This window comes from Strix aluco, chromosome 2 (assembly GCF_031877795.1).
Source record: "Strix aluco isolate bStrAlu1 chromosome 2, bStrAlu1.hap1, whole genome shotgun sequence".
Classification (NCBI taxonomy): Eukaryota; Metazoa; Chordata; class Aves; order Strigiformes; family Strigidae; genus Strix; species Strix aluco.
This window is the reverse complement of record NC_133932.1, coordinates 136,905,400-137,045,638: the sequence shown is the minus strand read 5'-3', so window position 1 is coordinate 137,045,638 and position 140,239 is coordinate 136,905,400. Positions and strand designations below refer to the sequence as shown.

General features: G+C 49.4%; 5 protein-coding genes across 6 annotated transcripts in view; 2 read left to right on the top strand and 3 right to left on the bottom strand.

Moving 5' to 3' along the window:
* Positions 1–3,399, top strand: part of ARRB1 (arrestin beta 1) — a 17,858-nt gene extending 14,459 nt beyond the window's left edge. The window contains exons 14-16 of the mRNA XM_074816586.1: positions 570–640; positions 956–1,007; positions 1,756–3,399. Of these exons, the coding sequence (XP_074672687.1) occupies positions 570–640; positions 956–1,007; positions 1,756–1,867 (235 nt within the window). The 3' untranslated portion in view covers positions 1,868–3,399. The remainder of the gene's footprint in view (positions 1–569; positions 641–955; positions 1,008–1,755) is intronic.
* Positions 3,400–8,240: 4,841 nt separating this feature from the next.
* WDR73 (WD repeat domain 73) lies at positions 8,241–14,985 on the bottom strand. Of its 2 annotated transcripts, XM_074816584.1 has the most exons (8): positions 14,880–14,985; positions 14,735–14,802; positions 14,259–14,347; positions 13,091–13,179; positions 12,252–12,319; positions 11,307–11,471; positions 9,201–9,569; positions 8,241–8,641 (listed from the first exon to the last, which is right to left on the bottom strand). In XM_074816584.1, the coding sequence occupies exons 1-8, from the start codon at positions 14,969–14,971 to the stop codon at positions 8,406–8,408; spliced, it is 1,176 nt and encodes a 391-aa protein (XP_074672685.1). In that variant the 5' UTR covers positions 14,972–14,985; the 3' UTR covers positions 8,241–8,405. The 2 variants fall into 2 exon arrangements, with proteins under 2 accessions (XP_074672685.1, XP_074672686.1); XM_074816585.1 differs by lacking the exon at positions 11,307–11,471.
* A 10,093-nt stretch (positions 14,986–25,078) lies between these two features.
* LOC141920073 (disintegrin and metalloproteinase domain-containing protein 9-like) lies at positions 25,079–46,328 on the bottom strand. Its single transcript, XM_074816755.1, is given in 22 exon segments — positions 25,079–25,408; positions 25,483–25,596; positions 27,008–27,068; positions 27,070–27,120; positions 30,189–30,266; positions 31,503–31,579; positions 31,582–31,645; positions 31,647–31,686; positions 32,944–33,049; positions 34,949–35,231; positions 35,808–35,879; positions 36,262–36,269; positions 36,468–36,534; positions 39,945–40,140; positions 42,533–42,609; positions 43,127–43,205; positions 43,293–43,375; positions 43,566–43,660; positions 45,259–45,319; positions 45,321–45,372; positions 45,638–45,819; positions 46,245–46,328. Coding segments are annotated over 22 exon segments (2,028 nt in total). The 3' UTR covers positions 25,079–25,310.
* An 8,195-nt stretch (positions 46,329–54,523) lies between these two features.
* On the bottom strand, positions 54,524–56,074 carry OR2AT4 (olfactory receptor family 2 subfamily AT member 4). The gene is given in 4 exon segments (XM_074816754.1): positions 54,524–54,548; positions 55,140–55,493; positions 55,495–56,009; positions 56,012–56,074. Coding segments are annotated over 4 exon segments (957 nt in total).
* Positions 56,075–76,051: 19,977 nt separating this feature from the next.
* On the top strand, positions 76,052–139,625 carry SLCO2B1 (solute carrier organic anion transporter family member 2B1). Its single transcript, XM_074816582.1, has 15 exons — positions 76,052–76,104; positions 90,487–90,590; positions 101,206–101,343; positions 101,444–101,606; positions 102,979–103,206; positions 104,288–104,386; positions 106,839–106,969; positions 117,680–117,788; positions 124,601–124,765; positions 126,329–126,521; positions 127,320–127,479; positions 132,318–132,487; positions 134,291–134,355; positions 135,325–135,445; positions 136,468–139,625. The coding sequence occupies exons 2-15, from the start codon at positions 90,510–90,512 to the stop codon at positions 136,640–136,642; spliced, it is 1,998 nt and encodes a 665-aa protein (XP_074672683.1). The 5' UTR covers positions 76,052–76,104; positions 90,487–90,509; the 3' UTR covers positions 136,643–139,625.
* The last annotated feature ends 614 nt before the right edge of the window (positions 139,626–140,239 follow it).

Genomic DNA, 140,239 nt, shown 5'->3' with positions numbered 1-140,239 from the left:
CCCAGCCCCTCAGTCCCCTCCACTGCCACCCCCCGCTGTCCCTACGCTCTCCCTTGGGAGAGACTCCGGGGCTTTCCTGCTCTCCATCCTCATGTCCCTCCTGTCTCGTGGGGCCCCACAGGGACCCCCCCAGGCTCCCCCCCGTGCTTGGGGCTATCCCCGCCCCCCCCCCGCCCCCCCCTCACTGTGCCTGCTGAGCGCTGGGCAACTCGGTGCACCTCCTCCATCCCTCCCGCAGCCTAAACCCGGGGGATTTGGCTTCCCCAGCTGCTGTTAAACTGCTAAAAAGCAGATTTTTTGCCTCGTTGATCCCCTCCCTCATGCCTGGGGTGGGGGGGGGCGGGGGGCGTTTTTTTTTTACGCTGATCCCGAACCACGGGGTCAAGCTCAAGCAAGAAGCGTGGTAGCTCCAAAGAGGCTCCGCGGAGGATAATAGAGGTTTTTACCCGGCTTTGTGGTCTCCCCAGCAGCTGAAATGTGGGGTGCTGCTCTCCCCCCCACCCCGCAAAAAAAAATTTGCCCCGCTCTGCCTGCACTTTGCCCGTGTTTTACCCCGGTATTTCTCGCAGCGATGTGGCGGTGGAGCTGCCCTTCACGCTGATGCATCCCAAACCCAAGGAGGAACCAGCCCACCGGGACGGTGAGTGGGCTCCGGGTGTGGGGCAGCCCCCGCTTTGGGGTGATTTGGGGTGGGGAGGAGTGGGGGGGGAGCCGGGGCGGGGGGTTAACCCACTCCCCTGTCTGTGCCAGCGAGGCTGCGCGGTGCCCCACGGAGATTTTTAGCTCCTGTCGAGCCCTTGGCAAGAAAATCCCGGGGCTAAAACCATGGGGGTGCTGCCACCTGCCCCCTCCAGTGCAGGGAAACCCCGGGGGGGGTCACCCCCCCCTCCTCGGTGGGACGGTGGGGACAACCCTGGTGTCTGCGGTGACTAACCCTGTGCCATCCTCTGTTCAGTTCCAGAGAACGAAGCGCCCATAGACACAAATCTGATAGAGCTTGACACAAAGTAAGAAATGGAAAAAAAAAAACAACCCACAAACCGCCCCCCCCCACCCCCAGGGGTCTGTGTGGGATCGTGAAGCGTTTAGAGGTTGCACGGGCCCCCCCACAACCCCCCCCCCCCCCCACTAACCGTGTCGTGGCGCGATGACTAACCCCGTATCCATCTCGCCTCTCTCCCTCCTCGCCATCTCCCCGCGTGGCTTTCCCCCCACCAAAAAAAAAAAAATTAAAAAAAATTAAAATTTAAAAAAATGGGAGAAACCACAATAAGGAAACGCCCCCCGGGATCGTGCGTTTTGGGGGGGCGGGAGGGTGTCCCCAGCTTTTGCGTTGCGCCACCCCCCAGCTCCCGTGGTTTTTTTTCTGGAGTAAGTGGGGTTTTTGGGGAGGGTTTTTATATATTTTTTTGTCACCAACTGCGGGTTCCGAGGAGCCAACAAGAGGCGCCGCTCCACGCTCCTGCGCTGCTCAACCCCCTTTGGGGGGGTTTTGGGGCGGGGGGGGGGGGCACAGTGAACAAACAGCAGTAAAGCTTTAACAACTGAGGCTGCTTGCAGCAGGAGGGGGGGGTGTTTAAGAGCCCCCCCCCGAGCTAAAATACCACTGAACACATGGGAACACCATCACCCTGCGAGCCGGGACAGCGGGTACCCCCAAACCCCGCGCTCGCCACGCGCCCCGTCTTTCCGCCCCCCCCCCCCCCCCCCCCCCCGCCAAAGTAAAGCCCCCCCCCCACCTTCTGTCCCCGCTAGTGACGACGACATCGTGTTCGAAGACTTCGCCCGCCAGCGACTCAAAGGCATGAAGGATGACAAGGAGGATGAGGAGGAGCGGACAAACTCCCCGCAGCTCAACGACAGATAAGCGAGCCCCCCCCCGCCGCCCCCCCCCCCCGAGGCTCGTGCGCCAGTAACACCCCGACATTAGGCTTCTTCTCTTTTCTATAATTATTAATTTTGGGTTTTTTTTACCTGTACCGGGAGTCCGACGATGGCGAACAGCGATTATAACCTCGTCACTCTTCATCCAGCTGCTGTTTCCCGTGCAGGGCACGGCCGGGGGTGGGGGGGTGCTTAAAGTGGAGTGGGGGGGGGTCACAGCACCCCTCACCTTATCCCCCCCTCCCTTCCAACCCCTTTCCCCCCCTCCCTGAGCCCTTTCCTATGAGCTGCATCTTTTATGCGTTTTATATACGTCCAGTCTCTACAGGGAGGGGGGGTGCAGCAGAATTGGGGGGGGGTGTCTTTTCTAGGCAGTCTGCTCATGGGAAAGGGCCCCCCCCACACCTCAGCTGTCCCCTCCTGTCACCCACGGCCTGTCCCCTCCTGCATGTGTCCCCCCCACCCCGGGATGCACGAGCCTGGCTTTGCCTCTTGGCCTATGCCTGAGCCTGGCTTCTCCCCGGCAAAGGCTCGACTCAGCACTGGGGTTTGGACCTGGCAAGATGGGATGGGGGGGGCATCGTTCCCCCCCCCTGCTCTTAACCCCTAAATCCTCCTAAAGCAGCCAACCCCGGGGGGGTTGGTGGTTTGGTTTTTTTTTTGGTTCAGCTGCGGCGATTTTTACACCAATACAGCTCAGAGCCGGGTGCTGCCGGGGCCAGGGGAGGCCGGAGGGCTCGGAGCTGGCACGCAGGGACGGGGCAGCCCCTGTGGGGCCGTAGCCCCGTGGCTCTGTAGCCCCTGGGGGTCCGTAGCCCCCCCACCCCCGTGGGTCCGTGCTGGTGGCCGCACGATTCTTGGCCCTGGGGGAGGCTGCAAACGCCTCTTCGCAGCCCCAGCAGGACCATGGTGTAATGGCTTTGTTCCCAGCAGGGTTACACCAGGGATGCTTTGCCCCCCCCCAAGCCGCAGAGCTCCCCTGGTTGATGGTTCCCCCCCCAATCTCTCCCTGCATGGGGGTCAAGCACCTATTTTTGGGGGGGGGGTGAGGGAAGGGGAACATGACGTTTGCCACCCCGACCAGTGTTTCACCAGATGCTTGAGCCTCCCGGCTTGGCGGTGCCTGTCCTGGGTGCCCAGGACCCCTCCCACCCCACAGACACCCCCCCATGGACCCCCCCCACCGGGGTTTCGGGTCTCCCACCACCGACCGAGAGGCTGTTCCCACTATTTATTGTGCCGTTGCGGTCAGCGTTGGCATCTGAGAGCAACCTGTGGGGATAACTCCATCCCCGCCCAGTCCAGGGGGGTGCAGAGCTGAGCACCCCCCCCCTTATTTTGGGGTGAAGCTGATGGGCAGCGTGGTACTTCTTTTTGTAAAGTGGTTACTTTGTACTGTTCATTGATACCTGCTTCTTTGGTTTCTCCACCATATCTGTGATGTTTCTGTGTTCTGTCAAATAAATTATTCTAGTTTATTAAACTCAGAAAAAAAAAATAAAAAATACAGTCCCAGCGCCTGGACGCTTCTGTTGGCTCAGGACTGGGCCAGGTCTCCTCCACTGTGGCACCCCATCGTGGTGCTGGGGGGGGGGAACGGGGGCTCTCACCCCCCTCTCTGCTGCTCTGTCCCACCTCAGCGAGGCACTGCAAACTCCGGGGAACAGATTTCTGTGTCCCCAGTGTTTCCCGGTCCCGCTGCTCCTGTGCTCAGCTGCACGTTCTCTCACGAGTAGATGAATTTATCCACGCAGTAACGTGGACGTAAGCCTCCCGCAGCATCCCAGTGCCAGCCCCTGTGTTTCCAGCACCCCTGGGGCTGCTGCCTGCCCGTACGGGGGGTGCTGGGGCACCCCTGGGACTTGGTCTCTGCCTCAGCTGCCCCTCCAGACCCCCCTTATCTGGCTGCAGGAGATTTTGGCCACCGTGGTCCCCACCCAAGCTTCAGGCTGGAGCAGAAACCACACAAATCAATGCGAAAATCAAGGCACAGGACTCGTGCCAAACTGCCTCTTCCATGCGGGGGGGCACAGAAGAGCCACCTGCCCGGCTCCTGCCACCCCAATGCCCTTGTTGCTCTTTGCTAACATCTGAAATCTTGGTCATTTGGGTGAGAAATGATGAAATGGCTCCCTGCCAGCCAGGGCGAGGCATCAAACCACCACGACAGAGCACCAAGGGACATGGCCAGGGCGGGGGATCCTGCTCCTCCTGCCAGGGACTGGGGCGAGCAGCAGCACCCACTCGGCTCACGGCCACTCGGCCACCTCGTCCTTCTCTGTCCCCTCATTCCCTCTCCGTCCCCTCAGTCCTCCATCCCCTCAATCCCTCTCTGTCCCCTCAATCCCTCTCCATCTCCTCATTCCCCCTTGGTCCCCTCATCGCCACACTGATGACAGAGTGCAGAGACACTGTGGGAGCCAGGGAGGAGACGGAGGTTTCTGAACCCCACAATGAGGCCCGGGTGTCATTTTGGAAATGAAATGCAAGGCCATGAGGTACCCGGTGAGCAGGGTGTACTAACGAGCTACTCGTTAAAGGAATAACGGCAACCAGCAGAGTCCTCACCAAATCCTCCCGCAGCAGCCCAAGAGCTGGGGGAGCTGAGGTCTCTCCAGTGCTGTGCTGCCCTGTGTTCATCCGCCGGGGAGGAACGACTGGATACCGGGTCTGTGTCCTTGTGGGGTGGGGCAATTTTTGGGGAGGAGTGGCTGGAGAGCTGCCAGTCAGAGAGGGACCTGGGGGGGTGATTGATAATGAGCCAGCAGTGTGCCCAGGTAGCCAAGAAGGCCAATGGCATCCTGGCTTGTATCAGCACTAGCGTGGCCAGCAGGGACAGGGAAGGGATCTGACCCCTGTGCTCGGCACTGGTGAGGCCGCCCCTCGATTCCTGGGTTCAGTTTTGGGCCCCTCACTCCAAAAAGGCCATTGAATGACTCGAGCGTGTCCAGAGAAGGGCAACGGAGCTGGTGCAGGGTCTGGAGCACAGGTGTGATGGGGAGCGGCTGAGGGAACTGGGGGGGTTTAGTGTGGAGAAGAGGAGGCTGAGGGGAGACCTCCTGGCCCTCTCCAACTCCCTGAGAGGAGGGTGCAGAGAGGGGGGATGAGTCTCTTGAGCCAAGGAACCAGCGGCAGGCCAAGAGGGAATGGCCTCAAGCTGCGCCAGGGCAGGGTCAGACTGGCTCTTAGGAAGGATTTCTTTGCAGAAGGGGTTGTTGGGCGTTGGAATGGGCTGCCCAGGGCAGGGGGGGAGTCCCCATCCCTGGAGGGGTTGAAGAGTCGGGCTGACCCAGCGCTGAGGGATCTGGTGGAGTTGGGAACGGTCAGGGTGAGGTTCATGGTTGGACTGGAGGAGCTTCAAGGGCTTTTCCAACCTCGATGATTCTGGGATTCTGAGAATTTGGACGACCCTGGGTGCAAATGGAGGTGTCACGGCCTCCCGAGGAGCAGTGGATGCTCCAGCTGCCAGGGCACCCGCAGGCACAGCCCTGTTGAGCCCAGCCAAGGCCAGCCCGCGCCAGTCCTCCCCCCAGACACAGCCCAGCAGTCATAGAGAACAACGCAAGGCCTCACAGGAGAGGCCCCCACTCCTGAAAAACACCCAAGCACCCTCGCAAAGCTCCCTCCCTGGGAGCAGGAGGAGCCAGGATGGGGGGGAATAACCAAATAACCCCATTTCTAGGCCTGAATTGGGGGACAGCCCCTCAGGGAAGGGCTCTGGCTTGTCCCTGGGTAAAGAAGGAGAAACCTAGAGCACAGCTTGCTCTGGGCAGCATCCACAGCACCGTTCTGGATCAGCTCCAAGCTGGGAAACATCTCCCCAGCTCTGCATGTCCAGCCCACTCCTCTCCCAGGTGCCTTGCCCTGGGGTCACACCAGAGGGGAAAGCTCTGTGGCCAGCTTGCCTCCGTGAAAACGGGTCCTGAAGGACCTTTCCGTGGTCCCTGGGAGAGCAGAGGTTGGACACATCCATGTCCAACGCAGCTGAGAGCTGCCCCTTGCCACGCTGCTGCTGTGGGGAAGGAGAGCCCGTCCTGAAGTCGGTCCATCTCGGGGGTGTCAGGGTTTGTGCCAGGGGTGGGAGCCATCCCAACCTTCCCCACCAAGGGAAAATCTGGCTCCAGGAAAGCCAAGGTCCCCACAGTCACACAACCGGACTCTCGGATCAAACGTTCAGGCATTGCCTGAAGGTCCACACGGTGTTTGTCTGGGCGAAATGCCCTCACTGCCCCGTGCGAGCTCTCCAGAGGCACGTTTGAAAGGAGAGCCCTCCTCGGTGCAGAATCCCTTTTGACAGCAGCTGCAAGTATTTAATAGTTTGGACATCTCCTGTCAAATCTGGTTTAAGCTGGACAAGAAGGCTTAAGTTATTTTGGGGGGGAAAAAACAAAAAAAAAAAAGGAAGTTTAGATGAGTACAAACTGTGCTATTGCTTAAGCTCCGCTTCTCTAGGAAGCCAAGCAAGTTTGCTTCCCTGTTCTCTCCGCACTACCTGCATCACCGTGACGTGGATGGGGTCAGGCTTGGCTCTGCTTGCCAGCTCCTCCACCCCGTCCCAGTGAGGAAGATGAAGATGTCTGAGATCTTCCTCCTCCTCCTCCTCCAGGGCCAGACCTTCAGCCCCAGGGTTTTTTTCCCATCTAAAGGCTGCATGTGGTGGAGGAGCTGCGGCGGCTGAGCCTCACACCTGTTTGGCCAAATCTCCTGCTCCCAGGGGTGCTCCAACAAGATCCCTTGGAGGGGCAGGATCCCACCCAGGGAGCCCCCGCCATGCTTGAGTACCCATCAGCCACACGCTGCCTGTCTGGGCCTGAGCCTAGGCCCAGCCTTGGGCCAGAAAAGCGACCACAGAGCTCCTGAACCTGGGGGTGGTCTTGGTGCAGGGGAAGGACACACTGTGCTCACCCCCAGCAGGCAGCAACACGCTCAACAGCAGACACAGAGAGATCAGAAAGCCAGGACCCCTCCTCACTGCCCTTCACCGGGGCAGAAATCCTCCCAATCCCCTCACCACAATCCATTCCCACCAGTCTGAGATGGACACAGATGCACTGGTTTTGCTGGGGAACACCCGGGGGTAGAAAGCAGGACCAGGCACTCCTGCATGAGCGTGAATGTGAATCCCTGCTCCTCCTGGGCTCAGAAAGGTTTTTTTTTTTTCCTTCGCTGGTAGAGCAACTGCCGCTGCTGGTGGGGACACAGACCTGTGGCTTTGGTAGGTAACAAAGCCTCAACCTCTGCCCTGCCTCGGGCAGGACATGCTCCCCCCATGTCACACGCTGCCACAGCAGCGGGGACAGTTTTTGGGCTGGAAGAGCCTCATGTCACCGGGAGGAGACCTGTGAGTTGCTGCAGGCGAGCGGCTGTTGCCATGACAGAGCACAGCTCAGTACAGCACATTCCCAGCCCAGGACAACCTCACCCCAACACACCCAGCACAGCATCCCTCAACCTGGCCTCAACCTCTCCCCTCAGCCTACACCCCAAAAAGAGATAGGGGAGCCCTTTCTACCCCAACTCCGAGGGAAGCGGAGTGGCAGTTGCCAGAAATAACCATGAAAAGGCACTCGGGAGCACGTGGGGACAGCGAACACTGGGATGCAGAGCGGGGACAGCCACGGCAAGATCCAGGCTGGCTGCTCCAGCACAAGCAACCCTGGGGCCTGAGCAAGCCTGGGCACCCCCCCAGTTTGCAGGGGAGCACCCCCTGCCCCCCTCTGCCACAGTCTTTGACTCCCCAGCTCCTCGGTGAGACAAACAAGCTGGTTTTCATGCTCAGGATAAGGAACAGATTTCCCCCCTCCCCGCAAGTAACACCTTGGTAACAGCGTAGGCGTTGCCAGTCACTGCCTGGCTTCCTCAGGCCCAGGAAATCACATTAGCTTGATCAAATTTAAAAACTTTCAGTTGGTGGGAAAAGAGCCAGAAGATACTTTTCTCAGTTCGGGTGCTCTCCGGTTACACAGGGGGAGGGCAAAGCTCGGAGCAGGCTGAGGCTGAAAAGGTTATTCCTGTTCCTTTTGTAAACTGCGAGCAGGCTGCATTCGCATCGCCACTTCCTGAGCGGAGGCCGCCGCTCGTGACACACACACGTGATGAAATGCCAACACCCCACCGGGGTACAGCCTTCCCCCCCCCGCTGCTTCAGGCCTGGAAAGCAGCAGGTTAAATATGCCACAGAACAGCCCATTTCCTCAAAATGTGCTCGTGCTTTTTTGCCTGTTTTCTCCTGAAAAATACAGTGCAGACATGACACGGGTCTACAATAAAATGATGGCAGGATATTCTCCACGAGCAGGCACGACTGCAACAAGCCCCAGCTGTCATTTGAAGGCTGGCACGCAGGAGAACAAGAACACGATCAAATTTTTTTATACTCTGTTAAAACAGCACTCTTGACCGTTAGCTCGGTTCACTACAAACTGTCTCAAACCAGTATCTGGGTGCAAACAGACACTTCGCAGCCTACGCGAACTAGAACGCAGACAGGAAACACACCACATCTTCACCGAAAATTTCATCTACCCACACTTCCCACAAGACTGAACCCAGTCCCAAACGTGCAGGGAACCGTCGCTTGCCGCCGACAATAAAGTTCTCGGTTTCTGTGGGTGCCACGTGTGCGCTGTGACCAGGGGAGGGTTTCTGCTGCTGCCCGGTCCAAACGCGTGGCCTTTGTGGACAAAGATCGGCTCCGCTTCCCCGCCAGAGCTGTCCCAGCTCTGCGTGTCATACACGTGCACGGTGCCATCAAAACCTTGAATAAAAGGGAATCGGAGACACCGTAGAAATAAATGGCTTCGCTTGAGTCTCACGCTCCCCTCCCCACAGGGCTGCTGAGACAGAAATGAGGCCAAAGGCCCAGACTGACAATCTGTGACAGCAGAACCTCCAAAGCCTCCAAGGAGCTTGTCTCAAGCTAACAGCTGCTGGGGAGAACACGGGCCAGATCCAAAAAGCTTGCGGAATCACTAGTCTGAATTTGCAGTGCTCTGGCCAAAAGGCAGCTTTGTTGCCCAGCTGGTCTTATCCCTGAGGCCAGACTGTCACTGGCACCATCAGGGTGGTGTTTGCTGAGAGCTTGGGGTCTTTGTTCTCCCAGGAGTCCCCCCAGACCCATCCAGGCCCCTCCTGTGGTTGCTGGGGGGAGAGGCAGCTGCGGAGGCTGGTGAGCTCACACCTCCACCAGCTCCAGGAGGAGCTCTGAACAACCACCCCCTAACCAGGGCGTTTAACAGTGAGATGAACTGGGCCTCGATGGAAATACAGATCAAAAAAGCATCCAGAAAAAGGAGATCTCTAGCCAAAGCACATACCTGAAACAGCAAGGCAGCCTGCCAGAGCCGGAGCCCAGGAGACGCACAGGAACTCCGCGCCTGAGCTGGGAGAGGGGACTCTGCACTTTGCCGAGGCCAAGGACTCGGAGGTTTTTCTTATGTCTGTTAGGGTGAGGTGTCCTCCGCTCGAGAGGCAAGCTATGGGTTGGGAGTCAGAGCCTTGAGGTCCGCGCCCGACTCCCATGCACCACCGCTCGCCACAAGGCGCCGAGGGGACGGACGCAGCCTCCAAGGGACTCTGCGGCTGCCGAACGTCGGCCAGGCACAGCCGCCCCCGGGCACAGCAGAGGAGCAAGGTGTTGCCATCCAGGAACGCCAGGCCGCTGAGCTCCTCACTGCTTTGGGAGGCTAGGGGGGGGGGGAAAAAAAAAAAGCAGATCTCAGATGCCGTGAGGAGTGTTTGTGTGAGTTCACACAGAATCATCTGGGTTGGAAAAGCCCTTGAAGCTCCTCCAGTCCAACCATGAACCTCACCCTGACCGTTCCCAACTCCACCAGATCCCTCAGCGCTGGGTCAGCCCGACTCTTCAACCCCTCCAGGGATGGGGACTCCCCCCCTGCCCTGGGCAGCCCATTCCAACGCCCAACAACCCCTTCTGCAAAGAAATCCTTCCTAAGAGCCAGTCTGACCCTGCCCTGGCGCAGCTTGAGGCCATTCCCTCTTGGCCTGCCGCTGGGTCCTTGGCTCAAGAGACTCATCCCCATATCTCTCTCGTTCCCTGAGAAAGGAGATTTCCAGCTCTTATGCCTGGAAGTGGCTTTCAAGAACTGTTTGTTAGCTCTTCAAGAGCCAGCAGCCTGCTCGGGAAGTCTCTCTGCACAGGATCCAAGTGGAGCTGGCAGAGTCTGAACCCCTCGAAAGGTGATGTTAACACCCAGGCAGGCCCATGACTAAAACTAACTCTGTTTGAGCTCCTATGGGGGACCCGGCGTAGAGCTGGGTGCCGAGGCATGGCAGAGCACTGACAGAGACCTGCCTTTTGCTCAGCACACTGCGTGACAGCCACTGGATGCACACAGACATTTTCCTCAGCAGGGGACGAGGTGTGTGGGGACTGAGTTTTACTGTGTAGGTGAGGGCAGATGGTCTCCAGGACCTGGATGAGCCACCTTGACATAAGGCAGGGCTGGTTTAACAATGCTGACATGAGCCCTCCTCCCATCCAGGGCAACACAGAGCTCGCTCAGAAGTTAATGATTTCAATGACCCCAGTAATGTGACTTGATTGCACCTCGATGACTGGGTTCAGTTTTGGGCCCCTCACTCCAAAAAGGCCATTGAATGACTCGAGCGTGCCCAGAGAAGGGCAACAGAGCTGGTGCAGGGTCTGGAGCACAGGTGTGATGGGGAGCGGCTGAGGGAACTGGGGGGGTTTAGTGTGGAGAAGAGGAGGCTGAGGGGAGACCTCCTGGCCCTCTCCAACTCCCTGAAAGGAGGGTGCAGAGAGGGGGGATGAGTCTCTTGAGCCAAGGAACCAGCGGCAGGCCAAGAGGGAATGGCCTCAAGCTGCGCCAGGGCAGGGTCAGACTGGCTCTTAGGAAGGATTTCTTTGCAGAAGGGGCTGTTGGGCGTTGGAATGGGCTGCCCAGGGCAGGGGGGGAGTCCCCATCCCTGGAGGGGTTGAAGAGTCGGGCTGACCCAGCGCTGAGGGATCTGGTGGAGTTGGGAACGGTCAGGGTGAGGTTCATGGTTGGACTGGAGGAGCTTCAAGGGCTTTTCCAACCCAGATGATTCTGGGATTCTGTGACTCAGGGCCAGCACGTCCCTCACTGGGGACAACACACCCAGCAGCCCTCTGCTAACCCGATTCTTTGCACCAAAACCATCAACGGTGCTCTCATAGGGCACAGATCTGGGGCAGAAGCCCGAGAAAACACTGTCATGGGAGCAGTGAGAAGCCGGAGATGGACCAGAGCATGGTAACCTCTTTCCTCAAGACAACGTACTTTCTGCAAATATCTTCCTACCCTTTGGCACAAGTCTGGAAGTACCCACCCAGTGAAACGTTTGCCTGTTAAGCAGCTGCCCTTGCTTTACCCAAACACTGACTTCTCAAAATCAGACATTAGACTTGGTTTGAATACCTGCCATGTAGACATTTTTCCTCGATTCAACCTCTGTAATTTGGACGCTGTTGAGTCTCGAGCCGTGAAGGACCCACGGGGCTCTGGCCGAAATGGTGGCAATTTTAGCCCAAGGTTGCCCAGTGCCATTTTCTGTAGATATGGCGCTTACAGATTTAATAACATCTATTTGAAAGAGATGTAAGCAGTTGTAAAACACATCAGGAGTCAATCCACAAGATTAAGCTGTTTCACAAAGACGCCCTCGCAAAGCTATAAGTGACCTACTAAACCTAAAACTCAGTTTTCATAAGAAATTCAATTATGATTGATCCCCCTTTCTAGAATAAAACCACTCTTTCCAACACATCCAGCAAGGACAACCAGCCATTTAAAAATCTAGCAAAATGCATGGAAAGTTGTGAGTCAAGATGTTAATTTTCAACGAAGAAGAAAACTTCTAACAGCATTTTGCACTTCCTTTCTGGTGGTTTCAATGTATTTCACAAGAGCAGACCAAGCGACAGCAATCCTTTTCTAGAAGCAGGCAGACACAGGCTTGGATAACCAAAGTAGATCCCGAAAGGTGATGTATGGAGCTCTTTATTTCTAACCCGTGGAGTTATTAGGGGAATATTATGTCAACTATACAATTTGGGGTTTTGTTGGTATGACTAAGAGCTCACAAATAAGTGGAAAGCCACTGTGACAGGCCTAAACCTACTAATTCCCTTAGGAGGTTTGTGTTATCGAGTCCTTTTCTTGCCAAGCCATCAGAACTGGTGTCGACACTTGTCTCGTGCCCTTCTCCAGCCCCTGCCACACAAGGGCAGTCACTCGGGGCTTCACTGAATGGGACTGACACTCCTCTCCTCATTTTACACCCAGGAAGAAGGGGAAGTTAGAGATGCTTGACACAAGGACTACATTGAGAAACTACTCAAGCTCAGAAAGATGTTCCCTTACCAGAGTCCTCTGCTGACACCTGCCAGACCTGGAGGGAGCTGTCTGGTGGGCCACTTGTCACCAGCAAGCTGAAGAAACAAAAATAACCCCACAAAACTCTTTAGGAGCAGAAAACAGGCTTTTTTCCCCAGCCTGGGACAAACTGGTGTGCTGCTCTGCCTGTGCTCAGCAGCTCTTGCCTCTGCTTGGAGTGGAGAAGGGGCCATAAGGACCATGATCCCAGAACTCCTCACGCCAGGGTGCTCTACACAGCCCAGGCAAACACTGTCCCAGGCAACAGCATTTAATTAGCACATTTTCCAAAAGCACCAGACTAAGAACGGTGCAGAGAGCCCCAAAATAGCAACAGGGACTTGTGTAGGAGGAGAGAGCTGAACGAGTGAAATCAATCAGCCTGAGGGAAGCGTGTTTGCTTGGTCTACAAGCCACAGCAGGAAGAAAAACCTTCTGACCTTGCATACGTGGGGTGCAGCTGAGCGGTGGCAGCAGCTGCCAGTATCCTGCTCTGCCTGATGAGCACCTCCACGCAGCGCCAAATGCAGAAGGAAAGGAAAGGATGGAAAAGGCAGAGAAAGGGAGCTATACAGGCCCCCACTGCTCAGAAGTGGGGTAGAGAGGGATCCCTGGTGAGCCCAGCATCAACGTCAGCAGCCCCTGTGGCTCAATTCTGCAAGAAGCTGAGGAGGACCACGACGCTCCCCCCCCAGACTCACGCTGCTCTCCGAGCTGGCAGGATTGACCAGCGGGGTTGGGAAGCAGGCAAGGAAATGGAGCTTTCTCTGAGTGGACAAGACCCCTTTCCATCTCCAATATGTCCTGGAAGGACTTTGTGACCATACCTGGTGTCCGGCACGTGTTTCAGACTGTACACTGGGCGGTTTGAAAATCCACCGCATTCCACCTTGAAATCTCTCTCTGGACACAGGCCCTAGAAATCAGAGGCAAAGTCATTTCTTCACACTTAATCCCAGAATCATCTGGGTTGGAAAAGCCCTTGAAGCTCCTCCAGTCCAACCATGAACCTCACCCTGACCGTTCCCAACTCCACCAGATCCCTCAGCGCTGGGTCAGCCCGACTCTTCAACCCCTCCAGGGATGGGGACTCCCCCCCTGCCCTGGGCAGCCCATTCCAACGCCCAACAACCCCTTCTGCAAAGAAATCCTTCCTAAGAGCCAGTCTGACCCTGCCCTGGTGCAGCTTGAGGCCATTCCCTCTTGGCCTGCCACTGGTTCCTTGGCTCAAGAGACTCATCCCCCCTCTCTGCACCCTCCTTTCAGGGAGTTGGAGAGGGCCAGGAGGTCTCCCCTCAGCCTCCTCTTCTCCAGACCAAACAATGATGCAGAACGTGGTGTGGTCGGTTACCACAAAAAAAGACACAAGACACTCTCGCTTGATAAAGCTCTTGCCTGCCCAGCAATGCCTATTTCAACAGGAGCTATAGGATTGAAGGACCCCAAAATAGTTAGAGGGAAAAAAATCTGGAGAAAGCTCCTGCCAAGACCTCTGCCTGGGTTCGCTGCCATATACACATGTCTGGCTCAGCACCTTTCTGCTTACCCAGTGACCAACCACCACATTTCTGCTTTTAACGTAGAGGTCACCCACCCACGGGCCAGCCTCTCTGTTCAGCAGTGTGGTCCCCCAGGCTCGGACATCTCAGTAAATCCCTTCTTCATTTGTCTTGGTGTCCTCATCTGTTCTATTTCCCCATGAAACACTTTCGCTCACACATCTGGAGATGAAGTTTTCATGGCACAAGATGCCCACAGAGCAGCCGGATTATGTGACTGGCCTGCCAACCTGTGCCACCTCAACTGGACAGCAGCCGGGTGACTTATACACTTCACTTTTGGACCAAAACTACTCAAAAACCTGGCCAAGCCTTTGCCCATGCAACAGAGACTAGAAAACAGCTTGGGAAGCTCGGCCCAGCTGAGCCTGGTCTCTGAAGACACCAAGCCAAGGAAGACAGAGGGGTCTGGTGCCACCCTGGCTGCAACACCCACCTGGGTCTCCTTCCCTTGCAGCGCTGGCGGTGGGAGCAGCTGCAGGATCTCATTCCCATCAGACTGTCCGTACCCGGCTACGCAGACACCTTGAGGGTGGGGATGAAGAACCAGGGACACAGTGAGGGACGACCCCCACCCCCGTTACCATACAGCTCATCCTGACCCCAGACCCAGGCCGAACCCTGGGATAGACCCAGGCCGAACCCTGGGATAGTCCCAGCCGCTTGGCCTCACTTCTGGCATCCAGGGGCTGCACCTCGGCCTCCCCTCTGGAACCGCGGTCCGGCTCGACGCCGTGGCCTCCCTTCTCCCCGCTCTGTAGCCCCGCAGCCATTTTCCCCATCACCCCAGCCCCTCGCCCCGCTTCCTTCCCCCAGTGACCCAGGGCCTAACCCCGCCCGGAGGCCCAGCCCAGCCCTTCTCCTCCCCTCAGCACCACCCGTCCCGGTACCGCCGGGCCGTCCCACACTCACGGTTCCCCCGGGCCCACTCGATGACGCGGGTGGGCGCCTGGAGCTCGAAGGTGTGCAGGTCCTGATACCTGCGGGGAGAAGGAGGGAGGGAAGAGGTTGGTGGGGCCGGGGGACCGCGGCCGGGCCGGGGCCGGGGCTCCCTCACAGGCGCAGGGACTGCAGCAGCCACTCGTCCGCTGCTTCCTCTTCCTCCTCCCCGGCGCCCACCACCTCCATGGCGGCGCCCACCGCCTCCATGGCAATACCCGCCCGGCGCGTCTCTGACGTCACACGGCGTCGCGCAGCAATGACGCTATTGGGCGCGGCCGGCGGGCAGAGGCGGGAAAATATGGACCGGGGAAGGGGGTGGGGGGGGAAGCGGCCCGAAACCGGGCGCGGCCGGTTAAAGCCGGTCTGGGCCGGCGGTTCTGAGGGAAGTACGGACCGAGATCGCTGCCCTGAGGGGGGGGGGGGAAAGTATATTTTTTATATATATGTATATATATATATATATGCTGTAGGGCGGTGAGGGGAAACCGCGTTATTTCCGCGGGGAGTGGCCGCATCTCTGGACCGCGGAGGTTGCTGTGGAGGGGGAAGAGGGCAGGGAAGCACCGTCAGGTCATGCTGTGGTGTTTTGTGGGCAGGTTTTATTTTAATTAATCGGCTGCTCAAGTGTAGGTAACAGTGCAGGTTTGTGTGCAGGTTTGTAAATATAATACAGGGAATAAAGCAGCACGGGTCTGTGCATCGGCTTGGATATGCAGGAATAGCCACATGCAGGTGTGGTGATAAATCCAGGAGCTTCCCAAATCTCTGTCAAAGCCAGCCTAACCCCTGCCTACTGTGCCCGTGCCTTTCTATAATGTGGTTACATGATGGTTCCCAACTAACACTTCTGTAGGTTTTGCTATTTTTTTTTGCTGTATCCAGCTCTGGGGGCACCAACGTCAGAAGGACACGGACCTGCTCGAGCGAGGCCAGAGGAGGCCACGAAGATGCTCGGGGGGCTGGAGCACCCCCCTGTGAGGACAGGCTGAGAGAGTTGGGGGGTTCAGCTGGAGAAGAGAAGGCTCCGGGGAGACCTTAGAGCGGCCTCCCAGGGCTTAAAGGGGCTACAGGAAAGGGGGGAGGGACTCGTCATCAGGGGGGAGGGATAGGATGAGGGGAAACGGGTTTAAACTGACAGAGGGGAGATTTAGATGAGATCTAAGGAAGAAATTGTTCCCTGTGAGGGTGGTGAGGCCCTGGCACAGGTTGCCCAGAGAAGCTGTGGCTGCCCCCTTCCTGGAAGGGTTCAAGGCCAGGTTGGACGGGGCTTTGGGCAACCTGGGCTAGTGGAAGGTGGCCCTGCCCATGGCGGGGGGGGTGGGACTGGATGGCCTTTTTTAAGGTCCATTCCAACCCAAACCATTCTGTGATTCCATCATTTTAACAATTAAATGTGTGTAATTCTCAGGTACTTTACTATTTTCCTAGCAAATACTGTGTTTCATCACATCAACTCCGGGTCCCCCTGACAAGAAGATGCTGCTCAAACCGAGATTGCAGGGCCGGGCCTCGCCGTGAGCCCACGTTTGCAGGTGGTGGTCGCTCTTTCAGCGATACGTTCCTCTCCGTTTCTCGCCAGCGCAGGCTCAGACCAGGCGCTGAAGGATCGGTGCAGCCAACTTGCTTCCGGCTGTGGTTCACTGCCTGTAACAGCGACGCTTCGGGTGCAGTGGTGATAATTGGGAGTTTATTACAGATTATTGTGCTTTTTTCTGTCTTCTGGCTGGGTTTTGGCTGGCACGCACAGTGTTGTGAGGCAAGCTGTGTCTGTTTTCTGTAACACTGCAAGGTGGCAGCCTACAGCTTCTGAGGTGGCTGTGGTATAATCAGAAAAACGACTTGTTTTTACAGAAATACATCTGAATGTGGATCTTCTAGTCTGTGCAGTGTCTCCTATGTTATTTGACGTTCTGTACTGTTCATTTTCCCCTCACTTTTCAGCGTACTGCCAATGTCAGTCCTGCAGAAGTTGTCGGAGAGGAATGGAGATGCTTTGGACGGTTTTGTAGAGCAGTTTCCTGGGCACCTGAAGTACTTGGAGAGGTGGTAGGACATTCTGGGTGACGTGACGTCTTCAGACGTGGGCTGTGCTGTCTGAACTCTGTGCTCGGGGCTAATTCAGGGCTGTCAGTACAGAACTGAGCTAGAAAGAAGCAAGGGCAAAAGCAGGCACGTGTGGAAACACGGGTGGAAAGCCAGACCCCTTCTTTCGGCCAAGAGGCTGCTCTGGAAGCACCAACTGGAGCTGGTTGGTGTGAGAAGCACTTCTCACCGGTGGTTATTTTTCTGACATCCTCCATTTTGTCACTTCAAGATCTGTTGATATTAGAACTCTTCAGAGGAAGGATGGCAAGAATTCTCATGTACAGAGGAAGAGACATTCACGTTGTTTTTTGTAAAAGTAGCTCAACAGTGAGAAATTCGCTAAAAGCCTTGTCTTAGCAATTTCCACATATGATTCAAAAAGAAAGTGTTGAGTAAACAGCTTGTGAAGAATCTGACTGCTTTTTTTTTTTTTTTTTAGTGCAACCTGTATGCTTCTCTTAGTACTTTTGGTTGTTAGAAGCCTGTGAGGGGTGTTGGAGTGAGCAGGGGAGTAAAGCCATGATGGTACCAACCACATGTGAGAGTACAGCGGTGTGGCACTCCCCGAGCTCAGAGCTGTGTCAGCCTTTTGTCACCTTCTCCCGTTAACTCTTTTCTCATCTGTGTGCATTAATTGCAGGACATGAGCTTAGTCTGAGGTGGACAAGTGGCCAAGTCAGCTCGGGATGCTCCTCCAAGCAACAGAGGGAAGGAGAAATACCAAAGGCAGGGCTGGGAGCCAGGTGTTCAGCTGCAAGCTGTGGTGCAACCTTGTTCTCGGGCTGCCCTGCATCACTTACAGTCCCCAGAGGAACAGGTTGGGTCTCCCCTGAACTCCAAGGGCTGGTTTAGGGGGTGGTAATAAGTGTTTGGAAATTATCTCTTAGTGGCCACTGTCTGAGGAGAAGGAGCATGAGGCAGAACAGTGTGGGGAGTGACTGGATGCTGTGGATTCCAGCTGGGGAAAGCAGAGAGCCTGAAAATGGTTTTCTCTGCACATTCTTGCCTTTTATTTTATCATCCTTTTATCTTTCCAGTTTACCAAGGGAGCAAAGCAGGTAAGTGGGGGGAAAAGAGAAGCAGCCCTCCAGTACTACACATAACACAGGGTGTTTTTGAAGTACCAAGGCCTGGATGAAGATAACTGAAACAACCATTTAAGTTGAAACAAAATAAATATTTTAAAGCTTTTTTCAAGATCTCTACAGAAAATAAATATTTTAATGTTAAAGAGGAAAGAGTAAAAAATGGGAACAGTTGTTACAGAGTTAGAATAATAGGAAGAGGCTAAGCTGTTTTGTTACGCCTCAGCATGTGACTTTGCTGTATATATTAAGAAAATACAAAAAAACATTTGTTTGAGGTAGGGTGGGTTTTTTTCCCAGCAGGTTCTGTGCCTGTAGAGAGCCTGGCAATGTGAAGGGGACTGAGAGTACCTTCATGCTTCTCTCAGCCCTCTGGCTTTGCACTGTGTCTAGTTTTGGGCAGCCTTGGAGACATGTACGTTAGGAAAGGAGAGGTCCCGCTGTGCTCCAGCGTTGGCCCCCACTGTGCTCTGGCTTTGGTGGTGCTGAGTCAGTGACCCTGTGGGTGGGAAAGCTGGTGGTGCCACCTGAAGACTTCAAGTCTGCAGCACAAATCTGCGCATCGCCTCTCCCTCGGCAGCGGAATAGCAAGGGGCTGGATCACCAGCTCTCACAGCTGGGAGGGAACACCACCAGAGCAAACCGAGCAGCTCCTGAGGTCTCCCTCTTTGTGGGAAAACTCCTTCAGAGTTCAAGAGAGCCTGAGTCTGAAAAATCCTCGTTTAAGGAGAAGGGTTCCCTGAGGATCTCTGCTCTTGTGAAATCTGGCACTGCCCTTTTTTAGCTCTGTTCTCTGAAGTCAGGAGGGAAATACCCTCCTTTGTGATCCTTAATTGTCATGTAGGGAGGATCTGTAAGATCTGGCAGAGCCCTTTGGCTGCTGTCACAGTTTTTTCTTCGGTTAATCAGTTATTGAGGTATGGCCATATTGCAGTCTTCAGGGGTGAGTGACTGTTGCTGCTGAAAGCTTGCTGGAAGCTTAGAGCTGATGAAAGATTAGAGGAAAGACTCTGTATTCATCAAAGAAATTTTACTAGGTGGATTTTCAGAGGCTTTTTGTATGAAGGGTGAGCTTATCCATGAAAATGTACGGCTCAGCCCTGAAGGTCTAAGAATGAAATTAGTGAAAGTTGAGGTTATCATTCCTCGTTCATGGCTGAAGGCACTTAGCTGTTCATTTAGCCCCATGTGGAAACAATCCATTTGCTCTCTATAAAGATGACATTTGTATTTCTCCAAGACGCAGAAGTGAGTCTTTTATTCTATGATAATTTGTCACCACGGAATCCCTGCAAGCATGTGGAGAAGGAGAACGGGAAGTGGGAAGGTTTTGAGGCAGCCTGGTGTGCCTCACAGAGATGACCTCTGAGACCAAATGATCTGAGGAGCTTTTACTAAAGCTTCTGGGACGAGATGTGTGTGACTCCTCTGAACATAGATGAAGGTACCAGTATTTGCTTTTTTGAAGATGTTGTTGTTTTACTGGCTCCAAACTGATTTTTTGGGTGCTGATACAATTTATCAAACACTTAAAGAGTTTTTCCCTGCGCAGGTATCTTAAGAACCTCTGTTATTTGGGGAAAAAGTTCCTGAGTGTGTTATTGTCTTGGGCACAGTAGAGGTGATGGATCAGTACTGCTTCTCCGAGGGGATTGACGAGAGGTGCTGAAACGAGCTGTTCCTCGGGCTGCAGCTAGCCAGCATTCTTTCATGTTCCCGTGAGCTGCACACCAAGAATGATCGCCCTTTGTACATTTATAGTAAACTTCAGAGTGATGTAGATGAATTCTTGGAAAGCTTGGGAGACCTGCCTTTCTTGCAGGCTGGTTGCCCAGAAAAGCCTCCTTTTGGGCCAAATTAAAAAGCCAAGACAGTGCCAGTCACTGTGATGTGTTGATGAAAGTCAGGGAGAGGGTGGTGGTTGCAGGGCCTCCCTGCAAGCAAAATGCAATTTTGGGACTATTTTATTTCCCTTGTAGTCATTGCTTAGCTTCAGGTAGAGGTGGGAAGGCTGTTTCTTCAAGACTCTGTCTTGGAGTTAGCTGCCTTTGAGCCACAGTGCTCTTGGGGGGAAGATCAGCTGAAAGTTAGAACAGGAATGGCTACCAAGAATTGGTGTCAGGTTGTGGCAAACACATACAATCTCTTTTCCAGTTCTTCGTTCTCGTTCAGTTTTTGAATGCAGCAGAACTTGTGGACACTTCTACGGCCACAGAGCCCATCCAGCACCATCCTCTTCTGTGACTCTGAAATCCAGACCCCTACAAGGCAACTGCATGTCCTAGGATGTTCAGGCATGAGTATTTCAAACAGAAATGCCATTATGTTTTTTTTCTTTTATGTTTCAGATGTCAAAGAAATGCTGTGGCTGCTCTTTGGTCTGTCAAACAGAGTAGGAAACCGGGAGGTGGACTTTCCCCTCAGCCAGTCTGAAAAAGGAGATTGAGGAATCCTAAGGACTCTGAACCATCCTGCAATCCGTGTGTCCTTTCAGGCCCACATCGGCTTGTGGTGCTGAGCTCGCCCTGGCCACAGGCAAGGTCTGCGTTAGGGTTGTGCATTTGTAGTCGGTTGCTCTGGGCTCCCAAATCGCAACGCTCAGCGCCAAAAAATTCCAACTGTCGAGAGACAGCCTGCCTACGGAGTTTGTGAGGCCCATAAAGTGACAACTGAGGCTGCTGCCACAGCAGATATGAAATATGTAGGAAGCAGAGATGGAAACCCTCAGAGGATGTTGAATCCAGCTTCCTCCTAGAAAACAGGCTGTTTGCTGTAAACAGAAATAGGAAGAAAGCAGAACTAAACCCAAAGTGCTGGGATGGATTTGGGAAGCACGGCTTCCTGCAGTGCCCAGCGAGGCATGGGGCTGCTCTCAGAGCTGTGCCGAGGCTGTTTTCAACCCTCTGGGGTCTTGTGTCCTGCAAAGAGGCACTGCTCTGGCTTAATTCTTAAAAGGACTTTCCTCTTCCTCTGCTAGGTTCTCCTGAAAAAAAAAGTTAATGTTAGTACAGCATATTCTGCTTAAATAGTAGTTATTTTGTTGGTTTGCTGGTGGTACAGCATCTAGTGTTTACAATTTTAAGAAATATATACAGGAACAGCGGAACTGTTTGGACCTCCAGAGGGTGAAGATTTATTTCTTTTTGATGAAATTCTCAGCCGCAGGCCCCTGGGGAGGCAGGAGAAGTAGGTTCAGAGGGATTAGACGCATTTGTGGAGGGTGAATCCAACAGGACCTTTAGATCCCGTGGTCTGGATTCAAGCTGTGGCCATCAGCAGAACTTCAGGAGACTGGGGTCAGCTCACCGTGTCCCGGTGCTGGTACTTTCCCCAGGCTGTTGCTGGAGAGGAGCTGCTGCTTTGGACGGGTCTTAATCTGGGCCAGTTCATGTTCTGTTTATAACTCTTTTAGTTGTCGTGGAATATTACATTTCTAGGGATATTACCAGCAAATGTAACCGAGGCACCTCCTCTCTCTGCTCCTGTTCCTCTGCCCTGGTGTCTCAAGGCTTCCCCTGTATTTTTAATTAATGTATGTTTTCTGTTTTAGGTGGCTTTTCTCATTTATAATGTTTGCAAAATTGTGAAACTCTTAAACCACATTGCCTCAACGGAATTAATGTACGTGCATTTCATCAAATCTATCATTTCCAGACTCCTGCGGTGTTTAGAGGCCACACATGATGTATTAGCAACAAAGATACCTTTCCTCAGCTGCCTCTTCTGCTCCCCTCTTACTTATTTTGTTAAAATTTTGATTAATCTTGCTGTCTAACCCTGTGACTAATCTTTGCATTATGCTCAGTGCTTGATTTCATCAGCATCTTTTCACAATGACTGCTGTACTTTTAATTAACTATCGACAGAAAAAAGTAACTTTCCCCATCTGTCTCTTTAGGTTCCCTTGTTCGATGAGGTGTGGTGGGCTTCAGTGCTCTATAAAAAGAAACACAGTGGGTTTTCGCTTCTTCCTAGCCAAAATCTCGTGTTGCACTTTAGTCTCATCATTTTTTGTTCTGTTCACGATAAACCTAAAAAGCAAGGTCTGGATTGTGGTGGCCTTGAATGTATTTGGGGGTTATTATCCAATATAGAATCACAGACTGGTTTGGGTTGGAAGGGACCTTAAAGCCCATCCAGTGCCACCCCCTTGCCACGGGCAGGGCCACCTTCCACTAGCCCAGGTTGCCCAAAGCCCCGTCCAACCTGGCCTTGAACCCTTCCAGGGAGGGGGCAGCCACAGCTTCTCTGGGCAACCTGTGCCAGGGCCTCACCACCCTCACAGGGAAGGATTTCTTCCTTAGATCTCATCTAAATCTCCCCTTTTTCAGTTTAAACCTGTTCCCCCTCGTCCTGTCCCTCCCCCCTTTCCTGTAGCCCCTTTCAGTCCTGGGAGGCCGCTCTAAGGTCTCCCCGGAGCCTTCTCTTCTCCAGCTGAACCCCCCAACTCTCTCAGCCTGTCCTCACAGGGGGGTGCTCCAGCCCCCCGAGCATCTTTGTGGCCTCCTCTGGCCCCACTCAAGCAGGTCTGTGTCCTTCTGCTGTTGGTGCCCCCAGAGCTGGACCCAGCACTGCAGGGGGGTCTCCAGAGAGCGGAGCAGAGGGGAGAATCCCCCCCTCGCCCTGCTGCCCACACTGCTCTGGGTGCAGCCCAGCACACGGGTGGCTTTCTGGGCTGCCAGCACACGTTGCTGGCTCACAGGCAGTTTTCCACCCCCCAAGCCCCCCAAGTCCTTCTCCTTGGGGCTGCTCTCCAGCCACTCCTCGCCCAGCCTGGATTTGTGCCTGAGATTGCCCCGACCCATGGGCAGGACCTTGCCCTTGGCCTTGTTGACCTCCATGAGGTTCACAGGATCCCCCCTCTCCAGCCTGCCCAGGTCCCTCGGGATGGATCCCTTCCCTCCAGCGTGTCACCGCACCACACAGCTCGGTGTTGGCGGGGAACTGGCTGAGGGTGCGCTCAGCCCCACTGTCCATGTCCCCAGCAAAGATGTTAAACAGCGCCGGTCCAGCCCTGACCCCTGAGGACACCCCTCATCACTGCTCTCCACTTGGACATCGAGCTGTTGACCACAAGTCTGAGTGTGACCCCCCAGCCCGTTCCTTACCCACCGAGTGCTCCATCCATCAAATCCACGTCTCTCCAATTTAGAGACAAGGATGTGGAGACAAACGCTTTGCACAAGTCCAGGTAGATGATGTCAGTGGCTCTTCCCTTATCCACCAGCGTGTAACCCTGTTGTAGAAGGCCACCAAAGTCATCAGGCACGATTTGCCCTCAGTGAAGCCATGTTGGCTGTCACCTACCCCCTGCTTATTTTCCATGGGCCCAGTTTCCAGGAAGATCCACCCCATGATCTTTCCAAGCACAGATGTGAGACTGACTGGCCTGTAGTTCTCTGGTTCTTCCTTTTTTTCCCTTTTTAAAAACGGAGGTTTTGTTTCCCCTTTTCCGGTCAGTGGGAACTTCACCGGATCACCACAACTTCTCAAATATGGTGGATAATGGTTGAGCCACTTCATCCGCCAGTTCCCTCAGGATGCATCTCATGGAGTCCTGTGGACTTGTGCACCTTCAGGTTCCTGAGATGGTCTTGAACCTGATATCCCCTCAGTCACCTCTTCAAACTACAGAACCCACATCCTCCAGTTTTTCCCTGAAGACCATGAGTTTCTGTCCCCGGGGCTCTTCTCTGGGCCTCCTGGATGGGTGATCCCTGTTTTCTGGTTCATTATCTGTCTACTTCTGCTCTTCTAACTAGAAGAGGCAGGATTATTTTTTTTTGGGAGCTTTTCCTTGGAAAAGTTGATCTGATGAAACTCCATCAACTCTGACGTAGTTTGGATTAACCAGATTCCTGGAGGATAGAGCAGCTTTGCTGAACCGCGGCAGGCACCTCAGAAAAGCCCCACGGCCAGGACCAGAGTGGAGGCTTGAACTTCACCCTCCTGCCTGGCAGCTCCCTGCCAGGACATTGTGATGTTTGTCATCTCATATTGCTCATTTTGGGAGAGATCTCATACTTGTCCCAGTGTAGACAAAATTCTTATTTTTCCTGACAAGGACTGGTATTTTGTTTGTGCTTTCTTCAGCTGTGTCGTCGTGCTAATGCCAGCTCTTGAGGCAGTCTGAATGCACTTCTATTTATAGGAACTTGGTATTTTTACCCTAGACTTACAAGTTTATATTATATTGTATTTGTTTATATTATATTTATTTATGTTATGTTTATGACATAAACCAAAACAATTTTCTGCAGGTATGCTGTGCACACTTGTTGGGTGTCCTCACTGGCAGCTCTCAACTTGCACGGAAGGAACTGGGGGAGCAAGAATTACTGAAAAATGACAAAGATATCTGGAAAGTACTGAGAAGTTAAAGTTCTCCAAACCCCTTTGAGAATGTCATTTTTAAATTGAAGACGGGAGAACACACTTCTTTCAGAGAAGTGGTATTAGGATATTTTTCCTGTCTTCTAAGTTGCCACCTATAACATAAAGTACTCAGTGAATTTGAACTTTGGATAGTGGTTTAATGCAGAATAAGATGCTTTAGTTTATGGACAAGTAACTTATGAGAAATATTGTTGGGGTTTTTTTTGAAATTGTGTTCTCTGACATGGGTCTGTGAAATGACAAGAAAATAGAACTATGAAGTTGAATAGTGTCTCTTACCTAAGATTCAGAGATACCACAGATCACCGTGGTAAGGGGAAAGCGTTTATTATATCTGCTCTGGAAACTATAACATGGGGTAGAGATACCTAAATTGGGGGTACATGAGGTAGCTGGGTACTAGACGAGAGCAGAACAAACCTCCGTGTGGTTTTTCCTACTTCTTGGCAGAACAAATTAGCCCAGCAAATCCAAAGCATGTGGATGTGCAGAGATCAGTGAGGGGAATGTCATCGTTCATTTTCTGGTTTGGGATTTTGAACATTCTCCCTGTCTGCAGTCACATTCCCATATTCTTTCAGTTAAGCTTATAAACCCATCTGACCTGGGAAAAATGTGCAAAACAGTAAGAGGATAAAACAGGGTGTTTATCCTCTGCACACTATTTAAAAATCTTTGTTTTTTCAACTTTTGATTGCATTTTCCAGTGAATGAGAAATGTGAAAATGAAAGGAAAAGGTAAAAAAAAAAAATGGGATTAAACACTCCAAAAGAGAAAAAAGGAAGAGCCATTTAGAAAAAGCTGAACTTTATGAAAAATTATCCTGAAGCTAGACAACAATTTTCATTTCAAAATTTCTGTGGAAAACTTTTAAAAAATGCCGGAAAGGATTGAAAACTATTAAGCTGTGGCTGCCGTTTGTGGCTAAGAGGGAGCTGTGACAAAGCTGTCGTCGCAGATCAGAGCACGTTTCATTGCATTATCCTGCAGGTTGTCTTTGAAGCAAGAGGATCTTGGTTTGCAGAAGAGGTGGCCAGCATTGCCCCGTGAACTCGTAGCAAGGCCCTTCATGGGATGCTGAGAACTTTGGTTAAAAATTGTTAAATGTGCCTCAGTTTTGCCAGGTGATGTAAAGATCAGTGGAGCTTTACCTGCCTTCGGATCCACTGAGCAGTGGCAACCCTCTTGGGACAGCAAAAAGGCCAAAATCAAGAGGAGTAAAAGCATTCTAGCGGCTTTGCCCATATTCCTTATGACTCTCAGCACTTGAAAAAGAGAAAGAAAGAGCGTTACGCTCCGTGCACGCCGGGCACAACAAAACACTGGTTGAAACAGCGGTTTGTCACGTGTGTTCAGATATTCGTTAGTGCCCGTGCTCAACCCCAAACGAGCGGTTGCTCGCTTGCGTGCTCCCTCCCTTCTGCTCTTGGGTTGGGTCTCCAAGGCACCTCCACCACTGCTACTTGGGAGCTATCAGCGTTCTTATCTTTTTGAGAAACAGCAAAAAGCCTTGAGGTACGCAGTGCAGAGGCTGAAGTGCTGCTCTGTAGGCCTGGAAACCAGGAGTCTTTGGGACTGTGTGGTAAGGAGTTGGAGGACATAATGAATGAGCAGGAAGGCTTCTGGTGGGGTTCCTGGATGAGGACATGCCGACGGAGAAATATCCAAGCATAGCACTGAAGGATAAAATGCCTGCTTCAGCTAACGACCGAGGCTGCGATGTGCAGTTAGTGTATGGATAAACAAGTATGAGAGTTTTTTCATAGGGAAAGTGTAAATGGGTTGACTCCTCCCAGCTCACCTAAGCAACCACTAAGAAGACCCTAACAGAAGCCTAAAACTTGGCATGGGACTTTCTCCATGGATTGAGAAGAGCAGAATGTTACTGCTCAGGTACCTTCCCCTCCACGCAGGCAGGTGAAATACCACAATGGGTTGTTATTTAAAAAGCAGCTTATTTGATGTATAAACTGTTACCTGCTCAAAAGAGTTGTCTTTCTGCAGTGCCAGTGGGCCCGTCACAGCCTGAGCAACGTGCCGTTTTGCCCGGTCAAATAAACAGCAGAAAGATCTAACAGTTCTTCGTCAGCAGCAGAACTAATGAGCAAAGAGGGTCAGGGAAGAGCTTGAAGGCTGTCAGGTGCTGATGGGTTTGTGCTGGGTGACTGTGTGGTATTTCTTAAATCAGCAAGTTACAACACCTAAGGTGTATGAAATCAGAAGTATACGTCTCAGAGGTACACGCCAGGATCATATTTATTTATGTCCTGTTTTCTCAGGACTAGAGCTCTGCTGGATATCTGTGTTAAGAGGAGAGGAAGATTCTCCTGAGAGGGTTTTGATGAGCTCAGAAGACACCCCTCGTAAACCATCTTAATGAACCGTGTGCTGTGTTTGGCCCCTGTGCTTAATGGGATCGATCTGCAGTTTGTGTGAGTGCCCTGAGAATGGTCTGATAGAGTCAGGCAAAGCAAGCGCAGCTGGAATGATAAAAAAGAAAGCGAGATAAGAGAAAAAGAAATAACCTGACAGGGCTAAATAGCAAGGGACAAAGAGATGCCTTGACAAAGCCTAAGGTGGTCTGAAAGTATAAATGGAGAACTGCTGAACTTGTTGAAGGAAAAATAAAGCTAAGACAGGCAGTGTGGTGTGCAGAAGTTCTCCCTCCACGCTCACTGTGCCAGGAAGGAGGTGGTCTGCCATCAACACTGCCTTCAAATCCTTCCAGCGTGCAGTCCAGGGGGGCCCCATCCAAAATCGCAGTGACAGTTTCTTTTATTGTCGCACACCTAAAAGAAAACACCTATTTTATGGCATGAAAAATAATGATGAGTTGGCCCTGCGTTTCTCTGAACAATGCGCTGCTAGCACAGCTTGTTGGCAAGCACAGCAGAGACGAGCTGGATGAAATCCATGTCCTAAGATCAATTTGTTACTCTGCTTTAGCTGCCGCTGTGGAAATGTTCAACGTGTTTTGTGCAAAGGTGATAGCCTGGTGCCCCTGGTCACAGGCTGTCGTGGGCTGTGCGGCTTGTACCGGTCGTTAGGTGTGTGCGAAGTGAGGGCAGTGGGAGTTCCCGACCCATCGCTGGGGTGATGGTCCTGTGGGAAGAGGTGCTACAAACACAGCGGGGAAGAGGTGACAGCATATAGAAGGTGAAAGATGGTTTTATTTGCCTTTCTCCAACTTAGTAGAGTGCTTTCCGCATTTCTCAAGCCATTTTTAATCTCAGAGCTGGAAAGTGTTTTTGCAGTCTTTGTTAATTGCGGAGCTACCCTGCACTTGTGAATGCTTTGATTATTTCTGTCTTGACAGCATATTTCACAAATATGTCCAAAATGAATCTGCCACCTTCATGTGATTCAAAAATTACTTTTTTTTTCCTGCAAGGTAGGCCCGTGACTCCCTTGGTTGCACATTTATTTGTCCTGTCTGGGCTGGATTACTCACCTCCTGCGTTCCTCCGTTCTCCCTCATGGTCCGTAACAGCCGAACCTCTGACGGGGTGCAGCAAGGGCTGACCGACAGCCCGAGCATCCTCACTGTGGACCAGGAGCAGAGGGAAGAGCTCCCCTGGGCCTCCCACCCTGGTTTTGGGTCTGCGGTCAGGCCGTGTCAGTGGCACGCACTGAGGTGATGCAGAAGCAAGCTCCCTAACCCTCTTTAGTTGCTCAATGGCTGATTTCCTATTTTTTTCCTATTATTTTTCCTATTATTTCTTATTAGCCTAGGCTAGGGTTATTATCTGATAGTATGGACCCATCGCTCTGCTCCCCCACATCTCAAATTTACACGCCTGTGTAGGTAGTGACAGTTTCCCACCCAAACATAGCGTCTCTGCTTTGAGTAACATTTTTCTCTCTTCTGGGGAGGCAGGGTTGAGTCTAGCTTTCTTCACTCACTTGTGCAGCCTAAACCATATAGAGCAATAATTATTAATTATTGTGTGTGTTTGTTTAGTTTGGAGAACTGCTTCCCAAGAAAAAAAGCCTGCATTTTTGGGGTTATAACCCTTCTCTCTGGAGAAAAGCAAAAAGACATGATTATTCCAACTACTTTGAGAACACTGTTGCCAAGAACATAACTTCTGATGGACTCAGCCACCTACAGCTGGTGACAGAGCAGAAGAAAACCAGACCTCAGACCCTTCCAATTACAGGTTGACAGCCTGCCAGTACCTTTTCTTACTGGTCCTTGGCAATATTACAGATAAAGGACCAATAATGGCAAATTTTCCCAATATTCTCCCTTAGTATCCACACTAACAACCAGACAGATCTGCTCATCTACAGAATCACAGAATTGTCTCGGTTGGAAAAGACCTTGAAGATCATCCAGTCCAACCATCAACCCAACATTAACAGTTCCCAACTCCACCAGATCCCTCAGCGCTAAGTTGACCCGACTCTTCAACCCCTCCAGGGATGGGGACTCCACCACCTCCCTGGGCAGCCCATTCCAACGCCCAACAACCCATTCTGTAAAGAAATGCTTCCTAATATCTAGTCTAAACCTTTCCGGGCACAACTTCAGGCCATTCCCTCTTGTTCTATCGCTTATTACTTGGTTCAAGAGACTCATCCCCAGCTCTCTGCACCCTCCTCTCAGGGAGTTGGAGAGGGCCAGGAGGTCTCCCCTCAGCCTCCTCTTCTCCACACTAAACCCCCCCAGTTCCCTCAGCCGCTCCCCATCACACCTGTGCTCCAGACCCTGCACCAGCTCCGTTGCCCTTCTCTGGACACGCTCGAGTCATTCAATGGCCTTTTTGGAGTGAGGGGCCCAAAACTGAACCCAGGAATCGAGGGGCGGCCTCACCAGTGCCGAGCACAGGGGTAAGATCCCTTCCCTGTCCCTGCTGGCCATGCTAGTGCTGATACAAGCCAGGATGCCATTGGCCTTCTTGGCCACCTGGGCACACTGCTGGCTCATTATCAATCAATCCCCCCCAGGTCCCTCTCTGACTGGCAGCTCTCCAGCCACTCCTCCCCAAGCCTGTAGCGCTGCTGGGGGTTGTTGTGGCCCAAGGGCAGCACCCGGCATTTGGCCTTAGTGAAACTCCCCCCGTTGGGCTCAGCCCATCGCTCCAGCCTGGCCAGGTCTCTCTGCAGAGCCTCCCTACCCTTGAGCAGATCATCACTCCCACCCAACTCCGTGTCATCTGCAAACTGACTGAGGGTGCACTCGATCCCCTCGTCTAGATCATCAATAAAGATGTTCAACAGGAGTGGCCCCAAAACCCAGCCCTGGGGGACACCACTCGTGACTGGCCGCCAACTGGATTTAACTCCGTTCACCACAACTCTTTGGGCCCGGCCATCCAGACAGTTTTTTACCCAGCAAAGCGTGCGCTCATCCAAGCCTCGAAGCCTTGGAAGTGAAGTAATAAAATCCACATGCAAAATAATTCTGCCAGTATTAATATTGGAAATGTAGCTTTTACGTAAGACTGAGTGCAGCCAATGTTGCACAAAATCTGCCATTTCCGTGGTATTTGTAAGGGAAGTGAAGTTACAGAACCGAGCATGCATTTTTTAGAAGATCTCTCCAACTCCACCTAGTTTAAGTTCAGTGGAACTGACAGACGCAATGAAGGATGAAGCGTTATGATGTGGAAGTTGGTTTTCACAATATTTGAGGGAACAAAGAATTAAAATGGTAAAAGCAACCAATGAACTGCTCTGAAGAGCTGTGGCTGGCCAGAGCAGAATCTGTGAGGACAATCGTGGGTGAAAATCAAAATAATCTCTGTGCTGCTGAACCAGGAATGATTCTGGGCTTCTAATACTGCTTTAGAGAGACAAATCTACACTTCATATGCTCTACTTTTCAAAGGATACTTAGATGTTTTCTACTTACCCCTCTGCCATTGCATTTTTTCTCCCTACAATCATTGTTGAGAAAAGCTGCGGTGACACCTGTCGTGTTCATACATATCTGCAGAAAATGGCAGAATTTTATTGGTGAAATGATGAAATGTCAGATACTAGGAAAGGGCACTGAGTGGTGAATAGGGATAAAAGTAGTGAGAAACAGCGGGCCAAGTCTTTTCAGTCATTCATTTAATTTCCTTCACGACATTTCGTTCTCCAAACAAGCACTAGGGGAGCATGAAATGATCTCGAGTTCAAGGTTCAAGACAAAGCAAAGGGAAGACCAAAGAAACCCATTAAGGGTTTTGAAATGCACAGAAATCAATTCTACCTCAGGAACTGAGTAATTAAGAGCTGAAAATAATTGAAGGTGGTGCCAGTATCAATAGGACGTACCATATGTGCCTGCTGTGTTCATACCCTTCCCTAGGTACCTGCTGGAGACTGGTGGAGGATTCTGGGCTGGATGGACTCTTGGCATGACCCTGCACAACCATCCTGATCTTTGTACATAAATAAAATGCTGTTTTCCCACATTCTCTCCAGCTCTTGGCAGTTTGTGGCTCAGGAACTCTGGTCTTGTCCTGTCCAGTCCACACCGTGAACAAGAACTTGGAACTACAGAAGATGTTTTGTTTGCCCAGTGAATAACTTGGAGCATCGTGTCTCCTAGACACAAACACGTGTCCTCTGTGCAGGAGAATGAAGGAGATCTATTTTCAACTTTTTACCTTGCAAATTTGTTATTTTTGGAATAATGTTTGCTTTTGGTGGTGAGAAACCCATGTCTCCTGAAAGGAGAACTCTACCAAAGCCAGCACTCAGCAGCTCCTTCCCTTTTGGTGGAACTCAGCACTTCTGGTTTTCTTAGGAATATTTTCCCTGCCATGTAATAGCAGGAAACTCATCCTTTAGTATGTCACCAGCTTGACAGGAATTTGGTCTTCTGTGTGGGTCAAAGGGAAGAAGTGAGTCCTATTCTTGGACCAACATTTCAAATTCTTTTGTATGTACAACAAATAAACTTTGACTTTGGTTAGTGCCTTCAAAAGAAAAAGCACAATCTGTTGCCTTTCCCTTCTAATGAAAAAACCCAGCAGCTATTGTGTTAGCCATTTAGTCTGAGGTAAAAAAAAACCCCACAAAACCAATGTTTGCTATTTTTCATCTGCTAAAGGAGGTTTTAAGGCACTATGGGGTTTATATTAGAGATCAAGAACATCTCCTTTAGGAACAAAATCCTTCCACTTAGTCTCTGTCCTGTACTATTTGTATATCCTCCCAGCTTTCTAAGGGCAACCTTGTTTCTACCGCACGATGTGCCATCTTTCATAGATCCCTCATCAGGAGTGTCTGGAGCCAGGTGAAAGTCGAGTCCCAGCAGAGCTGATCGTTCTCGGTAGTCTGAACCACGGTCTCACCGTCTTGCCTGACCGGTACTTTTTAAAATGTTAATGCACTGCACTCTTCCACACAGGACGTTCCTGGGAGAGACAAACACACTGCTGCAGCATTTGTCGAGATGTCTGAGGATGTGGTGAGCCATGGTGCTGGTCCACACCCTTTGGCGTATCTCTCCAGAAGCTGCAGCGACACTTTTGTTTCACTTTTTGACCCCCCCACTTTTCATGTGCTTTGCCCATTTTATATCTTGTATGAGAAACAGTGCTGTTTATGCCAGAAAGAATTGGGTGTAGTTATTCAGAAACTCATCTCTCTGCCCAGAATTGGCCACAGTGAAGCTCAGGTGCTGCTCAGTAGGAAAATAAGAAATAAATTCTGAATTTTCATCCTGGTGTCTCTAGTGACAGCAACGTCCCCCTCTTTGGTGAACTGTCAAAGTGCAAGCATGAAGAAAAGTTAGGTACTAGCAAGCACGTATTTTTGAGTGAATGTTAATATGCATAGGGATAGCAAATCTCCAAGGTCCTGGTAAACAATCTCCTTCCTTTTGGGTGATTGTCCATATCCACACTCAAATGTGGGTCATTCTCAGCCGGTCCTGCTCTCAAGATGGGACCGCAGAGGAGAGCTTGGAGACTGATGACTGCAAAGGTTGAGGGACTGCACGCCACAACAGTGTCCTATGTAGAGATGCCTTTCACTGACTGATGACTGCTGCAACGACATGGAAAGAATTAACGCTACAGGAGAAAATGGGGTAGAGAACATTATCAAACTGAAGCCGTTATCAGAGCCCTTGCCTGGTGATGGGATGACCCCTTACTGTGAGAAAGCTGGAAAGTATCATGCACTGAACTTCCGTTAATCCTGGGAGATAAGATTTAAGGCTGTTCTGGACAAAAAAAAGAAGAAAAATGTGTAAGTTCCTTAAAAAAGAAAACTGTCATCACTTAACTTTCGGGGTTGAAAGTAAAGTGCAAGGAGAACCCAGCCTAAAGAAACACTGCCTCAAATTCCTCCCGTTGCCACGTGCTTTTTTTCCCTATTTTGACTGTTAGACAGGTTCTCAGAATGCTCGTCCATCACTCCTTCATCTATAAAAACCACCCAGAAGAGCCTAGCAGAGCCTCCAAGTCATACAAAAAGCTGCGCTCCTTTTCCCAATACCGTTTTTGCTTTTGCCTCTCGTTGTGCCTAATCCCAACAAAAAAAAATCAAGTTGAAAACCCCTTAGAAACATGTATGCCTTGTACACAAATGCACGAGAGTGATGTCCCAGTCCTGCCTGGCTACTGGCAGGACTGCGACACCAGTAACCACCAGTAGCCAGCACTCACTCTTCCAGGCATTTAGTGTAGGACGTCCCGTTCGAGCCGCAGTTCCCACACCAGTCACCTTGAACATTTACTTGCCTGAAGCAGCTCAGCGGGGCGAGGTGGATGGCTGCAGAGCGAGAGAGCAAAAGGAGATGTTCACGGAAAGGCAGGGACCATCCAGATGATTTTTGTGCTTTTTTTCTGACATGAAGATCTAGTCAACCACAGCTTGCATTCGACCTGCCATGTTTTATGGGCATTTTTATTTTGTGTTCACCTATTCTTTTGGTTTTGGTCCTCTTTTGCACCAGACTAGTCAATGTGAGAATGAAGTGGCTAAATGAACAGATTTGCCACCAAGAGATCAACCAATGATCAGAATGGACCATGGTCATTTAAACAGAACAACATGGAGCATAAAATTGGATTAAAAGCCTAAAATCTTTCACCAAACCTATTTTTTCTTTAAGTCTATCTTGCTGTTAGAATCAGTACATCTTACATTTACTGTGAAACCAGAATCACCACCATTATATTCAGTATTAGCAACACTGATTCCTTTTAGATGTCAGAAACAGCTCGGAGATCTGGATTTCAGGAAGGCAGAACCATTTCCAACCCAGGGGATTCCCATTCTTTTCAGAACATCTTTGCATTCACCAAGTGTTGTATAAGAGCACCAGAGCACTGAGGGAGAAGATGGAGAGCCTGTGGTCAATGCAGGACTCCCATCCCTCCCATCAGGTGTTTTTTTAAGTTTTCAAGCATCCAAAATGCTCTCAAAGTAAAAACAGCTGCCAGATGTCCCAGCTGTCCTGCAGAGGTGGCTGGGATTGCTGTTGGCCACGCTGGCACCGTGTAGATGCTCGTGTGACAATTTCTCTGGTGTCCCAGGTTGAAATGATGACAAAAATATTCTGCCTTACCAAAATATTCTGCCTTATCAACATCCTTGCCTTTCCCAGCAATGCCTTACATGAGAAATGCTGCGTCTTCATGTGCAGGAGTTCCCAGAGACTCCAAACTTCTCATAAATGTGGTAGATCATAGAGGAACTGTTGTTTTACTTACAGAAGACTTTTGTATGTTCATAAAGAACCATCGAGCTCGGGTCATGATGGGTATTAGTGCTGTCACTAACGAGGGAGCGCGGAATAGATCCGCTCTGCCGCAGCTTCAGGACACGTGCGCTGGGGAAGTTTGGTTACTTCCTACGGAACTGAAATAATCTGAAGGAGGAAGTGGGCGGGTATTCAGAAAAATCACGTGCATGCTTCAGGTTTGAACTGGGGGAAATTAAATGCACTAATTATAGATTGCGGTTGCTTTCAAAGGTGTAAAAGTCATCTCAATGACTGTGTCCAGCACATCTTCGTTTCTGTTATGTTTACCCTGAAGTCCATGAAATAAACTCATTGGCTTCCTCCCTGCTTTAAAGGGAAGAGTGGCCTGTAGGCTATTTCCATAAAATATAATTATTTGAAATGATTTTTAAAAGATTTGGCAATACAATATGTAGAATTTGAAAAAAAGGCTTCAATAAATTTTGAGATATATTTTTTTACTATGCAGAAGGTTTCTTTCCCTCCAAATAAAGGAAAAGGCAACAGACAAAACAGAAACAAGGTGCTAGGTCTTAGAAAACAAGTAAGTGAAGTAAATGATTAAATGTCTTGCAGTTTGAGATCTAACTCCCATGTCCTAGCAAAAAGGTTTAATTGAAATAGTGAGTTGTAAACCATATAACAATGAATTATTATATCTAAATATTGAGTGGCTTGTATATATAAAAATGAGTAAAAACTAAAAATGAAATTAAAATAATTCAGTTACAGACAACTGTATCAAAACTGGAAATGAGCTGTATCGTCTGTGTGTGTACACGTGTGGAAAAATATAAAAGAGGGCAGTGAAATGGAAAAGTGAATTCTTACATCAATTTACATGACAAATATGTGCTGATTAGTACATGGACTGATTAAACCGTTACATTTTTTTTCCACGAGATATCACCAGGACAAAAGACTTATCAGCATATATATATAAAACTTAGAAGAAAGAGAAGAAAATATTCCTGCTTCCTGCTTATCTCCCCGGAGCAGGTACGTGATCTGAGTGATTAAAACGCAGGACTCGTACAGCAGTAACTGGATATGGTCGTAATTAATGTGACTGACAGCATCCCTGTGACACCACACAGCAAAAACCTGCAGCATCCGGGCCAGGCTGCGGCTGGTCGTCACCTGGCCCGTCCTGGTCCGCATCTCCATCGCGCTGATGACGATCTGCAGCTTCATGGGCTTGTAGACCTGGAAGAGAGCAAGAGTTTGCATCACCCCCCACAGACCGTGGGGCCTGCAGTGACCCCGGGCACTGCGCTCGTCTCCGCGTTGCTCGTGCAAGAACAAATTCCTTGCTCAAGTGGGAAGAGCTGAGCGTGCTGTTTATTTCTGTGAATTGTATTAATTTAATGGAGCTTTCTGTGTAGCTGGTTTTCGAGTGCCTCACGGGTGATGCGCTGGCACCTTGTCGGTGAATTCACACAGAAGCTGCAGAAGATGAAAACTGTTTTGGAGGACTCAAGAAGGAGGTGAAGGAGGGAGACCGTAATGAGCTACCAGAAAGCATTTAATGACAATAATGCATATTCCCAATCAAGTATTTTAAAGGGTTGATTTAAAAATTATCTTTAAACTGACTTCACTCCTATTTGAAGCAATTTTTTAACAGTTGAAGTGGGTTTTATACCGTTGAGGAACACATCGATTCCTAGTAGAGAAGCTGCAGCCAGGCACAGATTGTTCATCCGTTTCCCAGGGTAGCGGGTTAGACAGCCAGCCAGCGGAGCAAAGGATGATTGTAATTACCACGTCGTTAAAACTTGCCGTGTTCAGGAGGTTGCTTATGGAAATGAACAGATGTAGCATCCGTGTCTCGCTGGAGTTGTTAACTTTAAACTGAAAGGGGAGAAGGTCTATGTTACAATGCTGAACGCCGAGGATTGCCTCTGCTGTAACGCAACGGCCGCAGCATGGCAGTAATCACAGAATCACAGAATCCTTCAGGTTGGAAAAGCCCCTCGGGATCATCGAGTCCAACCCTCAGCCCGACTCTACAAAGTTCTCCCCTACCCCACATCCCCCCACAGCTCATCCAAACGGCCCTTAAACACACCCAGGGATGGGGACTCCACCCCCTCCCTGGGCAGCCTATTCCACTCTCTGACCACTCTTGCTGGGAAACATTTGTTCCTCATGCCCAGTCTGAACCTCCCCTGTTGCAGTTTAAAGCCGTTCCCTCTTGTTCTGTCACTAATTCCCTGGGAGAAGAGACCAGCACCAACCTCTCTACAACGTCCTTTCAGGGAGCTGTAGAGAGTGATGAGGTCTCCCCTCACCTTCTCCTCCTCACACTGAACAGTCCCAGCTCCTTCAATCTCTCCTCACAGGATTTATTCTCCAGGCCCTCCCCAGCTCCGTTGCCCTCCTCTGCACTCGCTCCAGCACCTTGAGATCTCTCTCTGATAATTTTTGATCCTCACCAGCTCTTTGTGATCAGAGCCAGCTCCAAGTATCTGGTGGGCACAGGCAGGATCTGGAGACCAGGAACCTCCTGGAAATGCCACTGTGGTTACTGAGATATGTTCAAGAGCTTTAAAGCTTACACTGCATTGCAAAAAAGCAAAGTGGTGTTACTGAAACTAATCCAGAATTTCCCTTAAGTACAAGAACACAGAGCACTTATGCATTAGGGAAGATTTAATGAGCGTAATGAGTAATCAGGGCGAGAGCAGAGAGATTCAGAGACAGAACACAGCTGTAGGTGGGGTTTTCTTGGTAGCAGGGGGATTACCTGGCATTACTCATGTTGAATCACGAGCTGCAGACTTCTGCACGTGCTCAGACCATTTTTTTAATCATTAAATTTGGCACCACAAAAGCTGTGTCAAAGGGAGAATTGGGTGGGGTCAGCATGAGCTGCCTGCATCAAGCAGCTCGGTGCAAGAAACCAGGAGGCTTAAAGAGATAATTGCAGATAAAAACTGGTCCTGAACTGAAATTCTTCAAGCCATACGAGAGCTGCTACAATCAACTCTTAGTTTTGCTTCATTTTACCCAGCACACCTGCGTTCTACAGCAAATGGGAGCGTGTCCACTGATCGACCCAGCCAGTGAGAGGCCCCACGTACTGCACCTGTGATCCAGCAGCCTCTGGAAATAAGGTTTTTAGTGTTTTTTGCTTGTGCCCTTTGCACGTTCATGCATGGGCAGCTCTGTAGTTAAAAGAAAATCTGCCGTAGGTGTGATGCCCTCAGTCCTGGACTGGGTAGAGCTCATTGACTTCTACATTTTGTACATCCAGCACATTAATTGCTGGTAGAGATTGGTTAATGGGTCACCTGGGGGGTTGTTCTTCTCCTCTGAGCACGTTATTGTTCAGCGACAGCATCGTCCCATCTCTGACAGGGTGAGCGCTCAGTGAGACTGTGAGGGCGTTCAAGATCTGCAGATTTGGTCAAGTAACGAGGAGAAAAAGAAGTTGACCCTACAAAGGTTGGAATGGGCTGCCCAGGGCAGGGGGGGAGTCCCCATCCCTGGAGGGGTTGAAGAGTCGGGCTGACCCAGCGCTGAGGGATCTGGTGGAGTTGGGAACGGTCAGGGTGAGGTTCATGGTTGGACTGGAGGATCTTCAAGGGCTTTTCCAACCGAGATCATTCTGGGATTCTGTGAAAGCCTGAGTGGTAGCCTTGGCGCTGGCTGAGATAGGAATGTGGAAGACATTTTAGCATTTCTCTCGAGTAGTTCCCAGGCGTTTTGGTGGTAGAAGAGAGGAGGAGTTGCTCTCTCAGAAAGACAACTTTCTAAATGGTTTGGCTGTTGCAGAAATACGCATGGCTAAAAGGATGCTATTGCTTAAGTCATTTTAAGCATGGGGACTCATCTCTCTTCTCTGTTGAACAAATACCACTTTATTATTATTATTATTATAAATTATCCTTTTTCCCTGGCAGGTTCTCAGCAAATTCAGTGAAATTGTAGCAATTTATAAAACTATATTTCCACCACGGGAGCTTATAAGTAATTCGTCCATCTAAATGCTTCATATTATTATCAGGAGGCAGCATCTCTGAATGTCACTCTTTATTTCTTTCACCGAATGCAATCACAGTACGCTGGCATAGGCCAGGCTGTCGCTATAAATAATCCACACTCGTAGGTACAAAAATAACACTTTATCTCAGCTCTTTTGAAAGCAGGAACAGCGATGACAGACGTCCTCACAAGCTCTAAAAGCATTCGCAAATCAAAGCAAATAAACTATTTTTCTAACCAAGGTGTTTCTGAAAACAACCGCATCAGTAATATCCAATATCAAATGATGAAAGAACAATCTAATTTCTTTTGAAAACATGGAAACTATGTTTATGAACAGAAAAGAACCCGCAGATGTGTGCATTTTGACATCACTAAAGCTTTTTTTGAGTGTAATTTAAACAAAATGGGCAGTAGATTTTCTTACTGTAAGGTGAACACCGACTAAAGACACAGAGAGAGCAGTTGTTGATCTTTCTTGCCAAGATATAAAGATGCATTAAATAAGGTCCCAAAGGAGTCAGAGCCAGAACAGAAACTGTTCAACATCTATCCCAGAGCCTGTGGCTAACGCAGCGTGCTGGCAGATTTGTGGACAACTCCATCAGAGAAGCACGATGAACAGACTTGAAAATATTCTGCTGCTCAAAAAGAGTGAAAAAGAAAAGAAGAGCAAACAAATGGGGTGTAGGAGTAGGAGTCATGTCAGTAAGACAGGTGATGTAACCTTTCCCCTTACCCAGTGCTCACAAGACCTCAACACTGCTGGGAGAGAGACACCCAGCCATGGCCCCAAAGAATTTCCCAAAGGGAAAGGTGGCACAGACAGAGCACTGGAAGATGCTCAGAGATTTCTCTAGAAAAGGGGAATTGCATCCTCAGAGTATCTATTTCTGACACACTAATAAGGAAGATTCAAGCCTTGCAGGAGGATGCCCAGAGGCGTTGTGCAGTCTCCATCCTTGGAGGTCTTCAAGATCCAACTGCGTAAAGGCCTGAGCAACCTGGTTTGACCTCAGAGCTGATCCTGGCATGGAGGAGGAGGCTGAACCTGAGACCTCCCGAGGTCCCTTCCAACCTGCATCATCCTATGGGATGGAGCTCAAGCCTGATGTCAGTGGGGCTGGTGGCACCCACAGCCCGGGAACACATCCCACCCCCCAAGCCGTGTCCTTCCCAGGCTCTTTGGTGGGGCAGCCCTACAAGAAGAGGGTCGGGAGGGAAGAGCTCTGGATGCAGAGCCCTGGTCCACGAGTCTACAATTCCTTTTCTGGAGTCAGGCAGTAAAATACTGGTTTGTCAATAGATTTTCTACAACAGAAAGTCTGTAATAGTTGAAATCATTGCTTCTATAGCTTCTGATCATGGCTTATTTAGAAACGTTATCTAACTGTCTTTGAAAATAATTAATCATTTCAGATTTGTTTATTGAAACCTTCAGCAGCTTTTACCTCTGGAGCTGACATGTCAACTCCTCTCTTTATTGCTGTCTTAAAAAGATTTTTGTTTGCTGCTTCCACTTTCATTTCCACCACCATTTTTAAGACCTGAGTATTTTTTTCAGGGTTTGTGAGATGAACTGGCAAGCGGGAAGGGATCTCAAGAGAGAAGCAAACCCAGGGCAGGATGATCTGCACCTGACAAAGTGCTACCTAACGCTCTTCCAGAAACTAAATGGGGTCTTCATTTCACAGTGTGATGCTTAGGCATGGCTGTGGGTGTGGTTTCCATGCCATGTGATGGTGCATCGCCACTCTACAGAAATCCTGTTTGCTTCCAGACCTACGGGTGCTTTACAGTGCAAAACCCCTGTCCTGCTTTTATGAATGCAAGTTTTCCCTATGATCAGATCACTCCCAGAATTCAACATAACCGGTATGTATACACACGAACGTACAACATCGAGAGGAGCAGATGGGGAATCCTTACTTTGATAAGAAGGATTTTACAACTCCCATTTGCAAATTCTCCGTCGTTGGGCAGATGGTCCTTGTGCTCCTCGGGCACTTGGCACAGTCGGTGTGAGCCGCCTTCCAACGCCCTTCGGTAAATGAGGTGTTGAAACATCGAGGAGTTCTCCACAGGCTCGATTTCATACCCCAGATCTCCAATTTGCAAAACTCCACTGCGAATTTTCAAACAGAGAAGTCAGTAAGAGGCGTGAGCTAAATGACTTTTTAAATTATTGAGTAAATACAAAAATAAACAAGGTGCAGGGTGCTCATCATAATGTGGCTGGAGATGTGGGGCAGCCCTGCACATCTTGCCAACAGGCAGAAGCTCCAGGAGCTCTGGGGTTCAGCACTATTGGGATCAGCCTGTATTTTATGGTTTTGGGTTTTTTTGAAAGGGGGTATATGGAAAGATTTAGCTCTTTAATGCCACTGCTCCTGTGGACAGGGGTCTTGTGGGAAGATACAAGGAACTCACCTAAAAGATCCTATTGGGAAAGAAGTGTTATGCCCAAGGTTTAGAATACATAAGACAGCCTTGAGCGAGCAATTATGCAGCTTTGGGAAAAATTAAAGATGCTCCAGATGAGTGTTATATATTAAATGAAAGCGAGAAGGCAATAAAAACTCTGTGCTGTGGCCATTCCAAGGAGCATCTGTCTTTAAGATCTGTTTATCCCCACGTAGACACTGCATCTGCTAATAGGTTTGCATCCTAAAAAAACTCAATTTAGAGAACTTTTGGGGTGCTTGTTTGAGAAAGAAGGTGCAGGTAGGCCTACCAAATCTCAGTCTCATGCCTGGTCTTATAAGAGAGGCTCAGTGGGTCTTAGTTTTGCCAGAGTTTGAGTTATTTAGTCCTAAAATGTTCATAATTACTGGTTTGTGTATCACAATAGGAAAACACTGAGCTGGAAACCTGGAAGACTTTGCTAAGACAGTTGTGCTAGTGCATTTATCAAGGTCTTTAATGGGAAAAAAAAAAGTTGATTTCCCACCCTGTGAGTCCCCTGCATCCAGGCTGAGAAGGAAGTTCAGACTTTCTGTGGGAGTTTGACGCCAGTGCAGTGTGTGCAGCTGGATGCTGTAAATCGTGGATGGCTGCGGGGAAGGTTGGACATGAGCCAGCAGTGTGCCCAGGTGGCCAAGAAAGCCAACGGCATCCTGGCTTGTATCAGCAATAGTGTGACCAGCAGAAGCAGGGAGGTGACAGTCCCCCTGTGCTCTGCACTGGTGAGGCCACACCTGGAGGGTTGTGTCCAGTTTTGGGCACCTCAATCCGAGAGAGATCTCGAGGGGCTGGAGCGAGTGCAGAGGAGGGCAACGAGCTGGGGAAGGGCCTGGAGAATAAATCCTGTGAGGAGAGATTGAAGGAGCTGGGGCTGTTCAGTGTGAGGAGGAGAAGGTGAGGGGAGACCTCATCACTCTCTACAGCTCCCTGAAAGGACGTTGTAGAGAGGTTGGTGCTGGTCTCTTCTCCCAGGGAATTAGTGACAGAACAAGAGGGAACGGCTTTAAACTGCAACAGGGGAGGTTCAGACTGGGCATGAGGAACAAATGTTTCCCAGCAAGAGTGGTCAGAGAGTGGAATAGGCTGCCCAGGGAGGGGGTGGAGTCCCCATCCCTGGGTGTGTTTAAGGGCCGTTTGGATGAGCTGTGGGGGGATGTGGGGTAGGGGAGAACTTTGTAGAGTCGGGCTGAGGGTTGGACTCGATGATCCCGAGGGGCTTTTCCAACCTGAAGGATTCTGTGATTCTGTGAAAGCCAGTGAAAATAATATGAAATATAATTAAACATTTTCAAAGTTAGGACAATCTCTTTTTAAAAAAAGCAGCTCCTGCTCCCCAGGATTGGTATTTCTGCAGAAGATCAAAGGTTTGGGTTTGGTAACGTTGCAGAGGGATAATGTAGGAAGAGGACTGCTGAGCTGTGCATGGTTCATTTACATATCCTCTTCATGTTCAGCGGAGAGGTTACTCTGGCATTCCTTTCCCTGTGACTAATATTATAAAGTAACTAAGTTCTACAGGGAGGACTTCAAGAGGGATGTTGGTGATGGTTATGGGTGACCACCAGTTTAATGCAGCGTTTTGGAAGATTCTGAGTTGCCGGAGATTCTTATGCCCCTACACATTTGCTTTCTGTCTCATGTTCAGAGCTTGCACTATCAGAAATAAATATATCCCAGACATGGAGTGCACCTGAAGAGGAAAGTTTCTCAAGAAATGCTTGTTTAGTTTACTGTCTTTCAAAGTAATTCTTTGAATTGTCTTGGCATGTCCAACCTGCTACCTGCTTACTGGCTGCCATTGTGTGGCCAAAAATTACATTAAAACCTGTTTTCTTGTGAAATATCTGCCCTTAACATCTACACTGGAGACGCTGTAAAATCTGTAGTGCTAAAAAAAAATCACAGCTGTGTTTGAAGATTTGAATTTTAGTAGCAAGACGCAGCAGAAAGCATCACACGCAGAAGTGAGGGTACCTGCTTTAAAAAGGGAGATAAATCCCCATCCCAGTTCATTTGACACTGACCCCCCTGTTCTCCCCTGGGAAGAGCCCTACCTGATCCCAAAGCATGTGCTGAGGGACACAGCGGATCCCGTGGAACCCTCCACAAACCCCTCGTAGTAGCAGTTGTCCTGCAAGGTGCAAACGTACTTTCAGGAAAAGCTCCCACGCTCAGGTCAAAAAACCCCTCTGCATCAGTAAAGGGACACATAAAACCTCCCCAAATCCATCCTTTACCACTTCAGAAGTGGTATTTCACGTGCAAAAAAAGGGAAGGCATAGAAGATAAGCAGGGAAAAAGCGTGAGCCTGAGAGCTCGTTGCTGGATCATGATGAATTTTCAGAGGGGTGTTTTGTGATTTCTCGATTTTTCTTTTCATTGAGTAAAATGATTTTAAAAACTTTAAAAATATGAAGAGGAAATCAAGTGCGCTGATCAATCTGAAATTGTTTTTCCAGTTTTTATCAGTCTCTGTACAATTTCCTTCCTTTTTTTTTAAACAAATGGCGTCAAAATAACAGATTTTTTTAGAACCAAAAAGCCATCCCGTGCTTAGATCCACTGGTAAGTTTGAAGGAGCCTGCGGGGAGGAGGAGGGTCATTTAGTTCTGGCTGTCAATGCATCCTTGACAGACGTCTAAACTTACCTGAATATACGGAAACTCGGTTATCAGCTCTCCCTCCAGACTGTACGTGAAAACCGGGATGTCCTTGGCTATCAAATTTCTGAAAAGCAAAGCAGAAATCCTTGGCACGGGCCCATTAATTCCCCGAGATGGCCCTGTGCAAAAAAAATAACAGAGGAAGGAAAACTGGGGAAGAGCCTTACTTTGAGGCTGCGTTGGATGGACGACATGGTGGTTTCCTTCTGCCGTTATTAAATAGGACGCGTCCCCCTGCAACGGCCGAGACACTGATTAAATTCAGAAATTAATCCAACCGTGGAAACACTATTTACAGACTGATTTTGGCTGAGAAGCTGGAGCCGTCTTGCTGCCCTGTTCTGCCTTCGGCACCCACCCACAGCCCCCGCAGAGGCCATGGTCTAGACCCGTGGTTGAAAAAGTTTCCCCAAAAGCAAATGACCTCTGTGAAGGCCCCATCCTTCGCCTCCAGCCGCCTGGGTATTGTAACTTCAGAGTAGGTGATTCCTGATGCTCCAGTAAAACCTGAAAGAGATTCTGCATTTAGGGAAAAAAGGGCATTAATCACACCAGGCAATGAGGGATTTCCCACCCCTGCAGTGCCAAAGAAGGATTTTAAGTGAAAGTTTGAAAAATTTGGTGTCTTTAAATTTTGCGAGTCCATCTGTCTTCAATGAGAAGTATAAAGGAGGTGGTTGAGCAGCTCTTCGCTGTTACTGCTGGCTTCTAATGAAACTTAGGATGCAAGAAACTCCAGAGAATATTTTTGAAAAAGGGGAAAAATGACATGACTTCTGTAATTACAGGATGCTGAGCCCACATGCATCCCCCTGCTCGCGTCCCAGCCCATGGTCCCCAGCTCGTGTCCCTCCATGCTTGTCCCCATCCTGCATCCCCTGCCCATGTCTCCGAGCCTGCATGTCCCCCCATCTCTGCCCTTGCATCCCCCCCCCCCCAGAACCCCCCCCAGTACCCCAGGCTGCATCCCCCAGCCCGTGTCCCCCCTCTGCCTTCCCCCAAACAAGGTCCCAAGCCAACATCCCCCGCCCGTGTTCCCAGCCTGCACCCCCCATCCCACCTCCCTTCTCCTGTTGTCCCCCACGTCCCTCCTCACATGTCCCCATGCCCGCATCCCCCAGCCTGTCCCCCGCCCACATCCCCTTGTGCATTCCCCCCAGCCCCATGCCTCCCACATCCCCCTGCCCGCTTCTCATCCCACCTCCCTCCACCCACATCCCCCCCTGTTCCTCCACCCTGCCCTTTGGGGTACCCCCACCCCGCTCCATCCCCTCTGTCTCCCTCTCAAGCCATTCCGGGCTACCTCACCTATTCTCCAACTACCACCCATCCTTTCCCATCTCATCTAATCCCATCCCCATCCCATCCCATTCCATCCCTTCTCCAACTGCCCCCAACCTGGGCCTGTTCCAACACCTCCCAGCACCCCGGTCCCACTTCCAACTGCCACCATCCCTCCTCCACCTGCCATCTCTCCCCTCCCCTCCCCTCCCCTCCCCTCCCCTCCCCTCTCCTCTCCTCTCCTCTCCTCTCCTCTCCTCTCCTCTCCTCTCCTCTCCTCTCCTCTCCTCTCCTCTCCTCTCCTCTCCTCTCCTCTCCTCTCCTCTCCTCTCCTCTCCTCTCCTCTCCTCTCCTCTCCTCTCCTCTCCTCTCCTCTCCTCTCCTCTCCTCTCCTCTCCTCTCCTCTCCTCTCCTCTCCTCTCCTCTCCTCTCCTCTCCTCTCCTCTCCTCCCCTCCCCTCCCCTCTCCTCTCCTCTCCTCCCCTCTCCTCCCCTCTCCTCTCCTCTCCTCTCCTCTCCTCCCCTCTCCTCTCCTCTCCTCTCCTCTCCTCTCCTCTCCTCTCCTCTCCTCTCCTCTCCTCTCCTCTCCTCTCCTCTCCTCTCCTCTCCTCTCCTCTCCTCTCCTCTCCTCTCCTCTCCTCTCCTCTCCTCTCCTCTCCTCTCCTCTCCTCTCCTCTCCTCTCCTCTCCTCTCCTCTCCTCTCCTCTCCTCTCCTCTCCTCTCCTCTCCTCTCCTCTCCTCTCCTCTCCTCTCCTCTCCTCTCCTCTCCTCTCCTCTCCTCTCCTCTCCTCTCTCCACCTGGGTCCTCTCTGTGCTCTCACGGGCATCCAGCCTCACCCTGCCCGCCCAGCCTGTGCCTTTCCCAGCAGCACACAACTGAATTCCAGAAATCAGGGGTCTGTTAATGCTGAAATCATCATTCTTCCCATCAGAGCATTTAAAGGGAAAATGCTGCGTCACACATACTTGCCGTCTCTCCTTCCCCCCGGGGGCATGGCGCTGGGCAAGGGGGTGATGGCCAGGCTCATGGCACGAGGCCCTTCTCCTGGACGTGCCACCCAGGTGAGGTGGGGCTTCCCCTGGGATGAAGGCTCCCAGCTACCTGGGTCGCCTGTGACTCCTCGGCTAAGGGCTGGCAGGCCCTTAAAGAAATGCTGCTGAGGGCATGGATGCGAAGCAGAGGCAACGTGCTGAAATGCAGAAGGAAGACAAAAACCGCATGGAGAGATCAGCCCTTTGGGAGCCCTTCAGTGATCCCCAGCAGAGCAGACAAAGCACGATGAACACAGCGTAGGGCTGCAGGAGCAAAATTGGAGCAACACACGAAGGGTCAGAGCCAGCCCGGGCTGGAGGAAAGCTGCTGTGGGTGTGTTTGTGGCAGGAGAAACTCCAAATTATCTGTTTTGAGGTGGATGAGGAGAAAAAAATCAGTGGGTGCAGTTTCTGAGGATTCAGGTCACTGTGTGGGATAATGATGCTTTTCCTCTGTTTGCTTCCCAGTGTTCATGATTATTCTGCTCCATTTCGGAGGCAGCTGATGGTGCTGAGTTGCTGTTTTCAGAGACTTACCACGGTTGTCCTTGTGCCCTTTCCTGAGTGGTAACACCTAATTTCCAACTCGTTAGTTCATGTCCTTGGTTTGTCTTTCTGCACATGCACTACCCTTTGTTCATCAGCCCCAACACGCGACTGCGCCATCACCCAGCGATTCAGGGTCGCGGCGTTTCTCCACGGCTCTTCCCAAATCACATTTACCTCCCTTCAGAATTTGTATCATGGGAAACTTTGCCACTTCTCTGCTTATTTGCCACTTCTCTGCTTACTCCTTTACTCTCTCTTGCAAAAGCATGGCAAACTACGTGGGACTCAAACCAGTTCCTGGCTGTCTCCCCTTTATTTTCTACCATTGTGAACATAATTTCTATTAACCAGGTATTTATTTACAGGAGACATTTTCTTTTAACCCATGATAGCTTTGTTCCTTTTTTTTTTGAATTTTTTGGGAGCGTAAGAGACAGAAAGCAATGACATAAAGGAGGAGGAACCATGGTCAGAGACTGCTGGAGGGGATGAAGTAATGTTGACAGGCTTATGTAGGTCTTTGAAATAGAAATGCTGGCTAAATTGTAAAACAACAGCTTAAATTAAGGAAAACAGAGATGTCAGGGGAAGAATCAAAAGAAACAGCTGATGTGAGAAGCTGTAGCAGCAGTGATTTCCCAGGACGAGAACACGCTGGTGAGGGTAGCCAGGAGGTATGAATTAAGTTAGATCTCATCCACCAGAGAAAAGGTGACAAATTGGGTACAATAATAACGCAGCTTTAAGAAAAAGTCTTTGCCCCAAGGCACTGAGCTCACACTAAGGTTCCCAGGTGGGGGCAGAAACCCCCAAGTTCCCTACAAGATAAAACCTTGCGCAAAGGGCTGTTCATCTCTGAGTGTTTCTTAACATCTTAAAGGTAGAAAATAGTCAGCAAAATAGGAAAATCCTCTGGGGATGTGCTGCTCTTGCCTTGCTCCAGCCCATCAGCGGAGCTGCCGCTGCCAGTGAGAGGCGGGAAGGTCCCGTTCCCGTGTTGCTGATGACACTAGAAAAATGGTGACATTTTCTTGTTGCTTTGCTCCATCCCTCCTGCTGCCTGGGTGTGCAGGGGACAAGGCTGGCTGAGCCCTGGCTGTCCCAGCCCAGTGCACTGCAGGGGCTGGAGAGGGCTGGGAGGAGGGAAGGAGGCCTGAGAGGCGGTGGGGAACTGGTGAGGATGGGAAAACTGGGTGCCCAGCCTCAGTTGGGTAAGAACCGCCGTAGATTCCCATTCAAACAAGCAGCAGATTGATGGGGACCTTTCCTGGCTGCCCTCTGCGCTGCAGCAGTTTCCACTTTGTCCGAATGACCCACAGGCAGAAAATCCAATAGTTTGTGTGACAAAGGTTTCAACCTTTCCCTAGATTTTGTTTTAAATTCACCTTCATCCTCCTTCCTTAGCAATGAAGTTGATAAATGTTAGCGAGTATAATTTACGTATAAGTCAGGCAGCTACTCCTAAAACCATAAATGATACTGTGAATAAGAAACATGCTTCATCAGAGACAGTGTCCTTGCATTTCCCCCTCTCCAGCCTATGACCAAAGGGAATATTGCATTTTAATTCATAAAGCAGATTACAATGCCAAACCAGCACATCTATCAAGCAGAGGAGTAACACCACCGACATATTTTAAACACACCCAAGCACAAAGTACCCCAGAGACTTAACAGATTCAGGTTTGACTGGAAAACCCCACTTCCATGTGTCTGTGCACACACGTTGGGAAGACCAAAAGCTTCCTGGAGGCCAACAGATAAAATTACTGTTACGGACAGCAAATCCAAGGGCTGAGAAGCCCACAAAGTGGCACAAAGGCAGTACAAGCCCGTATCTTACTCCCAAAGCTTAACCACCCCAAGAAATTAGGAATCGCATGGTTTTGCAGAGCAGGAATTCCCTGGCATGGACAATGGTGTGCAGTGGGATTGCAACCACAGAATCACAGAATCCCAGAATCATCCAGGTTGGAAAAGCCCTTGAAGCTCCTCCAGTCCAACCATGAACCTCACCCTGACTGTTCCCAACTCCACCAGATCCCTCAGCGCTGGGTCAGCCCGACTCTTCAACCCCTCCAGGGATGGGGACTCCCCCCCTGCCCTGGGCAGCCCATTCCAACGCCCAACAACCCCTTCTGCAAAGAAATCCTTCCTAAGAGCCAGTCTGACCCTGCCCTGGCGCAGCTTGAGGCCATTCCCTCTTGGCCTGGCGCTTGTTCCTTGGCTCAAGAGACTCATCCCCCCTCTCTGCACCCTCCTCTCAGGGAGTTGGAGAGGGCCAGGAGGTCTCCCCTCAGCCTCCTCTTCTCCACACTAAACCCCCCCAGTTCCCTCAGCCGCTCCCCATCACACCTGTGCTCCAGACCCTGCACCAGCTCCGTTGCCCTTCTCTGGACACGCTCGAGTCATTCAATGGCCTTTTTGGAGTGAGGGGCCCAAAACCGAACCCAGGAATCGAGGGGCGGCCTCACCAGTGCCGAGCACAGGGGTAAGATCCCTTCCCTGTCCCTGCTGGCCACGCCAGTGCTGATACAAGCCAGAATGCCATTGGCCTTCTTGGCCACCTGGGCACACTGCTGGCTCCTGTTCAGCCACCTGGCAATCAACCCCCCCAACCACACCAGTTGTCTCCCCCAGCAGCTACAGAATCACACAATCATGGACTGGTTGAGGTGGGCAGGGATCTCTGGCCGTCGCCTGGTTCAACCCCCGGCTCAAGCAGGGCCACCCAGAGCCACTTGCCTACAGCCATGCCAAGATGACTCTTGAATATCTTCAAGGATGGAGACTCCACCACCTCCCTCGACAACCTGTGCCAGGGCTTGGTTCCTCCTGATGTTCAGAGGGACACTTCTGTGTTCCAGTTTGTGCCCATGGCTTCTGGTCCTGGCACTGGGCACCACTGGGAAGAGCCTGGCTCTTGGCACTCGCCCTGCAGGTATTGATGCACCAATGTAGGATCCCCCTGAGCTCTCTCTTCTCCAGGATGAGCGGTCCCAGCTCTCTCAGACCTTTCCTCATAGCAGAGGTGCTCCAGTCTCTTCAGCAACTTCATGGCCCTTCTCTGGACTCTCCCCAGTATGTCCATGTCTCTCTTGTACTGGGGAGCCCAGAACTCCAGCTGTGGCCTCACCATTGCTGAGCAGAGGGGAAGGATCATCTCCCTTGACCTGCTGGCAACACTCCTCCTAACACAACCCAGGACACCGTTGACCTTTGCAGCAATGGCAGAAGGATGCTACTGCTTTTTCTTGTCTTGAAGACTCGTAGGAAGATGTGTGGAGCCAAACAAGATCCTTGCAATGACCTCCCCAAGCCCCGTGGAGGATTTAGTACATGGTGAGACCATGCACATCTGCCTCTTCTTCTCCTTTCCCTGGGGGTGTGAAGGGCTCAGCTCACCCCCAGTGCAAGGACCGAGCCTCCCATGGGAAAAGCATCTTCCAGGGCATGGTGTCTCCCCTGCTCCCACCAGCCTGGTGCAGAGGGACCAAGGAGGAGGCTCTCAGCAGCAGGAGTGGGGTGGAGAATCCCTCTTGATCCCTCCTTGCCTGGTCCGGTGAAAGAGGAGCCATCTCATCTCAGGCACAGCAACATCCCTGCTCTGAAAGGGCAGGTCACCAACCAAGGATAAGGGGAAGGAGACAGCTCACAGCAGAGGGGTGAGAGGAAGACCAAGGGTTTCATGACCACTGGCAGACTCTGAAAGACACCCGGCTCCTGGCCGGGTTTGCAGCTGTGCAGATTTCTGAGGCAGGAATGATGAAGAAAGCTATTAAGGAGGGAAGCTGCAGCAAAGTATGACATGGGAGTGGCTTCCCAGCTGTTCCCCCATCTCCCTGGGGTTTGGGCCATAAGGCTTTTCTTCTTCTGTGTACAAAAAGCACCTCTTCCCCCCCGCCCCAAACTATTTTCACGCTCTCCCAGCATGATAAATACACAGCAAATGTCATGTAGCTCTCCGGGAGCGAAGGGGTGCGGTCAAAAGCAGAAAAATCTATGCAAAAAGCAGAGGGGAAAAAACAGATATCTGTGTCACCAAGTGCTGCACTGTTGGTGCAAACAATGAAAAATGGTGTGAAACCGCCTAGAAAATGACAGGTTCATTCTCCAGATCCTGGGACTTCTCTGTGACGTGTCCCAGTGGAGAAGCTGCGTGACTGGGGGTCTGTCTGCAGGGACACCCACTTACCAACCTGCAGTTTCACTTTTACTCTATTAAAAAAAAAAAAAAAAAGTGTATTACTCTACTGCAGATGTTATGACATTTCCAACCCAGATTTCCCTGGCTCTTAAGTCTATAAACAGCCCTGGAAACCACACGGCTTTGCATTTCCCTGCTGTGATGCTTCAGCAAGATCCCTGGTGAGCTGACCTGGACTGATCTGCTTTAAGGAGGGAAGAAGTGTCCAGCCCAGTCACCCTGGTGTCTGCAAACATTTCCAGGTGCAGACCATCCCGCATGGAGAAATACAAGAGGCCAGATGACTTACCCCTGAAAATCTCTTTTTTTTCCTGGTTGGCTGTGGATTTGCTCAGCTGGAGAGCTTGGCCCTGATGGATGAGAAGGGGAGACATCAGCTGTGGGGGGACGGGGTGTTGCTTGCAGGACTCAGGGGTTTCTTTGGAGGCTTTTGAGTGACGCCGGTGATCATGGTGCTTTCGTGTGGGGGAGGAGGTACACGAGGATACCCTTGGGTGCCTTTTCTGAGGAGCACTGCGGTAGATGAGGCAAGCTTTCACTTCACGCCATGTAAAACCAAACCAAACAAAAAACAATGAAAGCCTATTTTGCAGTTCTTGCGTTCGATGGTGAGCACAAAGGAACCATGGAAAAAGAGTATCTGCTTTTACAAGAACTTTATGTAGAAGAATTCTGATTGCAAAATAGGTTACATAAGCTCTTGTATCATTTTAAGCTATTATTATAATGGCACTTGAAACAATCTGGCCTTTGCTTCACATCCATGTGTGCATAATTTCCACAACATAGAAGCTCATAACCCACTTGGGAACAGCATCTCGGGCACGAAGAAGCAGCAGCAAGTCAAGGGGGAGAGGGCTCTCACGATGCAGACATTGATAAGCTCCTTGAGGTGCATAGATTTTTATATGGATGCAAAACCAGACATAATTGGATTTATCTTCTGATTTTCTTTCATTCTGAAATGAGAAAAAAATCAAATCATGGTTCTCCTGCAAGATTTCTGTTGAAAAAGGAGAGTGGTCTGGGCTGCTGGGATGTGGAGGGGCTGGAGAAGGGGAATTTAAGGGCAATAATGAGTATTAGGTGAGAAAATTTGCTGCTTGGATGGAGAATATTATGCAGTGTTGTTCTGGCTGATATACAAATTGGGAATGGGAAGGATTTGGGGGTTCATGTTCATAAACAGACTGCATCTCATGGCTCCAAAATACCCAGCTACATCTGGAAAACGGGTGCTCAGAGTCTGCAGGTTCTGCTCAATTTAATTCTTACTTATTTCTTTGTTTCATAGAAAACCGAGATGAAGGTTTGGAGCAGAAAACACATTATGTGAATGCAATGTCTTGTAAAAGGCAGCTGCAGGACCCTCTGGATATTAGTATAATGCTATTGCTGCAGATAACAAATAATATTAGCTGGAAATGGTTTCTAGCTGTTAGGCAAAATTATTATATTGTCAAATGTGATGAATGAGGGAAGTGGAGAAGGCTTTAGCATCCCATTTTGGTAGTTATGTTCTGTAATATTATTCTGAACGCTTCTTGCAAACCTCTCCCCCCCCCACCTGCTCCAACCTTCCCCTTGAATGCAGCTGAGGTCTTTGCTTCCCTCTTGAGCAACATCAGGCTTTGCCCAGGTAAAAAAGTCCAGTTTCTCAAAGCAAATGAACAGCTCACATTGTAAAAGGGGAAAAATCGATTTGAGAACTATGTAAAATCCTTTGGGTGGATTTCCTTCTTTTCTATAGTCATGCCGGCACTGAGGTGTCACTCTGGGGCTCTTTGTTGCAGGCTCCACATCTCAGGAGGTCCTAGAAAGGTCCCCTCCTCGTCGAGGCTACGTCCCAGCAATACAGCCATGTGCAAGGAGGGACAGAAGTCCAAGAAATGGCTTTATATTAATAATTTCCAGAGATAAAGGTGCATGTGCTGGAAATGATGCCTCCTGGGTGAAGATCCTGTGAAGGACACAGATGGGACCTCTGTGGCTCAGGGGAGGTTTATTCCCTTATAATGAAACAAAATTCTAAGTGACAGGTGATGTTCATTTTTTTGTTCATTTTTTGGGCTTTTTCGCCTCCGTTTGCCCATGAGTGTTGGAAGGGGAGGAGTGGTGCTGCTGGTGGGTCTCAGCATCTCACTCCTGTGGCTATGGTAGCTGGTTTCCCACTACAATTTGTGGTTATGAGCCATCACCGGAGACCACCACATGATTTTTATGGCAGCTGGTAACATCCCACCCACTGGTGCTCGGGAAAACTTGAATTCATCCTTTCTCCACAGCTTAATTTTTCTTTTCCTGATGACTAACCGAGGGGAGAGCACAGCACTGCCCATTTCCTCATAGACCATGCTCCCTCTTTCTCTAGACTGCAGTGAATTTTGAATCCCTTTCCAGTGCCCCATCCCAGGGCTTTGGGAGAAATTTCCAAGCTGTGAATGGGAAAGGCATGCAAGCCTCGAGGGGTTGGGGGATGGCTAAGCACCTCCACTATGCGGGCTCTGCACAGCTCCCTGCTCGATGCGCTGGCTGCTTTCCATCCTCAGGGCACTTGGAAAAATCCATGCAATCAAAACAGTGGCTAAAATTAATATATTTTGGTGTTTTGGGGTTTGTTTGTTTGTTTGTTTGTTTGTTTGTTTTTTCTCAGAAACACTTGTCTCTGCAAAATGACTCGTTGAGAGGAGTAAAACAATCCTATATATATCAGGAGGGGAATGCTGGAAGCATTGGGTAGTGATAATCTGTGTTTGATGATGGTGCAGCCAATACAGGATTATTATATTGAGTTTTTATGATTATCCTTCAAGAAGAATGTTAAAACATAAAGAAGGTTGGGAGAAAAATCATGAGAATGGTTAAAAGTTTGGAAAATGTTTATTACAGTGAGAGCGTCTGGGCACTCATTTCATAAGGAAGAGTATGATCATCTCATACATGGATATACACAGGCAACAGGGATCTGGCATCAGACAAAAAATAAAACAAGATCTTATGGTGGGAAATGAGTAACAAGTGAAGTGGAAATAAGGCTTAAGTTTTTAACAGTGAGAATAATAAAAAAAGAACAATTTACTGGTTGTTATGAATGGTTCTTCACAGCTAAACACTCTCTTAGGAGGGGATTTCAACTGAAAACTCCGCTCTAGTCAAACTAGAAGTGATGGAGCTTCGTGCTGCAAGGAGACGTCAGCTCTCCCAGACTGAAGGGCCACAGTCTGCAAACACTGGGACCAAGGGAAGATTAATGATCCATGGCACCCACTCTCTAACACAGCCTAATCCCAGAAGTCCCCAAAGCTCTTTAGAGACCTCCTGGTCCCACAAAAGCTCTTCAGGCCCCTGAACTTGGCATGCTCCTTAGGGCGTCTGCAAGATCCTGGGTGGAAACCTCTTTCTTAACACGTGTACAGCTCTCCTCTCTTGTGAACAGAGGGTCAGTGCTGACTTTTCACATGCTGACGAACACACAGGCATCTTTTTTTCCCTGTCTGGAGCCCATGGTGCCTCCTCATTTGGAGCAAGAGCCGATACCCAAGCATGGTGGCCACTTCTAGTCAGCCAAGAGGCCAATGCCTTCAGCGACTCTTACAAGCTCCTGCTCCTATGCTCATGACAGAGAAGATGCTTTGCACGTTAGGGACCCAATGTAGTGGGAAACACTAAATGTTTAAAAACCATTTTAAACCCCTCATCTTCCACCAAAATCAACCACGATGTTTAGATGAACTCTTTCTTAACTCTCTTTCAATTAATTCCCAATCTATGTGCAGGAGAGTGGCTGTGTCACGTCCTTGCCTGCCTGGCAGCATCTTCTCCTCTCCAGCCCATTTGGCTGGAGGTTCTCTGCTCAGAGGCAGCCAAGAGCATTCAAGGTTGATCACATGTGGTAAAGGTGTTAGTACACTGGAAATGGAAACCCTTCTAGCCTTACATGGGTGGTGGGTTGAATCTGGGTTGAATCAACATCTCAAGTTACAAATATTAATGGAAGAATGAGTGAGGAGACAGCCCAAGCCCTCCCCCAAATCTCTGTCACAGACCCCAACACCTTTAATGAGCTTTGAAAGGTTCTGTTAAACAGATGCTGTAGGAAAGACATATATTTCAGTATGTTAATCTTACAAAAACCGGGCATGTCTCAAAAGATCAGAGATACTCATTTGCACTGGACTATCTGCCTGCTCTGGAGGAAAAAGTGAATTAAATAAGCTCTAGATAAACAATCACATTTTCCAATGCTTGATAGAATCTCCGCCTAAAATTGGATGTTCCTGGTGTTTTACTGACTGTTGCTTCACATTGACTTTCCTAGTGCAGGAACCTGTGAATCAGGCTGTTGAATATAAGAGGTGGTTGATGGCACCGTATTGCACACAGACAAGCTGTACATGCTGCATTTTTAATTTATCGTTAATGTTTCCCACAGTTCTGCAATCCTGTAAAGTGATTTTGTAGTTTCCTCACCCAGGAGTAACAGTCCAGGGTCACCACTGTCATTTGTAGGGAAAATAACTGCTACCACCCCTGAAACTCTTAAATGAGGAATTAAATTAATGCATCCTCCACGGTGCAATGTGGAAGGGAAAGTGTAAAAAATGTGGTACCGCTCCAGTTCAGCCTTATTTAGTGCATTTTCAGCTTTATTTAGTGCATTCACGGCTTTATTTAGTGCATCAGTGAATTAGTCACATCAGTGATTTAGTGACATCAGTGATTTAGTCACTGAAGGATAGAAACCAGACCAGAAAATTATAAATATTACAGAAAGTCTGCTAAAACCTTCACAGGAATAGGCTGAAATGCATTAACATAGGATATACCGCAGTTCAGGGGAACCAAACAGAACTCCAAAGGTGATGGTGTCTTAATTAACTGGATGACTGACATAAATGTCATGAGGCTTCCACACTGCTGTGAATTTTACCCAAACAAATAAACTTTTTTAGAAAGGGGAAAGATTTTCAGAAAAACAGACTTTTTAACAGCAGATTTTACTTCCTTGTTCCGCAAAGTGTAAATGATGGGGTTTAACAAGGGAGTCAAAATAGAGTAGACAACGTTGCTCATGATATGGACATCAACGGGGATGTCCACTCTGTAGGACATGTACGCCACAGCGATGGAGGAGTAGTAAGTGCCCACCACAAGCAGATGGGAAGTACATGTTGAAAAAGCTTTCACACGTCCTTCTTTGGAGTTGATCTTCAGTACGGAGAGGATGATGTGGACGTACGAGAGGGTGACGAGCAACAGAGGGACAAGCGACACTGTCATGGGAGAACCCCAAGAAGGTCTGGAAATCAGCACTGAAGACCGAGCATGTGGCTTGTACCACTGCCTGGTGGTCACAAAAGCAGTGGTGAACCCTGGTTGTGTCCCTGTAAGCCAGCTGAGAGGTCTGCGTGATGACGGGCGCAGGTATTAGCAGCGCGGTGATCCAGGTGCTTGCTGCCAGCTGGATGTTCACTCTTCTTGTCATCTTAGCCGGGTAATGGAGGGGGTCCATGACCACCAGGAGAAGCGCCTCGGTTACTGTCAACCCATGAAAACTGTACATCTGCGGAAAAAAGCCCCGAAACAAGATGGTTTTAGCGTTGGCCAGGAACATCGCCAACATTTTAGGGATGGTGGTGGTTGTGAATAGTACGTCTAACACGGAGAGGTTAATCGGGAAAAAGTACATGGGTTTGTGAAGCGTATGGTCGACCACGACCACGGTGATGATAACGGCATCACCGACCAGGATCAGCAGGTAGAATAGCAAGAACACAATGAAGAAGGGGTCTGGAAATCCTGGAGAGCTGGAAACCCCACCAAGAAAAAGACTTTTGTGGAAGCATTGCCGCTGCAGCTCTCCATGGTGGGGCTGGTCAAAATGCCTGCAAGGATGAAGACGGTGTAAAGAAACAGGCTGATGTGCAGGAAGACATTTCTCTAAGGAGCTTTGCAGAGGTTCTGCAAGGAGAACACACGTTGGGTGAAATCTTGCAGAGCCGAGCACATTGCAAGGCACAGCTCAGCCCCTCTTGTCTCTAACCCACAATTAAGATGATTTGGGTTCTCTGTGGATGACGTGGATTACGTCTATAGACGGCATGCTCTACAGCTTTGGGTGTGAACGGCAAGGATTCTTCTCACCTAGCTTTGGGTGCTCACCATGCAGAGCCCCCCTATCTGCACTCATCCTCCTGGGTCCCTTTTCTGGTCTGTGGGGAAAAGGGACATTTGGGTGGATGCAGCTCCTTTGCCCCATTCTGCACCGAGGAGGAGATGAGCAGCGTTACAGAAATACCCATTTCTCCCCTCTAAGGGAATTCAGGGAATTAGCTCAGCAGAACTCAATCATCCATCTCACTTTTCGAGGTTATTATGGTCTTTGCTACCCAAAGTCATTCTCATCACTGTTTTTCATGCCCGTGTTACCTCTGGCTGGCTCCTTGCGTCTCACTGTGTTTCCCACGGTCATTGCAGCACGCAGTCGATTGCTGCTGCTGTTGCTGAAATTCAGATGAAAATTCAGAATTTCTTTTAGCTTCCAGGTTGGTTTTTGGTACATAAAAGCAAAGGAATTTTCACAGTGATTTTTTTTTTTTTTGGCTGATGTAGATCAGCATCATGTCTTTTACCATAGTAAGAAATGCTTTAGAGATTCGTGAGGTTTAAAGACGCTGTAATAAAAAACTAGGGATAAGTATCTGTCAGTGACTTCAGCTCAGATGGAGCAGGACACAATGTATGACAGCTTACAGCCCTTACAGATATTTTACATAATGTAGCTCTACAGTTGCATTATTCATATAAACTTGTGATACTTTCTGGATTTATCCAGGAAGGGTAAGAAGGAGTGTGCTGTACTTTTCCATTTATTTTACATTATGAGCTTTTAAGATTCCTGAGTGACAAAGATTTTCTTTCCTCTCAATAGAAACACTTCCTTTGTTGCTCATAAAGATTTAATGCAGATTGGAAAGGACCGTTCTGCTCAAACCCTATGGAATACGCTGGTTTGCTGCAGCAAAATAAAGCAGCGTTTTGGAAACTTCCAGCATCTTCTATTCAAGCACTTTCATAGGCACAAATTCCTTTGGAATTTATCTATTTTCTCTAACACTGGGTAAATCAAAACTAAGACACTGTTCAGAAGAAAACCACCCTTGTTTTGATTAGGTTTATGCTAAAAAAAGAAAGAGAAATTAAGCTTAATTAAGTTTTCATGCCTTTTCTTGGTTTCCTTATCCCAATTTAAAAGAGGGGAAATAAAGCTCTCTTGGAAATGTTTTGTGCTTGGCCTCAAGTAGTTGAGATTAATGGTTGGTCTCATGCAATTTCCTAACATTATTAAATCTCTGGTAATTTTCGGAGAGTTTTACCTTTCACCCAGAAAGTCATCTCCATAACCATATAGGGGAGATCTATTTAATATTACAAATAAATAGATTTTCTGCCGCCCTGAGATTTAAATACAATTGATATTTTGTTTACTCTCTACCTCCCGTCTAATCTACCTTTCTTCATTTCTCTTTCTTGTTATTATTTTTTCCAACGGGGTAAGCTTCAAGGGTGTAATTTGTATAAACAATGACACGCTATTAAAAAACCCAAGATAATTTATTGTATTGGATTAAAATTGCCAGCATTTAATGTCCTTAAAATTAGCATTGATTTGAAGTTGTTTTCAGACATAGTAGATCAAATTCTCGTTCTTTGGAGCCTGTTGACATGTATTACAATCACATTTTTCCATCCTGGACCCCGTGAGAAAAAAGTAAATCAAAATGAAACACTTAATTACTCTGAAAAATATTATCGTATTAACAGAATAGTATCAACAATAACTCACTTGCGCTCTGAAGTTATAACAAGGTCTTTCCCTTCCTTAATGTTATCCTTGGTGGGAAGTGCAAAACTCCTGCAATAAATCAACGGGCAAAGCCACTACCAATATGGAGCATATTTGAGCGTGCTGCCCTGCTCCCCACCCAGAGATGCTCCCCAGAGATGACCTCTGTGATGGTTTCTTGCCTTGAGCTGGGAGACCCACACATTATTGTCCCAACAGAGCATCTCAACAGTTTTGAATCCCCCAGCTGCACGCCGCAGTTCACAGCAGATGGAGAGCATACAGCAGATTTGCATAGTTAAGGGTAGCGAAGGAAGAGTTTTCACTACACAAAGTTTATCATGTGATGGGAGTGGGCTGTTGTGTCGAGGCTGGTGAAGAAACACGAGAGGAAGAGCAGGCTTTTCTTCCCACACCTAGAGGAGCCTCCCATGGTTCAATATTGGCCCTTCCTTTGGCATTTTCTTTCCAAAGCCTGGATCACGATCTGGCGGGTGTGAAGTTCTCCATCTTCCCCTCTACACCACCTGAGGCATAGACCGAAGGTGTAGTGCACGGCCAAGGCAGAGGAGCAGCTCTCAGGTAGGCCCAGCAACAGCTCTTCCAAACATGGGCACAGCCCAAATGCAAACCCAACCCCAGAAGATCCTGGCCTGTGCCTGTTCTGCTCCATCTCCTTTCTCCAGGATTTTCAGGCCAAGCCTGGTGCATGGCTCAGCTGGTGCAGGAGGAGCGGGCAGTCACAAAGCCAATGTGCGTGGGACTGGGCTGGGCAATATATCTGGCTGCTTGGGAGTCTGCTTGGGTGCCAGCCCTGCAGGCTGGCCTCTTAATTCCACCCCAGACAGGAGCCCAGGACTGCTCCATGCACACCATGCTTAGGTATGTCTAGGTATGGTGGCCAACACACAACCCCTTTACATGGACAACCAGGTGACTACTTCAGCCATCCCTGGGCCGCTCTGTGAGCAGCCTATCTCCTTGCCCTCTCCATCCCTGAGGCCATCACCTCTAAACCCCACGGCTCCTCCTTTTGGAGTCTTTGTCAAGTGTGGCTGAGGCCAGGGGGAAAAACGCCAGCCCTTGAGAGCTGTGTGGACTGGGAAATCCAGGCATGCGGCATGAGAAGACATTGCCACTTGGCTCTATAGTCAATGGAGGGAGACATTCCTTTAGAGGGACAATTCATAGCTGCTAAATTAAACTCCTCTCCAAATGCCCTCCCAGACAAGTGTCCTCTCGCTCCAGATGCCTACATAAATGTCTTCACTCTCCCCTAACCATCTTTAGTGAAAGTTGTTGGATGGCAATTAGAAAGGCTTAAATCCTGTCCTGTGTAAATAGGTTCTGAGGCACTCAGGCTTCTGTGGCGCAGGATGCATCCTTGGACACCATACAGAAAAATACAGATTTGATTACAATATTAGCAATTCATGAATAATGCACCCACCTGCATCTCAGGAGCATCGAGATACATAACAAAACCTCAGACTGGTCTCACTTGCATTGCTCCAACCCAATTATTCCTCCAAACTGCAGCCATATTTTTGATAAATGAAAGCTGGAGAGCTCTGCCAGGTGGTGGGATCTGGTGGTGCTCCTGGACTGTGTCCCCATAGTCATTTTTCCCAGGGTGATCCCTGGAAGGAGAAGTCAAGCCAGGATATAAGTGAGGTTTATGTACCAGTTCCTTGGGTCCAATGTCCTGGGGCTGAATCCTCAGACTGGGGAAGATGGGGTCAGCAGAGCATCACTGAGGGCTTGGGAAGAGGTTGACATCTTTTGGAGATTCTGAGGACAGAAAGATGGATCCCAGTTTGGTCTGACGTGTGAAGTGTGAGATGGATTCATGCCAGATTGGGTCAGATGATAGTTTTAAAACAGAATCTTTGAAATAAACTTTTACTGTAATGGGTGGTTTGCATGTGTCTTTGAATCCTCAGTATATTTTCATGAATATCTCACCCCCTGCCAGTCTCCAGTCACGTCCTGACCAAAAGCCATCACAGCCAAAACCAGTGATATGGTGAAGCTGAGAAAAATCCCACCTGAATGGACTAAGTGTCCTTGATAGCCTCCAAGTGCTCACACCATTTGTTGAGGTTTTGGTGTGAGATTCACACCTTCTCCACCACGTTTCTGCTGTGGGTGTTAGCCTGCAGTCCACGTCTCGCTCCAGGGACTAACAGGGGACACCAGCTACGTTTCCAAGCAGAAAAACCCACATAACTATGGTTTCCTGAGCTTAGAGTACGGGTGAGAAAAATCTCCCCTGCCTTTGGTTACCTGAACATTTAGTTCTAATATTCTTCTAGAACAGCTAATAAAACATCTCTTGCATGGCATGAAGGAGGAATTCATTGCTGATCATAAACCATTCGAGCTGTGATCTTGTCACTTATAATTTAATTTTTAACTACAGGTAGCTTCAGATACACCGACTATAGATGATCCTGAGATTATCTACCCTCTGCTCATTCTCAACAAAAGTGGTGGGAAAATGTGTTAGAGGACAACAATCCCTCCTTCAGGATGGTTATTTTATTAAACTGCCCAATCTGTGAAACATCCACATACTCGGGACTGACTGCTATGGCTTAAAATGTCATCACTGGAGATAGGACAGAGATGCTCAAGGTGTCAGTTAGTTCGCAGCAGTCTGCTAGACTTGAACGTTATATGGTCTTGAGCACCCCACTGGTGGTATCTGAGATACCTCCTCCCAGGAGTGCAGCTCCGTAGGACCCTGGTGCTGTCACCACCATGGTGTCTGTCCCAGGTGGGATGGCCATGGTGGGGGGAAGATGGAGAGGTCAGCACAAGCGCTTACACCCTCAGCAGGTCTGCTCCGGGCCGTGGTGGGTGAGATGCCCCTCTGGGGAAGCTCATCTCCTTCGGAAGCAGATGTCTGGGATAGCTGGAGAAATTGCACCATGAAAATGCTACACAGGAAGCCGTGGGGACTTGCTCAAGTGTGAGTAGTAGATGTCAGCAAAGGAGGCTGCTAAATGCCAGATAAAGGAGGCTGCTAAGTGTCAGATAAATGACTGAATCACAGAATTGTGGAGGTTGGAAGGCACCTCTTGAGATCATCTGCAACATCTACAGCAGGTTCCCCAGGCCTGTGGCCAGTCGGGTTTGAATATCTCCACAGATGGAGACTCCATGACCTCTCTGACCAACCTGTGCCAGTGTTTGGGCGGGGGACAAATCCCTTCCCTGTGCTACGGTTGCACTGAACAGCAGCGTCCTCGTGCCATCCCCCCTCCCCCAGCACATCTGGCCAGGTGTGGGACAGGACAGCAGAGCTGTCAGAAGCCAACCAGACCTTCCCAAATGGGACCATGGTGCCTCTTGAAGGCCAAGTCCTTTCACCTGGGAGTTTCCTAGCTTGGACCACCTGTTGGGATGGCAGAAGAGCCAAGCCCTATGCTAGTTCAGCTCAGTTCATTACTTACAACCCATAAGATATTTCATTTTAGCTCCTTTTCTTCTCCCTCCTTCCCTTTGCCCTCAGACTTGTCAGAGCTGCCTTCTCCTGCTGCCACACCCTGCTCTTCCATCTCGTGAATCACTTCTCCTTTGCTGCCTGCCATCGAGTGAGTCTCACTGCTGCTCCCTATGGCTTCCTCCCCACTCCTGGAGCCCAAACCCCCCCATATCCCACCCTCACCTTCCCTCAGTCTGCAAATCTGCAAATTTTTTTTTTTCAAATTTTCAAAAATTGCCGATTTGCAAATCAACACTGCTACCACTCCTACCGCGTCCCCCCTCGCAGGTTCATCTCTGGTCATCTGGTTTCTGCCGTCACTTCTTGGAGCACCTCTTGGTGCAAGAAGACCAAGGGCATGTGTCTCCTTTTCCCCGTGCAGGAGGCAGGATCTGGCCCTGCTCCATGGACACGAGGGCACGTAATGTCAGTGCTAAGCCCTGATCACGCTCAGCGCAAACAGGACAGGTAACGACTCTCTTCGTTTCATTAAATTTTCTAACATACAATTTCTGGAGCAATTTCCCACTTCAGTTTCGGATTGCATCCGAGTGGACGTGCTGCCCCTGGCAGCGGAGCTCCCGGGTCCTCATGTTAAAAAATACTCCCCGCAAACATTCAAGAGAAGCTGCATTTCCAAACACGTTTGTTTTGAAACACTAATTCTTACACTCGGGTGGCAACGCCAGTGAAAACAGCGCAAATTGGTCTCTCGGTGGCTTGCAGATCTTTGGGGCTTCAGAAATGTTTTTCAGAATAATTAATATCCAGGGATGGTGAAATCAGGGTTTGCACGGCCGGTGCTGGAGTGTGATGAAACCTTGGGGAGCCCGAGCCTCAGATTGCATGGGTCCCAGTGAGCATGCAGTAAGAGTTTTAAAAGTCTTAAACTCTTTAAACTGTTTTGTTGGTTTTTTTTCCCCAGCCCTGACACGTTAAGAAGCTCTGGGTGACTTGGTCTTCGGAGAGAGGTTACACTTTGGGCTGCTCTGCAGATGTGGAGCATCACCCTGGAGCCACTTTTTGTTCTCCCATAAGTAAAGTCATGAACACGGCTGTTCCCTGTGGATATCCCAGAGTAGCACAAGGGCTTTCATTCTCCTAATTATAACTTGTTGGAAAATACTTTCATTTTCACATATATGCTAGATTTAAAGAGAAAAGATCCAGGGAAGAAATCATTTATGTAAAATTTTCTTACATTGATGCCATCTGAAATAACTTTCTCTTTTTTTTTTTTTTTTTAAAAAGAAAATAAAAATAACATGTCTGCATAAAAATAAATTAGCAGTGTTTGGCCAAGACCATAAGAGCACAGCTGATGCCCAGGCGTGTCAGACCATGGCCCAGCTCACCCCGTCTGCTCTCCGCAGTGGGGATGCTGACGGGGAGAGCCCCTTCCTGGGCTCCATTGCGTTCATGCTGCCCCAGCAGCCGAAACTGTCACACTGTCCCTTCACCACCTGTTCATGGACCTTGTGTCTTGTGTCCATCAGCTTGACCTGCTGGTCCTCTGCATCTCTCCAAGTTCATGGGCTGCAAATCCCCAGGATGCTCTGTCTGCTGCATAAAAACAGGACTTCCCTGTTTTAAACCATTCCTTTACTGGTTTTGGTGGGCATCCCCTGGTCCTACTGTTGGGGGGTTCAGATGTCAGATCTACATTCACCTTCTCTCCATCCCCCCCCCCCCCTCCCTACTCCCTGCTCGAGCTGGGAACGATCCTCCATAGGACCAAATTAATGCTTTTGGAATAATGAACCCAGCTTGCCCCAGTTTAAAAGATTATTGACCGCCCCATTGATTTAGTTTCAGAAGTTCTGGGGAGGCAAATGCTCATTTCTCTTTGTGTGTCTAAAATGCTGAATGTCACTCTTCAGCTACGCAATTTCACCAAGCGTGCACAATTGATAATTAATAAAATAGCTGGATAAGGGAAGATTAATAAATGGATATGCTTATGAACAAGGTGAGTGACGCAGCTAGATCCAATCAGTATTTGATGCCATAAAAATGTATTTCCCTTCAGCACGTGAATTCTGTATAAATCACCCCCATAGCTCAAGCTGCAAAACCAAGAACAGAGAGGGGTGTTGGGGCAGGGTGAGGATGACACCTTCCTTCCGCTGCTGCTGTGCTTGGGTTTTTCCTGTGCACCAGGCATGTGCCATCCTGTTAAAAAGGGGTAAAGGACCCAGCAATTCCCCAAAGCACAGCTGGTCTCATGCAGCTCGTACCCCACAGCCTCCAGGATGCCCTTCAGGTGAGCAGCCCCAAATTTATAGGCAGGGCTGGGGGATTTTCTGTGCAGGGGATTGAGAGGTGGGTGGCTGTGACTCGATTCACTGGCAAATTTGTCTGAAGAGCCCTGGGTTTGCAGATGGGGAAACTGAGGCTGAAGGGAAGCTGAGCAGTGCCTAGGAGCCACTCAAGGTGTGGGTGGGTGCAATCCCAGCTCACACAAAACTGTGAGTAGCAGGAACCCAGAACTGCTGTTTGGTTTTTCCTTTTGCTTAGCTAAAAATCGTCAGTTAAATTATTTTTTAAAATTTCTTTTATTTCCTCTCTTCGCCCAGAGATAGGCACAGAAATAAATTTCATCCCTAGCCCCTGGACTCTCTGGAAAGCTGCTGGGCTGCGGCGTGAGGATGCTCGGGGCTCTGGGCGTCCCGACTCTGGGACTTGCATGGAGGGAGCGTCCTCCTTCCCTGCTCTAACACTGCCACCCCCCGGCACAGCGGCACACAGCTTCTCGGCCTTGGAGGGGCCCAGTGTCTCTAGGACCCGCCAGACCCCTCCTCTCTCTGCCAGTGACAGAAGAGGTCATCCGTCCATCCATCCATCCATCCATCCATCCATCCATCCATCCATCCATCCATCTGTCCATCCATCCATCCATCCATCCATCCATCCATCCATCCATCCATTCATCCATTGTCCATCTCCGCCCCAAGCTGCGGTGCTAACTACCAGCTGATGGCTCTGCATGTTCCCACCAGCTTTTCAGCAGATAAAGAGCCCCCCCCGTAGTTATTTTGGGGATACATGGCCCAAGTGACTGGCACTTGGGGAGAGTCCCTCATGCCTCCTTGCAGTGTCCATCAGCCACAAGCAAACCCACTGTCTGTATACAGCATTCAGGTTTTCACCTACGGGTGGATTTATGACTGATGGACACGTTTTTAACACTCCCTAGCGCAGTGCTATGAGACAAGAAGGGATCTGGGATCATATCAGCACAGCCATGCCTTGCCCAGGGACTTAGACAAATGCTCACCAGGGTTTGCAGCGTCTGCTCTGGACCCCCGGTGCAGACCCTGGAAGAATTAGCTGGAAAAACCTTCGTGGCCACCAACACAGCCTCCCCCTCCAAACGGGACTGTCACCCACATGGGTCGTGGCATCACGTCCTCAGAACATCCTTTTTCTTTTTTTCTGTTGAGCCCAAAGGAGCTACCTGGAGGTGGAAATCTCTACTTGGTCAGGTGAGATGTGGGCTGGTCGGGGCCCTGCAAACCTCATGTTACAGTCACAGGGTGGTTTGGATTGGAAGGGACCTTTCAAGGTCATCTAGTCCAACCCCCCTGCCATGGGCAGGGCTATCTTCAACTGGATCAGGTTGTTGAGAGCCCTGTCCATGATTTTTTCCAGGGATGGGGCATCTACCCCCTCCCTGGGCAACCTAAATGCCCAAATTTGCACTGTGACTCCCATGAAGCCACCAGCGGGTGTATCAAAGCAAACAAGAGGAGGTGGCTCTTCATGTGGAGTCTCATCTACCCTGTTGTAAAACTCCCTGCCAGGGAACACTACGAGATAAAGCTGACACAAGCTCCAGGAAGGACCTGGGATGTCAGTGGAAGAGAAATTCGGGGTTGCTAAATAGTTAATGACTGTCCTGACTCAGGGAAATGTTGAGTTGTAAATGATTATACTCCTGGGGCCACTGTTGGACCATCTCATGGATGAGGTGGGCTGCTGGCCACCTGGACGTGGGTGTCCACTTCTTAATTGCTCCTGCAGCCTTTGAGAGTTCCTCACAAGCAGGATGATTGCTTGGATGTGGACATTTTCCTCTCCTATTTAGAAAATCCAGTTCGTCTGGCCTAGTGAGAAGGTGCCATTGTGTCTGGGAGGTATTTTCCTGATGTTGCCACAGCTGAGCTCAGCCCTTTGGAGAGGTGGCCAAGTGTCCTGCTTGTGGGAGACTCTCTTGGTGTAAAGCAGAGATCAGTGATGTGATCAGCTTTGCTGTGAGACCTGATCATCACTTGGAAATCAAGAAAACAAAAGTGTCATCCTGCTTAGGCAGAGGCTCTGACTGAGAGGACTTTGGAGCTTGTTGAATGTCACCATGGCACTGCCCATGCTGACCTTCTGCAGCTGTCAGCAATAGCTGGCTCTAAGCTCAGCTTATCTCTGCATGCAGTCAGCACGGTGGGGCTTAGTGTGGCTCCTGCCTGTTTTCTCAGCTGCTTTCTCTCTACTCTCTTCCAGATTTACAGCCTCTTACTGTGACTTTCCAAAGTCAGCAACTGGAAATAACCCTGTCCTTAAGTCCTCCAAAATAAGGCCCAAGCAATTTTAAAATACTGACATTATCTAAGCACTCCCAGAACTCCTCTTTCACCATTTTTGGCTGTCCATTCCCCTCCACTGTAGGTGTCTACTTTGCTCACAGCTGCAATTGACATTTTGGAGAACACTGATGTGAAAAAGCCATTAAGCAGTGTTGGCTGGCGATGCCACCATGGAGCAGAAGACCACTTCCTCTCTGGACGTCCTCCTTTCCCTGTGCTGGTGGCCATCCTTGTAGCTCTGGTGGCTGTCCTTGCAGCTCTGGTGACCATCCTTGCAGCTCTGGTGGCTGTCCTTGCAGCTCTGGTGACCATCCTTGCAGCTCTGGTGGCTGTCCTTGCAGCTCTGGTGGCTGTCCTTGCAGCTCTGGTGGCCGTCCTTGCAGCTCTGGTGGCCATCTTTGCAGCTTTGGTGGCTGTCCTTGCAGCTCTGATGACCGTCCTTGCAGCTCTGGTGGCTGTCCTTGCAGCTCTGGTGGCTGTCCTTGCAGCTTTGGTGGCCATTCTTGCAGCTCTGGTGGCCATCCTTGCAGCTCTGATGGCCATCCTTGCAGCTCTGGTGGCCATCCTTGCGCTCTGGTGGCCATCCTTGCTGGCTGGATCCCCCCTGCCCACTCCTGCTGCTCTTCAACATTGTCCCAGTGATCTTGCCCAGCTCCCACCTTCTCTGGGTTTCCTTCTTGGCTTGAAACCAGAGCATCAGACCACGCTCTTACAACACTTTCTATCCATCCCTTGAACTGAAAATCCCTCATTTCTGTAAACTCCAGGCTTTTTGACATTGTTAGTTGCCTGCAAAGCTTCCTCCACCTGATCTTCATGGCTTTGTAGCAGACCCACCAACAGTGGTCGTTTTCTTGTCCCATCTCCTATGGGTTTTCAGCCGGTCTAATTCATGGCATGGTCTGAACTTCAGAATAAATCTGTACCTCTGCGATGGTACAGAAACCATCATGCTCCTCTTTTGCTCCTGTCTGCCCTTCCTGAAGACATTAGTCCTTTTTCTATTAATATTCTAGTTACGGAAATTGTTTTGCTGGGTCTCTGGTGGGGCAGTATGAGCCACTGACCCATGTCCAGGCTTCAGGCTCTTCCTATTCCCCTCCACACTCCTTGCATTAAGATACATCTGGGATGCTGAGTGGACTGACCCATCATCATCTTCATCCCTCTTTTCTACCCGTGTTAGGACTAACCCTATTTCTGTGTGGACTTAAGTCCTCACCCGGGTCCTGCTCCTTCCCTGCTCTCCCCGCTTGCTGCCTCTGCTCCTCATTCAGGATTTATGGATGAAATCCAGTGAGGCTTTGTGCAGAGAGATGCTCATCGTGCAACCCCCTCGCATTGCCACTGGCCTCCTTCTCCCCAACAAAGTCTGCTCTAGGCCAGAGCAATTTCAGGATTATTTCTGATATTACTGAGTTGTCCTGGTGAGGATATGGTAAAAAATTAAAATCTTTCACCTGCAGTATTTGCTTTTTTTGGGAAACACAGTTTGGAGACGATCTGCCCTCCCCTATCCCCTAAAACCTTGCGATATCCAGCCTGTGGCATCACAGAGAGCAAAACCCCAGAGTCCTTTTCTTCCCCCAAGGGTTTTCATATCTCATTTATTTCATGGAATGCATTTCTCAAAGGACGGTGTCTCTCAGTCCTGCAAATTTTAAACTGGAATTCTCCCAGATGGATTTTTGTAATGTCAAAATGATTTTTTAAATTACTTTAGCCCACACAGTACGTGTCTCCTTGCCGGGCCATACAGCCTGGCTTTCCTTCCCAAGGACTTTTCCATTCTAGAAACCAACTACAATTTCCTCATCCCTTTAGGTTTGACTGGGTCTGGGCTTGGTGGGATTATATTTCAACTGATAGGTGATAGTAAACATCTTCAAAAAAAGAGAAAAAAGATACTGGTGAAAACAGGAAGAAGGCAGTGCTTTACCAGGGCTGTAACAACACTTATGTACATAGCAATTTATTTAGCCTGCTCCAGTAAAGACAAAATGTGTTATAATTTAGATAACTTTGAGGGCTGATAACAGCACAGTTCTAAGGATTTCTTTGTATAAATTCCTGTAAAATTTCACTTCAATAGCAACTGCAAATTATAAATGCTTCCAAGAAGCAGGAACTCGTTCAATTATTAAGCATCCGGCGGTGCCCGCCTTGCACTCGCTGTGCAGTCTGGCTCAGTGACTAATTACTTTTCAGTAAGATCCTTCTTAGGAGAAACTCTGCCCCTCCTCACAGCATTGCTATCGGCACTCAGGTCATTAGAAGCAATTAAGCCTAATTGTAAGCCTGTATGGACAGAAAGGCTTTAGGGAATGGCAGGAGATGGCAGGACCTTGCATCTCGCCTTTAGATGTGGAGCAAGCTGCCCACACTGGACATGGTTTAGGGGGCTGTTTCTCATACATTAAGCTTCAATAAATCCTCTGCCACCCCAAATGCCATGAGTTAGCATCCCTCTGCAGCCTCAGCAGAAAGACTGTGTGGATGACGAAGGCGTTGCAAAGTACCTTCTGCATTTTAAAGTCGTGCTGAAGGGAGGGTGGGTGTAAGTGGTCACCCAGCTGACATCCTCCACCAAGGAAAGACCTTGTTTTCCACGATGGTCTGATCTGTATGACGTGCTTCATAAAAAAAAAAAAAAAAAAAAAAAGAAAGAAGATAGAAAACCAGATGTTTCCTCAGTGCGTTCTTGCTGTGTGCATACTCCTGTTTTGGCCACCGGCCTTTATATAATGCCATTAGGTCTCCTAATTAACACCTAGTGCTCAGAGGTAGCGAGGGGTGGAAATCTGGACCAGACTGCGAAGGATGATGACTTGCAAGCCGGGTTTTTTTTTTTAACTGAATTACAAACAGCACGATGGCCTCTGTCCATAAATCGCAGTCTCTCTGACACCACGTCCCCGAGGAGTGAAGTGCATTAATAGACTTGAAACTCTCTGAGAAGTGCATCTTGTGCAATTATGCAGCAACACAAATGGTCTGAGCTCAGGCAGCCTCTGAGTGCGGCATTAATCCCCTGCTGGAAGATTTTCAAGTTGAAGCACATCCTTCAGGAAACATTATTCATTCTGTGTTATTCATAAAAACCCATTCTCGTATTTTGAAAGATTTTCCGAGACTGAAGGCATCTCACACATTGCAGGCGATGCTGTCCCAAAATAGTTATGCCCAAGGGAGCGGGCTGGTAGTTTTGCAAGAACAGAATGGGGGAAACTTGTACTTTTTCCCCTTTCTTCTGCTTTCTTCTTCCTTACCCAGGGCAGGATTTCTCTCTGTCCCTTTCCAGCTATTGCTGCAGATGCTGAAACCCAGCTCTTTCGCAATTTACTCTCCTGTGTGTCTCTATAGCACTGCCCATTCATAAAAATTGATATTTCTGTTGAATATATGCCTTGAAATTTCCCTTCTCTGCTGCTATAGAAGAATTCCAGGATGAAGTTTCTCAACAGAATAATGAGGATACTTCTCACTGCATTTGCACAGCCCACGAGATCCCTCTTTCTTCAGGACAGGAAGGAAAGTCCCGTGGTTGAAGGACAGGAAAGGGAACCATGAGTTCAGCCTCTGCTTTTGTCTTTGGCTTTCCTTTTCTGAAATCAGCCTGCATCGACATCTGTGCCACGGTTGCTGACAGCTCTCAGTGCAACTCCTACATGCAGTAAAAGGCAGGGCAGGGACTCAGAAAGCAGCCCCAACATATATAGAAGCAGGGCGGCTAATTACCACCGGTGGACTCCAGCCACCCGGTTTAGAACCCAGCTCTGCAAACAATTTCTGCAGAATTCAAAACATTTGCATCTCGGATTTTGGCTGGCTCCCTGTAAGACGTCAGCAGAGCTCAGATGTAAAATCCCAGCTGTTTTTAACTAACCCCACAGGCAGAAAAGGATCAGCCTCAGCCCCACAGCGGAGATGTGTCCCATTTCCCACGCAGACACTGAGCTGCTCCTTTGCAAACCCAGTTTTACTCTTGGACCAGGAGCAGAGTTGGAGTAACCAGCAGAGCCTGGGCAGATAAGAGCTCACAAACGTGGCCTCTTCCAGGCTGGAAACCCCAATATATTAATCTGTGGACATCTATAATCTCAGACACTTGAGATTTTTTATAATCTCTTTGCACAAGATAGGTGCTGTTATCGTTTGCTGCAAACTGGGTTTAATTGTTCCAAGAAAACATTCCTTCCACCACAACCTCCGGCGGATTTAACACCACTGAACTGATTGTAATGAGATTGGTATTTTATATTATAAAGTGCTTTACTTCATGTAGCCCATTCAGGTTTTAGTCACTGGGGCTTTCTTAATGCTCAGTTTTCTGTAGGAATTATCCTTTTCACTTACACGGGGTCTGCATGTCCAAATATTTGAAGGTCAAAGGCTTGCAGTGACCTAAAAGCTGAAAGAGCTGCAGGAAAGCTCTTGGTCAGAGAGTGGCAGCAGCAGGCAGGAGACTGCTCTGAGCTGGGAGCCACGGAACTGGTTCACCAGGAGAAACACTTTCCTTCCAAGGACTTCATGGGTTTTTTAGAATCATAAAATAATTTGCGTTGGAAGGGACCTTTCAAGGTCATCTAGTCCAAGCTCCTGCCATGAGCAGGGACATCTTCAACGAGACCAGGTTGCTCAGAGCCCCGTCCAACCTGGCCTTGAATGTTGCCTGGTATGGGGCATCTAAATCTCTCTGGGCAACCTGTGCCAGTGTTTCTGCTGTATCCCTTGCCCACATGATGCAATATTAATTCATACTGCTAATATAGCTAATGAATATATTGCTAATTGAATTCCTGCAGCCCAGGGGGATGGCAGCTGTTGGTCACCCCTCGCACAGGAGTGTGCGTGGTGGCCACGGCCAGGCTGCATGCACCCACTGACCCGTGGCATCCATTACAGAATCCCAGAATCATCGAGGTTGGAAAAGCCCTTGAAGCTCCTCCAGTCCAACCATGAACCTCACCCTGACCGTTCCCAACTCCACCAGATCCCTCAGCGCTGGGTCAGCCCGACTCTTCAACCCCTCCAGGGATGGGGACTCCCCCCCTGCCCTGGGCAGCCCATTCCAACGCCCAACAACCCCTTCTGCAAAGAAATCCTTCCTAAGAGCCAGTCTGACCCTGCCCTGGCACAGCTTGAGGCCATTCCCTCTTGGCCTGCCGCTGGGTCCTTGGCTCAAGAGACTCATCCCCCCTCTCTGCACCCTCCTTTCAGGCAGTTGCAGAGGGCCATGAGGTCTCCCCTCAGCCTCCTCTTCTCCAGACTAAACCCCCCCAGTTCCCTCAGCCGCTCCCCATCACACCTGTGCTCCAGACCCTGCACCAGCTCCGTTGCCCTTCTCTGGACACGCTCGAGTCATTCAATGGCCTTTTTGGAGTGAGGGGCCCAAAACTGAACCCAGGAATCGAGGGGCGGCCTCACCAGTGCCGAGCACAGGGGTCAGATCCCTTCCCTGTCCCTGCTGGCCACGCTAGTGCTGATACAAGCCAGGATGCCATTGGCCTTCTTGGCCACCTGGGCACACTGCTGGCTCATTATCAATCCATCCCCCCCAGGTCCCTCTCTGACTGGCAGCTCTCCAGCCACTCCTCCCCAAGCCTGTAGCGCTGCTGGGGGTTGTTGTGGCTGAGGTGCAGAACCCAGCATTTGGCCTTAGCAAAACATTAGCTTAGACCCAAATTCCCCTTCAGCTCTAATGCTTTGCAGAAAGCTGTTTGCATCCTACAAAGGAAAAGCTGAACGAGAAGCCTCTGGGGCTGCAGGAGTCGTCCATCTGACGGATGGAGATGCAACCCGGTGCTGTGCCATCGAGTAGCCAGCTTGGACCAGTGGGACAAGGGCACTTTGCTGCAAGGAGACAAAGCTCCTCTGTCTTCAAGGGTGCTCCGGCAAACACCCGGGTCCTGGGGTGGAGCAGCATCCTGTGCACTTGTAAAACTCATGTTGGCTCGCAGCCGCTAGAAATGAGATGCTGAGGAAGAGGAGTCAATAGATGGTGCTCTTCTTTCATGCAATATCACAGCATGATGTTGCTGCTGAAAGGGGTGTCCACCTTTCCCTGCCACTCTCTAGGCATGGGGGGTGATGACCCCCTCGTCCAGGCCATTTTGGGTCTCTGCCTCTTGCTCCTCTGCAACTGGAGAGTCTGCTCTTCCCACCGGGTTATTCCCCCCTGTTGAGGAGCTCCAACCTCCCATCCCCAAATTAACCAAGTTCTGTGGGTCCTGGGGGGCTGCCTGTGCATGTTGCACAGCCTCTCTGGAAAGAAAGGAGTTATGCAGCTGTAAAATATTAATAATAGGGGTTTGAGATCTAATAATGCCTTCCTGAGATACCACAGAGCCGATGAAAACTGATAAAGTTTATTTTCTCTGCAGTGCATTATCTGTGTGATGCAGCCCTCCTTGGGAGGACAGCTCAGGGTCACTTGGGTAAAGAGTATTTTTGAACGCAATGATGTCGCTGTCTCCTACTTAGGAAAATGTGTCTCTGCTGCTAGAGCTAATAAAGCGGTTGTTTAATTATTATTTAATGAGCTTCTGCAGGGAAAGCAGATAATCTTCCCTTTGGAAACATTAAGTCCCTCTGCCCAGCATGTCCCGTTTCCTAGGGCTGGTTGTCCCACCCGTCAGACCCCAACAAGAAATGCCGGGAGGAAAATGTGGCTGTGCCTTTCTGGGCTGCTGCTGCACCACGACCCTGAGTTGGAAAATATCCCATTCAGAGTTTTCATCTGGGAGCTTGTTGTGGCTTTTGGGATGAAAAGAGAATGGCGAACCCATCAAAGGTCTTTCCACCTCCCCCAGTACCTTATACTCTCCTTGGATGTGACTTTGCAGCTGTCCTGGTCCCCAGGCTGCAACACTGTAAAATCCAAGTGTGAATTCACACCCGTTTGCAGCCAAGACAGCCCTAGACATGGATGTTCAGGGCAGCTGAGGCTGTGTTCACCCAGACATCCCCGGGGAAGGCAGCGGGAGGGACTGGCAGCAGCACCTGGGCAGGGTGCAGTGCTTTGGCCAGCTGAAGGGATGGACTCAGTCCTCCAGAGCTTTGAAATCATTTGAAATCCAGGTATTTGAAGAGGTTCAAAACACCTGTTTGGCTGTTGTTATTTTTTTTTTAAAGATGCCCACAAATGGCTTTTATGGGGGCTATAAAGTGAACTTGCAAAAGCGTGTGCAGAATAAGGGTGCATGATCCACTGAGAGAACAGCAGCTCATGGAGTCTCATGGCATTTGGTCCTGAAAATGTTACCTCCAGAGACTGTGGGTTATCAAGCAAAGCAGTAAAACACCTTCAGCATGAATTGTCCAGACCCAACACCTTACTTCAGCCTTGCTTTGCCCTCTTCAGCTCATCAAAAGTTCAAGGGAGGCAACGACGACGGCCACAGCAGTCCTGGAGCACTACCAAACCAGGGCTCCCAAGGGCATGTCTGAGCCTTGGAGGATCCATAACTGAGGTTGCTCTGCTTGGACCTTTCCCTCCTTGACCTTTTTCCAAGCTATCAGGTCCCTGAGGAGCCCCCGGGCTTCCCACCTCCATGTCACAGCCGCAGACGGAGAGTGAGAGGAGAGGGAGCTGGAGAGGCACCATCTTCACAGTCCCACCTAAAAGCTTTATAAATTGGACTCTGCATCTGAGCAAGTCCATCTGCAGATGGTCTCGGAGAGGCTTTTGGATTTTATGAGCAGGGAAATGTATGAGCAGGATTAGGGCTGGTGGGGGGGAGCCAGGTGTCCCAATAAACTGTGGGAATGCTGATTTTTGAAGCTGTAAAAGGTCCGGGGGATGGACATCCAGGGACCTCTTTTTGAGAGAGGCAGTTTATGCCACTCTCTGGAGATCCTGCAATACCTTGTTTTGCTGATTAAGGATACCAATTAAACTCGGACACCAGAGTGAAAAGAGTAGGGGTATTTTACTAGCGATAACCAAATAATGTAACAGAGTAATACAGAAAACATGCAGTAAGAAAAGGCAGAATAGTGCACTAAAACAAATAGGAAGATACAGGGTAATGCATCAAATCATTACTACATGAGAGAGGGAATAGCGATTAAGAAAGACCCATCACCACTTGCACCCGTTCCCATCATCCAGACCCGCAGGCGCTGGGCAGCCCCGGGTGCAGCGAGGATTTGCAGAGCCTGTCCCGGCAAGTGGGGAGCCCTACGCTGGGTGTCCACCCGTAACTGAGGCACCCAGAGTCGCTGTGAGCGGGTCCGGCCTTATATGCTAGAGATCGGCAAGCCAGAATAGCTGGCACCTTTGTTTTGAGCAGAAAATTTCTGCTTTCATTCTCCTGTTGGATTCCACCCAAAGCCTGGCCAGGGCTCAGGCGGGGAGACCACAGGAGTTTCTAACAAGGCCAAATACTTGGGTTCTCAGCCTTGAACAAGGCTGAGCAAGGAGAGTTGGACACATTCTCTGAGCATTTCATCCTCACTACTGATTATACTCTGTCTAAGCTGCATCTTTCACTGTGAGCATACATACTTTGTTAATGACTACATGCTAAGTGAGCAGCTTCGGCTCGGGGCATGTTGTTCAGGCTTCAATACTTCAACACTTTAGCGCTATTTACATCAGCATAAGTGGGTTGTTATAACTTAATACAATACCCACTAGCACAATTGTTAACAGTTATAAAATATACAGGATTCATCTATAGGTCAACTCTGGCTTGGGCCTGTTGTCCAAGCCTTAGCACTTCCTACCTCCAGCAGCGGTTGGTGATGTTTCTATCACCTCCTTCTGCAGAGGTGACCGAGAAAAGCCTCCTGGAGTGGATCAAGCTTCTGGAGTGAGTAAGGCGAGCGTCCTCACCTGGGTTCTTGGACATATTTCCAACTCCACAGGTTAAACACAGCCCCTCCAGCCATCTCCTGGTGGGGACCACATCCTCACGCTACATCCGTCTGCCTCCACCAAAGATTGTGGGTGTCTCCTCAGATGCAACGAGATAAACCCCGTCTTACTTTGCCTTGGTGGTGGGTCCTGGTGACTCCTGAGTTGCACAACCTCCGCACTCCTTGTCACAGAAAAGGGACAATCGAGTTTTTCTTTGCTGATGCATTTCCAGAAGTTCTGTGGGCACACATGGGGCACTGTCCCCAGCCGAGCCGGCAGCAGATGGAACAAACCCAACAACCAGGGGCGAGGAGGAGGAGGCACACGCAGCGAAGGCTGGTGGGGCTGAGACAGAGCTGTGCCAGCAGCCAGGCAGAGCATCCACCCAGGTCCAAGCAAGGAGAGGAGATCCTCCATGCCCACCCCCCGAACACAGCCCAAACACACAAAGGCACCAGAGGAACCCCAAAGGGACAAATCCCAGTTTCCCTTTGACAGCTTTAACTGGGGCTGCCTGTTCATTAACTCTTCTGTTTTTTATCTGGAAATGTCTTAGTGATTAATGCAAAAAAAAGCAATGGGGAGAGTTATTGAAAAATAAATAATCTGGAGTTATATAAACAAACACTCCTGGTCACAAATCCCAGGCTAATACCACAGCTTTGAAAGTTAAGGAAATAAATGCAGATAAAGCAAACGGAGTAAGAAAATGAATGTAAGGGAAAAACCCCGGAGGGATGGGACCCTTGCACCGAGCAGAGAGGGGACAGAAGCCGGGAGACAGTGAAAGCCAAGACCGGGACTGGGACTGCGAAAGCAGTTTGCAAAGCCCTGTATCAACAAACCGCATGGACAGCTCTGTCATTTTTGGATTGCAATTTCAGGAGAAGGAAATTAAAAAAAAAAAAAAAATCAAAAATCCTATTGAAAGAGATTGCAAAAGTTTTGGTTAAAATGTACTCCGGCTTTTGAAATTGCAGCCTAAGCCCCACCTCCACACACCCATCCCCACCTCCAGGCTGGGAAGTAAAAGTAGTGAATGGCCCAGCAGCGGCTGCCAGAGGAAAACTTTTGCTCCCAGTGCAGTGGGATTGGGATCGGGAGAGTCCTGAAATTGTGAGTATGGCAGCACCTGCCGCTGCGAGGAGATGCTGAGGCTGATGTTGGTACCGAGCTGGCGCGGGGTCTGCCTCTGAGCTGCAGGACGGGTTTAGGGTTTGGTAGATGTGAAGTTGCTCACACTCTTTTTTTTTTTTTTTTTTTTTTTTTCCCCCGTGTTGTTTTGCAAGGCTCCGTGAACTCATTTGGCTCAGGAGCTGGATTTTTCCAGCAGCTTAAAACCTAAAGGGGGGGGGGGGGGGGGGGAAAGGAGCGATTACAAATGTTCTGCATGCCTGTTCCATGCCGGCTTTCTGCACATGTATTTTGTTGCTTTCTCTCTGCTTATGCTTATTTATTTGTGTCTTTTTTATCAATAAGGCAGCTCTGCTTATGTTCCCAACCCCTGAGGCTGCCACAGTTGGTCTCTCTTACAGTTTTGCTTCTTTTTTTATGGCAACACCTCTTCTGAGCCCAGGTCTTGGTGGGCTCTTGGGGAGGATGCCAGGCAGGTGTGGACCTGACCTGGCCCTGGACTGGCCCAGTGTTGGTGCCACCCAGGGACCCTGACCAAACCCAAACTTCTCCAGCAGCACATTGCTTGGCAGAGGAACCGATTCACCCCGAGCCAAAGCAGGATCACAGGGTCGGTTACAAAAAGCTGATGTGACCTTCCTGGCTTTGAAAAAAATTCGTGGCAGGGAGCAGGAAAGGGTTAATGCAGGGGGAAAGCCTTTGTGCAGCTCTGCAGGCTGTGGGTGAAGATGCAAAGAGCCCAGTGACCCAGGGGTTACATCCCTCTTGATTGTTATGTGCATTTGCTGCTCGGGAGAGGTGTGGGCTCAGCCTGGGGACAAGCCCTGGGTTCAGGGCTGAGCTGCTGCCTCTGCCCCCTCCTGCCAGCATCCTGCTGAGTTTTTCTCATCTCGGGGGAAGCAGCCGTCTTGGCTTCTCCTGCCTCTTGCAAATGGTGGAGCTGGTGTGTCCCTTAAAGCCTTGGAGGTGAGAATAGCCTGCTGCTGACCAGCCTGCCCTCCCTGAAAACCCTGATTTTTAACAGTGGGAGGTGAGATTAGATGCTGGAAGAAGGCTCTGTGCTTCTCACAGCCCAGCGTTGGTCACGCTCGCCGCTTCTCACAGGTTTCAGCTGTATTGTCTCCACTGGGCATGGGGACCAGGGGGCTGGCTGTGCTGGGACGGGGTGGGCAGATGTCCCACCCTGGGAGGGGGCCGCTGCACCCCTCGGCTTCCAGCCCCTGCAGATCTGGGTAGCCAGGGGCAAGGCTGCCCCTTCCTCAGCAGCAGATCCGGACTGTAGGGAGAGGGAGCGGAGATTTATTTGGGGAGACCTCAGGGTGCAGACTTGGGGTCACTCAAGGATGCTTTAGGTCCATCTACAGAGGCTGTAAAACCTGTCACTGGTCCAGTTATTGAGCTGGTTTCTCTCCCTGTGTACAGCTGCACCCTGGATCTCTTATATTTCTGGTGTTTTGGGCAATTACTGTGTCAGAAAAGCACATCCCTCCCTCCCTCCTGTCTCACTCCTGTCTGAGGCGCCTTCTCCCTGTGTGTTTGGGTTTGCAGCTGTGCCACGGGCTTTCTCCAGCTGGAACCCCCAACAGTGCACTGGGAAACGGGTGGGATCTCTGGACCATGGTGCTATCAGGTCCTGCTGCTTCGTGTCCAACTCAAGCAAGCTCTGAGCTCTTCACTCCCGTGCTTAGTGCTCCAGGGCCACAGCAAAAAGGAAAATGCTAGTCAAGGATGTTGGAGTGAGTCAAAGAACAAGGGCAAATGAGGCAAAAAAGAGACAGAGGGCTGGTTATGAGCAGCACCGAGGATACCCAGCCATACAAACAGGTCAGAGCTGAGCTCCTTCAGGAGCTTATCAAAATTCACAGCTATATTTCATCCCTTGTATAACATTTGTCTGAGGCAGTACAGCCCACGGTTGCTGGTACAGCTCCAGTGGGCAATGGAGCATCCTTTATCCAAGCTCCCATCAGGATCTGATTTCTCACCAGTGGTCCAAGCTGTATCGATCTGCTCCAAAGGACCTTTAATCAGTAACTTGCAGAAATTCATGGCTGCATTTCTTTTTCATACCCTGCCCTGGTCTACGGTGTCTTGTGCTCAGGCAGAAGATGCCAGAAAAGTGAAAAAGCATTAGAAAAGAGCATCGCCTCCCCGGCTGAGCTGTTGAAAAGCCGTGCAGCCTGAGCGAGGGTTTGCCCCCCACCTTGTTTGCACAGACATGTACAAACCTGGGCTCTGCTTTGGCCAACTCCCTCATCAGGTTTCTGAAGGGCTGTTGGGGCAATCACTGGCTGTGGTTAGCTGGACTTGAGAGCTGGCTTAAAAGCCCTCCTGACTCCCAACGCTCCTGGTTGTTATTTAGTATTTGGTTATTTTGCAACATACTCTTAATTTCTCTTCATTTTCCCTCCTTCCAGTTTTCTTGCTTTTGCCAACCATGCTGCTGGGCATGGGTGACATTTCCAGGCTCTGAAATGCTTCGTCCTGGCTCACCCGAGCAATCCCAACGCAGCCGTTGAGCCTTGCTGGGCTGCTTGGTTTGCTGCCTCCCCTGCAGAAACCCAGGAGTCTCTGGGGACCTCGGTCTGTTCAAAAATAGATCCCAACCCCCCTTTCTCTGTGGTTACTGGCTCCCAGTTTGGTCCCAGTGCCTCCCTCAGGGTGCTGGTCTGCACTGTGCTGCTGTTGCTGTAGCTCAGCAGCACATCCCAACTTTATCCTGACCCTGCTGTACTTGCCTTAGTTTGAGCCATCCTGTGGATTAAAAACTTGGTGTCTCTAGCCATTACCTTGCTAAGTGTGGACTTGAGGGATGGCTTGGGAGCCTCATTGCCCATCCCAGGACCTGACATTAGCTCCCAGGCTTTGAAAAAGTTAATTATCAAAAGAAATAGAGACAGTGGTGTAAGGCGCTGCAGAGCAGTGAGTGACGCAGGGAAATTCTGTCTTGAAACATGATTCAAACACTGCAAGGCTCTGAAATATCCTCTGGGAGAAACTGATAGCAGGTGGATGGTTGGAAAAACCCTGGGACGAGATCTGGCCTAGGGGTGCAGGCGAGGGCTTGCCACCCTGCAGACAGACAACTCACTGGGACAAGATGTGGCTCCAGCTGCCAGTCTGGGGACTTCCAGAAAATAGTCTCCTTTTTCCCTGGGCTTCCTTGATCTGTCTGAGTCTGCCAGCCTGCACCTCCTGTCGGGGTGAGCTGGAGATGCTTCCTCCAAAGGGTGTAAAAAAACCTGGCAGCAGGGAGACAAGAAGCAACATCCCTCCATAATAAAGATGACTTTCTGCAGTCCATTAATATTAAATAATGGAAGAAGGATAGTTAGTTGTGACATGAATTAATTCCCCCTGCTACTCAAAATATCAACGTTTCTTCCCTTTCCCATGCCAGCCCTGGACGGCTGCACTGGGTTGGGGTTTGCTCCTTGTTCCAACATTGCCCCATAATGTCACCAACAATCTTCTGGCCACAGCGTTTCCTCATGGTTGTTTATAACCAGCTGTTCTCTGCCTCGCTTTTGCTGGCTAAGGAAGTTTTTCACTTCTCCTAAGCTCTACTCTCAGTTCCCCATTCATCGTAGCAGCATTTCTCTGCACCTACCCTTGGATCAATCCCTCTTGCGTGCGGGTGGCCGACATCGTTCCTAGCTCCTGGTGAAGTAAATCTTACTGGTCTCACCCCAAAATTTGGGGATGCTTTGATTGCTAATCTATGGATTAGTCTGGAGGGAGAAGAGTTGCCCTTCAATGTCCTGTGGAAATAAATGGGTAGGAAGAAAGCAGATGGGTGCGGAGGTGCTCCTCATGCAATACTCAGCATCAGGGTGGGGGATCAGGCCCGTGGTCCTGGGCAGACTGTGTGTGCAGATGGAAAATCCTCTTTCTGTTTCATTTTTTGGAAGTTATAGACAATATATAGTGAACAGCATGTGGATTGCTCCAGGAAGAAATGCTCCAGGGAGCTACTGGGGCTTCCATTCCGGCTGCATGTACCAGGGACGGGGGTTTTGCAGCGTCTCCTGCTTTTCATTTTGCATAGCTTCCCCTTCGAAAAGTTAGTTTTTCTCATCGGAGCGTGTCTGCATCCTCTGGCTGCAGGAGCCCCTCTGGCTGCTGCCTTTTTCTCACTTTCATACATTTCCTCCAGCTGCTCCTTGCAAACGGCGCTGCAAAGTCTTACAGCACTTCAGAAATACTCAGCAAAAAGCCCGTCTTTTTCTCAGTCTTCCCTCCTGTCCAAGCATCAGTAAAGTATGGAGAAAAAAAAAAAAATTAACAGAAGGTATTTACAGTGTATAAACCCCCAAATTAGAAAAACTCTGGTTTGGGATCACTTTCCTTCAGACTTCTCTTGGCAAATGTTTCTCCACAGATCGAGCACTGTGTCTGCAGCCTACAGAAAGGCAGGTCCCCGCTGGGGAAAGGGCTTTTTATACTTCATTCATCATTTTAACTCCTATCCTGAGGTTTTGAGCTGCTTGGAGCGGGGAATATTTCCCTGCCAAACACACAGGAGGTGGTGCTAAAATAGAAAATCCCCACCGAGGACACATCGCTTTTTTGTGGTACACACCTCATCTGTTCGCCCCCCATACAAGAGTATGCTCAGCATCTGGCACGGTCCAGAGCAGAGGGCTTTTTATTCAATATAGTACATAAAATGTTACAAAGAAGGAGTAAAACTTGCAGAGCCCTGAGATCCCTGTCTGGCAAATGTCCTTGAGCTGAACTGCATTCACCCACAGCACAACTGCCAGCACAAACACACCCATAGTTCACGGGGAGAAGCAAGGGCAGCATCCTGCGAGAGCTTGGGATGCAGCAGGAGCAAGTGGGTGCGGGAGGGGGGTTCCTGGGCTTTCCAGCTCCCTGACAACTGTAGCCCTGGGCAACCTTTGAAAACAAAACCGTGGGAATGATTCATGGCATTATGCAATTCCCAACCTTGGTGTTTATGTAACCAGCTGAGATTGGGAATCACAACCACACCACCTCCCTCGCCCATAAGTTCAGCGATTCCTTCCCTCTGTGCTGCTTTTGCTCTCGGGTGCTTCACTCTCTTGCAGGCAAGGCCACCCCAGCCCATGAAATGGGTTCTGTCTTCTTCCCAAGGATGCATGACGGTGGCAACTTCCACCACGCAGGTCACCCAGCACACGGGACAGCCCCACGCTGTGCTTACAGCATTGCTGGCCTTGATCTGCAGGAAAGCTGCATGCTCCTTCTGAAATTACCACCCAAAACCATTTTTTTGCAGTGGGGAGATCCTCTCCTTATATCCTGCCAGGGGATGAGTGCAGCTGACCTCACATCAGACCCCTGGACTTTGCGCAGTGTCCCCAGGCTGAGTATGTTGTTGCCTTTGCCGTTAGCAAATACACCGTGAGGACGTGACTGGCTGTCGTGCTTCTTTTGATGGCCACGTTGGGTTGGGGTGGGCCATGGAAGCAATGGTTGACCACAAGTGTAGTGCAGGAGGTGCTTCAGGGGCAGATGTCCCCAGTGCAGATGTAGGGTCAGGCGAACTCCACAGCTGCATGACGGCATCCGCAGCTCCAGCTCCTCCACGTCACCCTTTTGCAGTGCCTCATCTCCACGGGGGATGGTGTGAGAGTTTCCATCTCTGTTTCGTACTGCCAGGTGAGCTCCAACCCCTTCACCGCATCTTGCAGTGCTGGAGCAGGTGAGGGCCCCTCCAAGAAGGGCTCCAGCATCTGGCAGGATGTGCCGAGGAGGGCGGGGAGCTCTGTGAGACCTCATCACAAAGATGGGGAGGAAGGCTTCATCCTTCCCAAGTCAGAGGGGGTCAGGGCTGGCAGGGACCTCCAGAGAGCAGCCGGTTCTGTCCCACGCTGGGGCAGGGCTGGTACCTCTCCTTCATCACCCGTGGTGGTGGTTCATGGGTTTCAACATCAGTTTTTCTCTTTCTTCTAATCTTTTAAAATCTCAGTAACAGATTTCCTTTTGTTTAGCTTCTTATGAGGTTTCTGGGATGTGTCATCCCTGGCACTTTTCTCATTACAAAGAGTCACCGAGCTGAGCTGATCTCATTTTCACTTTCTTTTTGCCAGTTGGTGCTAGATGGAACCAGCTTTTGGGCACATCTACACATCCCTTTTATTTCTCAGTCTTTTTCCAGGGAGGGAATGATCTGTATACACTGTCTTTTCCTTCTGTTGGATTATAAATCATCTTTGCACCCACATTTTCCAAACCAGCTTCCCATTTCACACAGGCATGCTCATAAATACACATACACTGTTCCAGTTTTACCGCTGGTGAATGTGAATTATCTAGAAATTCAGCAGGAGGAAGACAGATTACGGGATATTTGCTGGCATTTTGTCTCCCCTGCTGGGATTTAATTTGCTGTGTTACATTTGCCGTTATTTACTCAAGCTCTGCTGAGCCCAGCGCGTGATTTTCCTTGTTCAGCTAACAGGAGCTGCACTGCTATTAATAAAGGCGTTGCGATAGATTTATGTCCTCGGGAATGGGACAAGACTCTGGTGTCACCAAGCCCGGTCCCCTGCTATCGCAGCCAGGACCATTGCGCAAGTTCCAGAGAAACTGGGAGGTTTTGGGGTACTTCCGCTGCCCTGGTGTCAAAGGAAGGACAGTTTGGGGACAAGTGGAGCATCTTAATCTGTGCTGCAAAGGTTCAGGAGATTATTTGGCCAAGCTCTGTACGTATGGGGGTTATTCCCCAAATTGTAGCCCCCCTGCTTTGCCACTTTGCAGGTCGGTGTCTCCTGGGAGCATGATGAGATGTCAGGCAAGCAAGGCTGTAATTAATGACAATATTTTATTGTAGCCTGGTGGCATCGGTTGGTGTGGGACTGACCTGCTGGCACATCCCAGCTCAGCTCCCTGTACCCACAACACCCGGGGCTTGTTGTGCGAGGCTCTGCCTTCCCGAGGGATGCTGTGACCCAGGACAGGAATGTGGAAAAAGCAGGGCTCTGAGGACAAATCCTTCATCCGTAGTTGAAGGAATGATACTAGCTGGTGGATCTGCAGCATCAGGCTCCTTTGCTCTCTGAATGAGCATCCATCCATCATCTTCCCTGAAGTGTGTGAGTAAATCCCACGGGTGCTTGGTAGCTGCAGGCTGGGGTCCTGCTGCAGGAGCCACTCCACCGAGGCCCTGCACTGAAAACATCGGTCACCCTCGGTGAAACCTGGCTGCCCGCACGCCTCGCTAAGACTCTTAAGCACCGCTGTTGAGCACAGAAAGTCCCTCTGAGTTTTATGGGAGAAGCAATTTTGCTTGAGAGTTTACTTGCAGGCATAGAAGGAAGCAATTTTCTGCTTCATCAGGGTGCAGCGCTGGCGTTAAAGGGCTTTGTGCCAGGGTCAGTGACACCGCTTGCGGTCACGGATCCTGCCACCTCTGCCTGTCACCCCGCATCTCACTCGACACCAGTCTCTCGGTGGCTGTGTCTCCCTAGCAAATGAATGTCATGCTCCTGTGATTTGGGGGAGAAAAGGTGAAACACAGTGTTGAGAGCTCCAGCAGAGCAGCGTTTGGCGTCAGGAATACCTCGCTGGGCTGAGATAACACCTCTCCCCTCTGATGATGTGTGTAAATGAATATAGCTGTGTCGGCGCTGATGGATATAGCTGCACACGAGTGCTGAAATGCCAGGGCTGGCTGCAGCAGCTGCTTTGCCGTGGGGCTTCACTCCTCGTGGTCGAGGAGGGGAAGGGAGGATGAATAGTGAAGTGTTTGGATGCAGGTGTTCAGAGGGGTTTCTCAGAGCAGAACTGCAGCACCAGGCTAGCGAGAGGGGAAGGTGTGACGGGGAGCAGCTGCTGGCTGCCTTGTCTCTGCTTGCTATCCATGGTGAAGACCACCCCAGGAGGAGGAGACCCCCACTGGGAGGGGTTCAAGGAGAAACATGTCTTTGCCATCACTCCTTGCCTCACCACTGTGTTTCTCAGAGGTCCCTTCCCATCCATGTACGGGGTAAACTCATCCCTTCAGTGACCAGGAGGCCATCAGCTCGCCAAGCAGGCTTCCAGGAGCTGCCATGTCCTGATTAACAACTTGCTGGGAGCTGAGGGCTGAAGTCAAGACGTGGCATCTCCTCCAGCTTTGCAGAAAGGGCCCATCAGCAGTGCCAATAGACCAACGTGCAGAAACCGTGTCTCTGGGGTTGGCTGGAGGGGGCTCGGGAAGGAGGGGGGATGAAGGCAGCTCTGCCCTCACTCCTGCAGGCAGGGATTTGCCCGTGGCCGTTGGCCACAGCCTGGTTCTTCAACCACCCCAACCCTCTAGACAGAGTTCCCCAGCTCACAAAGAGCAGACTCATTAAGCACAATGTATAATCATGGTATGTTGTGCAAATACAGCCTAATTGCTCTCGGGTAGCTAATTAAAACAAGTGGGATGGCCACTTTGGGCTTGCCTTTGTAAAGGGTGCTGGCCTCCTGCATTCACGAGGTCTGCAAGAGCCTGGCCTTGCAGACCCAGGGTTAGTTCCTTCCTTGCGATGCTGCAGATGCGGTATCATTGCTTGCAAAAATAAAAAGCCCTTGCAAAATGCTTTTCTGGGAAGGAGCTTACTCACCTCCTGCAGCTGTAAGAGGCACCGAAGCTGCCCCCGTCACAGCTCCCTGAAAACCAAAGGCAACGTTTTGTTGCTTGGCTTAAAACTCCCACTGCGTGTGGGGTAACCTTGGCCCGACACCCTCCTGGTGGTTTTGAGCTGGATGAGGTGGTTTGGCACGGAGCAGATGCTCGGCTGGAGGGATGCTGTGGAAGCTGTTAGAAAGTCCAAGCTCTTGTAGCAGCATCTCAGCTCGTGCTTTGTTGTTGAGGACAAAGTTCCTTCGTGGGCACAGCTGGGTGCAGGGTGCAGAAGTTGCAGGGAGGAGTAAACAAGGCTCTTTGCAGCACCCCTTCCTCCCCGGCACGACCAGGGAACAGCACCCGCTGTGCTGTCAGCCCCCACTATTGCAACCCACAGCCTTTGCCTGTCCCAGTTTATCCACTGCTCCCCAAACACTTCATAGAGGCAGGCGGTATCTATTCCCTGGCTTGTTCTTGGGGAAACTGAGGCACAAAGAGGGGAAACAACTTGCTCTGGACTCGAGGTTGGGAGCAGGTGCTGTTGGGCCTGACCCTGCAAGGCTGGTCTAGGAGCAGGTTTGGGTCAGGCTTTCTGAAATCAAGGGGTGGTGTCATGACCCAGACTGGGAGCCCAGAGAGTCACAACTGTTCTGTGATCCCCTCAGGTTAAATTAAGGTGAAATGACACCAAACAACCAGTTTAAATGTTTTACTTGCAGTAGAAAACAACTAAAACTTGGAAAAGGATAGTAAGCAATGTGGTTTTTTATAAATCTATAAGAAAGAAAATAAAGGAAAGGAAAGAAAAAGAAAGGAGAGAAAGAGAGTCAAAGAAATACAGATCACTGCCCCTGGATCCAGGGTTGTCTCAGGTCTGGTAATCTTGGGTGGTGGGTGCACACCCAGCTGTTTCTGTCGCCTTTTAAACTCATCAGCTGATTAGCATACTAGATGAGGAGGGACAGGTATTCCACAAACTCATTTCCATGAGAGACAAGGAAAAAGGTGGAGCAGGGGTTCTGCACATGCATTGAGGGGAAAATGGGATGCACCACCCCTTGTCCAATTGTGGTCGTACTCACACTGCCCACCTTTGGCTTTTCCTCTGTTCCCACAGATTTTTGCTGCCCTCATGCTGCTTGAGCAGTCATCCTGCTCTTGGAGCAGAAATGCTCACCTCTTATCAGTTCTTGTCACCTCTTCAATGGCGAAGGTGCGAAGTCATCAGCAAGGCAGGCATGGGGTCTGGCTTGCACAATAGAGCCAGTGATTAGCGGTACCCTGGTCCAGTTTCCCCCCTTTGAGGCTTATCTAAGGACTTTGTTAATGCCACAGCAAGGGAGGGGGGTGCATCCTTCCATACACTCAGCGCTTCCTTGGGTGACCTTCCTTAGACTAATCACAAAGGCCACAGCTTGTCCCTGAGGTTTTCTGTATCGATGAATGCTTGAGGCATTAATTCCTTCAGTTCCTTACAGGTGGCACTCCGGGATTGCCTATTTCTCCCCTTTTCCCATTGTGCTGGCGTGGCCCCTGCATGCTCCACGGGTACCACAGCGAACGTGCTGGGATGCCTGGAGCAAGGCAGGAATAGCAATTCCCGCTCTGCATCCTCTTCCTGGGGAGCTGGAGGGGGCTTGGGCCATCAGGGAGCTGCAGACCTGAGACAGGAAAATCCCCACACCAGTCCCATTTTGCTTGCCTCTCCCCTTACTCTGATGCAGGTAAATCTTCTGGTATTTGCTGCCTCATCCCTCCTTTCTGCCTCCTTCCCATGCCGTACCCAGCCTGCAGCACTAATCCTGCAGCACCCGCTCTGCTTCCTTCCTGCAGAGAAGTGGATTCAGTGAGACCTCTTGACCTTACTTAGGAGAAATTGCATTAATCAAAAATAATCTTTCTTTGCATCTGGAGATGTCCATCCACTAGGAGAAAAACATGGCTCTCACCAAGCAAGTGCCATCCCCAGAGGGTGCTGGCATGGCTGGGCTCGATCCAGTCAAAGGAAACAAGAATTAGACTGGCCTTAGCACGCTGCTGTCTTCATGCATTTCATTTTTTTTTTTTTATATCAGTTAAGCCTTACCTGCCTTTTAATTTGGTCTGCTCATTGTCCTTTGTGCTGCATCAAAGTACTTCTCTGCTTCATTTTATTCCTAAAGAAGCGTTGTGGATGAACGGTATCTCAGGTTATTCTCATTTTTAACTGCTGGCACCCTCTGCAGCATTTCAGATCTCTGCCGAGTGTTTCCCCTCAGGTCTCTTGGACTCGCACCAACCCTCCCTCTTTCACAGGCAATGCACACTCCCAGGAAATACTGCAACGGACGTAGGAAACCTCGCCGAAGGCGAGATGAAGGTGTGCGGGGTGGGCTGGAGTCGGATGGGGCTGTGCATCCTTGGCCACCGGCTGCTGACAGATGATGCAGGTTGTCCTTAAGGACACCCCTGGAGAAAGAAGAATCGAGTTCTTCCATAGTGATGTGGGAAATTTGGGGTGATTATGGTGCATGGCAAAGGGTGAGGGGCTTTTACACCCTGCTGGGGCAGGGATTAGTGGAAACATTTCTACCAGTGCTTCCTACCATTTCCTACTAACAAGAAGACTACGAAAGCTGGTTAGGGAAGAGGTTGGACTGATTCTGGGTGTAGCAGCTTCCTGGACACCCTGAAGGGTTAAAGGCTGCACACAATTAATGGAGGGCCTGGAAAGGGTGAGCAGGGTGACCAAAATACTCCTACAAACCACAGCATTTGTTGTTTGCAGGTCTAATTAAGTACATTTTTTGTGAGTAGGGCTAGCAAGGACGTTAATAGAGATAACCAGGGAAAGAAGGTCATTAAGCCTACAGTGGTTACCAGCTCCATGAACATGCCCATGCTCAGAAAACCAGGCTCAGACTCCTTTTAGTTTCCTCTCTCGCTACCCTGGCACCCTTTTTCTTTCCTCTGTGTCACTCCTGGACTTTCAAGAGGCTCCAGCAGCAAACTCAGTAGCTGTAAATAATTCATCACAGTGCTGCTCCCAGAGACAGACAATATTGGATGCCATGGTCCGGAGACAGGCAGGTGCTTTTGTTCCTGCACTGCTTAACCCTCCAGGGGTTAAGGGGAGCTTTTCATGGATGCTTTAATTTACGATCGAATTTACTTTATTGATCCCGTCCTGTATTTTGTTGTAGCAATATCTCGTCTCTTGAAATGGGGCTGAGGGCAGCAATTGCTTTTTGCAGAGGATGCCGTGGAGCTTGTAACTCAGCGGTGTGCAGGTCCCCCTCTTGAATTTATTTCTCCTGTGCACTGCACTTAAGGGTTGTATAAACACCACAGTTAAGACAGGCTCCTCTTTCTAGAATTTACATCAACCCGTACATTTGTTAATTTGTTTGAGGCTACGGTACTTGCTCCTTTGCCTCTCATCATGGGGGAAATAGAATTACGCAAAATAATAATGTAAAGCCTTTCACCCCATTTGCTGTAGAGCTTGCAGATGCCGCTGAGATGGAAACATCTATTAGAGTGTATGAACAACAAGCTAAAGCCTAATGGGTTTAACATGCCTCCAAACAATACAGCTTCCTGAGCAGGAAGTCTGCGTACTAAAAACCCAACAAAGACATCATCCTCCTGCACATCATTCACTCCACAGATGTAGCCGGTGAGAGGAGAGGAGGGAGCGCAGGTCTGAAGGGAAAGCGGTGAGCGGTGCAAGGAGGGGGATGGTGGCTTCCCATGGATTTACATTTCTTTGTGTGGTTAAATTTAGGTGGTGGTTGGGAGCCAGGAAGCAAGCGTGGAAGGATTCTTCCAGGGGAGATGCAGGTGAAAAAGAGAGGCAGGGAAGAAGGGCATTAATCCCTTGGAGACCCAGTGTATGGAGGGATGGAGAAGGACTTGCTGAGCCCACCTCCTGCAGGCAGGAGCTCCAAAACCCACCCTTATTTAGGCAGAGCAATGGTTGTCTGTAGCCTGCTCTCGGGAAGGTGATTTGGCCAGCCAGCATCTCCAAAGGTGCTTGATCTCATATGCGCAGTTCTGCATGTCACGCCCCAGTGCGACCAGTACAACCCAGCTGAAACCGGTTACATTCTATGATGACGTATAGCAGCAAGTGTGACCTCAGCCACAGCTGGTGAGCTTGGCCTTGCCTTGGGGGGACCTTCATGTCTGAGCAGATCCCTCACACTTGGCCCAAGACTGCTCCAGCACAGTTCAAGGGCTGGGCTAATGCTCGGCTGGGTTTTACCTCTCACCCCTTTTCCCATCTCTTCAGTACTGCAGGTATTTTTCTCACTCCATAGCATTGACCTTCAACTACAATGTCCCTGTGTAATGGATATTGCAGACATACCTAGAAAGTTAAGGCAGCTTAATATAGTGCAATAGATAATGCAGAAGCTGGATCCTGGTCTAACCAAGGTTAGACTAACAAGGTTCTGTCTAACCAAGTCAGAGGAGCTGCTCTGGGGCTTGTGGAGCTGTACTACCATGAGAAGGAGAACAAGGCTCAATGAGATTTGCACCAGCACAGTGGAGACTAGAGCCTGCCCCAGGCACTGTATGAAGGAGACCCTGGGATGCACGTTGTGGCTGGGGTTCAGGGTGGAATTAGGGGAGGTCTGGAGATTAATTGCTTGTTAATATGTTTATTAATTGACACGGTTGATCTAGGCATGTGGTTGATACCAGACAAAAAGAAGCCGAGATGTCTTGTGTGATTCAAAGGTCTGAAGGGGTTGATGAGAGCAATTAGAGTCCCATACCTTGAGACAGTAAAAATTGCCCACCTTCCTCCTATGGGTATTGAAATTCTGTGATTCTGTGATTCTGTGAAATGATTTTTACAGGATCACAGAATGGCTGAGGTTGGAAGTGACCTCTGGAGATGGTGGCAACACTCCTAATGCAGCCCAGCTGGCTTTCCTTGCTGTGAGGGAGTGTTGCTGGCTCATGTTCAACCCCAGGTCCTTCTCTGCAGAGCCAGAATGTGCTGGTGCTTGGGGTTGGTCCTCCCCAGGGGCAGGACTTTGCACTTCTCCTGGCTGAAGTTCATGAGGTTCTCCAGCCCGTTGAGGTCCCTCAGGATGCCCCTTTCTCCAGCCTGTTGAGGTCCTTTGGGATGCTCATTTCTCCAGCCCGTTGAGGTCCCCCTGGATGCTCATTTCTCCAGCCTGTTGAGGTCCCCCTGGATGCTCATTTCTCCAGCCCGTTGAGGTCCCCCTGGATGCTCATTTCTCCAGCCCATTGAGGTCCCTCAGGATGCTCATTTCTCAAGCCTGTTGAGGTCCCTCTGGATGGAAGCACAACCATCACTGTGTCAGTTGGTCCTCCCAGTCTTGTATCTCCTGCCAACTGACTGGGGGTGCACTTTGCCCCATTGCCCAGGTCACTGATAAGGATGTTAAACATCAATCACCCAGATAATGTTTAAATGATATTGTCCTTGATTACGTTGAACAGCCTTAGCCCCAGTTATGCTCTGGTATGGCTGGAATTTGGAAATACTGGGATCCCTGCCCAGCAGTACTTTGTTGTTTTGAAATGAAATAGTTGATAATTTTTAACCTCTCAGGTGCTCTGGTGATTAGCATGCTAGTGTTTTGCATGCTGCTTTGCTGCTTTGCAGAAGCAAAGTGCTAAAGAGCAAGTGAAAAACACAAATAATAATTGCTTACAACGACGCGTGGGTGTTTGCAAAGCATGACAGGATTTTGCTGCGCTAGGCAAGGCGAATTCAGGCAGAGCAACTTAGCATTGTGCTGAATGATTTATTTTGGCAGGTGGATAAAGCAGACCTGACAGAATGACAAGTACCGCTACGAAGAGCAGCTACCCGGATCGGTCCCAGAAAACACTCTGCAGGAACCCATTTCTCAGTATCAAGGTAAATGCCTCCTGCTTTCTCTAATCCCCCCTTAGATTACTGGCCTGGTAAAGAGGAGTTTAGCTTTCTGCAGAAGGCACTGATAGGATTTCTGTTTGCCAAACGTGTTCGGAAAATGGCAGAAATGCCACCGGATGTGCAGCCGCCTCCGTCCAAAGGCAAGCAGCGGGACAGCGATGTTGCAATGCAGGTTTAACTTTCAGCTTCTGGTGTATTTAACTTCTGTCAGTGAAACTCCCAGACCACAAAGCAAACACTTAGAAGAAACAAATCCCAGATCTCAAAGCAGCCATGAGCCTTGGTCTTCATGGAAATAATTTTTCTATGATATCCATGATAAATGCATGTATGTAACGGGGGCAGCAACAGTGGAGGAAAGGGGGAATCGATGCTCGCTCTTGGGGCTTAGCACAGAGCAGCCTGCAAAGCTTTGGGTATTAGTCCTCATCTAGGCAAGGAATAGTTGACTTAAACCCTGCCTTTGCTTGAATTTATTCACTGAAAACATATGTCCTAAGCGATGATTCAGGTCCGCTGCCCTGCGGTGCTGCCTGACCCCAATGGAAGTTCACCCGGCTCTTCCTTGTTTTGCTGTTGCGTGTCTGGGGCCGGGCAGGGAGGTGGTTCCTCCACACCTCCACCCCAGAGCTCTGCCAGGTCCGGTGCAGGCAGCCAGACGGGTGGACTTCATGAAGCCCTTTGGAGAAGCCCCAGAAGTTGGTTGTGGTGGGAATGGCAGGGGGTGGTGGTCACTTCTGCACGGCGGTCTGATGGCTGCCCAGGGAAGGCAGAGGACCAGCTCGACTTGCTAACATAGGCATGAAGCCATGTTCCCTCTGTCCTGGGGCACCCAAACCACTGAGCCATGGGAAACACTGGGCGAAGGTCCTTTTTTCTCCCCTTATCAAAGCTAGGAAGAAGCGTGAGACTGGATGCAGTAGAAGCTGAGATCTTCTGGTGGTGGGGCCAGTGCTGCCTGTTTGGGATTAGCACATTGGTCTTGAGCTTGCCTGCAGACACGCATGGCCTCTTGCTTCCTACCTGCGTCTCTGTCGGTGCCAGGGGGGCTCCTCAGCTCCTTATTTGCATTCTCAGTTGTTTGCAGAGGATCCTGGGTTACAGAGGTGGTGGGGAATCCCTTTCTCTTCGTATAGTGCTAATGGCTTTTTTAAAAAAACCCATGTAATGATGATGATCACACCACTCGTGCAACTGGTGGTCTGCTGCAAGGTACTTTTGGAGAAGTGTAGCACCACTCAAATGAAGACAAGGTGCAAACATTTAGATAAGACAAGCATTTGCAAAGTGGAAATAATAATCAGCGTTGACCACAGTGATGTCGGGAAGAGCGAGTGCTCAGCTTGCATCAGAATCATGTTCATATTTCCATCTTCTTTTCTACAAAAAGGACATTTCGGGAGGTTTGTGCTCTGTTCTCACACATCAGAAGGAAGCAGGAAACTAAAACTAAGCCAGCTGTTGGTCTAGCTGGATGACAATTGTTCAACGGAGCGTATCGTTTGGCTTGTGAACATCAACTTTCAAGATGCTCTTGTTTAAACAGAGATGACAGGTACAGAGTGTTTTGCTGTGGGAATAGACTGCTGTGAGGTGGGAGCTGGAGACAGACGTCTCGGGGAGCCAAAGGTGGTCCGATGTGGGAGAAATCAAAAACTGCTGGGTGAATAAACGGAGAACAAGATGGAAAATGCTTTTTTCTGTTATTATGCAGCCACAGGTTTGGGGATTTTCTCCGTACACATGCAGTATGCACATACGTGATTTAACACGAGCTTCTCTTAGCATGTCACTGCAAGCGTGTGCGGGAAATGGTGGTTTCATTTCCTCAGGAGAGTTGGTAGTGGCTTGGTAAGATGGGAGGTCAGATTCCTCATTCTTTCTGTTGTCTTTTCATTTAATTTTAACATAAGCCAGAGCCAGTCATATAAACCTCGCTTCGGCTGAATGTTTGAGAAGCTCTTTGCAGAACCATGGGCTGCACCTGGGGTGGCTCCCTCTGTCCTGCACCATCAGATTTGTTCTTTTTTGGCTGAACAGTTGCAATTTATCAGTAACCATAGCATTATCATCAATTTATTGCTACATTCAGTGTAGCTGGAAGCGAATTACCTGTCTCGTTAGAGAGTCTCACCAGGCTGTGGAAAAAAAGGTGACAGCCAGTGTTAAGGTCTTAAGATTTCTCTGTCACTTTTGTGGGGAAGATTTTGAGTTTTGGTTTTTTTTTTTTTTTTTACAAATGCTGGTGAATTTAATCACCCTCATCCTTTGTGACAGAGGGCAAATGAACTCAGAAGTCACTGAGGCAGAGGGTTACCAGAGCTGCAGAGGCTGGAGGCACAGGAGAGGGGAGAGCTCGGTGCCATACAGTCCTGAGGTTTCTCCCTCAATCCTCTTTTCAGTCCATTCAGCTGGGGTTTTTTGTTGGTTTTTTTTAGTTTGGGTTTTTTTTTTTTTTATTTACCAACAAGATTATCTTTAAAAGTAAAGTCCCACTGATTTTTCCTTGTGGAGATATTTGAAAGGGGTTTGAAACTTCAAAGATTAAAGCTGCTGAGGTGCAATGTCAGCTCAGGTCTGGGAGCAGAATCAATATTTATTTCGCTGAGCCAAGGTATCTGTGAAGGTAGAGGTAGAGGAAACGCTTGGCGGGGAGTGTTGCAGGCCAGACCTGGGTCGGGCAATGGGCAGCTCTGAACTGCCCATGTCTGCTGGAGCTTATGGCTTTCTGAAGGGTCCCTGTGTTATAAATGCAGAGGCAGAACCAGAAAATAGTTTTATAAATTTATTGCAATAAGAACAAGCTCGGTACGCCGGGGAGCAGGGGGCTTTCTGCTCCGCACCCACGCACACCAGGTGCAGCTGTGCCACCCTCTTCATAGTCTACCCTCATGCATATTCACAAAATGGGCATCATTCTCCCCAAAAAGTTTTCACCTCCAGGCTGTTCAAGCGCAATAGTGTTTCTCGAACCTTCCTCAGTCCACACATGCGTGGTAGAGTCGAACTTTCCCGGGTCTTTCTGGTGTTGCTGGGGGCTTCTGACAGGGTCCCTCCGGTACTTTTCCATTGCGCAATAACAGTCCATAGGAGTCTGTGTTTACAGAAGAACTCTGAACCATTTTAACAACAAAACCACGGTAAATCTCCTTTAACTTATGTACATGGTAAAACACCAGCAGCACACCTGCTCCTCCTATTAAAGTCACTATATATATATTTTTTTTTAACACAAATCACCACCATATTCTTCACAGCTGGAACCCACCCGGAGAAGGACAGACAGTGAGGGATTTTGGTGGAGACCAGTTCTGTCCTGATGGACACCCTACTGTTGGGTTTCTGCTTGGAAAGCTCAGCAGGGAAACCTGATGAATCCATCCAGGTCAGAGCAGCCTTGCAGGAGGCTGCAGGGATGATTGCAATCCCAGCAGGCTGGCATCAACCTCGTTGAAGCCATTGCCAGGCGTTATCCTGGCTGCAGCCCGTGGCCAAGAGAGCAAATCCTCTCTTCCAATTGTATGATTCTCATTAAACTGCTGAAGGACTTGTTTTTACCCCTAAGCCAGAGGTGGCGTGACCATGCATGTCACCAAAAGACACAGTTATACTCAGCACAGGATGTTTTCCCAAGATCTGGGGTTTTTTTTTGTTGTTTTGTTGGTTTTTTTTTCTTTCAAGAAGTTAGGTCACCCTGTCCGGTTTCTAAATGACTTCCCTCCGAAAACATAACTTCAAGACTAGGGTTTGAGTGATTCTTGCAGAAACACAAAGCTATTGCACAATGTGGTTTATGTGTTTGAAGTGGCTGAAGGACCAAAAATCACAGCGCTGCAATTTTTATATATATATCCAGAGAGAGTGCATCATGAAAACTAATTGCCACGTGTCAAAATGCAACTGAGAGGCATAACTCAAAGTCGTCCTTCTGGGGAACGCTCCTGGGACTGATGGTCCCTGAGCCTTTAGAGATACCTGGCATGAATTCCTACAGTCCCTCAGAGCAGATTAAATCATCTTTGCTGCTGCATCCCTTAAAGTCCAACATCTTGTCTTGGTTTCAAGGAGCATTAAGCATCCCATGCTGGACACACAAGTGCAGTCTTGCCAAAGAGACTGCACCGGGAAGTGCAGTCTTGCCAAAGAGCCGCCTCCCTGCAGGGCTTTGCAAAGATGTGGAGGAGAAGTTTGGGATCCTGTGATGGAGACTGCTATAGAAGGAGACATTTTTTCTGAAAGATTACGTGTGTTATGGCAACAGTTCACCTGCAGATGAAGAGGAATCAGACTGAGAGTGATGACTCACTGGGCAGTAAAGCATAATCCGTTGTAGTCAATATAAAGAGATTTTGTCCAATAAAACTGGGATATCTCGAAGACCTGAAAGGCCAGTTGGACATCTGAAGACTGTGGTTGCTCATGGGGTCCCTGCTGGGTTGTTTGAGGTGCACATGTTTTCAGGCATCGTGCCGTTGACGAGATGGGTGAAACCCCTCCTGGTAGGGACACGCGTGGGAAGGTGAACGGCCCCAGGGGGATGCCATGGTCTCAAAGACATGTGTTTCCCATCCCTGCTAGACCTTGCTTGTTGCCATCCTGCACCTCGAGGATGTGCCTGAAGACCTTCATGCCCCAGAGGTGGCTTCCAGGTTCATTTGCAGACACAGATGTGGCTCCAACACCCCTCCTCAAGGGATGGTGTGCATGTTCCCACTTCCTAAAGCTATCGAGGAGCTGGCTGAGGGCATTCACCCTCTGTGGGAGCTCCAGCCCTTGATACTTTCTGCTCTGTGCTGTAGTTCAAGAACAAACTAGAGCTGTTCCTACCCCATGCCTTTATTACAATAGGATCTGTGCAGTGGCAGGGACTTGTACCCACTTACATGCAACTGGTTTCAATTAAACTAGAACAAGCTGATTCCTCCCAGACTTATTTTCTCCTCTCTGTAAGCACAGCCCAGCGCACGGGATTTTATCACATGCCAAGGCACAAAACCTTTTCTTAAAATAGCAACAAAAGTCTCCCAAACCCATGGAAACAGCGTGATAGGGACTTCCCTGTGACAACTGGGGCAAGACTGTGTGTGCGGCTTTCAGTGCCCTTACATGGAGGATTTGTTGCCAAACTGCATGATCAACACTAGAAATACAATGGAAGCTTTGTAAGAAGTTTTTTCCAGACCACCGAGGGAGGAGATGTTGGTGTTTAATCCCCAGTTCTGCAATTTATTGGCTGCTTAGAACTGAGCCCGTTTCTCTGTTCTCTCACATGTGTGGAGTGGGAGCAGCAATACCTCCCTGACACAATGTAAGGCTTAGGAGAGCAAAGCCTGCAAAAATATATTCAAAAATACAGATAAAAGCAGAAAATCCATGACCTCCTCTGAGAGTGTGCGATTGCAGAGAAACTCCTCGTTCAGCGTGTCACAGAGTGGAGACGCTCTCATCCCACTGCTGGTTTGTGGAGGGTGTAGACATTGAGTTGGGATGTCGCTGCCTGTGGGTGAGGGCATCTCACCAACGACCTGGTGAGGATGCTGCTCTTCCCTCTGGGGCACTGGGAAATGTCTTGGGCACTCTCCATGCCTCACTGGTGGTGGAAAGCAGCAGTGGCACATCTCTGAAGGAGTAAGGTTGCTCTGCACCCTGGCACTGCAAGGGGGTTGTTTTTGGCAGGGGTACATCAGTACCAAGGACCCTCTGCCCCTGGTCTAGTGCGATGTTTGGTGTTATCCCAACATAGAGCCTGAGCAGGCTCTTCTGATAATGCTTCACGGATGTTTATTAAAAAAAAAATCCATTAGAAAACCTCTCCCTTCCTTCCTCCTCAGCCTACGCAAGTGCTCGTTTGGATTCTCCAAGTTGTTTTAATTCTACTGATGTAGAGGGGAAAGGATGTGAGCGTGGCTTGGCCCATAATGGAAAAGAGGTGCCAGACAGCTGGGCTTCCTTCTGGGACCACCCAGCTCCGGGGCTGCTCCTGTCTTTCTGTGGGTATGTCCTGCTGTCAGGGCCCAGATCTTGGGAAAAGGGTGGTGTCTGCAGGCCCAGGTCATCTTCTGATCTTCTCCTGCTGCTGGGGTAGCCCATCAGACCCAGGCTGGCTGATCCCACCAGTCCCAAGTCCAGGCGTGGAGGGACTCCAGCCTCAAGTCCTTGGGAAAAGAAACTAGACGGCACAGAAAGAGGATGCAGAGGGTCTGCCGTGCCCTGTGGCATGGGCTGTCTCCCAGGTCTAGCTGAGAAAGGTGAAGAGTGGCTTCTGAGTCTGCATGGAGTCAAGCCCTGCACCAAATATCACGGGAGGTCCCAGAGGAGCCCCATGATAGACACACTGCTGGGGCTTGACCACCCGCCACCATCATCACAGCTACAATGGGGCAAACTGGAAATCACACACTAGGAATTACCAGCTCTCTACTTCTCACTCATTAAAATATTCCCCAGCCTAAGAATGCCCCGTGGTTAGGGTGGTTGCCCACAATGTCCCCCTGAGGAGCAAGAAGTAGACTTGGCCTTGCAGAGCTTTAATTGCGAGACCTCCTACTTTGCTACCTTAGGAAAATAAATCACCATCATGGAGAAAAGGGAAGCATAGAAAGTCTGGCAGATCCTGCAAAAAGCCGAGTTTTTCTGTGACATTTTCCCAGAACCAATTGACTTAGAATCACTGCAGAAGCTGGAGAAAATGCAGGCGATGGTCTTCACATTCCTGTTTTTTCCTTCCTTCTCAACCATTTGCATCTTGATTTTTGACTTTCTAAATGTTCCCCTGCTTGCTCTGGGGTCCTGACTTGTGTCTAAAAACTTTTGTGCAGCAACTGGTGCAGTTACCATCTGGGTATCCAGGTTTTTTTTGAAAGAGCAAAGACCGAGGCTCTTTCAACACACAAAGTGCAGAAGTGTTAGATGTTGGCTGCTCTAATGTATTTGGTTGTTAGAACTAGTTTTTAAAAAAGGCATGCATTGAAGAAAAGAGATTGAAATGTTTAATTAAAAACTGTTATCGACAGCTTGATCTTAGGAAGCTCTGCTGGGCAGCCTGTGGGGATTTCCTTCCCTTGGTTTCATCCTGTTGTTTGCTGTGGCCAGATGCCTTTGCAGCTCTTTCACCGCCCCCACTCCCTCAGTGGGACACGGTGCCTACCTGAGGGTTCTTCTGGGCTGTCTCTAACCCCACCAGCACCCGGTTTTACCCAGGCTCCCGTCCTCCGCCTCCAGTTTCCTTAATCCCCTCAGGATGTCCTGCCTCCAACGAGCTCCTCAGAGCCTTGCACTGACCCAGGTTTGGCTCTTCTCTGTGTTCCCCAGGACCTGCAATACTGCTTGTCTCCTACAGAAAACGGAAAGATAAGCCTAAAAAAAGGCACCGCAGATTTCAGCGAAGGAGCTCTCTGCACTCCAACTCTGGATGTTCATCCCCTGAAGTCCTGCCCTCCAGGCTGTGGCGTGGAGTGCATCCCCCAAACCCGAGCAGACTGGGGGGACATAGGTGGTGATTGTGGGCTGAAGAAAGGCCCTGATACTTCTTCCAGTGTAGGGTTTTGGTCTGGATGACCAGAGCTGCAAGCAGCAGCTTGCTGGGAGAAAACCAAAACCCTCTTATGATGGGCATGGTGGTGTTCCTGGGCACATCCCCGAGCCTGCCCTGCACCTTCACCCCAGCACAGGCTGGGGGAGCATGGCTAGGCACATTGACACCAATGCCCGCATCGGGTCCTCCAAGGATGGAGGGGCCATTTTGCATACTGAGACCCCAAGCAGACCTCAGCATTACAGCTCATCTGGCTGTACCTCTGAATTATCACCTACTCCATGACTTGGCCCTGGACCAGCTACTACTTTCCCAAAAAACTGGGGAGCTGAGGACTGGAGACCATTCCCGGCAAGCATTTTGGGTGAAACCACCCTATTTTGAAGGCTCAGTGAGTTTGGTGGGATGGACGCAGGCTCTTCCATTCCCACCAGCCTTGGCAACAGAGAATGGCCCCCGGCCTGTTTCATTGATAAGTATAGACTCAACCTTTGGGGCTCAACCAAAACTAGGCTTGCAGCCATGCATTGTAATGGAGGAGACCTGAATTGTGGCTCTTGGTGTCACACCCCTCTTTCAAGCCCGTGTTAGGCTTGTCATGTGGACGGGATTCCCAGCCTGTACTTTGAGAGGGTGGAAAGTGATGCTCTAGGCTGGGAGGTTTGTTTCCTGGGAGCTGATAAGCAGGCATAATTTGATTTTAGTGTGTTTCCTTCCTTCTTAACAACACTGTCTGCTGCTTCTCTCTCTTTTTGCTGTGAGTATGAAGAAGCAGACTCTGCTGGCAGGGAAGGATTTAGATGAAAGGAAGCTTTGTCTGTAGGGTTAGCCCTGCTGAGATGTCCTGGAACAGGAGAAGGGCATGTTGGTGTGCGTGTCCGTATGACCTCTGGCAACTTGGAGATGCTCAGGCATTCATGCACTGTGGCTCTTGAGCAGAGCTGAGCTTATGCTCAGGAAAATCTATCCCTCTGTTTACAAGGGTTGAGGGTCATGCTGGTGTCAGTAATGGTCTCTCCTTCCAGGCGTGAAGAGCATCTTTCCAGACCATACAAGTTAGACAGCCAGATGTCTTGATCAGATACAGAAATGTAAACAAGTGATTTTTGCTGCAGGACAAAACGCAGCATCATGTGTGCAGCCAAAGACAAACAGGGTCATGTATCTCCCCAGCAGATCTGAAGTCCATGAGTCTGTTCCTTCTTTTCCTGACAGATCACCAGACGCACTGTGATCTGATGGCAAACAGCCCCTGGAGCCAGGAGAACTGGGGTCCTTGCCTGGGGCTGACACCAAACCACTTCAAGTCCTTTGCAGGGCCATTTGTCCTTCCTGTGCTTTAGTCTGCCCAGATAGAGGAGAATAAAAGAGCAGATTTCCAACCCGTTTTGACCTCCTGTGCTGAAGGGAATGTGGGGTGGCAGTGGGCAGCTGCTGAGCTGATGTAAACCAACGTGCCATGAAGGTCCTGGATTTGCAGACCCGTTGGGCTGTGTGCTATGGATGCCTGGAAAAAAATGAATCTGGCTTCAACATTTCCATCTGACCTCATGCAGGCAGAGAACAGTGCCTGGATGTAGCCAGCATGTCATGCAGGAATGTAAGAGGTTTAGCAAAGTTGACTTGGGGAAAGTTTTCCTTTGGCTGGGTGACTTTTTCCTAGTCCAAACATGGTTGCACCCCTCAGTGGTGACTGGAAGGAGAAAGGTCCTGGACTGCATCCTGCTTTGCCTGATGTCAACACGTCGCTTTTAGTGGTGGTATCCACACCCTGGTGCTCCAGTTCTCAGGGAGCCGAGGGGGCTTGACCATCCTCTTGTTCCCTTTTTGGGCTGTAAAGAGTCTCTCTGCTTACAGAGCAGTCCAGTTTGGCTGTGACCCCACTTCAGCCCTGGGTCAGAATGAGACACAGCAGAAATCCAAGCCAGGCTGAGCAGCTTCTCCAGGCGAGACTCCCGCCTGAGGGGAGCTGGCTGCAAAACACGCAGAGCCAGGGAAATGCCCCGCTCTGGCCAGCAACTGGGAAAACATCTACCAAAAGCAGCACCTCGTGGCTTTGGGCAGCATCCAAGGCTGAGGGCAGCAGCTCTGCAAGGACCCAGGGATATTCAGCCTGTCTTACAGCAAGATGAGTGGTCCCTCTCCTTAGGGCATGCGACAGTTTGGGCTGGTTAGTTTATTTTAACGCATTTGGGGACTGGAAGGATGCCTGGGGAGAGCCACGTGGCAGCAGGGCAGAAGATTGCTTGCCAGCAACTTTCCCTTGCTGGGTACTTTGCAGACCTGTGGATGAAGGGGACGTGGTCTCCATCCCTCCTGGGACAGTTCCCTTGACGCTTGCAAATCTCCTGTGTGAGGAGCAGGAGCAGGGATGCTGCTCTCAGTGGGGCAGCTCGAGCCACACGTTCACCTGGGCAGCCAAGCACCAGTACGTCCCAAACTCTGGTGGAGATGAGGTCAGGTGATTTTCTGGGAGATGATGGTCTTTGACAAGGTTTCCTTCTGGGAGTAGAAAATCACCATCACATTTTCCCAAAGGAGACATGCCCTTTACATCCACAGCTTCGCAAGAAGGAAAAGAAATCAGAAAGTCTGAATTATTATCCCTGACTGTCCCCTGACTTTCTCTAAAGAAGCTGTTTGTTGCTGTGTTTGGAAGGGCTGGTTCCCATCCCAGAAGAGCTCCTGCCAGCACTGGGGATGGCTGCCTGTCTCGGGCCAGATGGGAATGAGAAGGTTATGCAACCTCCCACTTCTGCTGCTGGATCTTGGCATCGAGGCCAACACAAACAAGCAGCATCCCAACTGAAATGATCTGTTTGTCCAAAGCCACTTTCAGCTGAAGAAAAGACACTCTCCTTGCAAGTACTAACCCTATTGTCATTTTTGGCAGAGGACTATTTAATTGATCTGATTTCAGAAGACCACTGATGGCAGAAGCAGGGATATTATTTCAAAGGCTCATGGTCAAAGGTTCATGTTCAATAATCGTGCCTTTGTGTAGGACATGCCGTTTGTTATGTTGCAGCACACAGTAATCATGCTCTCTTTTTGTGTTGGCAGTTCTTTGTTTTCTGCCACGGGTTCCTGCAGCTTTCCCAGCTCCTGGTCTCTGGCTATCTGAAGAGCTCCATCTCAACCATCGAGAGACGATATGGCCTCTCCAGCCAGACGTCAGGGCTGCTCGCTTCCTTCAATGAGGTAAAAACCAGCTTGCTTCTCCTAGTCTACCCTGTGAACGCTCTCTCCATGCTCCTGTCGTTCCCTCGTGAGACCTCTTGGTCTGTGTGTGCTGCTGCAGGTTGGGAACACGCTGCTGATCGTCTTCATAAGTTACTTTGGGAGCCGAGTGCACAGACCCCGTTTCATCGGCTGCGGTGCCATCCTTGTCTCCTTGGCTGCATTCCTCATGTCTCTCCCGCACTTCATAACTGGACCCTACGAGTACGACCAGTCCATTGCCAGTAGGTACTCTAGGAACTTATTTTGTGCCTTTTGGGACAGATAAAGGAAATTACCTTCCCTCAAGGGGTTGGAAGTTGCAAGCTGTAGGTTTGTCCTCTAGGAATTTTAATTTTATGAGGATGAAATCATCTCAGTCCCAAGAGGCAATGGCTGATGGTGGGAAGCAGAGTCAGGGGACAGCTGGAACCACAGGAAAGCCCATAAAAACCACCAAAACACAGGCTGTGCCTCTGATTCCCCTTGTCTTCTGCACATCCATGCAGCAGACAAACACTGGGTAGCAGGGCTCTCATCCTCCGTGTGCTGAGCCAAGTTGTCCCCGTGCCCATGAACTGCTCTCTTATTTTCACAATTTAGATAAGATAAGGTCTCATAAACGCTGAAGCCCTTTACGGGAAGGAAATGAGGTACGGGAATGAGCTTGACTCAACCCAATGGGGTGGCTTTGGGGGTGAAATGCTGTTGTCTGCAGTGAAGGAACATTGGTTTCACACCTAACTTCTCCTGCTTGTGGGGCACCTCATCTCTCTTCCCCTGTCTAGCTGAGCTGTCTTTGAGGGAATGTTTTGAGGTTTTAGACCCCACCAGAAAATCAACCTCCTGTGAGAAATGTGCAGCTGTAAATCACTCATGGAGGAGCAGGTCAGGGTGGGTTTGGGATTTTTCTCCCTGAAAGAATGTGAAGGGATGAGAAAAGAAAGGAGAAAACCACTCTCATTACCTTCTCAAATACTGCCATGAGCTCCAGCAAGTCTTTCAGCTAAACAGCTTTTCTCTGGCTCATCAGAGAGAGCACAGCTGGTTCACGCAGCTGCAGCCACCAAAGGAAGACTTAATAGGTGAATAATTCATGGATGCAAACAGGGGTCAGGTGCTAACAACAGCTTGGAAACAATTAGCCATGCATTTCAGGAGGGCTGGTGCAGGTGGCCCTCTGTCGAGTTCCATATGATTTGGGGCATAACCATGGAAATCCTGCTATAAACACCACCACCCCCTACCCCAGTATTTTAAGGAAGATGAGGGTGCTACAATCAGCACTTTCACTTAGGCAGCTTTGTAATTTATTTCTGGGTAAAATGAGTTTTCATTTCCTGGGTAGCTATTCACAAAATCTGCAGTTTACTCACTTACTTTTATTGCACGATCTATCAAAGGTCCTGGAAGTGATCTCAGCTCTGCTTTTTCCATGGAGGTGGCTTTTTGTGGCATGCACATCCATCTCGCTGTGGACACCTGCAGAGTAGCTCTGAACTTTGCATTTTCTTTCACCTGACATCTACTGAGTGCATATCTATGTCCTTGCTGCTATCTTAGAGAAGTTTGATCTCCAGACTGAGCTCCTTAGACCTGCTCCCCTTGTTATTGCAGGCGTGTTCAGCAACACCACGGACCTGTGCCAGCCTGGGGTGCCGGGGTCCTGGGGGAACCTCAGCGATGCTGGCTGCACCCCCCATGCTGCCAGGGAGAACCACGAGGTTCTTCTCGTCATGTTCATTGCCCAGGCACTGCTGGGCATCGGTGGTGTCCCCATCCAGCCCTTTGGGATCTCCTACATCGACGACTTTGCCAGCGAGAGGAACTCCCCCCTCTATTTGGGTAAGGCTCGGGCTGCTGTGGGAAGAGGAGAAACCAGAATTAGGTTGATAACAAGGCCAGACAGTACTAATTTGCATTAATGAGAGCAGAGCTTGCTATAGATCTTCTGTTCTGCCCAGTGCTGGGAGGGTTTCTGCAAAAATAGTTTATTTGCTTCAAGCTTCGACAAAGTGCGGATGGTCCAGGAGTGCTGGAAAAGATGATTTAGGGGTGATGCTGGGATTTTTGACCAAAGAGTGATAAGCCGGAAAGGGACATAACCTCCAAAAAGACTTCCACAAGTATAGAGGAATAATCTGATCTCTGTGTTCACAGGAGGCAGCTATGGGCTTAGGATGCAGCAATGAAGATTAGTTTAGATATAGGGAAAATTATAGGAAGCTAAAAAAGCAGGAGCAGCCGTCTGGGAGGTGGGAAAGTGTCCTTCAGCAGAGGGGGTGCTGGAGAACAGCTTGGGTACATGGCTAAAAGGGATGTCCCAGGATGGACAAGATGGTCTTTGTAGACCTTTTCCAGCTGTTATCTATGACAACCTTTCAAACTGAACGGGACAGCAAAGGTGGCTCAAGAATAGGTCATTACTGTCAAGAAGCTGGAAGCACTGCATGAAATTTTGCTCTGGTAGATGCTCCAAACCTCTGAAATATATTTGAAAGGATCACCTGTAAGACAGGGGTTGAATCTTACATGCGTTTAATTTTTTTGTCAGTAATTCACATAGGAGAGTTTGCTGGTAACTTTTATCTCCTTAACCTTGTAAAAAAAACTTTGCATTTCCTGGATATCTTATGCCAAGGGTTACATCTTGTTCCTGGGTGTATTTCACAATTTCTAGGAGGCTGTAGAAAAGTGGCAGGAAAGATCTGAGTCTTGCAAAACTTTTCCTGAGAAGGGAGCCTGGAAAGCGTGGGGTTGTTATCCTTTGCGAGGTGCGAGATAAGAAAGCTGCCAGGGAAACAGCACGTGCTGGAGGCAGATGTGGTGGACCCTGGTTGAGCGTGGTCCTGCCTCAAGGCCCCCCCTGCCCCCTGGGGTCCCTTCGTGCAGGGCTGAGCCACTCTCTGCTCTCACCCCTCTGCAGGAATCCTGTTCTCTGTGACCGTCATCGGGCCGGGGGTGGGCTTCATGCTGGGCTCCACCATGCTGCGTTTTTATGTTGACATTGACAAAGTCACTGGAGGTGAGTGAACGCGCCCTCGGAGAGCCAACCAACACCCTTCACCCTGCATCCCATTTTCTGAGCCATCCCAAACCCCAAGGTGCAACCTGTGGGGCGGGGGCTGGTTCCCTTTGCCAGCTCCCTCCTCTGTTAAATCACTTCCATCACCTGGGAATGCTTTGGGACCGGTCTCAGTGCTTGGGTGGATGGCCTGAATAAGTGGGTCTTTCCCACCCAACTCAGTGTCACACACACATCTGCAGGGTTAAACCTGGCCCCATGGCTGCTGGAATCCTGTATTTTAATCATCCTTCAGACCTGGGGTTCCCTCACTCCTGGGCTGCTGCCAGGTCTGGTTACAGAGATGCCCATCTGCATTATGCTTTTAGAGCAGACCTGATTTAAATTCTTTTATGAATTTTCTGCCATTTGCCAGCAACAGCAGCAGGAACATTTTGCCATCAGCCAGCACTAGGGAGGAGTGAGGATGTGAAGGATGAGCAAAACCCAGAGAGAAACTTGAAAGAGAAAGATGAAGGGGAGAAATAAGAGAAAAGTACAGGACCCTGAGACATGAAGAAGCAGAGGGAGGGTAGGATGGGAGGAAGGTTAAAAACAAATAGAAGAGAAATGCTGGATAAGGTAAGAAAGGAACAAGAAAGGGATTTCCTTTTCAAATGTCTCTTCCTGGGCCGTGCTATTAAAGCATTTGTAGTCATCTCCTTTTTGGCTGCTCTTGAATCTTGGCCTGGAAAACAAGAGGGTTTTCCCTGGTTATTAACGGAGCAGACACACATTATGCAGCTCAGCATTATCCTCACGTGAGGAAAGGACGATGGATCCCTTGATGGTGAGCAGACAGCATCAGCTCTGGAGCTGGATGAGCAGTGGGTGTCGACGCTACAGAGACGTTAGCTTTGGCTCCCTCCCAGAGCCTCTGTCTCATTCCTGCTCACTGCCTTCACCAGAGGTTTTTTCACCCAGACTTTGTCACTATATACATTTATGATATTTGCACCTCAAGAGCACGCTCTAGTCTGGACACTGCCTCCTCCTATCAAGCGACGTCCAAGCTGCAGCCATCCATCCTCCTCAGCGGGTGAACCTTGGCGAGGTGTCTGCAGTCTCGCCTCACCTCTGAAGGATGAAGAAATGGGATTAGGGTCTGCTGTCTGCCCACACCCCGACGCTCAGTTCTTCTAAGCCATCTTCTGCAGATGGATGTTGAATGAGAAATGTGCCTGAGTAGCCAGAACTGGAGAACACCCAGTTTTAGAGCTATCTTCAGCCTAAAGATATCTTCAGCCTGCCGGGAAAAGCTAGCGAGCTGTGGCTGCTTAATGCTAAATCTAATTTAACCTCACGTTTTCCTAGAAAAAAACTTGGTGTTTATTCAGGAAGGGATTTAAAATTCCAATTTGCTAAATGCATGGTGCAGGAGGGAGATTATCAAATTTCTTTAACCTATCGCTTGTTGCTTCCAGAGATGGGAGATTAGATGTGGTGGTATCCACCGCACCGAAATCCAGTAAACTGATTGCAGTTTTAATTGCACACCCCACCCCAGTGAGAATAGCTCACTTCTGTTAAAGCTCACAGTTAAGGAAGAGGTTTCTGAGAGGACTCATTTCCTGGGATCGCTCATGAATACTATCTAACCACAGGTATCCCCTTTTTCTGTAGAAATATTTCTTGGTTCAGACTCACCCTGTTGTGAATTTGCATTCTGGCTTCTGCATATCCTGTTTTATTTATGCCAAGCACCCTCCCCACAGAAAATGTTATCTTTGGCTGAGTGCCCTGAGAACGACAGGAGAGGAGGCTGGGTGAACTGAAGGAAGACAGGCAGGAGAACGGGATATAATCCTCATTAAAGCATCTCTAAAGATTGGCTTCGTTGGCTGAGCTGCAAACCAGGATGATGGACCAGGCTGGTGGGCACAGCTCTGGGGTCCAGGTCCTGCTGTGAACAGGGGATCCTTGTGTGGATAGCCAGACTGTAAAAAAACTAAACCAGCACTCTTGGATGCTGAAAGTTAACTGTAGTTAACTCCATTTTAATCTTAAGAAAGGATTTTCCCTTCTGTATTGACAGACATCATGACTTAATCCCCTTGAGAATTTCCAAGCCTTTTCACCACATGGGTATCCCTTCCCTTCAAAAGCTGTGATGGGGATTCTTTCCTCCTCCTTTCCAGCTCTAGGACATCCCTGTCCCAGTTGTCTCCATCCGAAGGGCTGAGTGGGTTTTTAGACACCCTGGTGATAATTAAGAATGAAATGTGATTTAGCACTGTGGGATGAGTCAGGTGCAAATACTGCTCAGACCCCAGAACTGATGGCCCCCAGGTTGGGAGCCACCAGTTTAGAGTTGGCTGATATTTGGGATGACGGGGGCCACCCATCCCTTTGGTGCTCTGAGGTCCTTCCATTCACCTTTGATTTAATGCCCATTTCTCCACTTGTGTTGCAGATGAAGTCCAGCTCACGAACAAAGACCCACGGTGGGTCGGTGCTTGGTGGCTTGGTTTCCTGGTCGCAGCCAGTCTCGTGGCCCTGTCTGCGGTGCCTTATTTCTTCTTCCCACGGGAAATGCCGAAAGAGGTAAGAGAGGTGCTGCAGGTGCCCTTTTGGCATCGCACACGAATACCTCACGTATTTATATGCCTGTTCCTCCCTCGCTGCCGGCATTAGTTGCTGCATCCATGGGAAACACGAGGATGGAAGTGGTCGTGCAGTTTATAGCTGCATCCCAAAATCAGATGTGAGCTGTGGTTTGCTCTCACCTCCCGTGTCAGAAGCTCCTGTGTGCTGAGCAGGTGCTTAGTGAAACCCAGCGTGGTGCCAGCAGCTTAATGGTTGTGATAATTTCCTTGGTGGGGCACTGAAGTAGCGCCTGTGTGTTGATTCCTCTGCATGGGAACATATAGCAGTGGGCAAGCTCTGTGTGGTTCTCACAGCCACCCTCCTGGCTCACCTGGAGGTGGGACTCCTTGCCTTCCCCAGGGAAGCAACGGTCCTGCTCCTTCTGCTGCATCTTGTTTGGGCCAAAACCCTTGTTTCCCTTCAGGAGGAGCCACGTGTGCTGATGACATCGGTCCTAGGTCATAGAAAATATGAATAACGCATCAGGAGCCTTCCCTTAGAAGGGGATTGGACCCCGGGAGTGTTTGAAATACTGAGACTGGAGGGTGGTTTGTCTCATTTGCACTGTAAAAGCCCCTTTTCATCACGCACAGTCCAAGGGCCTCGGGGTTAGCTGCTGCTCCAGCACCCAGCTTCACCCATCTCCTCTTCTCACTGTGACCTCTTTGCTGGCCAAAAGGATTTTAGACACTTTCCAGCCCCTAAACCCCCTGGCTCATCCACAGAGATAAGTGGCAGGGAAAAACCTTTAGCAGCCTGTTATTGCAAGCCAAACCGATGTCTCTCTGCCTGCGGTTTGCTCAGGGGATGCTTGTCCGTGGCTCTTGCTGGAGCCCGTTGGTGGGACAGTACTTTGCTCTGTGCTTACTACCAGGGTTTTTGCTTCTCTGGAGCCCTTCTGAGTGCTTCAGTGCTCATGCCAAGATGTGAAACAGCTTGCGAGCTTCCCAAGCGCTTCGCTGGCTTCGAGTCCCAGTTTTCTGGCAACTGGCGTGTCGTGAGGAATAATACAAAACAAATTGTTCTTTTAGAGGAGGCAGCATGCTATGGTTTTGAATGATATTGAAGTCGCTGGGACGCCCTTAGGAGGTGAAATTGAGCTCATCTCAATGTCTTGGCCATGCTCTAGCCTGTGTAATTGTCTTTCACCTTGGGGCAGCATTGAAACTTTCTTGTCTAAACAAGTCCATGCACTGTCTGGTGCAGAATAATTCTTCATTTCTCCTGCCCTGCCTGAATTTCCACAGGAATGAGTGATTCTTAGGGAGATTTGGGTTTCACCTGCCTGCAAAAATATGACCTGTTGTACCAGTTGCACTTCTGGGGATATAATAAACTCCTGGGTATATATGCTGTGAGGTTTGCAAAGGTGCTGCGGTCCTGCGAGGTAATGGGGTGGAAACTGCTCAGCGCTTTGTAGGATGAGGGCAATACTGAATGCAATGTGCCTGATTTATCCTCGTGAAGCTTGGTTCGCTTTAGAGTCATTATGGATGATCTATATTAGCAGAACCTGCTCAGTGTGCAAGGGTGGCACTCTCCATCTCAGGAGAAAGGTTCTTTATTAGGGCTGATGGGAATATTAATTTCATAAACAGCTTTTGAGAGAAAATAATGTACTTCAAACTAAAACAACTGCACTTTTTTTGCAAGGGCTGCACTCTGATCAGTCTGAGCAGTTTTGAAGAGTTTAAGGAAGGATTGGTTGGATGTTGATTTGAAAAAGCAGCAGGAAGGTTTCACCCTGTTCTACCGGCTGATACCTGTGGGGAATGTTCCCACATAGCCGAGCATCTATTTATCCCTTTCCAGCCCAGACCTTCTTGAATTTCTCCCATTTCCCTCAGAAATCTTTTGGAAACTACTTACAGTAAAAAGTAATAATAGGAAAATAATCTAAGTGATGGCAAAATTCTACTCCCCCTTTCAGGATGGGAGATGCCAGGGCCAGCTGAGCCATCTTGTGCCTGTCCCATGGGGGTATCAACACCACCAGCAGCAGCAAGGGGCCCTACTTTAAAAAAAAAAAGCCTTTTTAGAAACTTTGCCAGATGCTGTTGTGGGTAAAACATCTGTCTGCTGTGGGAGCACTCAAACATTTGTAAGAAATCTGCATTATCACGGTGATTTTCTGTAGATACAGCAGGAAAAAAGTATGAATCAGTTTCTCTTGCTTGCTTGTGGAGTAAATCAGTGTTCGGCTACGGGTATAAGGGTTTTGCATCATGAAGGGCAGCCTCCTTTCTTTTCCACTGAGCTGGAGGAAGCAGCGTATCTCAGGTCACCGAATTACTGCCGTTGAGTTTGCTAGAGCCATGGTTCCCCTCCAAAAGAACATCAGCCAGGGCTACATTGCAAAACCTTGCAGAAGGGATGGGTAGAGTTGGTAAGACACGCAACAACAGGAAGGAAATGTGTGTCTCCAGGCACAAAGTTCAGTGTCGGTAAAACGTTGACCCCAATTTTGCCTTCCTTTGCCTCAACTGGAGCAGCCACCCTTTCCTGGTAGGTCCCCAGTGCTGTGGTGGCTCATGCTGTGGCTTTAGGGTTGCTTCAAGGTTTCCTCTCACAGCACAGAGCAAAGCTGTTGGTTCTTCTTGTGCTGGGCTCTGGTTGGGATGGAGAGGGGGAGATGCGGCATTGCAGTGAGGGAAGGTGGGACCTCCGCGGTAGCACGAAGGCTCATCCCCAACACACTGCAGAGGGGAAGGGAGGGATGAGGTCAATGCAGGGTTTTACAGACCAGCAGATCAACAGGAACAGCCATTGTGATAACCTTTGGGTCAACCCTGTCTAAATACAGCCGCAGCTTCAAAAATGGTCAGCATTTCCTTGGCTGCCTGCAGTTTCAGGGTTTCTGCCTGTCTGAAGCAGGAAAAAAGCAATCAGCAGCAGAGCATCCACAAGCTGCAAGCACTTGAAGGCATCCACTGGGCTTTTCCACCATGTTTGTAAAGCCCCAGCACAATATTTTACCCACAGCAAATAGGAAAAGCACAATGTGCTCTGTCCACAGAAGAAGCTGAGATGTTTCTGCACCACCAGCTGTGGGCGTCATTTCTGGAGGCCAAAAAGGAATTTCAGGTGCCCCAGGTCAAGCTGTCCTTGGGCCACTTGCTGTCTGCAGACCTCTGGGACCACACACATCTCAGTAGATGAAGGGGCTGCCTGGGAATAGCGTGCCCACACCAAGTTGTGGGAACATTTCCCCGCTGCAGAGTCCACCAGATGAGATCACAGCATCAAAGACTGGCCCACGGCTCAATCCTGCTCACTGCTGAAAGCACTATTTCTTTTCTCTGATTCTCATAATACCTTCATTTTCCTTTCTTTCTCCTGCCTCACCCTATACAACTCATCTGGGCCCTTGGTGGTTTCTCCAGACCAAGGACCATCCTTCTCACTGGGTATCATCCAGCAAACGCTGAAAAACAGCACAACCCTCTGTCTATTTGGAGACTTATTTGCCTCCCCCCATCAGCCAAGACAGATCTAGATTATTTATTCTACATCCACATTTCAGCTTCACCTTTATTTGATAGCTTCTTTCTTTGAAGTTCCTGGAATGGCTTGTGCACTTAATGTTAACATTAATGATAATGAGAGTTCTTTCTTTTGATCTTTTTTCATAAATCAGTCACTCCAGACTCGGAACATTTTTATTTCTCTGCTTTGATACTTGTCAGTAAGTTTCTATCACCAAAGTAGTGTGAATAATCCTATTTGAGGGACGATCACAGCAAAGCTATAAAGTTGTCAAGATCTCAGGCAGGGGATGAGCGGATGACGCTGTTACTGGACAAACTGTTTCCAGTCAAGACTAGTCTTTTTTCCAATAATTCCAGTTTAATTAATGAGCCTGAACCATTTCTTGGGGTTGTGTCCTGGATTGTGGCAAACTACAACCTTTGAGCATTTTCCAGTTGCTGAGGAGCCAAAGTTGAGCTCGAGCTTTACCATCTGTCAGCGATGTTATTGTATCCCAACCCACGCAGTGGTATTCTGTCTGCTAAAGGCTTTCCCAGCTCTGTGGGTGACATGAAAAGGGCTTGAAAAGGTGAAAGGTGCTCTCAGGAGCATCTTAAACAGCAGCGGGAGCACTGCCCTGGCTCAGCATTTCTCATTTGCGTGACCTGTCTTGTACACTCAATTATCTCGCGGTTCAGGTTTCGTTCTGTGACACTCCAAAGTCACGTAGAACCAAACATCCCCCAAATGCCGTACAAAGGGGGTGAGTGACACTTCCTCCTCGCCCTGACAAAGGCTCTCCTGTAATGTCAGCACATGTCATCTGCAAACAGATGCCTCATGAGAAAGCTCAGATGGATTTTTATGGGAAGCAGGTCTGCACATCCTGGTCGTGTCCAAGCCCTGGCAGCTCCTGTTCGCTGTCACGCGATCCCCTCTGGATACCAGTCCATCTCATCACTGCTTTCCTCCTAAGCCTCATTGGTAGGTTTCCAAAACTTATTTCTCTGCATGTTGCAAAGCTTTGTCTTATCTCCAGTCTATATTTTACTCTTTAGTTGGTTATTCTGATCCTGATTAAATGTTTTTTCCTAACTGTTGCTCTATTGGCGTGGTTATAGAAAGCCTTCCTTTAGCTGGGCGAGGGAGGCTAACTAGTCCTCTGCTGCCAAAGAGCTTCTCCATCCCAGCAGCCCTGCTTGTCACCCATCCCAGCCACAAGATGGTTTTCCCAGTGCTGCACTGGTCTGGATCTGGTCTCCAGTGGTGGTGCAGCAGGGTCTGCATTCCCCCAGCTCTTCTGGAAACACCATCCTCAGTTCTTCCTCACATCACACTTACTCCTTCCATGGCTGCACCATATGCTTGTGCAGAGATAGACCCAGAGCTACTTGTCATTCTCCTCCTCTCATTTCCAACACTTCCAGCTGTGCAGCAGAAATTGTTTTAAACCCTAAGTGCATGACTGTGCCCTTTGCACTAGGTTTGGTTCGGTTTCTGTCATTTCAGCCCTCTAGTTGCCTACTTTTTCCTATATGGTGTCCCAGCCCACTCTGTAGGGACAATTCCCACCTTCCTTCTCCTCTGCAGATTAAGTAGGACATGTCTTCTCACTATGCCAAGGGGGTTACTGAAAATATTAGCTACAGCTTCTGTGCCAAACCACAAAGGAAGCCGCCAGCACCTCTCAGCAGCTCAGTACATCACACTGGGATGCTCCGTTCTCTTGCTTCTATTTATCCATGTTGTCTTTACTCTCCTAAGTTTCACATTTAGCTAATGGTTACTCATTTGGTGCTGCATATTCTGCTTTGCCCAGTCTGCAGGTATTACATCTACTGCATTCCCTTTATTTATTTAAACACTGGTGGTGTTGAGGAAGGAGAATAGGCTGCTGCTGATCCATCAGTCTCTAACCCAAGGTAGTCCATCCATCTGGGGGACATGTGAGTGCCAACCAGAAGAGATGAGCAGGATGATGCCTCTTTTGTATTAAGTCCATCATCTTCATCCTTCCAGTACTTAAAGGGGGCTACAGGAAAGCTGGGGAGGAACTCTTGATCAGGGGGGTAGGGATAGGATGAGGGGTAACAGTTTTAAACTGACAGAGGGGAGATTTAGATGAGATCTAAGGAAGAAATTCTTCCCTGTGAGGTTGGTGAGGCCCTGGCACAGGTTGCCCAGAGAAGCTGTGGATGCCCCCTCCCTGGAAGGGTTCAAGGCCAGGTTGGATGGGGCTTTGGGCAACCTGGGCTAGTGGAAGGTGGCCCTGCCCATGGCAGAGGGGTGGAACTGAATGGTCTTTAAGGTCCCTCCCAACCCAAACCATTCAGTGATTCTGTGATCTCAAAGCTTCATGTGTGGCACTTCAGCTGGGAGAAATGCACAAATGAGGTGGAAAGGAACCATGCTTCTTCCTTGATGTTGCCAATGGGGGAGGTGGAAGGAGCAAGGTCATCTCCTGTGGGCTGGGATGGAGAGCCTGGCAGAGGCTAGGAGGTGAAATCCTTTGCAGAACAGAGGAGGTGGATTTCTGGAGCTGTTTCACAGCGGGGCTGGAGAGACGTGAACTGTGGGAGTGCTCAGGGCATGCAGCAACTTGACGGCTCTGTGGTGGCCCTGCAAAGTGCTTCTGCCGGGTTTTTCTGATGGGGAACATATCCCCTGTCATCTGTACAATATCTCTGGATTTTACTTTCAATTGTCCTGCTGGATAATCGGAGCAGACACTTGAGGAAAGGGGGGAATGCTGAGCTGGACGTGCAGCTCCGTCCTGGAGGAGATGTATGTGGCAAAGCAGAGGGTTAAGAAGTCACCCCCCATTTCCCAGGGCAAACCCATCTATCTGGGCAGTACCTCAAGCTGTGCAGTGAGGAGCCAGCAAGTTTAGGACCACAGCGTGCAGGCTGGATCAACTTGTTTCATCCTAAAAAGCACCTGGTGCACAGTGGCAGGAGAGGCCTGCAGGCGTGGAGAAACCTTGAAAAGGATGTGTTTGTGTCCTGGCTACATATGTCCATCTCAAATGTTTGGGAATCAGCGTTGCTGCTGGAGGTGGCATTGCTTGGCAAGGTCCAGGCAACACCTGTCCCTCCAGTCCTGAAGCAGAAGGTTTGTGATGAGGAGAAGCTCCTGGGGCTAAAATGCAGATGGGACCTCTCCTGCCCTGCCCTGAGGATACCCCATGGATGCCGGTGCTGCTCTCGGCTACATCACAGGATTGCACCAGCATGCCTGAGCCTGCAAGGAGCCTTCTGCCCTTCTCTAGGGTTGCTAGGGACTTCCCAGCCCGTGGAGGGTATTTTCAGGGTGTAAGCAGCTGACAGCTCTGTCTGGAGTTGTCCCCAGGGGTCCCAGAGGAGGTCGCAGGTCCAGGGTGGTGGGACGGTGCTGGGGCAGCAACTCGACCCTTCTGTGCAGGCAGAGACATTGTGCAACAGCGCTGGGGAAGCGAAAAATAACTTCTCCAGTTTCTGTCTTGGGACAGATTGCCTGCATTTATCCAAATCCTCCCACGTTTATTCAGCAGCGACCTGGTGCGCTTCCAGTGCACACGAAAAGCTGAAATGAAAATAACTGATGGGGAACTCTCTTAAATGCCTGCTCCAATTTGGGTTATCAGTTAATGGGGAAAGGTTAAAGAGCAGGAGCAGGGAAATCTAAGTCTTTGTCTGGAAACCTTTGTTCCTGGGGCTGCGATGCTCTGAGGCTGCCTCATTAAAGCTCCTAAAGCACCAGCAAACCCAGTCTAGACAGGGCATTATCTGGGGAGTAACTGGGGGCCAAGGGGCAGGGCGTGGTGGTGCCACTGGCATGTTACAGGAATGGGCTGGTCCCTACCTTCAGATTTTCTCCAGGGAGCTTTAAAGCAGGCGCAAACAGCGGCTAAAAATAATCATCCCATTTAGGTGAGCAAGGTGCCTGCTGGCTGGTTATTTTAACATTCGAGGAAATAGGGCCCCTGGTGGGACCTACACTTGCTGGAAGAGGCATAATGAAGTGTTTGTAAGGAGCATGACCTTGTCAGAAGGAAAAGAATTCTTTTTTCAAGCTATGAGGTTTTACATTTAGTTTGTTTAATATGAAAATACCTTCTCTGACCTTATTTTTCACTGAGCTGGGAGCGCCAGGTTCCACACAGCCAGAGGGAAACTCTGCAGAAGCCTCAGATTAAGCAAGGAAAACCCCTCTGTCATGGAGAAGGTCATTTATCCCTTTTTCCAGTGGTGTATTGGAATAAAACAAGACCACCAGCACCTCTGGCTGCCCTTCTCACAGGTGCAATAGCAGGAGGGTGAAAGCAGGAGCCTGGCTCGTAGGCAAGCTGCCTTCATTTGCCTTTCCTTCCTAGCAAGTCCAGGGCTCAGCCCTGCTCAGTCATACCTGAGGTGTTCACGTCCGTGCAGGGAAACGGGGGCTTTCCCCAGGCTGAGGTCAGGTTAGGGGTACTCTTCCTAATGCAAAGCGTGAGGGAGTTTCATTCTCCTTCCTCAAAAGCCTATTTGCTTCCTCCCTCTCCCCACCACGCTTGAAGTGACGGCAATAGATAAAATCCCGTTGCAAAAACATGAGATGCATCAAGAGCCCATTCACTAGGGGATGTGCAACCAGGAAATTTAAGTCCTTTAAGGAACCTGGAAAATCCAAGCGTGGGGGGCATTTTGCAAGATGTTGCTCACATATTTTTGTTTTTCCTTGGCATGATGCTGCGGCAGATGGCCGGGGTAGTGCTGAGCAACCAGCCTGTGTTATTGCACCTACCGACTCTGGCTTGCCAAATCATCTGCTCTGAGTAATGCTAAAATCCCCTGCGGCAGGAGGACAGCATCATCAGCAGGGCTTGAGCATCTCTGATGGCAGAGCCAGCATCGTTCACCTCCCTGCCCGCAGTCAGCAGGCAGGATTTGTGCCGGTCCCTCCGCAGCTTGCTTCCCCTGCGTGTGAACGTGCCTGTTTCATCCCAGAGGAATGCATTTCCTGATCCTTTCAGGCAGCAAAAAAATAGATCAGGGGACCAAGCCGGCATGTAGAGAGGAGTTTTCCTCCTTCTCAAGGGCTTTGCTCCATGTGCAGACAGCAGCTGCTCCTCGGGTGGGTGCTAAGCCAGCAGATGCGCACAGAAATGTCCCGCTTGCAAGGGTCACGCTCACGCAGAGGCATCCTGGACTGAGGAATTTTGGGGGATTTGGGGTTGGTTTTTTTTTTTTTTTCGGATGTGCAGACAGTGTCCAGAAGACTGTTAACTCTCCAAAGTACAAACAGCTGGTTGCTGAGAAAGCCACAGTCAGTAACAGCTTGAAAGTATTTTTGGAAAACACTGCAGTTAAGAGCAGAGAGAAAAGACCCTGTAACCTAATTGAAAAGTGAAAGGAAGCTGGATTTTATCTTTGCATTTGAAAAAATGTATTAAACCCTGAACTCTAGCAATAAAAACCACAAAAGAAGTTTTATCACTTTTGCCTTGTAGAGGCTCTTCAAAAAGGGATCATGGCATCCACAGCACGGGGCATTTTGACCTCTCCGATGTTTAATAATCAGTCATAGTTTCAAAGAAAAAGAGATTATTTTAGCCAAAGAGCTGTCCAGTTCTTTCTGTGAATTAAGACCATCTAATTTCTGTTGAATTAACTCATTTGTCTGACTCATATTAAATTTGTGTCAAGAGTTGCAACAGCATTGTTGCTGAGCTGATGTGGGATGTCAGGGACGGGGCTGCTGGCTCTGTCCTTCTGACTAAAAATATGCTGTGGTTTCCCATGAAAACCATACTCCCACAGAACACTTTCTGCTATTACACACGTATAGTAACACATCTAATCTAATTAACGCCCTCCATCCAGTGATTCCCCTAAAAGCCTGCAGAATAGGGGATGGGATGGACATCCAAGAAATCCTCCCCTCCCTTGGCCTCCTGCTTGCTGGTGGGATGTTGGACACTTGCCTTGGGCATGCAGTCATCTAATGAGGCTGGGATGGACCTCAGGTGATCCAAGCCCTTCATCTTCCACCCCTCCTCTTCTGCCAGCACCGCTTTGCTTTTGAGCAGCGGCAGTGTGACAGTGGGGGCACGGATCCTGCCAGCACCTGGGTTAGTGTCCCACAGAGCTGTAAGCACCAGCTGAGGCTATATTAAGCAGAGAGGCTTGGACCTATCTGACCTTCAGCTGCAAAGTGTTGCTCCCCTGAATAGAGAAGGAACAAGGAGAGGGAGCTGCAGGATCTGTTCCCTTCTGTGGACCAGGATGGGAGAGGATGTCCCTTTTATACTGCTGCTGTGCAGTGAATAAAAGAAATTAAAAGCATTAAAGAGAATAGAGGTTGCTAGAATTCAGCTGGGATTTCCAGGAGCAGGAGAAGAATGGGAAGGGGCTGGGAGAGGTGAGGGGTTTGCATCTGTTCCCCATGCCCCCCTGTACATCCCTGCTTCAGGTGGCTCTGGGTCAACCCCTCTCAGCTTAGGAGGTGAAAAATATTTTATCTCCATCCCAGACCCCCTCTTTGCCTGGATCTTTCCCCTCTCCAGTTGCTGCCCACTCTCCTTGCTGGTAACAGGGGCAAAGGCACCTGCACAGCAGCTTGTTACGGTACACACGGAGACACAGGGAAATGCTCATCCTCCACCCAAAACCAGTGTCCAAATCTGCTGGGGGTGGAGGTCTAGGTGCATCGCTCCTTGGGTTCCTGCGCCTGCTTTCCCTGAAAACAGGGGCAAAACAGACTTTCTGGGGAAGAAAAGCATCTCCCCAAGGGTATCCATCTTTCCTGATGAAAAGGCTTACACCCCCTGAATTTCCATATTCACATGAGCTGAATTTCCAAATTCATGTGAGCTGAACACACTTATTCACATGTGCTGTACCTGGGTAATGGCCCAGCTCGGTATTTATTTAAATGTGATTCATTACTGTTGGGAAAGAGAGGAAAGTTGGCTCTTATCCCTGTAGCGCAGACATCTGCGAGGATGCTGTCAGCCCCATCTTTGACCCGACAGTGCGGACACAGAGCAGCAGCCATGGGCAGGAGGACATCCGCCCGTCACAACCCACGCTGGGCACGCACAGTGCTGGCTAAACCCAGAAACATTGCAAATTCTGTCTGCAAGAAGCACGGGCTGCTCTCTGTTATGATTCGGGAGAGAAAAAGTGAGTTGAGTGGAAACTTTGGCATGGTCGGTGCAGACAGCCTCTCGTCTGTCCCCAGGTGGCGAGTGGGAAGGAGAGCAGCAGCAAGAAGAGCAAGGATGTGCTCAGCCAGCTCAGGTCGAGATCCGAACACGTGCAAAGCCTCTCTCTAACCCAGTTCATCAAACGTAAGTGCGTGCATCCCCTGCCTCCCACGTACAGGGTTTCTCTGCTTGCACAAACATTTATCCTGGCAAGGGGCAGGTTGCAATGCTGGTAAGAAAAAGGGATGTTCCTCCCTGTGCTCAGCTACCTCCTAGGTAAGCCCTCAAGATGCAACTTAGGTGTTCTGCTGGGTTTAATTAGATCTGCAGATCTCTTCTGCTCACAGCAGATGCTTGCCATCAAGTCCAGGCTACCCTGCTCCACCTCAGGCTGATCAAAACACCTGGGGTTGGTAGTTCTCAATGTTGTGGGGCTTTATGGCTCATCTGGGCAGTGGCAAACAGGTCAAAACCTCATTGGAGCCCGAAGCCAGACAGGAAAGAGGGGTGCAAGGTGTGAGCCCGGAGCAGAGCCATGGGAAGGGGAAGACCCACTCTGTTAGAGGGGGGTTTGCAGCTTGGGTGCACCCAGCTGCTATTGCTCAGCTCCCAGGTCATAGCAAGAATCAGACCCCCAGCAGGACTGGCAGCTTTTTGTCCCCCAAAACCTTCTCAGAGCCCCTCTTTCAAGGCTGGTGACAATATCCGAGCCAAGCTGCCCTCCCTGTCCCACCAAGGATGGTCGGCGCTTCCTGGAGCCAGGGTCTGAGCAATTAAAATCAGAGGCGTGTTTGTACAGGATGATCTTAATCCAGTGCAATTAGCTTGTTTAGAAACGAGCAGGCTCTTTGTGCTGAAGGGAATCAGCTGGGCTTTCGTCTGTAGCTCAGACTGCTCAGGGTTGGGTTTTTTGAAGGAAATACTCTGTACTTTGGCAATTACTTAAGAAAAGTGACCCCCTGAAGTCAATGCATGTCAGCTTCCTCCATATTTCCTGAATATTATCCCTTTAATTTATTGTAAATTCTCTGTTTTATTAAGGTCAGGGCAGGGCAGGCACAGCCAGACAAGCGTGGGCAGGTTTTTATTCTGCTGGTTGCACCATTTGCTCACTAGCCTCATGCTAAATTAGAGGAGCAAGACGGGGGTTTATTCCCCTGCTGACCTTGTTGCACTGTCATTTAGAAAACCCGCGTGATGGAAGTGATTGCGTGGGAGCAGATTTATAGCGCTCAGATGGGATTTTCACACCGACACTCTGCTCTTTGCCTCTGATAAATGAATAAAAATGAGCTCCCTGCTCCTGGGTGAGAGGAGGAAATATCTTACCTCTGCTCGAGCTGCAGGTTTGGCTCGGGGCTTGCATCAGGTCTGCTGTTGTCAGGGCTGCGGGAGCTGTGCTAATAAATTCATTATTTCTGAGAATTTATGCCCTAAAGCCCAATTCTGAAAAAAATGAAGTGTCTGTATTTTCTGTCAGAAGAGCCATCTTGCTGAAATCACCGTGATTTCTAATTACAAAACTGGTTTTAGAGCCAGAAACTGGATGGTAGCTAATGTGTGATGGTGTAGATGGGGACCATTTGGGTGAAGTCTGAAGACTTTAGTGCTATCTCATCTACAGGTCACTGGAAGGAGAATTTTATCTCCCATTTGTGACTCTCCTGTTTATTTTGTTTCTTCGGTCTGTCACCAGGCATTCTTTTCTCTCTATTTTTACTATTCTTTTCTATATGATAATTTATCAGTGTTTGGAGATTTTCCAGCCTGAATCAGCTTGCAATTTTATACCTTCTGTTGTTTAAAAAGAGATACATGTGATGGAGAAATGCTGTAGGACAATCTGGCCCCTGTACCATGTTCATAGTGAGCCTTTTTTACACCACACTCCAGTACAAAAAGATGACCTGGCTCCTGAAGGAGAGGGGTCCCATTTTGCTGCTCTCAGCAGGCTGGAACTGATGGGATTGTGCTGCGAAATCTTTGAGTTGTACCTCTTTGGTTTTTCTGATTGCATCTGGGATCTCTGCATGCAGCGTGTGTAGCAGGAGCCCACTCCACAGAAAGGCAGGAGATGGGCATTTAGGAGATGAGCAGTGCCAATCCACCAGCAGGAACGACACAAAGCAGATTCCTATAATATCTTACAAGAGAAATAGCAGCCTGTATATTAATTCAGTCTTACACTCACAGGTTTTTTTTGCTTGTAAAAAATATATTAATTTTATGGGGAAGGGACTAAGCCTAATGCTGATGATGGCTATTGGCAAGAAGTGGATTTGACCTCATCTTCTTGCTGGTTCATCTGGATCTCAAGGGGAACTTTTACAGATGGTCCCCTCCCCAGAGCTGCCTGGTACTTCAGTGCTGTCCCTGGGACAGGCAGCCCCAGACCTGCCCAGCGTTGATGGCGATGGGTCTCCTGTTCAGGGTGGGATGAAGGTCGTTGATAGCTATGGGTTCCCTGTTGGGGGTGGGATGAAAGTCACTGATGGCTATGGACCCCCTGTTCAGGATGAGATGAAGGTCACTGATGACTATGGACCCCGTGTTCGGGGTGGGATGAAGGTCACTGATGGCCATGGACCCCCTGTTCAGGGTGGGATGAAGGTCACTGATGACTATGGACCCCCTGTTGGGGATGGGATGAAGGAAAGCATTAGGATACCAGCAGGGACTGGATCAAACAGGGACTGCACAAGATATCAGATTTTTCCACGTGATACTTCAGTCCTGTTCCTCCCATGTTCCTCTTAAGTCCTCCCTCTGTTTGAGGTGTCTGAACACACTTGAGGTGTTCGAATACCTCAGGTAGGTTGTAAATGGCCCTGGAGATTAGGGCCGTGCTTTGTTATTTGGCTCATCTACAGCTCTTCATCCACTTTCAGTTAGAAGATCCTTTGCACCTTTGGAGTTGGGTCTGCCCAAACAAAGCACTTGGGGTTGGAGTCAGTTGAGTCAACACTTGGATAACTGCTTCATCACTAGTGTTAAAGCCTTTTGCAAACTAGCCTCGAACTTCATGTGGGCCACCATGTGGAATGGCTGCAAACCTGGCCCAAGCCTGGGGGAAACTCCGGGTGAGAAAGGCACTGCCTGGGTAGGCTGCGGTTCAGCAAAGTGCTTGAGGCTGCTCCTTGAGCAGAGTAAGGCTGAAGAGTGCCTTTAAGAGTTCATCATTTCCTTAAGGGCTTGGCAGAGGCAAGCCTTAAATTATTAAGATGACATGGAGGAGGAAGATGTTCAGAAATGCTGTTTAGTCACTTATTTCAGCTTAAATGATGCAAAATGAAGCATGATTATGGAGAAGGAAATGCGTTTTGTCATTTGTTCTGTTGCTTCAGTGCACATGGAGATAACTCAGAGCAAAATAAGGCTTGCAGGAATTTTTGCAGTTTACTTGGAACAAAAAGAGGATGAGTTAGAGCCCATCCCATGAGGTGCTTCATGTTCTCCATTTCTCTGGAAGCCACTGGGCTTTAATTCTTTCTGGGGCAAGGTGTGATGAGCAGAGAGCAGACTGCAAAGCCCTGGGAGCTCTGCTTCAAGGACAGGAAGAGCTTTTCCATCCACAATCAGCAATAACAGGATGGAGCTGTGTACAGGATAAATACCGAGGCAAAGCACTGGGGACATTTCCAAACAATGAGGTCAATTACCCAAGAAGGGAGCAGGCTCCACTTGCTGGAATTATTCAAAAGTAGGAAAGTCAAAACACTGTAGGGAATGATCTTGGCTCTTGCACAGATGCTCTGCGTGACATTGGGTTGCACCCTGCTCCTCGTACACACAAAATGCTCCTTTTGCAGGCATTGGACCTGCTCACAGTAATCAAGAAAGTAGGATTTAGCTAGCCTGAAGTAATTTCCATTGCTAATTTCTAGGCTTCTGTTGAAAACACCTGGGAGGATGTGCAGCTTCTGTTGCACATACTGGGAATTAATCCATTAAAGGTGATCCTCAAAGCAATTAAAACACTGAGCTTGTGACTTGTTTGTTTCTCTACGGTGCCTAAAGATGGTTTCAAGGATATTTTTTATCATTATTTTAAATTTTCTACTTGCTTTTGTTATCTGCCCTTCTTCTTCTCTAGAGTTGTAAGGAAGATCGAATTAGGAATGAGATGGTGATTGCAGAGGATGGCAATCTTGCTGCCTCCCACCATGAAGTGGGATACCTGCTCGCTGTTTTAGTTTTATAGTGCTGATCCGGGGTGGTAGAGGGGGTGTAGGTTGATTGAAAAGACCAAAGAACTCTAGGGAAAAGAAAACTTTTTGGTGAAAGATTCCTACTACCTCCCACAAAAGGCTGGATTAGCTCTTTCAGCAAGACAGTGGAGGTTTCATATTTGCAATATGTCTGAGATATTCCAGTATGTAAACTAGGCAGGAATATCTTCAAAAAGCAGGACCTCTATGGATACTGAAGAGCAAAACCACCTCCCCTCTTTGGGGTTCACCTTGGTCTAGTGCAGAGATACCATCGCAGCTCATTCCCTCTCTGGTTGACTGCTAGTCTCCCAGCTGCCCACCATGTTGGCATTTCAGGGTCCTTGAACTTGTCTTGCATGCTTGGGCCCTCTCTGGTGCCCTGCGTTTACTGCTTCCCAACGTCTTTAGCTGCTTGCCTAACCCTGAGAGCAGAGTGCTGAGCTGGAGGGACAATATTCCCATGACTGAGAGCTTTGCTTGTGTATATAGGGGACCCTCTCGCATCCACGGAGGGACCTTTGCTCTTCACATAACTTTTTAGGACAGCTAAAACAAATACAGAGCTTGGGGCGACTCCCAGACAAGCACCAGATAGTTCTCCCCGCTGCAATCTCCCAGTGCCTCTGTGTTGGAACAGATATAAAGATGTTTCGATTGTTTATGAGCTGCTAAGAATTAACACTATTAACTTACAGCAGGTCCTTGCATTAATCCTCCCTGTTAATTCCTTATCTTTGCTTCAGCATATTGGCTTTCAGAGCCCTCATCTGAGAAACTTATCATCTGTTTGTCTGGTAGTTGCCCTAATGCACGCCCTTTGCTTGCGTGCTGCAAGCGCGGGAAGAGCGCAGGGGGAGGTGATGGTGGAGGGGGGAGCAAAAGCATGAGCAGAAACTGCGTTTGGAATGTGCACAAAGGAGAAGTCGCTCCGGGCTGGAGAACTGCAGCCTCCCAGCTGGCGGGTGTCAGCATCGGGCATCCCGAGTCCCGAGGCACTGGGAGTGGGGCAGCTGTCTTTGCTGAGCAGGCTGAAGATATCTTTTTCTCGAGCAGTAAGGGTTCAGCCACAGGGGAATTTGCTGGAGTGCTTCTTGCCTGTAATCAAAAAATACATTTTTATGATTGAAACAAAAAGGGCATTGAAATTGCAACCAAAGCAAACAAATAAATTAACTTTTAATGACTTCCCAGCTACTTTCATATTTGTTGTAGCGGAGGCTCTGCCAGAAAGCTTCAGGGAAAGGAACCGAGGCCGCGTTGACTCCGGCCTTGTGTGTTTGTAACAACCCCTGTAATCACCCAGTGCTGCAGCCCTCAGCCCGCGGGTGGTGGGCAGAAGACATGCAGGTTTCCATTTTGCTCTCAGGAGATACAGACAGTATTTACAGAGGTTCAGCTGAGGCTCAAAAAGTATTGCAGAGCCACCTGCATTTCTCCTACGGCATCATAAGGCCTTGGCAGCTCTGAAGAAGAGCTCAGCAGGAGGTATCGCTGCAGAAGGCACCAGATTTGTCCTCTGCGTTAGCAGATGTTCAGGATCGCTTGAGCACATCACCCAAGTGTTGATGCAAAATATCAATTTTCTTGGGTCAAGATGCTTCATTTAGAGTTTACTTAGGAAGCATTTCTTTACCGAGAGGGTGGTCAAACACTGGAACAGGCTTCCTAGAGAGGTGGTCGATGCCCCACACCTGTCAGTGTTTAAGAGGCATTTGGACAATGCTCTTAGTAACATACTTTAACTTTTGGTCAGCCCTGAAGTGGCCAGACAGTTGGACTAGATCATTGTAGGTACCTTCCAACTGAAAATCTCCTCTCTCCTCTCCTCTCCTCTCCTCTCCTCTCCTCTCCTCTCCTCTCCTCTCCTCTCCTCTCCTCTCCTCTCCTCTCCTCTCCTCTCCTCTCCTCTCCTCTCCTCTCCTCTCCTCTCCTCTCCTCTCCTCTCCTCTCCTCTCCTCTCCTCTCCTCTCCTCTCCTCTCCTCTCCTCTCCTCTCCTCTCCTCTCCTCTCCTCTCCTCTCCTCTCCTCTCCTCTCCTCTCCTCTCCTCTCCTCTCCTCTCCTCTCCTCTCCTCCACCTCCACCTCCACCTCCACCTCCACCTCCACCTCCAGCAGTTTCCCACTGCGCTGGCACAGACCCTTTATACGCTGCCTGTGTGCACGTGTGTTTAGAGCAGTTCCCATCTCAGATGCACGGGCTTCCACAGAAATTAAGCGTGACTGACCTTAGCAGCAAATCAAAAGGATTAATAGATACAGATGTGAGCTCTGCAGGGATGGGACATGTCCAGAGAGGAGTTGCTCTCTTCTGACGTTCACTTTGAGGCTGGACATGCTTTACACTGAAAGCCCTACTTTTTTTCTTCATCTTTTTCAACAACTAACTTCTGCTGTTGATTCACCATCCCATGGCTGGTTCCTGAGGCAGGGGGGATGAGGGGTCATCGCCTTCCCTCTCTCTCCCTGTTTTGCGGTTTTCAGGTGTTTAATTTTTGCAATGCCCTGATGTTTCATCCTGACTTTTTAATATCCAAATGGTCAGGCAATCAAGCCCTGAAATGATAAATCCTGAAAGCACACATTCTGCCCTTTTGTAAACAAAACTTTCAGAATAGTTCACCATTCCTAAAGAGTTAATTCTTCACAAAAAAATGTAGGAAGATTCAAGGTTTTTCCACTTTCCATGGATTAATATTTTGCCATACACCTCCTTTGTATGCAACAGGTTTCCCCTTTTCCTTTCAGACTTTCCTCTGGTCCTGTTGAGGAACCTGCGTCATCCCGTCTTCCTGCTGGTGGTGCTGGCTCAGGTCAACCTCTCTGCCATGGTTGCTGGTTTAGCAACGTTCATGGGGAAGTTCCTAGAGAGACAGTTCTCCCTCACGGCGTCCTTGGCCAACATGATCATCGGTAAGTGTTGCTGCCAAGGCTTGCCAGATTTTGAGCACCTCTTAGAAATTAATCTAGAGATTACTAAGAAGCAGCTCTTCCTCTGGAGCGGCCACTCTCCTTCCATTACCTACAGGCAGACGTGGCATGAGATGTGATTTCTCAGCAACCTTCCTTCCTTTACATTGTAGCCTGAGCTTGCTGGAATAAAATCTTTTAAGACCTGGAGAAATGTTTGTTATCTAAAGCTGTTCACTGTAATCAAGGAGAGGAAACCAACTCATTGCATCAACGGAACAAAGAAACATCAGAAGTGAATTGTGCACATTTCTGTAGCCAGGATTACTTACATCAATCATCAGGTTAAAGGTCTTTAAAAAAGTAGGTAGTAAATAAAATTAAAAACTGCAGTAGTGTATGCATGCGTTTTGAAGACACTTGACAGCAAGAGGCTGGTCAGGTTGGTGTTATAATCATGCTTAAACTCTTCAAAATGTTTGCTATAGTTAGTCTAATTGCTTGTACCAGTTGGACTAATTGCTTGCTGTTGGTATCATTAAGAAGGAAAGGAGTAAGTGTTAAGCAGGATATGTGCTTATGAGATTAGATTGCTTTTGCTTGTATTGCAATGTCCGGAAAGTCCTGTCTGGGGCTGAGGTCTCCCTGTGCGAACTTGTCATGATAATAAAAATATATGAACAATAAAGCCCTTGCAATCAGTTCGAGAGTTCAGAGAACTAGACACAGAAGTATTTTAAATATATTTTTGAACAAACAGCATGCGTCCTCGGAGAAAGAGACTCCTGAAGTCTGCAACAAATAAATCCGAAGAAAGTGAGCAGAGCAGACTGGTAAAGCCCAGCAACCCAGGCTAAATACAGGCAGAAAGGTTAAATGCTGAAGCGGTGGTGTCCTCCGCCGGTGTGACCCGCTGAGTTGTTCCCAGGCTTGATTTACTCTCTCTGTTAAAGATGTGCACCATATTTCTTGTTCGAATTTATGTAGCTTTTGTTCCCAGCTACTGAATCTTGCTTTGCCTTTTTCTGTTAGATCAAAGAGCTTTCTGTAGTTGGAAAACCCTTCCTTGTGTGGGTATTTATGGGCTGAAAGCCACCTCCCTGTTGATTCTTTGTGGAATTAAACAGATCGCACTTCTTTGGTATCCCATTGTAAGATGGGTTTTGCAAATCTCTAGGTCTGTCATCGAAACCTTCACAGTTTTGTAATGATGACAACAGAAGTGGGCACACATTACATAAAAATGAAATATCCTCTCCAGGTTTCATTCATATTTTCTCGTGTCTACAGTGAAAAATCACATTTGCTGGATTAAGCATAGCTTTTCACTGGTGCCTACATCGATGCATGGATGCATAAGACAGCCAGTTTGCTGTAGGGTCCCACTGTTTTTGCAAAACTGCTCTTTCTTAACATTATTCCACCGGTCTCTGCAAAAACCTTGGTGCCCTCCAGATCACCAATGCTGAAAAATAGGAACCCAACCACAAATCCTCTGGGCCTTTGCTATAATGAAGGGACTGATACAGCTCAGAGGATGGAAAACAAGGACTTGCCTTTCCCCAGGTGCTGTGAACATCCCCGGGGCCATGGTTGGGATCGTGGTGGGTGGTGCCATTCTGAAGAGGTACCAGATGTCCCTGAAGCAATGCAGCGCCATGTGTGTCCTTGGCATGTTCCTCTGCCTGCTCCTGGCTTTCCCCCTCCTCTTCCTCGGCTGCCCCACGCAGGAGGTCGCAGGCGTTACCTACAGCGAGAGGTACCAACATCTCCAACTAGACTGGGCATGGGTGGGTCATTCCCTGGGCTGTGGGTACCCCCCATCTCCAGCTGCATTCCTCAGGGTGGAGGCGGAAGTGAAGCAGAATACCCAGAAATGGGTTTATTCCCTCTTGAGAAACAGTTAATGGTGATAAAGTAAGGCTAGAAATTAATGTTTTTGTGAATAAGCACTGAATCTTCTGCGTCCTTACTCCTTCTAACTTCATTGACTGGTGGTGAAACCCGAAGTGAACGCATTTTGGCATAAACAGCACAAGATTAAAATTTCATCTTGGGAAGTGCAGTGTGTTACTCACAGGAAAATAATTTGGGCAGGGGCCAACCGTTGGATCACACCTTCAAAGCCGTGGAGGCTTCCCTACGCAGCTAAATGTGGGCAGGACCTTGTCTTCCCTCAAGGCTCAATCCAATTTTCTGCAAATTCACATCTTCAGCATCCTGTGGTCTCGGTGGAAGCTGGTCCGAGCCCTCAGTGGGAAGCTCACCACCTCCCACAGCGTGGTGTTACGCTACCCCAAGACCCCACGTTTGGGGCCAAATATGAAGGAAGTGGGTGAATGCCTTGACCATTCGTGGTCAGGATGCTTTGCCCAGGCAGAACAAAGGCTTGGGGGGTTATAGCAGAATTTCTGTGGGTCCTCACTTGCATATAGGGAAGGTTTTTTTAAGCAATCAACTGTTTCTATTAATCTCGATATATATGTGGTATATTTTCTATATAAGATGATATTAATGATGCTCAATACCATGCATTAATATTTTCTTTCTGCTGTAGCTCTGAATTTGGGCACCACGCCTTGGAGTGTAACCTCCAGTGTAACTGCCCCGAGAAAGCCTACAACCCCATCTGTGGCTCTAACATGATTGAGTACATCTCACCCTGCTCCGCCGGCTGCAGAGTCGTAAATATTGATGCACACACCAACTCAGTCCTGGTGAGTCATTCCCGCTGCGCTACTGTCCTGGCTTGGGATGGCTAATGAGCGATGACCAATGTGGTGCTCAAGTCTGGCAATTAGGTTTTCTGATGTTCGTTAGTGTCCGACAAGCTCTGCATGACCCTGTGGGGTAAGGAAGGGAAGGTTGAGAAGGTCCAAGAAAAAACCTGGTGTCTCTTAACACTCTCCAGTATAACGCAGCCCTTGCTAATACGGGTCCTTGGCCAAGACAACGAGCAGAAACCTTTTAGGTATCCAGACTTTTAGGATATCAAGGTGTCCTTCCCCATCCACTGCTCCTCCCCCAGGTCAGGTTTTGCTCCACAAACCCTAGCTTCAATATCTCCCTTGCTAGCCAGCAGCTTGAGTAGACTTTTTGCATGGAAGATGCAAAAACCTTCTTCTTTCCCTTCCCACCTAAATGGTGACCAACAAGGTCACCTTTCTTAGCTGTGTTTTGTGTGGTGGGACAGGGGGACGTGCAGCGTGGGAAGGGTTAATCACAGCACCCAGCATGACCCCAAGTCCATGGATGCCTCTTGTGCTCAAGGGCTGCTTTCTCCAGCAGTCAGCCTACAGCCTACCTCCGGGCTCCTGCTGTGAATTGTCCCATCTGTGTTCCTTGAATAGGGACCTACCAAAACCAGGCTCCCAATTTAGGCATCACATGCCTGAAGTTCTCTGAAAGTGGATGGAATCCAACTGCTTCGATTTTTCCAGGGTTGTGAAGGCAAAATATCAATGCAAGTGGTACATATTTTCACATACCTTGATGTCTTGCAGCAGGTCTCGCCCTGATTGCTCACACAATAGTATTTGCTTGAGCTTTACCTAAAATAAGGTAAAGCCTAGAATGAACAAAGCCTAGAATGAACAATTTATTTATCTATTTTCTGAAGCAAAGTGCAAAACTACACGTGGTCCAAACCGCCCTCCTGCAGTGGGGGGAAATACCAGCTGAAAACACTCAACTGATACCTACAGTTGCAGAAGCAGCCTGGGTGTTTCCATCATATAACTTGTTTTATCTATGCTACATCTACAGATGAAGAGAGAGGAGGTAAATCTTGCTTGCGGGGACTCAGGGAGCAACTCTGTATGCTCTGGGCAAGCCAAGCCTGGAGGGACCATTGCCCCAGTACACACAGCACTGACATGTAGCAGACCTTCCATGAATGCTCTGGGAGGGCCTCATTAGAGCGATGGGATTGCACCTTTCAGCCTGCAGATTTGCAGGTTAAAAAGTCATGATCTACTTGCAGGGTGCACCCCCTCCACAAGTCCTGGTTGTCAAGACAAGTGTCTGCATGAGAGGATAATTCAGGGGAGAGTCCCGATGCAGGGGTTAGAGAAATGGGGTTTGCTCTTGGCTTTCCCTTGATTTGCAGACCTGGCAGGGTTATTTTGCTGTCCTGTGCTTCTCTCTCCTCTGCTGCTCCCTGCCTGTCACCAAAACCCCAACAGGGCTGAGTTTTCACAGTGCAATTTGTCTGTTGGGTCTCCAGGCAATACAGTTCAACAAATAAATAGTAAGGAAGTCTTTGCCAATTCAAATACCTATCTGAAAAACGTTAGCAATCCATACAGGGTGAGTAGTTTTCAGCCGTGTTCTTGGCACAGGATATAACGGCAGCATGGGACTCTCTGGGTGCTTTTTAGCAGCATTTTGTTAATTAACAGCACTTCATTTTAATAACAATTATGTTTTCTGCCAGAGCTTAGTCCCAAATGTGCTTTTCTGCATCCCTGTGCCTGCCTTTTGTACAGCAGATCCTTTTCAACTGCTTCTTCCTCCTCAGAGGTGCCTCCAGCCCTTTAACATCCTGCGCTCCTGAACATGACCCACGCCTGCATTTATTATATTTATTATTATGTGTAGCCTCAAGCTACAACAAAATCAGGGCTCCCTTGATGGTGCCATGCAAATGTTACTTGGTAAAGCCATCATTAGCTCTTCCTTTAGCACTGAGGTAATTTGCTGAATCTTCTTTCCACCTATTGCTGCATCTTGACCCAATTTAAGTCGTGGGAGAGCTTCTTTGGCACAGGGACTCTATTTCAATATGTTGTTATAAATTCCAAGCCGTGTGTCAGCACGTAGTAGCCAGAGCACGTTGCATCTCCCTGGGATGGGGAGTTCATGGCACGCAGTGATGTGGCTACAGATGCTGAGCTCTGCTCCTTTATCATGCTGGACTAGGAGCTGAGCTCAGGTATCCACAGAGCAACCTCAGTCCCTCTCTGGTTTTGGGTATTACCTGTTGCAGGAAAAATGAGATTATTGCATTTTATGGCATTCCTCTAGCTGCTGGTTTCTCTGCTATATTACACTTTTCTCCCTATTTTCAGCAGATCTTTGTCAGTGCAGGGACCTGTTGCCTACTGCTTTCCATCTCCCAAACCCTTGGGTTTCTAGAAAACCTCCCAGTGTGCAGAAAAACCTACAATTTTGTGCTCAGCTTTGCTGCAGCCCTTCCAGAGGAGGTTTGCACAGTCCAAGCTTGGCTTAACGCTCTTGTACACTGAAAGTGATTTGCTCTTTGCATCGCCTGATGTCCCCAGATTTCATGGGCAACAGCAGGAGCCTTCAAACTTTGCCCAAGAGGAGGACCTTGCGGTGACAACCTCTCAGTGCTTTGCTATTTGTTCGGGTCCAGTGTGACCTGTTGAAGTGAGGTGGCCACTGGGCTCCTGGGTTTCTAAGTCCCGCTCTGCTCTCATTGTACATGGCCATGGGTGGGAGAAGGGACATCCCTCTGCTCCCAGCTGGGTCAGATCTGAGCTGGTCAACACATACCCCAAAATCTGAGGTACCGGGAGGTCCCAGCTGGGGAAAAAAAAGTAGAAATAAGACAACCAGGCAGAGTTTGATGTAAGCAGCTTCCTTTCTTAAGAAAATAATTGCTAAATGCTACTCTTGGGGATGTTTGAGACACAGCCCTGAAAAACCTAGGTCTGGCCAAGTGCCCACCCCTGCCCAGAAGCCACAGCCCCAGTTTCAGGGCTGCTCTCCCTTATTCTCCTCTCCTCACTTTGCTGGGTGGTTTTCCCCAGCCCTGGTGCTGCGTCAGCCTCGTGGCACTGCTGCCTGGATGATGCATCTCACGGGGACGGGCCACCGGTGGCTTCGTGGCTTGTCCACGCTGCTCGGAGGTTTTTGCAGTTGGGGTCATGCAGCCTGCTCTAAAATCCTCCAAGGTTTTGAATGAAAGGGGCAGAGCCCTGCCTCGTGCCTCTGTCCTGTGCACCTCCAGCCCTTTGTCTCCGTTTGAATTTATGCGAGTCCCCTCAACTTCCTGACTCTGATTTTTTGTAAAAGGTGGCAGTCATGCAGATCGAGTAAGTTTTAATTTATCTAATTGCATTGTTGTTAACTGCTTTGGCCTAAATTCATCTCAGCTATCGTAGGCACTTATCTGTAGTGGGTCCTCTGGAGACCCACCTCTCCCTCCGTGACTGCAGAAGGAGCCCAGATGATGAGTTTGGTTTAGTTTGTTTCAGATGGCTGAAGAAGATAAACCCCGGTTTTAATTTAAAACATTAAATCCTCTTTCCTAGAGGTGGGAGGAGGGATTGTGTCCCCTTTCAGCCCAAATCTTTCCCTGTGCTCTCAGGCAGGAGCAGTTCCCTGTGGGTCTCTTTTATGGGCATCAGCTGGGCCACTTCCCCAGGCAGTGATGTGGGAATGGGGATTTGGGAGACCCTGGGCAGCTCCTGCCTCTGCGATCACCCTTCTGCAAACTGCCATCCCGTTGGGAATCTGTCCCCCTCCAGCAACAGAAAGATCACGCTCATTTTATTTAAAGGTCTCTTCCAAAAAAATGAGGTTTCTTGTTTAAAAAAAAGAGAACTGTGACTCGAATCTGGAGAAAAAGAAAAAAAAATTCCTATCCCTCGCCCTGGGGCATCTTTCCTTTGCTACCGCTGTGCCAGTTATTTATGACCCTCTCTCAAAGGTGAGGTTTTACATTTTCCCCTAGCAAGTGTTTTCTGATTTAATACTCCCCTGAGCTTGGGCTCTGGTTTTGATTGCCAGCTCTGCTCTACACGTAGCTCCTGGATGAAGGGGCTCACAGCAGGAGACAAGCTGGGTACAAGTGACAGAGCCCAGGCTGCTCCCCTGGAGATTTCTCCCAGAAGATATGACGCAGGAGAGTAAGCTCACATCAGGCTTGAATGTTTTCTCAGCTGTGGGTGAGACTTTTCCATGCCAAGATTCCATATTTATGCAGGATGCCAAAGCATTTTGCTGGCAAATGATGGCACTGAAATAAACCTGTGTGTAAGCATCTTCGGTGCACAACAGGCATGAAACACGGGTCTGGAAGCACAAGTGTAGAAGGGTTGCTGCTGGGAGGCCTCGCTGGGGCTCACACAAACAAGGCAGGGATGTGTCTGGGTTGGGAGATCTTCCAGATGCCTCTGGAAGCGCAGAGAGATGAACCACAGTAGCACTGGAGATGAACCAAAGTACCGCGGTGGTCCCAGCTTCCCCATCAGCTGTGCATGCTCACCCGTGTGACATCCTAGCAATGCCCGTGGGACTTGGTGGGACTGGGACCTTCTTTCAGGGACAGCAGCATGTTGGAAGCTGGAAGCGGGGATGGGAATATGTGTTTCCTCATCCGCTCAGTCTGTTATCCCCAGCCAGCTTCATTGTGTGTGTTTCTTTCCCCCTGCCCCTGCTCCCCAAAGTGTTGAGTGCTAATTACTGCTAATTATTTACAGATGAAACCCAAACACCCTCCCTCCCTGTGGCAGCTGGCAGTTATCCCTGGTATCTCCATAGTCTTGAGCAGATGATCAGCCTCTGGATTTTTCTCTCCTCTTTGCAGAACTACACCAACTGCAGCTGCATCTCCAAAAACGGGCTCATGGGGTCTGCCAAGCCCGGGACCTGCGGCACCAGCTGCTCCCACTTCTTCCTGCCCTTTGTGGTCCTGTCCTGCCTGGCAGGGATCCTCGCCAGCACATCCCACACGCCGTCCTTCATGCTCATCCTCAGGTGAGTGGGCTGGGTTGGCCGTGGTCTAGGTACAGCCAGAAAAGGCATCCAGAGGTGGCATTTGGAAAACCAAGGGGTCCTTGGATTGAGGAGGAAGGTTTTCTCCAGCTGAGGGACTGGAGGGTTAAATCAGCCCTATATTGCACCTCATGCCCAGTTCCTCCTGTTGCTTTTACGTGGTTTTTGCATGTCTTGGTGCAGGGAATGGGGAACGGGGCTTCCCTGATCCTGTCATCTGGCAATGCATGTGGTTGTCTGACTTCTAGGCTATGCCTGACTTGGGAGCAGACTGTGCTTTGCTAGCAAAGGCCTGGCATGGCTGGGCAGGACAGAAACATCGAGCATCTCCAGGGTCAAATATTGAAGCAGGAGAGACCTTCAGGACTTGCACTAGCAGAGCTCCTGCTGCCCTAAGACTACAAAAGCTCTTCCAAGGTCTCTTTGGCTGTTGCTGCTGATCCCTGAAAAGTTAAGCAGCAAGTGGAGGTTTCAGGCTGCTGGAGGCTTTATCGTGGAGCCACCAGTGCTGCATGGCCAATTGCTCTTGCAGGCAACGTGGTGTTCACCAACAAACTCAAGCAAGCAGTGGGTGAGTGGGTGTCACACCATGCCGGCCCCCCACGGCACCTCCACCCGTTCATGGGGTTGTGGGGCTTACAGGAGCCCCACATTGCCCTCAGCACCCCTCATTCCTGGTCTCAGCACAACCTTCAGATCCAGCAGCCATCCTGTTCCTTCTCCCCACCCACGGCTGATACCTCAGTAACGAGATGCACCGTTAACTCAGCATTAATTTAGCATGGCAGTACTTTGGCACTTTTTAATGCAGCTCCATGTTAGTTAATTGTCTTCCTTCTTTCTGATGGATCTTGCTTGAATACAGCCTCCCTTCCCAGTGCAGAGAAGCAATTAGGACTCTAGTTTCCCACCCCCTTGAAAAGGTGCCTGTGGGGCAGGCAGCGGCAGACTGGAACCAGCCTCAACACGAGCCCAAGGCTGGTGGGGCTGGAGTCTGGCACAGGCAGGAGAGGCTGAGGCTGTGCTGGGAAGAGGGGAAAATCATGGGAAAATCTCTGTGTTAGTCTGTAAATGATATTTCCAAGCATGTTTCTGTGGTCAAAGCACTCCAAACAGTCTCTTTTTAGGGAAAAGCTGGGGTTAAAACTTGGTTTTGCCTTGACTCCCAGGCATTATTAAATCACCTTTTATGCCGTGAGTGAGCTATGTGTACACCAGGCAGTCAGAGAGGAAAAGGGAAGCTGAGTCCCCTGAGGTGCGCTGACCTGGAGGTCCTCTGCCACCCAGTCCTCTCCTGTGTGTGACTCCAGCAGGTACCACAGCCTGAAATATTTATGTCAGAAAACGGATACCAGAAAAATATACACTGGGGCATCCCACCTCAAAAAAAGCCACTTCCTCAATGGGTGAATCACTTTTCTCTTTCAGTTACAAAAAGCATCCCTTGTATTGCTTGTGTTTGGCAGAGAGAGCAGCTATATTAGTTTCTGTTTGTGTTGTAGAGATTCTTTAAATTAAAAGCAAAAAAAAAAACTTAGCTGAGCTCCTCCCTGTCTCTTACAGAGTTTGGGAGGTTTTTCAGGCCAAGAAAAGGCTCTGGTAGTCCTAATGAATGAAACTTCATCATTTTTGCTGACGTAAATGGGAACTGCCTGGGGTCCTTGGTGGCTGGGTTGAAGGATGACTTTTTGGGTGAGGTGCCGTAAGGCTTCCAGCGATGCCAGGGAGGGAAACATCCATCTTTGCGGAAATGCCAGAGGGCACACTTTCCATTTTGTTTTTCAGGAGCATCCAGCCTGAAGACAAATCGTTTGCAGTTGGGATACAGTTCATGCTGCTGAGAGTTTTAGGTAAATTAAAATGTGTTGAAATGCCGTCCTGGAATTTATGCCATCTCTTGGGGATTTCATCCCTGAGCAGCCCCAGGGCTGCAGAAGTGTTGTTAATTCAGAGTTTCAGACTGACTAAAGTCTGTCCTAAGCCAGGGAAAGATGCTGCCTTGCAGGGTCTGGGGGGCTGCACACAGTGGGGGAGGGGATGAGGCATCTCCATGGGGGTACATCTAGATGGCTAAATAAAAGAGGGCAGGAATAAGTCTAGGTCCAAGAGGGCAGCCCTTGGCTGTGTGCAGATACTGCCATGTTTGCCTCCAGCACATCAGCGTGGCTGCAGACCATGTCCCATGAGCCCACTGTTTATTTTTTCTATGGTGAAAATCCATGTTCACCTCGAGGCCCCCCAGAATGTGCCACTGCAGTCATGGAAGGAGTGCACATGCACAGTGCATGAAGGACTTTTTACAGGGGCTTGTAGTGATAGGACAAGGGGTAATGGCTTTAAACTGAAAGAGGGGAGATTTAGATGAGATCTAAGGCAGAAATTGTTCCCTGTGAGGGTGGTGAGGCCCTGGCACAGGTTGCCCAGAGAAGCTGTGGCTGTCCCCTCCCTGGAAGGGTTCAAGGCCAGGTTGGACGGGGCTTTGGGCAACCTGGGCTAGTGGAAGGTGGCCCTGCCCATGGAAGGAACAGTGGAACTGGATGATCTTTAAGGTCCCTTCCAAGCCAAACCACTCTCTGATCCTGTGAGGGCCGCATCACTCCTGGGCTGAACAATGGTCCCTTATCAAAGAGCAATGAGAAAGAAGGACCGTCTTGCATCTTGGTGGGGTGCAAACACACAGCCAGCCCTTGGCGTGCTGTGCAGGACCAGTGGCTTCATGGACCACAGCAAAAAAGACCATCCCCAGCCACTTCCCACCCCCTTAGCACATGGGAAAGTAACCAGGGTCAGGTCTGTCCCAACTGACCCTCTGTTTCCAGCGTGGATGCCGGGGCCCGTTCTGTACGGCAGCGCCATTGACACAACCTGCATCCTCTGGGAGAAGAAGTGTGACAGGAAGGCAGCCTGCAGATACTACGACAACAACCTCTTCAGGCAAAGGTAAGAATGAGCAGTCAGCGTAAGGGCGGAGCGTGCAGAGGGAAACCAGGGGGAACGTGCCATCAGGCCACCTCTGGTGTGGAATAAGTTGCTGTATATGCCATAGCAAGCAAAATTGCATCCCCCTGGCCCATGCTAACTCCCAGCAGTGCCCAGGAATGGTCTGGAAAGTCACTGGCACAAGCCAAACCCCTGCCAAGGACCATGTGAACTTGCTGCTATAGACCACAGAGATCCACTTCCAGAAGCACTCCCTGCATGATAGAACAATCATTCACTAGAACAACCTCCCCAGGGATGTGGTAGAGTCCTCATCATTGGAGGTTTACAAGATGCAGGTGGACAAAGTGCTAGATAATCTCATCGAGGCTCCTTTTCCCACAAAAGGTTGGACCAGATGATCTTCTGAGGTCTCTTCCAGCCTGGGCTGTTGTGTGATGCTATGATTACTTATTTTACCAGCATAGCCACAGGCAGCTTGTCCTGTCACCTCAGTGGAAGTAATGCAGCATCTGGGGTGACCCCAGCCTCAAAGCTGCCTGTGAGGTGGTGCAGGGTCCATGCAGGGTGCCTTGCACCCTGGGGTTCATCTTCCAACAGAACGGCCCAGCTCGACACACAGAAGACACCAAATCCAGCCTGTGCACCACAGGGAGGCTGGAAGGGAGCTGTAGGTGGTCTTTCAGCCCCACTGCAAGTTCATCGTTCTTGAATGACTCACTGACCAGCAGCAAATCCTATTCACCCTCAACCCCAAGGCATGATTTGATATGCCTCCTTACCGGGAGATATGGTCTCTTAATGTAACACCAAGAGAAGTGCCTCTTGATAGCTCCTCCGCCTCTTTCTGTCACCCTTCTTGGGATTCAGGCTTGCAGCAGTTGTTTGCCCACTGCTGGATGAGCCCAAGGAACCATCCCCATGTTCAGCATCTGCTGGGTGCCTGGGGACATTGGGTGTTGGTGCTTGGCGCACATCGGAACACCCTTGCTACCCTGATTTATTGTGTTTCCACACCACAGGTATCTTGGTCTCCAGTTTTTCTTTGAGGTGGGCGCTTTCCTGTGCTTTGTGACCGTGTATGTGGTTCTCAGACGGCAGGAGAGGGAAGCCAACAATGCAGCAGAGACAAAGGCAGAGCCAGAGAAGGAGAAACTGGCAGGAAACTCCATAAAGGACCCAAAGTCCAAAGTATGACACCAAAAATGTGAATTGTGATCTTTGTCCGGGTAGGTGAAGCCGTGTGAATCACCCCACACATGAACTGTGAAGGATGGATGCTTGGAGCGATGGACAATGGGGCTGCTTCCTAATCTTCTGGGTGGGATGTACTAGGTCTGAACTGCCACGGGAGTCTGTCCATACGCTGTTCTCCACCTGCCTCCTCCACCTCAGTGGTGCAGCTTGCTCCTTCACGTGGATTAGTCCACATACATTAACCATTGGACACTGCAGTCTTCTGGATTTATGTCCTCCAAAGCATTTGTTCCTGCTGACAGTCTCAGTGATGCCGGTGCTGAACATTAACCACATAGCCAAAGGGTTTTGGGTTGTTTTTTTTTTAGTAAATCATTTATAAGAAATGGTTCTGTACTGAATCTATACGTCTCCATGAATGATGGACTGTCCTTGCCCCCAAAATGTCACTTGTGCTTATTCCTTTTTCTCTCATGGCGTTAGATGGTCTCTCTTCCTTGAAGGCTTCATCCAGCTTCAGCTGACATTAACGGGATGTTTGTCCCAGGCTGTGGACTGTTGCAAGGACCAGCTCATGTGCTTCACCCAGCTGCTGTGTAGATGCTGCTTTGGTGGCAAGGGGCAGGGATGAGGATGGTGGGGAGAGGAGGACATCAAAAGGAACCACAGGTCCAGCCCAGAAGAGGAACTCCGGTATCCACACACTTGTAGGGCTTTGGCAGCACAGCCACATTTTACAGCAGTAACAATAATAATAATTCTTAGTTATGCATTACCAGTACTTGTCACAGGAGCTTACTGAAGCATGTGAGTGTTAAGGTTTCTTTCCATTTTCCAGTTTGAGAAAGGCAGAACTTTTCTCAGGGATGCAAGACCAGACAGGGAGGTTGAACCCAGCCCTCTTGCAGACTGGGCAGAGCTCGTGGCTAAGCCGTTTGACCACAGAGCCAGACAGCCTCGCTGTGCTCCTTGAAGGGGCTACTGTCAGATGCAGCTGTAATTATGGGGTGAAAGTCAAGTCTGGTGTTATTTTGGTGCAGCTGCCTCTATTTTCTGCATTCTTCCCATCTTGGGGCTCCATTCCACTCAAGCACAAACTGTGTTGTTGGTCTCGTACCATCAGTGTACAACCACAGACCATTGGGTAACTTGTAATTTTTGGCTCCAGAATGGAATTCAGTAGAGAAACCAAAAGTTCTAAGTTCAGCCCAAATATGCAGAAGAGAAAATACACAGTGGAGAAAATCCATTAACTCCTCACACCCTGGCAAATAGTCCTATGGTAAGATCTGAGGTGTGCAGAGAAGTAGAGTGGTGGAAGGTGGAAAGGCGGGTGGTTAAGTGGCTGGTTTAGATATTTCACCAAGCTGTTTGCCCAGCCATTTTGAGAGACACAATTTTAATTTTTTAGGTTTTTTTTTTTTTTTTTTGCATATTTTTGTGCAGTGCCTTTTGTTCATTGAGGAGGTGGTTAAGAGTGTCTACAGCCCTGTTCACAGGTACCTACACACAGAAGTGACTTCTGGCTTAAAAGAAGGTGTTAGAAGACAGACGTGAGATTGGATGCTGAAGAGATGTAGGTGGACCTATTCAAGGAAGGACGAGTAGCATATGCTAACCATGAGCATCAGAAAGCCAAAGCTGGGGGATTTTTGCACTATTCTCAGTTTTCAAGCCATGACTAGGTAGCATCTGTTTCTAAAACAGACTAGGAATAGGAGCGAGGTTCTTTGGATGGGAGTAGGGAAGAGGCAGGCCACGATGTTCACAGTGGTCCCTCCAGCTCTTGGTAGCCCATGAATTTGTGGCATCCTCGCTGCATATGGTGAAGAAGGTTCTTTCCTGGCTAAGCACAAGCCCTCGGCTCGCAGGCGGTTTCCTGCCTTGTTTGGCACAACCTCAAGTCACTCCAGGGTACTTTCCAAACCACAGCAAACTAATGACAACACAATTTGTTCTGTATGGTGTGAAAAGTCGAGAACTGCAATGTGCTTTGCCAGAAATACCCCTGGATAGGGTTGCAGAATGACTTTGTAAAGTGATAAAGGCTGCACCTCCCTACCATTAGGACAGTTGACTTCTGATGGGGACCAGACCATGCTTGAGCAGCACGGCCTGGTCGGTGGCCACCGCAGAGGTCCAAGGAGTCCTGGGCTCTGTTTTGCCAGCGCAATCCTTCTGCAAAATCACTGCTGACCCTTTGCTCATCCTGTGCTGCTGGGTTTGCCAGGCTGGGCTGTTGGGCAGTGGTGGGACAGGTTCAGGGGGTAGCTGTGTTTTTGCAAAGCAGACAGCACAGCACTAGACTTCTGTTATGAATCAGAGGGAGACCCTCAGAGGGATGACTGTGAAGCCTTTGTGAAAGCCCCCCAGATTGCATCAGCTGTTTCTGAACCTCAGGATTACCAAAGCAGTGGTGTTGCTTATAGAAAGGAGGGGAAAAAAGGAAAAAAAACCAAACCAAACACTCTAACACAGCAATTTGTCTTGTAAATTTGTTCACAAACAGCATCTCTCAGAAATAAACAGTGAGTTCAGTTACTTCCCTTGGATTTGTACTGTTATGTCAGGAGGCAGGCAGGCTGCACCATCCCTGGCCTGGAGTGATGGCCACGTCTGCTGGGCTCGTGATGGGTGCAGGAGCAACCCACGGGATGGCCTGACCAGCTCCCTCCCAGCCTGGCCTCTTCTCACTGCTGGGCTCGGGACTCTACATCTATTTTCCACTTGGAAAACTCCTTTCACATCATATAGAGATTTTTCTCAGGCAAGGCTCAAGCTGGTACAGCCTGAATTCTTCCTTTCCTCATTACCCCTCCATCAGAGGAGAGTTCCCTGTGGGTAAGCATCCAAGGCAATTGCAAACAGTGTATCTTAGCTTTGTGGTCAACTATAGGCCTGTTATTATGCTTTTGCTGTGGTAATTTCCATTAATTTGGGCTGGAGTTTCTATAAAGAGAAATAAAACCACTTTTTCCCTGTCCCCTCCTCTGTGCTGTTCAAGAACACTGTTGAAAGGGACTGACTTGCAAGAGAAGATTAAAAAGAGGCAGTTTGGAAATGCTAGCTCCCGCTGGCAGCAGGGAGGGAGATAAAAACTAGGAAATATGAAAAGGTTGTCAGCACCAAGGTAGGAGGAGGAGTGTTTAACGGAGAGCAAGGGGCAGGCAGGTAGGAGGATTGCAAAAAAAAAGGAAGCAAAGGAAGGTGCAGCATCAGCAAAATCCACCCTTGCTGTTCTGCTTTGCCAGGTTTTCCCCAGAGGAGATATTCCCCTAGAGATAGCTTAAAATAGATTTTACAAAGCACTTAAGGATACACATTAGTCAACAGCCATAAATTGCATAAAGGAGGTTAACGTGAGTCAGTCCAGCTGGGCCATAACTCCATTGGCTTTCTTCAGTCTTTCTCCTTTGTGCTCCGGGAAGGCAAAAGGAGTGTTATGGAGCTCCCAAATGAGCAACCAACCACCAAAAATAAAAAATAATTATTAACACAGTTCACTAGCTCTCCGTAAATTACAGGTTTGAATGTCTGTGAGAGGAGAACAGAACAACTTTCTAGGGTTTAATGGCAACCCAAAACGCAGAACAAAGC

Excerpts from the sequence above, each read along its gene's own strand:
- WDR73 (XM_074816584.1), bottom strand. The coding sequence starts at position 14,971 with ATGGAGGCGGTGGGCGCCGCCATGGAGGTGGTGGGCGCCGGGGAGGAG. Across the intron at positions 14,803-14,879 it reads CTGCTGCAGTCCCTGCGCCT|GTATCAGGACCTGCACACCT; the intron begins GTGAGGGAGCCC and ends TTCTCCCCGCAG. Across the intron at positions 9,570-11,306 it reads GAAAAATGTCTACATGGCAG|CCTCCCAAAGCAGTGAGGAG; the intron begins GTATTCAAACCA and ends CCCCCCCCCTAG.
- SLCO2B1 (XM_074816582.1), top strand. The coding sequence starts at position 90,510 with ATGACAAGTACCGCTACGAAGAGCAGCTACCCGGATCGGTCCCAGAAA. Across the intron at positions 104,387-106,838 it reads CATTGACAAAGTCACTGGAG|ATGAAGTCCAGCTCACGAAC; the intron begins GTGAGTGAACGC and ends CTTGTGTTGCAG. Across the intron at positions 124,766-126,328 it reads CTTGGCCAACATGATCATCG|GTGCTGTGAACATCCCCGGG; the intron begins GTAAGTGTTGCT and ends GCCTTTCCCCAG.